General features: G+C 45.0%; 5 protein-coding genes, 1 non-coding gene and 2 pseudogenes across 19 annotated transcripts in view; 4 read left to right on the top strand and 4 right to left on the bottom strand.

Moving 5' to 3' along the window:
• The window catches only part of Trappc3 (trafficking protein particle complex subunit 3), a 12,459-nt gene extending 8,807 nt beyond the window's left edge, over positions 1 to 3,652 (bottom strand). Inside the window, exon 1 of the mRNA XM_046469479.1 lies at positions 3,476 to 3,652. Coding sequence (XP_046325435.1) covers positions 3,476 to 3,517 — 42 coding nt within the window. The 5' untranslated portion in view covers positions 3,518 to 3,652. The remainder of the gene's footprint in view (positions 1 to 3,475) is intronic.
• Positions 3,653 to 10,688: 7,036 nt separating this feature from the next.
• On the top strand, positions 10,689 to 35,367 carry Map7d1 (MAP7 domain containing 1). Of its 12 annotated transcripts, none has more exons than XM_046469062.2 (18): positions 10,690 to 10,999; positions 25,013 to 25,363; positions 25,548 to 25,616; positions 26,122 to 26,285; positions 26,888 to 27,002; positions 28,412 to 28,522; positions 29,670 to 29,792; positions 29,889 to 30,055; positions 30,157 to 30,302; positions 32,272 to 32,594; positions 33,004 to 33,181; positions 33,266 to 33,404; positions 33,483 to 33,587; positions 33,836 to 33,889; positions 34,063 to 34,105; positions 34,206 to 34,296; positions 34,410 to 34,603; positions 34,773 to 35,367. In XM_046469062.2, the coding sequence occupies exons 1-18, from the start codon at positions 10,954 to 10,956 to the stop codon at positions 34,781 to 34,783; spliced, it is 2,430 nt and encodes an 809-aa protein (XP_046325018.1). In that variant the 5' UTR covers positions 10,690 to 10,953; the 3' UTR covers positions 34,784 to 35,367. The 12 variants fall into 12 exon arrangements, with proteins under 12 accessions (XP_046325014.1, XP_046325013.1, XP_046325020.1 ...); XM_046469061.2 differs by lacking the exon at positions 10,690 to 10,999 and adding an exon at positions 19,470 to 19,580 and having other exon boundaries at positions 30,163 to 30,302; positions 34,060 to 34,105; XM_046469059.2 differs by lacking the exon at positions 10,690 to 10,999 and adding an exon at positions 19,471 to 19,580 and having other exon boundaries at positions 34,060 to 34,105.
• Positions 35,368 to 52,367: 17,000 nt separating this feature from the next.
• LOC124110019 (AP-1 complex subunit sigma-3-like) lies at positions 52,368 to 55,113 on the bottom strand (annotated as a pseudogene).
• Positions 55,114 to 63,617: 8,504 nt separating this feature from the next.
• On the top strand, positions 63,618 to 118,712 carry Thrap3 (thyroid hormone receptor associated protein 3). Its single transcript, XM_046468849.2, has 12 exons — positions 63,618 to 63,740; positions 80,679 to 80,781; positions 98,416 to 98,582; positions 103,457 to 104,359; positions 105,858 to 106,562; positions 107,920 to 108,092; positions 108,718 to 108,829; positions 110,112 to 110,196; positions 112,053 to 112,240; positions 114,805 to 115,003; positions 115,433 to 115,576; positions 117,127 to 118,712. The coding sequence occupies exons 3-12, from the start codon at positions 98,446 to 98,448 to the stop codon at positions 117,346 to 117,348; spliced, it is 2,868 nt and encodes a 955-aa protein (XP_046324805.1). The 5' UTR covers positions 63,618 to 63,740; positions 80,679 to 80,781; positions 98,416 to 98,445; the 3' UTR covers positions 117,349 to 118,712.
• Positions 83,686 to 83,792, top strand: LOC124075412 (small nucleolar RNA SNORA26). Its single transcript, XR_006846032.1, has one exon. It is a non-coding gene; the product is annotated as a small nucleolar RNA SNORA26 (small nucleolar RNA).
• LOC124075424 (U6 spliceosomal RNA) lies at positions 95,745 to 95,845 on the bottom strand (annotated as a pseudogene).
• A 1,362-nt stretch (positions 118,713 to 120,074) lies between the features above and the next one.
• Positions 120,075 to 132,706, top strand: Sh3d21 (SH3 domain containing 21). 3 transcript variants are annotated; one of them, XM_046468846.2, is made up of 16 exons: positions 120,075 to 120,193; positions 120,383 to 120,540; positions 120,622 to 120,685; positions 120,908 to 121,026; positions 121,239 to 121,329; positions 121,484 to 121,539; positions 121,629 to 121,674; positions 121,788 to 121,888; positions 121,997 to 122,083; positions 122,296 to 122,338; positions 130,823 to 130,916; positions 131,009 to 131,061; positions 131,191 to 131,285; positions 131,443 to 132,311; positions 132,390 to 132,453; positions 132,523 to 132,706. In XM_046468846.2, exons 1-16 carry the CDS (start codon positions 120,190 to 120,192, stop codon positions 132,592 to 132,594), a joined length of 2,016 nt encoding a protein of 671 aa, XP_046324802.1. In that variant the 5' UTR covers positions 120,075 to 120,189; the 3' UTR covers positions 132,595 to 132,706. The 3 variants fall into 3 exon arrangements, with proteins under 3 accessions (XP_046324802.1, XP_046324803.1, XP_046324804.1); XM_046468847.2 differs by lacking the exon at positions 132,390 to 132,453; XM_046468848.2 differs by lacking the exons at positions 120,075 to 120,193; positions 121,239 to 121,329 and having other exon boundaries at positions 120,476 to 120,540.
• Positions 132,707 to 133,449: 743 nt separating this feature from the next.
• Positions 133,450 to 134,983, bottom strand: Eva1b (eva-1 homolog B). The gene is made up of 3 exons (XM_046468844.2): positions 134,868 to 134,983; positions 134,418 to 134,513; positions 133,450 to 134,119 (listed from the first exon to the last, which is right to left on the bottom strand). Exons 2-3 carry the CDS (start codon positions 134,482 to 134,484, stop codon positions 133,695 to 133,697), a joined length of 492 nt encoding a protein of 163 aa, XP_046324800.1. The 5' UTR covers positions 134,485 to 134,513; positions 134,868 to 134,983; the 3' UTR covers positions 133,450 to 133,694.
• Between the last annotated feature and the right edge of the window lie 5,913 nt (positions 134,984 to 140,896).

Genomic DNA, 140,896 nt, shown 5'->3' with positions numbered 1-140,896 from the left:
AAGTACTGTTAATTTTGCACTCACTCACCTGAGCTCTGGAGAATAGAGACACTGGAGCCAACCACTTATATAAAAGTATGAAGGCTAATAACTTCACTAACAAGGATGCTAGATGACATTGTTACCTTTGTTCTACGTCACTGTTACAGTGCTAGCTTTACACACGTTCTCTCAATTAATCCTTAGAACACTATAACATTAATAAGTACTATTATTAACTTCTTTATTTAAACAAAAACAAAACAAAACAAAAAGATAGTGAAGCTGATGTTCAGAACAACAAAGAAACTTGCCCAAAGTCACAAAGCAAATAAGTGATGAAACCAGGAATCAGTTTCAGGCAGTGCTATATCCCTGTGTTGTGTACACGTCTGTCTCCCTCGTAGAGTACATGATTCTCAAGGTATGGACTAGGACATTATCTCCGCATCTCCCACAGCACCCAGCACAGGGCTTTACAAATAGTTGGGGATCAGGTAAAGTCTGCTGGACAATGAACCGTTTCTGATAATACAGACAAAAAAGTAGAGGTCTAGTTATTTGGGCATGCCAACCATTTAGGTCTCAGAAGACTTAAGTTAAAACAGTAATTAGCATAAGGCTGGGCTGATTGGGAAGAAAGCCACTAAAAGGGCAGAGAAGACAGGAGCATGTCAAAACCAGGTGGCCACAAAGAAAATCATGTGACAAGTCCTGAGTAGGCACCAGTAGGAACTGAATGAGAGGACACACTCAAGCCTTCATTTCATTCATTCATTCAGCAAATAAATATTGATTGCCTACTACAAGGCATCATTCTAGGTGCTGGGAATGGAGCACAGAACAAAACAAATCTCTGCCCTCCTGGAGTTTACATTTCCTGAAGGAGACTGACAATAAATAAGCAAATACATAACTTACAGTGAAAAATCATTTAAAATGAAATAGTGCTTTGCAGAAAACCAGCATAGAGAAAGAGGATAGAGAACCAGCCAGGTGTCCCAGGAAGGCCTCTCTGAGGATATAACATCGGGGTAACTGTGAATGGAATGAGGAGTGGGCTGAATTACTGTGGGGAAAGGTGCACTTGTCTGGGTAGAAAAACAGGAGTAGAAAGGGCCTTGAGGGGAGGAGTATGCTGCTGCCCCTCTCCAACTACCTCACTTCATGAAATGAAGAATACTAAGTTGGGGGAGGTGGAAACTACAAATTTATGCTAAAATGATATTAAAGATATATTCAATAATTATTTCTGGTGAGAAAAAGTGTACAAAAATGAAAGCAAGATATGAAAATTAAGGAATGTCTCTCTGCTCATATCATAGGAAAAGGAGGAAACAAATATTTAGGATTACTTCTTGAATTTTACACTATTTCATTTAATCTTAGGTAGCCTCCCAAGCCCCTGGGATTTTCATAGGTAAGGAAACTGAGAAATCAATCCAGTAAGCCAGAATTCCAACCAATATCCATGCTTTTTCCTCTACTTGATACTATTTCCTAGTAAAATATTCTATTCTTATAATAAACTCTTGGTGTTTCCCCCAAAACAGACATTTTATCTCTTTTTTTAAAAAAATATTTTATTGTTTGGTTATAGTTGGATACAATACCTTTATTTTATTTATTTATTTTTATGTGGTGCTGAGGATTGAACCCAGGGCCTCGTATATGCTAGGCAAGTGCTCTACCGCTGAGCCGCAACCCCAGCCCCTCTCTTTTTTTTAAGTGCTGGGGATTGAACCTGGGGCCTTGCTAGGCTACATATCCAGCTGAGCTACATATCCAGCTCCCAGATTCTATTTTTTTTTTTTTAATTCTTTGGTACCAGGGATTGAACCCAGGGGGTGCTTAACCACTGAGCCACATCCCCAGCCCTTTTTATTTTTTGAGACAAGGTCTCACTACATTGCTTATAGCCTCACTAAGTTGCTGAGGCTAGCTTCAAACCTGCAATCCTAATGTTTCAGCCTCCCAAGCCCCTCCCTGGGATTACAAGAATGTGCCACCATACCCTGGCAAACAGAAATTCTTAACCAGTGATTCATGGAGTACTTTCAGGGGTTAAAAAAATCCCCAGAAAATATAAATAAATGTTTCAGATTTTTGTTGTTTTTGTTTTTATTTTTTCGGGGCTGAGGACCAAACCCAACTTGCTAGGCAAGCACTCTACCAGTGAGCTACATCACCAGCCCCTGTGTATATTTGTACATTAAATATATCTGGGGAGAAGAGACATTGCTATCATCAGCATCTCAAAAGAGAGGGATTGAGATTGAACCCAGAGATGCACTACCATTGACCTACATATCCTGCCCTTATTTATGTATTTATTTATTTATTTTATTTTGAGAGAGGGGCTCAATAAGTTGCTGAGGCTAACTTCAAATTGTGATTCTCCTGTGTCTGCTTCCTGAGATACTGAGATTACAGGTGTGTGTCACCATTCCTGACTCCTGCTGCCCATGTTTGATGGCTGTTGCTGGTATAAGATGAAAGGTGTGGGAAGATTTTAATCATCCCATCCAGAGTAGAGTGTCAACCTACAATCTCTCACCTATCCAGCATGCATCCTCAAGTACTGAATTATTTTTTGGTTTTGGTACTAGGGAGCGAACCCAGGGCCTCCTGCACACACATTCTCTCACTGAGCTACACCCACAGCCCAGATGCTGTTTTAAATTCCCAAAACTGTGGCATAAGCAATTCTGAAAGAAGAATATGCCACAGAAAAGGAACACTTACCAGGAAGGCCCCTTAGCTTGGAGAAAAATGCGATCTACCTTACTCTCCAGACCCAGCTCAACTTTATGAGACCATGTGGTGTCTCGCTATTCCCAGGACCAGAAGGAAGAAGCCACCAAGGCCCTTCCCACAGTCATACAGCCCCTCCACTCACTACTTACCCTGGCCCACTTCTTACTCTACTGGATAGAAAGTTCCTTTTTAACAAGACCAACATCTAAGCACTTCTCGCAATGCCCACAGCAGTGTGAGAGAGAACATGGCCTAGGAGTCCGAAGCATTAGCTTTGGAATTAGATAGGCATGGGCTCAAATCCTAACTCTTCTTGGGTGTAAATGTGGGCAAGTTACATAACCCCCGAGCTGTAAAATGGCATAACATTATCCCCCTAGTAGTGTTACTCTGCGGATCAAGTGAGGTGGTGTACGTCAAGCAGGTGGTCCTGTGCCTAACAAGCGTAGGAGGCCAGTCAGTGGTAGTTACTGCTATTTACTGCCGTCGCTGTTGTTGGTTCAGCGCACAGCGGCATTCAGGCCCCGGGGGAGCGGTCTCCTCGCGCGAGCTACTCCAGCGGTCCTCCAACCTGCCTCAAGCCCGGGACGCCCCTGGACTGACCCACCGGGCGGTCTCCCCGTCCCACAGGTCTCAGAAGGTCTTTCCCCACCGCACCCGCACTCGCGCCAGGCCCCTTCCCAGTGCGCCTCCATTCCCCTGCCCGCCGGAGTCACGCGCGGTAATGGTAGAAAGTTACCATTTTCTTGCTTTCGGTACCACGGTTCGCCTGCCTCGACATTGTGCCGGCCGCCCCGCCCCGCGTCGCCTAGCCGCGCCACAAGCCCGCTCGGCGACCCCAGAAAGCTGGTAGACCCTGTCGCGGCCTCTCGGACTCTGGGACTGACGGATCCGTCTCACCGCGCCTGCGCGGCCTGCCAAAAGGCACCACGGGAGTCGTGGTCCGACCGACGAGGGTAACTCCACCCGACAAACGTCGGACTACAGCACCCGACAGTCCTGCCAGCCGCCACGCCTCTTGCGCACACGAACTACAACTCCCAGAATGCCGCGCTCCCGGTTCGCTGAGTATGGCCCCCAGGGCTGCATTCTGGCCGCTGGGTGGCGTCCGCCGCTTGCGGTAATCGCGTATCATCTGTGCACTGTCCCCTTTCCTCCCCTTTCCCTCCCCCACGCCGGTCTCAGAGATGCTCTGCAAATTCCTCTCCGCGCTAGGTCTTGGAAAGTCCCTCTTTCGAACTAGCTTCTTCCGCTGTTGCTGCATCTCAGCTCCAGAAGCTCCTAGGATGTCCCCGAAAACTAGCTGTGGTTCACAAACAGATCTGACTTCCTCATTATACAGATTTTTAATGACAACCTACTCCATGTCAAGCATTTCACTAGTAGCTTTCTCTTCACTTGCCATCTGTTCCCATACGCAGCCATCACTCTCATCCTATCACCTTTGGCCTCGCGATGGAATATCCAATCTTTTAGATAAAGTTCAAGTCAACTTCTCCCCTTTCCTGCCCTAGAAGAGCTTCACTCTCTGGTTCCCATAAAAGAAAGATCACCAGCTGTGATGGCAGTAAGTCCTGAGTTCTAATCCCAGGTTCGCCATCTGAAGCCAGTTCCTGGATCTCTGTCAGTTATGAAGTTTAACAAGGCGAATATGCAGAACGCTGGGCATACAAAAGATACAACGTAAATACATATTACTTTCCAGTCACCAGTTATAATCACAGCCTGACAACTGTTGGGAAATGTGCTGGATGAACCCTCATCCACCACCAAGGGGAAATCCTACAGCTGCCGACCACAGGTCTTTGGTTTCAGCTCCAGCCATCCCTCCTTAGCCATTAACTCTGACTGGGCTGGGGCTCTTGAATACCCTCTCCTCACTTCAGCCTGATGACCTGACTCTGCGGCATCTGTATTCTAACCCCTAGCTTTCACATGACAACCAGTCTGTTTAGACACCAGCCAGCCAGGCTGGGGGACCCAGAATTTCCCCAGTCCCTTCATCTGAGTGCAAGACCAATCATTTTTATACCCTTCTCCCTGTGGCACAGACATTCCTTCCGTGTCATTCCTCTAGGGGAGAGGGCTAAAGGCCGAAGACTTTGGGAAGCAACCTGAAGGTTGGTTGAGGAGGGTGGAGGAAGCAGGGGCCAGCTACCCCACGGAGGCCAGCATAGCTGGAGAAGAACCTCCTACATTCCCAAGAGAGAGGACAGCTGAGGTGAAAGCTGCAGTTGGCCAGCCTGTCTGTCGGTCTGGGCTCCTCCCTTCTGGCTGCCTTGGCTGCCCACAGAAACCTGAGTCACAGTCACGGCCAGCCACCCGACCCCACCCAGCCTGCTGTCAGGCAGGGCGGTTTTGAAGAGACTGGAGGTGGAGCCTCATCCAGCCTGTCTCCAGACTCTGAGATTCTCCTTCTCTGCCTGTGATTCCTCTTGAGGTTGCTTTCTCTTTGGGACTATCCTCAAAGTGTCATCAGTCCTGAATTAAGGGTGGGGGTGGGGACCATCTATTGATCTATGGAGTCTCCTCCTTGCTCACATTGGAACTTAAAAACTCCTTGGGAGTGTAGCACTAGACCTTGGGTTTAATTCCCAACACAAAAAGAAAAAAAGAAAAATATTCCTTATACAGATGATCTGAGGGCTCTCATTTTCAAATTCCAATCCCTCCCCATCACTTCTAGGGATCAGGACATTTAGCAACATCAGGTAGCTGCTCCCCACCCTCATCTCTTTCTACCTGGAAACAACACTGCAGGGTCAGCTATCCTTCCCTATCAGGGGCTCTAGACAAAGACTCACCTCACAAAGAGTTGAATCTACTTAGTTCTGAATCTGAGTTCCTCCTCACTTCAATCCTTCTCTGTTCTTTTCCCTCCCATAGAGCTAAAAGGAGGGATGCAGCTTGTGTCACCACTGCCCTAGCCCCAGTCCCAAGCAGTGAGCCCTAGAGGCTAAAGCTCTCCAAGAAAGCCAGTTTGGATTAGAGACCCCTTTCTTGCAGCAGCACCTTGGGGGTGGGGTGGGGTGGGAGTGAAAATCTCATGTCTGTTCTTTCCGCTGTCCCCCAGATGGCCCCACCCACTTCCTACTTTGTGGGTGTGGAGGTGGCATCCAGAGCCTCAGCCTGAGATTCATATCTGTGAGTCAAATCTCCCAGTGATTTCCTTCACCTCTCTATCAGGTTCATCCTGGATTTTGTCTTGCCAAACATAAGAGATTCTTGCTGCTGCCCTCCCCCTAGGGGGATCAGGAAGGAGACCTATTTCTGATCCTCACTTAGGGATCTGCCCCCAGCCCCAGCCCAGCCTGGTAATAAGATTAACTCTGCCTGTTTCTGTGGAGGAAGAGGGGACTGCCCTGGGCTGCAGAGGCAACAGAGTTCCCTGCTCCTCACTGAAGAGGACAGGGTGAGTGTTGGTGTTTCAACACCTGATATTGCATGATACCACATTTCCCATTCTCTGGGATGTCTAACATTTGTGGGACCAAGTGGAACCCTCAACTACTGTCACCTAGTCCCAAACTCAGAGATGACAACCATATGACATCCATCTTCAACTCTCAGTTGCTGGGGCCTGAGACCTGCTGGGGATCTGCTGGAGACAAAGGAAAGGCATCTACACCATCTGTCTACTGTGATTACATCAAATCAGGGGCATTCTTGCTCTCCTGGCTTCCCCTAAGCCATCCTCCCAGGCTGCCTGCGGGTACATCAGTTGTGCAGGAAGCCTTCCGGAGCTAGCCTAGAGGACTGGCCCTCAAGTTGCCTAACTCCCAGATGCCCTGCAGATATCCTGCATCAGTGTCTTGTGAGGGGCTGCAGGAATCTCAATCTGGGAGGGAAGGGTTTGTCAACCTTGGCACCTATTATGGTTTGGATGTAAGTTGTTCCCCTGAAAGCTCATGTGTGAGAAAATGCAAGAAGGCTTAGAGGAGAAATGACTGGGTCATGACAGCCTTAACCCAATCAGTGAATTAATCCCCCTGATGGGATTAACTGAGTGAAAATTGAAAGCAGGTAGGGTGTGGATGGAGGAGGTGGGTCCCTGGGGGCGTGCCTTGGGGTATATATTTTGTATCTGGGAGAGTGGAGTCTCTCTGCTTTCTGACCATCATGTGAGCTGCTTCCCTTCACCACTCTCTTCCACCGAGATGTTCTGCCTCACCTCAAGCCCTGAGAAATGGAGCTGGCGGTCGATGGACTGAGACCTCTGAAACTGTGAGCCCCAAAATAAACTTTTTCCTCTCTTAAAATTGTTCTGGTCAGTTGTTCTTTTAGCCACAGTAGCAAAAAAAAAAAAAAAAAAAGCTGATGGGGCTGGGGATGTGGCTCAAGCAGTAATGCGCTCGCCTGGTGTGCGCTGGGGGCTGGGTTCAATCCTCAGCACCACATACAAATAAAATAAAGATGTTGTGTCCACCGAAAACTGAAAAATAAATATTAAAAAAATTCTCTCCCTCTCAAAAAAAAAAAAAAAAAAAGCTGATGAAAACGGCACCATTGGCATTTTGCCCTTGGTAATCTTCATTGTTGGGGATGGGCCTTTGGGGTTGTAGGATGCTAAGCAGCACCCCTGGCTGTCACTCATAGATGACAGTAGCACTCCCAGTGTGACAATCCAAACATCTTTAAGGCTTTAACTGGGTGTGGTGGTGCATGCCTGTAATCCCAATGACTTGGGAGACTGATTGCAAGTTCAAAGCCAGCCTTAGCAATTTAGCAAGACCCTCTCTCAAAAATAAAAAACTTTAAAAGATTTGGGAATGTAAACAAAGTCTTTAAACATTGCCAAATGTCCCCCTGCATGGGGGTGGTTACCCTTGATTGAGAACCACTGACACAGGCTAATAATACCACATACTACCTCTTTTCAGTGAGCTCCCCCAGTTCTTTTTTCTTTTGTATTACTGGGGATTGAATTTAGGGTTGCTTAATCACTGAGCCACATTCCCAGACCTTTTTTATATTTTATTTAGAGACAGGTTCTTGCTGAGTTGCTGAGGCTGGCTTTGAACTCACGATCCTCCTGTCTTAGGGCTGGGATTACAGGCTTGGGCCACCACACCTAGCCCAGAGCTCCCCCAGTTCTAAGGCCTGCTTGCCCTTCTTCTGTTGAAGAATCGCTTGATCTTCATTAGCTCCCAGGATCTGTGTTTCCAAGTTAGTGGCATTTAAGCCCTCCTATATAGGCTATCCCTGGCCTGTGTTTCATCTTCAGTACCATTTCCCCTGCTATTCCTTTTTTTTTTTTTTTTTTTAATTTTTTTAGTTGTTGGTGGACCTTTATTTTATTTTATTTATATGCAGTGATGAGAATTGGACCCAGTGCCTCACATATGCTAGACAAGCACTCTACCACTTAGCTACAGCCCCAGCCGAGCTCCCTGTTATCTTGAGCTTTAGCCAATGTGGGTGTCTCCCCATGCCCACCTATCTATCTGTAGTCCTGCAATAACCTCAAGACCAGGGGTGAAAGGTGGGGAAAGAACCACCCCAGAGGATACTCCCCCTGTTGGGTTCTGTTCCTGAATTTTCTGGAGTCTATCCATGGCCTGGCTCAGAGTGGCTTGTTCAGCCCTGAAAGATGCAGGTCCTGAGGATTTTGACCTCACAAAAGACAGTCATGGATTCCATTATCCAAATAGTCCCCTCACCCTGCAGATGGTACAACTAGCAAAAAGATGGGGGATCTGTTTCCCATTTTTGCCTTCAAAGCCCCCTGCATCATCAAAGTCATCATAATCATATTTATTAATACTTCCTTTTCTTTCTTTTTATTTTGGTATTGGGAATTGAACCTAGGGGCACCTTACCACTAAGCTACATCCCCAGTCATTTTTATTTTTTATTTTGAAACAAGGTCTCGCTAAGTTGCTGAAGGTCTTGCTAAATTGCTGAGGCTGGCCTCAAACTTGTGATACTCCTGCCTCAACCTCCCATCATTGAGATTACAGTCATGTGCTACCTTGCTGGGTTTATTGAGCACTTCCTATATGCCAGGCTCTATGCTAAGCAGTTCATAAATTGTCTTATTTAATTTTAATTTTTATTTTTTGGTACTGAGGATTGAACCCAGGAGCACTTAACCACTGAGCCACATCCTCCAGCCCTATTTTGTATTTTTTTTTTTTTTTTTTTTTTTTTTAAATTTTTTAATATTTATTTATTAGTTCTCGGCGGACACAACATCTTTGTTTGTATGTGGTGCTGAGGATCGAACCCGGGCCGCACGCGTGCCAGGCGAGCGCGCTACCGCTTGAGCCACATCCCCAGCCCCTATTTTGTATTTTATTTAAAGACAGTTCTCACTAAATTGCTTAGGGCTTCACTGAGCTTCGCTAATTTGCTGAGGCTGGCTTGGAACTCTGAATCCTCCTGCCTCTACCTCCTGAGTAGCTGGGATTTCAGGCATGCACCACCGCGCCCAGCTGCTTTATTTAATCTTTATAACCATCCCATGCTACTTCATGGCACTATTATTTTCCTGTTTTTATAGGTGAGCAAGTTGCATTTCAGAAAAGTTAAATCACTAGCTTAAGGTTACCAGCTTCTGTTGCTGGCCTTCTATCATCATTTTTCTCTAATGTCGTTCCATCCCCAAGCCCCCAGTTATTCCCATGTTCCAGGACAGGAAGCTCCCAGGTTGCCTAAGACCCTGGTCCTTTTGTTCCCCACCCTCCCTTTATAGCTGCTCTCTGGAATTGTTTAGAAGAAGGGGACCTGGAGGGCAGAGGTTGTAGCTCAGTAGTAGAGCGCTTGCGGTAGCACAAGTGAGGTACTGGGTTGGATCCTCAGCACCACATAAAAAAATAAATAAAATCAAGGCATTGTGTCTATCTACAATTAAAAAAGATTTTTAAAGAGGTGGGGGGATTTGGCAGGAAAGGGGGCCCACAACTCACTGGGCCTAATCTCTGGACAATGAAGAACCAGAGAAGTGACCTTCTGGAGGTTAGGACAAAGGGCAGGGACAGGGTGGGCAGAGTCCAGCTGCCCCTCCTCCTTCCTCCCTTCAGTCAATCCCTGCAGCGGCACCATCATCGATCCACCTTCTCAGCAAGCTCCCCACACTGTCCCAGTCTGGGCCTAATTTGGCTTGAGGCCCTCACCTCTGGCATGGACAAGGGGATTGGGGAGCTCACTCCAGAGGGCTGGGAAGCAGACCTACCTTGAGGAGGGGTGTCAGGAGGGATTCACCACTTCCTCATCAATAAGCCCAAGGGGAGAAATCCTGGGAACTGGGGTGGGGGTGGGGTATCTTCTGGTTAGGGTGGGGGAGGTTCAGGGCCAGGACCACCCAGTTAGGAGCAGAAACGACCCAGCAGATTAGAGACCTGGATAAAGCAGCCGTCCAGGGCTGTAATTACCCCAGAGGAACCGGGAAGACACCAACCCTAGGATGTAGGAGGAAGGGCGGCAGCAAGGCGCCCAGGTCTCTCCCCATCCCAGCCATCACCAGAAAAGAGAAAGCGTAACCCTTGAGAGCTTTCTTTGCTACCTGCCTTCAAGCCACCCGACGTCTCCCGGATGAATTTAGATTGAGGTGGGTTTGGAAAAGAATTTAGACTCGATGCTGCCCACTCAACCCCAAGCCATAGCCCCCAGAATCCAGGGTAGGATTGCGAGTTCCCAGCCCCACTCCCCACTCCTCGGGTCCCAGTGGCGGGTGAGTCACCGGAGCGCTCCCTACATAGACTTCTCGCGCGGTGGCGCGTACCAACGCGGGACCGCAGGGGGAGGCAGCTCGGCCGGCGTCCTCCCAAAGCTGCGGCGCCCCCTCTGCGTTGGTCACGGAATGGAGGTCCCGAGGTTTTGAGCGCCGCGACCCAGGGCGGGGCGGGGCGGGCAGGGTGGGCCTGTGGTGGCTCTGTCCCCAGACTCTTCAGGGACGTCTCTCCCTGCATTGCATTTGGTACGCTCCAGCAGAAGAGGCCAGGCCCAGCCCGGGCGGTACAATAGGGTTGGGCCGTGGCCGGGACTGGGCCAGCGCCGGGCACAGAGCAGGATCTCGGCCGGAACCCACAGACAGTGGGCGGCCGGCGACCCCGAACCTCGCAGGCCACCAGCCTCGACTTTCCCGGAGCGTCGCCGCCTCCGAGTCGTTGCCCGCCTGGCGGGCCCGGCGTGATGCTCCGCGGGACCACTGTCCTGGCTTCGGGCCGCCGCCGTCGCCGCCGCTGAGACCCCAAGACCCCCAGTGACGCCGCAGCCATGGAGAGCGGCCCGCACGCGGAGCCGGGTCCCGGTGCACCCCCAGGTATGCCGGGAGCCACACAGAGGCGAGGTGGGAGGGAGATCCAGGGCCGCCTGGAGGCCGAGGATGAGGCCGGCTGCTGGGCGGGTACCCCTCCCCCGCCGCGCCCTCTGACCACTTGGAAGTTTAAAAATAAAGGCTGCAGTGGTGGCCGGGGCTCGGGGCCACCGACGCATCTTCTGACAGCTGCCCCCTCCCCCACCCCGGGTGCCAGGACACACTGGGAGGCGGGATCCACGGGGACCAGCTCGGGAGTTTTGGAATGACCCTTCCACCGCAGCCCAGTGCCATCTCGCCTTCCCTGCCCCCATCCCTCTTCTCCATCCACCCCAGGCCCAGAAGATCGTCTTCTAACTGAGCTGGGGCATCTGTCCCTCTCCCCATCCCGTGTGGACACGTGTGTCCCTAGCCTGAATGTGTGTTGGAGGTCCAGATTCTCAGGCCTGGCGCCCTGCATACCGAAGCCTAGGTCCTAGTCCCTCCACTCCCGGGCCCTGGCCAGACCTCTCCCCCACCCCATCCGTCCAGCTGCCGCGCAAAGGGCCTGTTGCTGCTGCGAGCCGGCCTGGAGGGGAGGGCCGAAGAGGGGGAGGTCTCTAGTGGCGGCTGCCAAGTAACCCGCCGGATAAAGGCGAGGGGGGAGGGGGAGGCGGCATTGTTTGGGGCGAGGGCGGGAGCTGGGGAGTGGGCCGCCTCCCCAGCAGCCAGGCCTACTCCGGAGCCCACCCAGCCTGATTTGGGGAGGAGGGGGACATAAGTAAATCTGCTTGTCCTGCCCGCCCTCGTGCCCCGCGACTGTGGGCCTGAGTCTCGCATTGCAGAATGAAGTGAAGGTTCCTGGTCTGGATTCCCCGGACCTGCCACATCATTCTTCAGCCTGAGCTTTTGGATACCTCCCCGCTTATTTACAGAACACACACATACACGCACACTCACACTCACACTCTCCAGGCTCCAGACAACCAAAGCTCCCTTACCCACCGGACACCCCACCAACCACCGTTGCCCAGGACTTCTGCAAATCCCATTCGATCTAGGAGCAGCTGATGAGGGGGTGGGGACTGGTTTCTGGTTGGCCTGGTGGTGGAGGGAGGGCTTTTTCTCTTTCTTCCTGGAAGGGGAGGGAAGAGCATGATTACTGAGGACCCAAGTTTTGTTCCCACTGACTCAGGGGGGAGGTGGCCTTGTCCCCACACCTCCATGGAGTCCTAAGCCTAATCCCAGTCACCTCCCTGCCCCCTGGGGCATGGGACCTGGATGAAACAGTATCTGTGGGTGCGGAGAGAGCCCGGGACAAGGTGGGGCTGCTTGGCTGTGGGTGGGCTCCTCCCCATGCCAGCTTTGATGTGTGGAATGGACCCCGTAGGTGTGGGAGTTAGGAGGCTAAGGAGAGGAGGCTACTGTCAAACTGGTGGGTTTTAGGAGATGTATAGACTGCTGGAAACAAGGGTGTCTACATCTGTTTTGACTCTTCTGATCCTGGGAGGGGATACCCAGGGAGGCCCTGCCTGGTCCATTCATCTGCTTACAGACCCTCTGTACCTAAGAGTCCCCTGGCACTGCAGTATACATGGAGTGGATGGAGTGGTGACCTAAAGGGCTAGAGAGGTGCTAGATTATAACTAGGACACTTGGGTGGGGGTATAGACTGAATGTGAGGGTATGATGGGATTCTGAGCTGAATCAGGGTCATAAGTGAGGGCAGGGAGCTGCCTACAGGGTCCTGGATTGGGAAACTCTTGTTTACGCAAGGGTCCAAACGGAATTATATGAGAACTTGAGTCAGGATGGTGGCTAGTCCCTACACAGAGAGAAGCTGAAGGTGACAGGAGTCCCAGTGAGACAGGGCTTCCTGGGAGTAAATGTCATGCCCATAGCATGTGCCCTGGGAGAGTCTGAGACGTGGGCCTGAAGCTCTGAGTGCACGTGACAGACCCCTTGCCCCCATGTGCACTTGCACAGGGAGCACTAACAGCAGGCAGCACAGGACAGGGGAAAGTATGGCTCCTGCTTTTGGGTTAGAAAACCTGGGTGGAAATCCCAGTTAGATGGTTACTGACTACTGGACTAGAGCAAGTGATTACCCTCTGGAGCCACAGTCTCTGCCCCTGGAAAATGGGGTCGTGTTATCAACCATGTGGGGTGTGAGAGTTAGAGATGATGAACCTGAAGGAACCTGGCACGCAGACACCAGACACACACAATACAGTGTTATTACCATTATTGTGGTTAGGCTCATTGGAACTGGTGCCAGGAGGGAGGGATGAAATATGGGGGAGGTGGGGGTGGGAATTGGGAGGTAGTTGGTTTCAGAGTGTAGACTCTGGAATCAAACAATTTAAATTCCACCTCATAACACTACTGGGTGACTTCTGGTAAGTTGCTTAGCCTGTCTCAAGTTTTCCCATTGATAAAATGAGAACAATGTTAGAAATGATCTCATAAAGACATTAGGATCATTAAGTGAAATGAATACTTCAAATTCTTAGTCTAGGCCCTTGCGTGGAATTAGTTCTCAATAAATGCCAGCACTTTGATTTTTGTTGGTATTATTTCTAATTCATCTAGAGGCCCGAGGAGGAGAAGATGTGATGAATTAGAACTTCAGGAGGCAAAGAGGTCAGAGGGCCAGGGGAGGGGAGTGCTACACAGACATGTGACAATAGGAGTAGGAGAAGAGCCCCAAGAGGTGCAGACATCCTGCACTGTGCTGACGTGCCACTGTGCAGCTTGGTATTGGCTTGGCTGACATAGAGAACAGAGTCCCTACCCCGGGCTCAGCCAAAATGGGGGACGTTCCTAGCCTGGTGTAGAGGGGAAAGCAGGGGATGTTCACCTGGAGGGAAGTCATGTGTAGTGGTGATACAGTGGACAGTGTGCTGTGCTTGTGGAAGGCTTCGTGGAGGAGGAGGTATTTGATGTGGACCTGAAAGGACGAGTAGAAGCTGGGATTGGCACAAGGGGCCAATCATACATACATCAGCTAGCCTGACTGGCACCTCCCACTGTCCCTCCTTGGGCTAGTGAGTCCTGAGGCCTCTGATGAACCCCTAATGTGCAGTCATGCATATGCAAATGAGGAGGAGGGGTGCTAAGTCAGCTTGGCTCTCCTCCCCAAGATGGGCAGCTGCTCTTGGTGGGGCAGAGGTGAGGGAAGGAGCTGGAGGCTAAAAACCACACTATAGTGGTGGCATTTGAAGGCTATTAGGTAGGTCTCAGGTCTGACCAAGCCTGGAGGAAAGCAGCTGGAAACCATGTCCTTGGGTCCCTGCTGGGCCTTGGGGCCAGGGAGAGAGCCAAAGAGCCGGGCTCAGATAATGCAGCTTTGTTGGCTGGTGGTTGCTCTGCCTGGCACCCCAGGGCACAGCCTCCAGTGTTTCCTCCATCACCTCTCAGCTGCAGCTCTGCCCTGAGGGGAGCAGAGAGCCTGGTAAGGGGGTGGGGATCAGTTTTGCTGCCCTCCCTCAGTGCTCCTCACCAATTGTAGGAGAAGATGTGACATAGTCTCCCTGGTAATCCAAGTTATCTCCCCTCTATTGTCTCCCACTCCTATTTGTTAAGGGCCTTCACTGTGCCTGGCATAATGCTCATCACATTATGTGCATTGTCTCATTTTTTTTTTCTCATTATTTCACATGACAATCCCATGAGTAGAACTGATATTATTCCCATTTTATAGACCCAGAGAGGTAAAGGTACTTGCTTCCAGTCACACAGGAACTGACAGAGGCAGAATTTGAACTCAGTCTGTGCACCAAACCTCTATACTGATTTATCATTGCCAAGCTGGCCAGTGACAGGGTCTAGCCCATTTCTCTTCCATAACTGGTCTTCTGAGGGCATCTTGGTCTTGGGGACTGCCTGATCTTTTCTCTGGCGGGCAGAGGTAGAGCTAGCACAGCCTCTGAGTTCCCTGTGAATCCTACTTAGTTGGAGTCTGAGTAAGTTGGACCAGAAGGCAGTCACAGCCCTAGTGGCAGTGACAATCTAGCTCATGGGCCATCCCCAGATCTTGGCCTAGGGCTGGACCCTGCCCTCTGCCTCTGGGCCTGTGCCTGGGTTTCCCTGCTCAGGCTCAGGGAGGGACTTGGTGGAGCCCAGGCTGCGGGATGGGGTCATTTCCTGCCGCCTAAAATAACAGGAAGTGGGTGCTCCTGATTGGAGGCTGGAACAATGGCCGCCAGCTGGGCCAGAGAGCTCCTTCAGATCTGCGGTGTCTGTAGGGCTCCTAGCTTTATTGGGTTTTCTCATCCACAGAAGCCTCTGCCTGGCCCTGGTGCCCTATAGCCCAATTGCTGGGGCAGGCTGTACCCTCCCAGTCACTCCAGGCCAGGAGTGATGCTGCCCCTAAGAGTCTCCCTGTCCCAGTCCCACATTTAGGCTTCCCCAGCTTTGTCCTTCCTACCCATCCCTCATTCTTCTAGCCCAGACATCTCCAGAAGGCAGGGAAACCCAGGAAGCTGCCCCATTGGATAGCAGACTGAGGGGTAGAGACTGTCACCGCAATGGCTTCCAGACCCCTTTGCTACCCACCAAGCTGCATGGCTTAAGCATGTGTTATAATCTTGCTGAATCTGTTTCCTGATGTGTAAAGTGGGGTGTTGATAATATCTGCCTTATTAGGCTGAAGACGGAATGAACTACCGAGCTCAGTGCAGTTTGCTGGGCCTGACACAAGCCCAGCATCGCTGTCGCCAGTCAGACTTTCCCCAGGCCCAGGTGAAAGGGAGGGCAGAAGTGACCAGGATGAGGCTGGATAAATATATGGGGGACATGGAGTATCTGTGCATATATGTGTCTCTAGGTTTCCCTTGTGCTCAGAGGGGGTACCTGGCTCTGTGTATGTCTGTCTGTCTGTCTCAGGATGTGTGTGTGTCCCTGTGTGTTGTGAGAGAAAGCAGGACATATGTCCACTGTGTAACCAGGTATGCTGTTGGTGCCTCTCCCGTCTCTGGTGTGTCCTTGTCCATCTTGCCGTGTGTCTTTGCCCTCTGCCTGCTTCTCTGTCTTCATTTGTCTGGTCTGGTGTTGTCACTTCAGGAGCCAGGAGGGCTCTGTTAGAGGTCTCACTTGTCTCATGCCTCCACCTCCTATGTGTTCTCCTCCTGGTGTGTTGTCTGGACCCCCTCTGCTCCTCGCTGTCCAGGTACCTCCCTCCTTGTCTCCTGGTGGCCAGCCTGGGCAAGAGCCTGCCTTCCCTGCATTCCTGTGCTCTGAGCTCAGTGCCTCTCTGCCCCACCTGCACCCTGCACCCTTTGCTTTTGTGGGGGGAACCTCCCTGGGAGTCGACAAGTCACTTCCTTCTTTAGGGAACAGGCAGTGCCTCGGGGAGGGGTGATGTGACCATATACCAGAAACAACGTGACATAAGGGTTTTGTCATCAGACAAAGCTGGGTTCCAATCCTACCTCTGACTCCGACATGAACAATCCACTTATAATCTGTCTGAGTAACAGTTTTCTCACCTGTAAAACAGGGGCCATTCGTGGTACTTTCCCTTTGGGCTTGTCATAAGACTTGACTGAGACAGGGAAAGTGCCTGTGATGGGACTTTAATAAATTAGTTTGTTTTGTGGGGCACAGTGGCGAATGCTTGTAATCCCAGCCACTAGAAGCTGAGGCAGAAGAAGGAGTTCAAAGTCAGCCTCAGCCACTTAATGAGACTCTCAGCAACTCAGCAAGAGCCTGCCTCAAAATTCAAAACAGGATGGCATGTAGCTCAGTGGTAAAGCCCCCTGAGTTCAATCCCCAGCACCTCCCCCAAATTAGTTTATTTTTCTTCCTGGATTTAGGAGCAGTACCTGTCAGGGTATGCACAAGATGCTGATATGACCTTGACATTTAGGGTTTAGAGAGACATTTAGGCCTGGAGCACCTTGGGACCTGATTGCACTGTCTAGACGGCCTTTCACAGCACCTCCACCCATCCACCTTCCCACCCACCCACCCATCTACCTATCCATCCACCCACCTATCCATCCATCCACCCATCCATCCATTTATTCATCCATCCAAGTATTCATTAGCAGACACAAGCTCCTACTCTGTGCCAGGCAGTTCCTGTATGAGGCTCTGGGGTTGGAAAAGGATCAAGTCGCAATCTCTTCTCTGGATCTCACACTGATGGGGGAAGAGGAAGGGAGATTGAGTTATCAGTGCTGTGACAAGACTGGGTAAGGCAGGGCAGCACATCCCTTTAGTCCCAACGATTTGGGAGGCTGAGGCATGAGGATCATGCCAGCCTCAGCAATTTAGTGAGAACCTGTGTCAAAATGAAAAATAGAAAGGGCTGGGGATGTGGCTCAGTGGTAAAGTGCTCCAGGGTTCAATCCCCAGGACCAAAAGAAAAAAGAAATGCAACTGTTTGGCCCAGCAGGAGTTGATGGGGTAGGGTGAGGGAGGGCAGGAGGAAGGGACTTCAGCTCCAGAGGGTGGTGTGGTGAGCTAGTACCCCAGACATGTCACGGCACTCCCCAGGACTTGGCCCCAATCTTTCTGCAGACCCCAAATGCAGTCTCTTTGGGGAAGATAGGACTTTTTTTTTGGTACCAGGGATTCAATCCAGGGGCACTTAACCACTGAGCCACATATAAATATTTTATTTAGAGAGAGGCATTTTATATATATATATATTATTTATTATAATATATATTTACTTTATATATTTTTTTTTATTTATTTTTTTTTTATTTAGAGACAAGGTCTCGCTGAGTTGCTAAAGCCTCACTAAATTGCTAAGGCTGGCTTTGAACTCCTGCCTCAGCCTCCCGAGTTGCTGTGAGTACGGCCATGTGCTATTGCGCCCCAGCAAGACAGGACCTTTTTTAAAAATAATAATAATGATAATAATAATTTTTAGTTGTAGATGAACTATTTATTTTTATGTGGTGCTGAGGATCAAACCCAGTGCCTCACTCATGCCAGGGGAGCACTCTACCACTGAGCTACAGCCCCAGCCCCAACCCAGGACCTTTTGACCCCACAATTGCAACCAGATCCTGCACCTTTGCCCTGCTAATGCTCTTTGTGCCAAGAAATAAATACAAACTATCTGTCTCTTATCCAGTTCTCAGCAAATACTTCTGGTGGATATCAACGTAGCAGAATAAAACTGACAGTGCTTAAAACCTCAAAATCTGGCATAGACCAAAAATAAGATAAAAATTAAGTAGCCAAAGGACACATTTCTTTTCTTTTTGGTACTGGGGATTGAACCCAGGAGTGTTTTACCACTGAAGTACATCTCCAGTTCTTTTTTTTTTTTTAAATATTTTTTAGTTGTAGATGAATACAATACCTGTATTTTATTTATTTTTATGTGGTGCTGAGGATCGAACCCAGTGCCTCACACTAGGCAAGTGTTCTGCCACTGAGCCACAATTTAGTCTCACTAAATTGCTAAATTGCTGAGGCTGGCCTTGAACTAGCAATCCTTCTGCCTCAGCCTCCGGATTCTCTGGTATTAAAGATGTGCACCAACATGTTCAGTGAAGGGTCACATCTGATGAAGGAAAATGTGAATAATGAGAAAGGACTCAACAATACCTTATAGATAATTAACCAAGGAGTTAACTTGGTTTAATACAATTTGTTTGCGATAACACTGTCCCAATGACATTTCATGAGAGTTGGCATCATTCTGAGGAAACATTTGTATTCAGGGTCAACAGTCTGCCAGGTCACAAGAGGAGTTCCAAATGCCCTGTTTGCCTCCTGAGAAGTTTTTCTTGTTCAGTTCTGGAGGAAACACTCAGTATTATTTTTGTTAACTTCTACCTGAGTACTTTAGTCCAGGAAGCGGCCCAGACTCTGTTGAGATGGGGTTGTTCTGCTTCCCTTCGAGTGTTTGTTCTTTTTGCAGTAAATTGCTGCATGGACCTACTCTTCTTTAAAGTGAAACTTTCCCTTCATATGCGCCTGCCTGCGTTAGGCCAGGGCCGCCTCACGGCAGAGCAGCATTTCCCACTGTTTCTGTGGACCTGGTACAATGGGAGCTGCCGGGCATGCAGCAGTGAGCAAAGCAGAGGTGGCCTAGCCCTTCCTCACAGTCTTGGAGGGGGCTGACAGAGACAGTGCTCCAGATAAAGGCACATGAAGCCGCAGATGTGTACAGTGGAGGCATTTATCCTAGTCAGAGATTTATCCTTTTGTGGCCTCGCCAGGGAAATGATGACTAAACAAAGATCTCAAGGGTTAAGTAGGAGTTAACAAAAAAAAAAAAAAAAGAAGAAGAAGAAGGGGAAAGAGCATGTGCAAAGGCCCTGTGACAAGGAAGGAGCTTGGATGATTATCAGAGTTAAAGAAAAGGTCAGTGTGGCTGGAGTTCAGAGAGCAAGAAAGAAGAGAAGGGTAGAAGAGATTTAAGATGTATGGTGGCGGGGAACAGGGACTTCAGAACTGTGCCAGGCTTGTAGATCCGATTGAAGCATTTTGCCTTTATCTCCAGAACAATGGGAAGGCACTGACTGAGAGGTCTCAAGTGGTGAAGAATAACCTATTCAGATCTGCTTTAGAAAAACTTACTGTGGCCTGATGCTGATACCAGCAACTCAGGAGGCTGAGTCTGGAGGATCTCAAGTTCAAGGTCAGCCTCAGAATTAACAAGATCCTGTCTCAAAATAAAAAAAGGAATGGTGATGTAAAGTGGTAACACAGCCTTGGATTCATTAAGCAGAACAAAAATAAATAAAATAAGAAGGAAAGAAAAGATCACTCTGGTTGCTTAGGAGAGAGCAGCAGTAGATGCGGTAGAACAGGACTTTGCAGTCCTCCAAGTAAGAAGGATGACGATGCTCCCTCCAGGGTGGGGTTTTCAATTTCTTCATTCCCCGATTATTTGTGGAAGAGCTATGTGCTAGGCTCTGTTGGCCTTAGAGTTAGAGCACTTAACAAAATAGGTGAAACTTTGTGCCCTCGATTATAGTCCAGCAGTTGGAGAGTGTTCAAATGGGCTTAGCAGCCAGGCGTGGGGCTGTGCACCCCTAGTCCAGCTGCTCGGGAAGCTGATGTGAGAGGCTTGCTTGAGCCCATGAGTTAGAGACCAGGCTGGGCAACATAGCTAGAACCCATTTCTAAAAAAGAAAGAAAAAAAAAGTAGTAATGGTGGTTGAGATTATAGAGAAAAATGGAGTAAAAAAAAATAGACAGTTGAGAAGGAGATGGAGACTTTCACTGCAGTTCATAGTTTTTTGTTGTTTTTCTTTCTTTTGGTACTGGGGATTGAACCTTGGAGTGCTTACCACTGAGCTACATGATTTTTTTTTTTTTTTTTCGTTTGAGATAGTCTTGTTAAGTTGCCTCGGTCCTCGCTAAGTTGCTGAGGCTGGCCTCAAACATTCTGATCCTCCTACTTCAGCTTCCCCAGTCACAGGGATGACAGGTATGAGCCACCATGCCCAGCTGTAGTTCATAGTTTTACTTATTTATTGGGGGGCGAGTGCTGGGAATTGAACTCAGGGGCACTGAGCCACACCCCCAGCCCTATTTTGTATTTTATTTACAGTTGCTTAGTGCTTTGCTTTTGCTGAGGTTGGCTTTGAACTTGAGATCCTCCTGCCTCAGCTTCCTGAGCCACTGGGATTACAGGTGTGCACCAATGAGCCTGGCTTCCTAGTTTTAAATAAGGAGTCAGAGAAGGCTTTGTGGAAAAAGATATTGGAATGAAGATCTGAAGAAGGTGAGGGAATGAGGTCAGCAGGATATGGGGGCAGTGACTTCCCAGCAGAGAGGACACAGTAAGAGCTGGAGAGACTGAGCAGGTGGAGGAGGGAGGAGGAGATGAGGTCCAAGAGGCCGCAGGCTCCAGATGGAGGGAGGATCCCCTGAGTCTCAGAGGCCATGGTGATGACTATGGGTTTCCCTCCCCACAAGATGGGGAGGTTGGGGGGGAGGTTGGGGAGGATTTTGTCTGGGAGTGACATGATCTGACTTATTTTTAAACAAAATCACTCTGGCTGCCATGTTGTGAAAAGAATGGGAGCAAAGAGTATTGTAAGAAATGATAGTAGCTCAAGTCGAGGTGATAGAAGTGGAGATAGAACTGATTGGATCTGGGATACACTTTGAAGAGAAAGCCAAAAGAATTTGCTGAGAAATTAGACATGGAGTATGATGTAAGAAAAGAGTCTGAAACGACTCAGCGGCCTGAGGAGCTGAAGGATGAAGCTGCCGTTAACTGAGCAGGGGAAAACTGGGGGAGGCGCAGGGTTGGGGGGAAGAGGAGCCTGAGTTTGGATGTGTTAAATTTGGGGCATCCAGGGGTGTCAAGTAGGAGTTGCATGAGCGAAACTGGTCCTGAAGGGAGAGGTCTGGGCTGGAGAAACAAATTTGGTTGTCGTCAGCAGAGGGATGGTATTTAAAGCCCTGAGTCTGGATGAGATCACCAGTGGAGAGCGTGGGGACAGAGAAGAGGTGAGTTCCATGTGCAGCTGAGCCCTGGGGCAGGCAGCTGGAGAGGTTAGGAAGTTAGGGAGGGGTCAGCAGAGAGGGCAGAAGTCCCAGGCAGCAAGGCAGAAGGAAACAGGGATCTCTGGTCTCCAAAGCCAACTGAGGCAGGTGCTTGAAGGAGCAGTGAAGGGTCCACCTGTCCAATGCAGCTGACAGGACAAGGGTGGGAAAGGGCTCGTGGACTTAGTGGTGTGGAGTGAAGGCTGGACAGAGTGGGTTCTTTGGTAGAGCTCAGAAATAGACAGATTCTTCTGGCCTGGTACTGCTTAATGAGTCCCTGCCAGGGACCAGAGGTGACATACCCTCTCACATCTGTACCAACAACTCGGTGAGGAAACTGAGGTTTGCACAGGTTCTGAGTTTGCCCAGGGTCCCACATAGAGCCGGGATCTACTCAGGCATGTCTGAGTCTGCAGCCTAAGACCTTTCCACGCCCAGGGCACGTCCCTTGCTATAGGCTGAGCTCCTCCCAGCCTCCCTGCACAGGACTCATCTGGACCTACTTGGGGATTCACTTCTTGCCTGGGTGGTGGGTGTGAGTTTCCTAGGTGTAGACAACAACGCCTACCAGTTTTCCTTGCAACACCTGCAGCACGCAGAGGTGCTTAGAGAAGGGCAATACACAGGCCTCGCCCTCAGCCTTTAAGCTTGATACTCACACACCCAGACTTTGGCCCCAGACAGTCCTGGGTTCAAATCCTTATTCTGCCACATACCAGTTTTATGACCCTGGGCGAATCAGCTAGTGGGGTGCCTTGGTTGCCTCACTGTATGATGGGGTAAGAGTCTGCCTCTCAAAGTGGCTGTGTGGCAGGGTGCTTACTACTCACTGAGTGGTTGCCACTAGTTTTGTTGCCCTTTGGCGTTAAAGAGTTTGCAACTGGCTGGGAAACAGGTTGGCAGTGACCAGGCTTCTGTCTCCAGCTGGTATAGGGACAGCCGGGTGGCCTGTCATGGGGCCTAAGAGGTCTGGCAGAGTTGGAGGGATCACTGGGAGACAGGGCCTCAGCTGGGGCTCTTACTTGGAGCACAGGAAGCTGGAAGGGAAGGAATGAGCATAAGCCTGAGACAGACTCAGGAAGGTCCCCTGCCTAAGGGTGTGGGTTCTGGTGATGGATGCTGGGTTCAAGTCTAGGCCTCTTCATTTACCAGCTTTGTGACCTCAAATTACTCTACCTAACCTCTCTGTGCTTTACTTTCCTCTTCAGTATGAAAGAGATGTTTCCTGAGGATTAAAACAAGTTTGTGTAAAAAGCACTGCACACACATAGGAAGCTCTTGATGAATATAGTACTGTTAATGGTTAGTGAGTGACACTCATCACAATACGGTGAGGTAGGTAATGTCTGCATTTCATAGGACAGGTGTTGTGGCACAGAGAGGGTCTGTCACTGGCCCAAGGTCACACAGTGGGGAACCAGAATTCATATTCGAATAGTCTAGCTTCAGAGACCAAAACAACCCTTAGATTCCCACCTCCCTGAGAAAGGCATCTTGACTCCAAAGACATCTTTAGTCACCATTGAACTCCCAGGAATGGGAGTTTATCTCACACACAGAGGGTCCGAATTCCCAGAACAGGGCCCTAGTGTAGTGGGCCAGGCCCTCAGTAGAAGCAAAACATGCACCTTCACACAGACACTGTCCTGCTCTCTCGGGTTGGTGGTTGTGTCCCCACAGGACAGCAGCAGATGGCATCAGGGCTCAATATGCACAGGATACTTTTGTTTTTTAGTACAGGGGATGGAACTCAGGGCTTTACCCATGCTAGGCAAGCACTCTGCCACTGAGCTGCACCCTCAGCCCTTCTGTGTTTTTATTTTGAGAAGTTGCAGACGCTGGCCCAGAACTTGTGATCCTTCTGCCCAAGTTGCTGGGATTATAGGCGTGCAGAGGATTTCTTTTTTTTCTTTCTTTTTTTGTACTAGGGACTGAACCCAGGGGCACTTTACCACTAAGTTACATCCCCAGCCCTTTTTGAATTATGGGGGGGGGTACCAGAGATTGGACTCAGGGACACTTGGCCACTGAGCCACATCCTTGGCCCTATTTTTTGTTGTTGTTGTTGTTGTTGTAGATGGACACAATGTCTTTATTTGTTTTTATTTTATATGTGGTGCCAGGGATGGAACCCAGTGCCTCACTCATGCTAGGCAAGCGCTCTGCCCCTGAGCCACAACTCCAGTCCCTCCTCAGCCCTATTTTGTATTTTACTTAGGGATAGGGTCTCACTGCATTGCTTAGCTCCTCGCTTTTGCTGAATATGGCTTTGAACTCGCGATCCTCCTGTTTCAGTTTCCCAAGCCACTGGGATTACAGCGTGCGCCACTGTGCCTGGCCTGTCCTTTTTTGTTTTTAAATTTTGAGGTAGGGTCTTACTGAGTTGATGAGGGTCTCACTAAGATTCTGAGGCTGGCCTTGAACTTGCAATCCTCCTGCCTCAGCATCCCTAGTGGCTGGAATTAAAGATATGCACCACAATACCAGGCCAGAGAATACTCTTTGAGAGTCCTGGAGGCATCACAAGACCCACAGGAAAAGGGAGTGTAGTATTATTACTGACACAGGCATTGTGCTAAGTACTCTACTGCCATCCCCACTAGCTTGGGCTCTTTATACCTGTTTAGATATGAAAACAGATTCAGAGAGGTTGAGTGGCTTGTCCAAGGTTGCCTGTGGAGAGGTAGGACTTTCCTCCCTGTCTGAGGTGGTGAAATCAGAACTGGGCCCTCAGCTGCCTGACTGCAGCTTGTCTTTCCACTGCCCCTTGGCATGCACGTGTACACATATGTACATGCATATTTGCCAAATTGTTTGTCTTCCTTACTGGGCACTTTGGTGTCTTGTATAAGGTTCATGAAATATTCATGTCTTAAAAGAAGAAACTGAGGGCCGCTGGGGAAAAAAAAGAAAGACTGCAAAATAGATGTAGATGGAGCTGGTTGTCCGCTGCACTGGGGACTCCAGCAACACAGGCATCCTACTTGTGCCCATGCTTCTGTTCTTCCTCCTAGTCAATCCCGTGTGTCCTGCACAGATACCCTCTATGAACCAGACCTTGGCCTGGGCACTGAGGTCCAGAGGTAGAGTGGAAGGATGAGGTTGAAGACATGAAAAACAGTCATTACCATTTGGTGCATGAACAAGGGCTTCAAACTTTTTCTCAGTTTTTCCAACACACCCTCCTCCTTTCCGCCCGTGCACATGTTGTTCTCTGCCAGAACCCTCTTCTCCTTGCTTTGCCAACTCCGACTCATCCTAGTGATCTCAGCTTGGCTGCTGCTTCTTCAGGAAGCCCTCCAAATGCAGGTCCACCATCTCTGCAGTGCTGCTCAGGATGTGGTGCTTACCCTCTCCTGGAACCACCTTGCTATTTATTTGCCCTGCCGAAGGGCACGCTCCTCAAAGTCGGAGATTCTGCTGTTTCTCCAGCATTATGTCATTAATGTCTGGTCCACACTGGACCCAACAAATAAATAAGTCCACTGGGCAAGGGAGATAGCTCTGTATTGAACCAATGGTCCAGATATACAATCTGACCCTCACTCCTCTCTTGTGTTGGTCTTTCAGCTATGATAGCCAGAATCCCCCCAGAGCCAAGACCTTCTCCAGAAGGAGACCCTTCACCCCCACCACCGCCACCACCAATGTCAGCCCTGGTCCCAGACACTCCCCCGGACACCCCTCCTGCCATGAAGAATGCCTCTAGCCCTAAACAGCTCCCAGTGGGACCAGAGAGTCCACCAGGGCAGGTGATGCCTAGGCCAGCCCCCCTGCAAGAAGAATTCCCTTCTTCAGAAGCAAAAAGCAGGGGACCCACCCCACCAGCCACAGGCCCACAGGATGCCAGGCCTTCTCGAAGGAGCAGCCAGCCATCCCCAACTGCAGTGCCAGCCTCCGACAGCCCCCCCACCAAGCAAGGTATGTGTGAAGTCCCTGGTCTTGAGTCCAAACCCCTTGGCTCATGTTCTAGCACTGGGCAGTGCTGCCTGAGGGAACCCCCTTTTCCCTAGAGAAGATGAAGGGGGAGAGGGGCAGGGCAGAGGGATCCCCAGGCTGACTGCTCCTTGGGGAGACATTTCGACCAGCTCATGTTCCTTCTAAGATGTAAAGAAGTCGGGAGAGAGACACAAGCTGGCAAAGGAGCGGCGAGAAGAGCGGGCCAAGTACCTGGGTGAGTGTGGAGGCGTCGTGGTCCCCTTCGCGGTCATCATCACCTTCAGCATCCTGTGAATGATGCTGCTGCTGCTGCTGGAACGCTTCATGTGCACTCTGCATGTCTCCTTTAACCCTCTCCGCCCATTTTGAGGCTCAGAGAGATGTAGTCACAGCTAGTATAGTAGCTGAGATTCAAACCCAGAGGCCTCATCGCAACCCAGATCCACGCTCTTAACCACAATACATGGATATCTGTCCAGTCAAGTCAGATGGGGATCTTGCATTGAAGAGCCCCTTTCTCCTTCAGTCCCGAGAAACCCGAGGCCAATACTGGAGAAATAGTCCTCCTGTGAAGCCTGTCTTCAGGAAGCCCTTCAATGTGAGAGGGGGTCTGGGAGTGGAGGCTCCACCTAGGCAGGCAGGAGACAGACTACCTGGGCTAGGGTCTCAGGGAGGTGTCTGGCCCAGACCTGCTGCAGAACCCCTCACACGCCTGGCTCCTCCCCCCCCCCCCCACGCAGCGGCCAAGAAGGCAGTGTGGCTGGAGAAGGAGGAGAAGGCCAAGGCCCTGCGGGAGAAGCAGCTCCAGGAGCGCCGTCGGCGGTTGGAGGAACAGCGACTTAAAGCTGAGCAACGCCGAGCTGCCCTGGAGGAGCGACAGCGGCAGAAGCTGGAGAAAAACAAGGTGCATAGGTGCTGGTTGGTACTGGGCCTGCACAGCTCTGCACGCTGGGGCCTGCATGTCTTTGTACTGGAAGTTGTATGCACATGGGTATTCATGTCTCCACTGGTCCCATCTGTGACCCTGGGCCACCTTTGCTCCCCTACATGCCACTGTGGGGTCCCTGTGACTGTGCCCGTGTGTGTGTGTGTGTGTGTGTGTGTGTGTGTGTTGCATAGGTTGTGTGTATGTGCCTAGCACTGCCACATGGGTAGATGCCTGACCCTGCCAGGTGGCCTCAGGCTAAAGAGGAAACATCCCCAAGGTCAGGACCCTCCCTGCCAGTGGGACATAGCTCTGCCTAGGAGTTCTAGGCAGGGAGAGTCCCACCCCATCCTCAGAGAAACAGCTCAGAACACCCAGGAAATGACTCAGGCACAGTGAAAAACTCTCCAAGAAGTCCAAAGGGATCTATTGCACATATCCTTAATCACAGCAAGGATTCAGTAACCCTGGTTACCTGCAATGAGTCAGGAAAAGCTTGGGTAGGGGGAGGCACTGTCACAGGAGAAATAAGGCTTTCTCTTAGATGTAGTAGATGATTCTGAGCCCAGACTTCTCTCCAGGAGCGCTATGAAGCAGCCATCCAGCGGTCAGTGAAGAAGACGTGGGCTGAAATCCGGCAGCAGCGCTGGTCCTGGGCAGGGGCCCTGCACCACAGCTCCCCAGGACATAAGACCAGTGAGTGGCCTGGAAGGGCTGATGGGTGGGTGGGCGAGGCTGAGGCCTGGCAAAGTGGGGAAGGGGCCAACTTCCATATAAGGAGGTGGTGGCTCCCTGCACCAGGTGTGTCTGGCTTCTCGTGACTTGTGTCTTCTGGAGTGGTCTGTAAACTGAATCGTCCCTTCCACTATCAAATCAGAGATGGATTCCCTCCATTTGGTTTGCTCTTCAAACCTCTGTCATTTTAGGAGTAGTCTTCTTTCCTCCTGTCAATTACTATTAGTTGATGATACATAAAAGAGGATTTTAATGCCCTGCAGACACTGGATATTTAAAGAAAACTGTCACCCCCTCTCTTGGAAGGTAGATTTTTGTCTTTGAGTTCTCTTCATGTAGACTCATCATAGATTTTGGTCTGATTCTTTGCCAGCATGTATGTACCACTGTGTTTGGATGTCTTTATGCAATGGCAAAATTCAGTATTTCTAGCTCTTACCTTCTAGCGTATGTGCTCATGGATCTGTTTTGTGTAGCTTGACGTGTTTGCAATGGTGTATTTGTGGCCTTGTGTACCTCAGTGAGGGCTCCTAAGTCAGACAGACTGGGGCTCCAGCTCTGGCACTTGTGCTGTGACCTTTAACTTCTCGACATCTCACTTTCTTCATCATGAAATGGGGATAACAATACTACTTGCCTCCGAGATTGTAGGTAGATGTTTGGAGAATCAAGTGAGGTAACAGGTGTGTGGTGCCCAGCACAGTGCCTGGCACATGGTAAGCATCCATGAATGCTAGCTGTTATAAATATCAGCCATGATCAGGTTGCTTCAGTGTATTCATGCTTTGTGTGCATCTGGGTCTGACACATTGTCTGCTATTTGTGTTTCTGTCTGTGCATGTCTGCACACACATGTGCATATGCATAGTACCTACCACTCTATATGCCTGTGTCTGCATGTCTTTGTCTTTGTGTGTCTGGATGAATATGTGAATTTGTGCTAGTGATTGTGTGTGGGTTCTTCTGTTCAGGAACGTCTGCATTGTCCCAGTATGTGGGTGTTGTATCCATAGTGCCTTGGCTGGGCAGTGTCAGCAAGTGCCAATGCTGGGTGGTTGTGGGGAGGGGTTGCAGCACCCAGCCTAGGGAATGGCTTCCTTTGGTCTGGCCAGGAAGGCTGTAGTTTTTCTAGAGTCACACCATTTCCTCCCTCTGCTCATTCTCTGTCGGCTCCCCCAACCCAAGTTGTCTCTGATCACGTACCCCTCATCCTCCGCCTCCCAGGGCCAAATCTGCCTCCTCCTCCCCATCCTAGCCTGCCCACTCCTCCCTCTCCCACCCTGCCCTCGGAGCATCCTGCATGGAAGGCCTCAGTGCCCCCCCTGGCTCCTGTCTGGCCCGGCCCTAATGCCGTGTCTTTTCCCCTCCAGGTGGGAGCAGGTGCTCCGTGTCGGCAGTAAACCTGCCCAAACACGTGGACTCTATAATCAACAAGCGGCTCTCAAAGTCCTCTGCCACGCTCTGGAACTCCCCCAGTAGAAGTAAGAGAAGGCCCAGCCTTCCCCCTCTAGAGCCCCTTGTAGCCCTACCAGGCGTCCTCCAGAGCCAGCCAGAACATCAGTCCCTGGAGCCCTCACAGACTCCAGGTCCCCATCCCCATTTGATCCCAACCAGGGTGTTATGCCCTTCTGGGGAGCCGGCATTTGGGTCTGGACCCTGAGGACAGAGTTGTGCCCTGCAGGAGAGGAGAACGGAGACAAAGGACAATGGCCCACAGGGCAGAAATCCTGGCAGGAGCCTCAAGAGCAAGTTGGGGTGGTGGCTGAGAGTGGGAATAGCCTGGCAGCCTTATCCCCAACCACAGCCAGCTGGCCTGGGCCAACCCGAGACAGATGGCCTTACCCCCATGTGTCAGATTGGCCTGGGTGCTGTGTGGGGGTCATTCTGGCTCCACCCTGGAGGTCCATACAACCCTGCCCCACTCTGCCTTCAGAGCCCCAGCCAAGACCTTGGCTAGTTCCAGAGCTGTGGCTAACCAGGGTGGCACAGTCCCTGCATTCCCACCATGCCCTGGTGCTTACATATGAAAGGAGCCATGGTAGGAGTTATTTATAAGTTTCTTTAGCTTTTATTTGGTTGCTTTGTTGCCTAGCAACCAAATCAGCTGCTGCACCAACCCCACCTGACTGACGCTCAAAAATAACCCAGCAGCTGAGGAGACAGAGCAGGGTGGCCTAGGGCAGCCAGGCCCCCTAGCAGCCTCACCCTGGCACAGAACTTCTAGAGACTGGATCAGAGGAACCAAGGATCCTCGCTGTCCCAAATGCACAGGCTCATGCCTGCCCCAGACCAGTACTCTGAGAGCAGAAGAGGCAGGACCCTACAGAGGGACATGGAAGAGGTGGATTGGGTCTTCCACCAATCCTGCAGGGCTGCTTCTTATGCTCACAGTTCCGAGCCACTTCATCTGGGGACAGTGGTAGGCAGAATCCTGAAGCCATGCAGGGTGTTACCCGGGGAAGTGTTTTCTTGTCTGGGTAGGCAGTGGAGGTCCAGATCTCAGGAAGGACAAGTGTGGCCAGGAGATTCATTCTGGATGAGAATCCTTGGGCTCATCTTGAGGACAGTACCTGTCCCCTCCTATACCTCCGCCTGCAGTGACCTGCTTCTCCGGTGTTCTCCCCCCAGATCGCAGCCTGCAGCTGAGTGCATGGGAGAGCAGCATAGTGGATCGTCTGATGACGCCCACCCTCTCTTTCCTGGCTCGGAGTCGCAGTGCGGTCACTTTGCCCCGCAACGGCCGTGACCAGGGTAGGGGCAGCGGCTCTGGGAGACACCCCACGAGGGGCCGGGCAGGGGCCCGCCTCGCGCCTGGGCCGCACCCCGACCGCACTCATACCTCCGCAGCCGTGCCCGTTTGCCCGCGCTCGGCCTCCGCCAGCCCCCTGACACCGCCGTGCAGCGCCCCCCGGAGCGTGCACCGCTGCACCCCGGCTGGGGAGCGCGGAGAGCGGCGCAAGCCCAGCGCCGGGGGCAGCCCCGCTCCGGTTCGCCGTCGGCCAGAGGCCTCTCCGGTGAGTGGCAGCGCAGGTGGGAACAAGCTGCCTGTACCCAGGAGCACGAGTGGCACTGACCTCAGCACCCCTTCTCCGCTCTCTCCTACCCTTCCTGCCAGGTGCAGAAAAAGGAGAAGAAGGACAAGGAGAGGGAAAACGAGAAGGAAAAGAGTGCCCTGGCCCGGGAGCGTAGCCTCAAAAAGCGCCAGTCGCTACCTGCAACTGTGCGGCCACGTCTCTCTGCTGGCACCACCTCTGAGCTCAGGTGGGTGCAAGTGGTGGTCGGGCCCTGCACCACCCCAGGCCATGCATACACGCATTCATTCACAAATACTTGCTGGGCAGGCACTCTAGAATGAAAGTTTCTTGAGGGCTTTTTTTTTTTTTAGTTGTACATAACACAATACCTTTTTAAAAAAATATTTTTTAGTTGTACATGGACTCAGTATCTTTATTTTGTTTATTTGCTTTACTGCTGAGCCACACCCCAGCCCCTTCAGGGCAAGTTTGTATTTTCTCCTTTCCCTTTTTCTCTTTTCTCTCCTTTTCCTTCCTTTCTCTCCCTCTTTATTTCTTTCTTTTCTTTTTTTTTTTTTTTGGTACCTGGGTTTGAGCTCGACCACTGAGCCCCATCCCCAGCCCTATTTGGTATTTTATTTAGAGACAGGGTCTCAGTAAATTGCTTAGTGCCTCACTTTTGCTGAGGCTGGCTTTGAACTCTAATCCTCCTGCCTCAGCCTCCCTAGCCCCTGGGATGGAGTCGTGGGACACGTGCCTGACCTCTTTCATGTTTTGATTACTGAAACACCTCAATACTTAAAACATTGCCTGACACTATGGTAAGCACTTTGATGAGCTAAGTCAGGTTTAGTTTTTGCTCTCATTGAGAGTACAGGCTAGGGGCTGGGGTTGTGGCTCAGTGGTAGAGTGCTTGCCTAGTATGCGTGAGGCACTGGGTGGGTTCGAAACCTGGACCCACATTAAAAAATAAATAAATAAAATAGAACAAAGGTTATTTGATCTACAACTTAAAAAAAAAAAAAAGAGTACAGGCTAGCCAGGCATGGTGGTGCACCCCTGTAATCCCAGAGGCTAGGGAGGCTGAAGCAGGAGGATCAGAGTTCAAAGCAAGCCTCGGCAGTGGTGAGGTACTAAGCAACTCAGTGAGACCCTGTCTCTAAATAAAACTCAAAATAAGGCTGGGGATGTGGCTCAGTGGTGGAGTGCCCTGAGTTCAATCCCCAGTACCAAAAAAAAAAAAAAAAAGAGTACAGGCTAGAGGAGTTGGGGTGGGGCTGGGGCTCAGTGTCAGAATGCTTACCTAGCATGCATGAGGCACTGGGTTCAATTATTAGCACCACATACAAGAAAAAAAGCAAATAAAATAAAGGCATGCTGTCTATCTACAACTACAATTTTTTTTTTTTTTTTTTTTTTAAAGAGTACAGGCTAAGGGGGCTGGGGTTGAGGCTCAGTGGTAGAGTGCTTGCCTATCATGCATGAGGCACTGAGTTCTTTCCTCAGCACCACATAAATGTAAAATAAAGATATTGTGTCCACCTAAAACGTAAAAATAAATATTAAAAAAAAAAGAGTACAGGCTAGGGCTGGGGTTGTGGCTCTGTGGTACAACACTTGCCTAGCACCTATGAGGCACTGGGTTCAATCCTCAGCACCACATAAAAATAAATAAACAAAATAAAGTTATCGTGTCCATCTACAGATTATATATATATATATATATATATATATATATATATGTGTGTGTGTGTGTGTGTGTGTGTGTGTGTGTGTGTGTATACACACAAGAGTACAGGCATAAATCAAAAAAATCTCACAAGTCAAGGCAGTATCACAGGCCTGTAATCCCAGTGGCTTGGGAGGCTGACGCAGGAGGATCTCCAGCCTCAGCAATTTAGTGAGGCCCTAAGCAATTTAGCGAGGCCCTGTTCCTAAATAAAATATAAAAAGGGCTGGATGTAGCTCAGTGGTTTTGTACCCCTGGGTTCACTCTGCAGTAACGAAAGAAAGAAAGAAATCTCACAGATGATATGCAGTTACAAACTGGAGAGTATGCACTAAGAGGAAATGATATAGTATTGTAAGAGCAAATAGGTGGGGAGTGCTGACCTAGCCTCGGGGAGGGACATTTCCATGAGGAAGTGACGCTCAGAGTGGTGTGCATGCTTGAACACTCTCTGCCCTCCAGTTCTAACCCTCATCTTTTCTCTCAGCTCCAAGTCCAAGGCCCGGCCATCCTCTCCCTCCTGGCACAGGCCTGCCTCCCCCTGCCCCAGCCCAGGGCCAGGACACACTCTGCCCCCGAAACCACCGTCCCCCAGAGGCATCACCGCATCACCTAAGGGGCGGGTTCGGAGGAAGGAGGAGGCAAAGGAGAGCCCCAGCACAGCAGGGCCAGAGGACAAGAACCAGAGCAAGAGCAGGGCAAGTGATGAGAAGGAGCCAGCAGCTCCAGCCTCACCAGCACCCTCACCTGTGCCCTCGCCCACCCCTGCCCAGCCCCAGAAGGAGCAACCCACAGCAGAGATCCCTGCAGGTGGGCATGAAGAGAAAGTGGAAAGCCAGGGAAGCCAGCTTTGCCTGCATGGGTGGTGGTCAGGGGGGTGGGCCACCAGAGATGCCTGGGGACTGGTACAAGAAGAGGGGCTGAGCTGGGGTTGTGACTCAAGTGATACAGCGCTGGCCTGGCACAAGTGGGAAACTGGGTTCCATCCTCAGCACCACATAAAAATAAAAACTGAAGATACTGTAGCCACCTAAAAAACTAAAAAAATAAATATTTACTGCCCCCAGCAGGTTCAGCCCTCAGAACACGGGCCACTCAGTGTGGATGGTAGCAGTTCAGTGGGTGGGTTACTTTGAGGTCCAGGAAGCAGGGGTAAGCTGGGGTGGCAGAGGAGCCTGTACAGATGTGTGCTGACTCCCTGGTCTTGGCTTCCCTCCAGGTACTGCTGTCCTGACCTCACCCCCAGCGCCGGCTCCCCCAGTGACCCCTAGCAAACCCATGGCTGGCACCACAGACCGAGAAGAAGCCACTCGACTCCTGGCTGAGAAAAGGCGCCAGGCCCGGGAGCAGCGGGAGCGCGAGGAACAAGAACGGAAGCTGCAGGCAGAAAGGGACAAGTGAGTGTGCCCTCGGGGACTGAGGGGGCCCTGTGTGGCCTGGAGAAGAGGCTCAGACTGAGCCTCATTTTCCCTGTCCTTCAGAAGAATGAGGGAGGAGCAGCTGGCGCGGGAGGCCGAGGCCCGGGCACAGCGAGAGGCCGAGGCCCAGAGGCGGGAGGAGCAGGAGGCCCGAGAGAAGGCGCAGGCGGAGCAGGAGGAGCAAGAGCGGCTGCAGAAGCAGGTGCCCCAGCTGGCGGGAAGGCCTGGGAGGGAGGAGGGCAGGAGCCAGGTGCCCAAAGCTAACTGGAGTCTTTGGCAGAAAGAGGAGGCCGAAGCCCGGTCCCGGGAAGAAGCAGAAAGGCAGCGTCTGGAGCGGGAAAAGCACTTCCAGCGAGAGGAACAGGAGAGGCAAGAGCGCAGAAAGGTGTGTGGGGAGCCCTTGGGGCTCACGTGGGCGTGGTCTATGTACTGGGCGTGGTCTGCATCTGGGTTGGGTGGTGCTAATTGAATGCAACCAGAGAGCCCAGCCCAGAGTTTGTAGAGGGTGGCATGAGGACTTGGGGCCAGTTCTGATTCCTGGCTTGAAAAGGGTTGTTATGAGCTGGGGGTGGTTGGTGGGAGGTTTAGGATAAGGCCGGGGCTTGGGCCTAACTGTTTGGGGCCTCCAAACAGCGTCTGGAGGAGATAATGAAGAGGACTCGGAAGTCAGAAGTTGCTGAAACCAAGGTCAGGATTCCTGGGTTGGGAGCAGGGATTGGGGAGAGGAGGGGAGGAGGATGTGAAAGGCATCCACAGAAGGAGGGAGGCTGTGGGGGAGGCCCAGATGGGAAGACTTGAGGACCACAGTCAGATGGGTCCAGATAGCCCTTGGATCTGACTGCTGTTCCTCCTCAAAGCAGAAACAGGACAGAAAGGAGGCAAAAGCCAACAATTCTGACCCAGGTAAAGCCCCTGTCCCCCTTATCTCCATCCCTTTTGCTATCCCCAACCTCCAGCGTCACTTGCCAGCCACTGGCCAATGACCATTCCTTCCCTGACATAGATTCTGTGAAAGTTGTAGAGGCTCGACCCTCAGGGTTGCAGAAGGAAGCTGTGCAGAAAGAGGAGCCAGCTCCCCAGGAGCCACAGTGGAGGTACTAGCTCCCAGCCCTAGGGACCCTGAGCAGGAAGGCAGCCTTAGGCTGGACCTGGGGGGTGGCCTGGGGACTGGGAGGCAAGGTGCTAACTGGGGCCCCCTCATTCACAGCCTGCCAAGCAAGGAGCTACCTGGGTCCCTGGTAAATGGCCTGCAGCCTCTTCCAGCACACCAAGAGAATGGCTTCTCCCCCAAGGGACCTTCTGGGGACAAGAGTCTGGGTCGAACACCAGAGGCAATCCTGCCCTTTGCAGAAGCAGAAGCCTTCCTCAAGAAAGCTGTGGTGCAGCCTCCACAGGTCACAGGTAGGGACCCCTGGCTCCTGGACCCAGATCCAACCCTCCCAGCATCCCTCTCCAGATCCCCCAGCCCTGCCTTCTCTTCTTAGAACTTTGCAAGAGGCTCTCCCTGCTGCTCCCTGAAGACCCCAAGAGGCAAGCTTTCCCTGACTCTACCCTTCCTCCTTTCCCCTAGAAGTCCTTTAAGGGGTTGCCTTGGATCCAGACATGGCTGTGAGGGCTCCTCTGCGTCATCTACCAGGATGTCTGGAGGAGAAAGAGACAGAACACAGATGGAAGTGGCCTGGGCCCCTGGGGGTGGGTCCTCTCTGTTGTTAATCTGCACCTTATAGACTGATGTCTCTTTGGCTGGAGCCAGACCCTGCCCCTCAGTGCATTCATGTGCTCACACGCGCAGACACCCCCCATACACACACATACACTCACAGCCTCTCTGGCCTCCCCCCTGGGGCAGGGCCATCTGTAGTATTTGCCTTGGTTTGGTGGGGTACAGTGGATGTGAATACTGTAAATAGCTTGTGCTCAGATGCCTCTGTGTGGAGGGGGCAGGTGCAGGAGGCAAACCCTCCTTCCAATGCTCCCTGGGGAGATCTTCCTCTCTCTATTTAACTGTAACTGAGGGAGAATCCAGGCCTGGGAATGGGGGGACACCTTGGGCCACAGGATACTGGTTGCTTCAGGGGAACCCATTCCCCCACCCTCGCCTGGAATCAGTGTTATTGCATCTGATCAAACTTCTCCAGAAATAAAGTGAGAATAATTCTGCCAAACCTGTCTATCTTTGGAGCTGGTGGTGAGGGTGGGAGTAGGTGGATTCCTGAGTTCTAAGAAATGAAGGGGCCTAGGGATACCTCTCCCTACCTGCCGGTACGAATCCTAGACCCCCTGCTCTATGATCTTTCAGTCGGCTCATGAATTCATTCATTTATCCATTCTTTCAACAAATATTTTCACATCTACCCTGCATCAGGCCTAGGCTACACAATGTAGATGCAGTAGTAGGAAAAGATGTAACCTCTGTCCTGTGTGTTACAGTCTAACAGTAAGCACCATAGGCATTGTGGGCCACCTACTCGACATCCATTGCCGTCACCCCTTCCTCATTCCACACAATCCTGATTTGTTGAGGTACCCATCTTCCTAGACCTCACCCTGTGCTTTAGCAAATCCACGCCCCAGAGATCAGTCATGATTGTGGTGAGCCAAAAGTGATGGCCCCAAGTCCCTTGTGAGCTATTGATTAGGCATGAACAATTCCAGCCAACAAATGTGAAGAGAATCCACTTGGGGGCTTCTGGAAAAGGCTCTCTCACTTGAAAGGAACCACAATGTAGCAGCCACCCTCTAAGATGATCTCCCAATGTCTCCTGGTATTCACATCCTTTTGTTGTACCACATTGTATCAGGGTGGGGCCAAAATACCAGTAGAATACTGCACAAGCAATGGTGTGTCACTCTGAGACCAATCTGTGAAAGATACTGAAGCCTGTTGTGGTTGCTGTCTCTCTCTTGGGTCACTCACCCTTGGGAAGGCAGCTGCAGTCCTGAGCAATCTTGTAGAGAGGCCCACATATCAAGAAACCAAAGCCTTCTGCCATCAACCATGTGAATAAGCTTGGAAGCAGATCTTCCAGCCTAGGCCAGCCTTCAGATGACATCAGTCCTGGCCAACAGCTTGACTGTCACCTCATGAGAGACCCTGAGCTAGAACCAACCAGTTCTACTTCCCAGAAACTGTGAGATAATAAATGTTTTAAACTGTTAAGTTTTGTGATAATTTGTCACAGTGCAATAGTTAATATACATTATGAGGAGAAAACCCTGCTTGTATGATATGAAGTCCCACTAGGCTGGTTGAAATTCTGCATCCTCCTGCTAATTAACCTAAGGACAAAGCCAACATCAAGGATGGCAGAGCAGCCAGATGAGAACCTCTGACCTTGAGCATCACTGAATTAGCCAACTCCTTCCCTGACTGTTTAGTCACTGCAAATTGGTTTTTTGTTCCCTGTGCCCCAAAGCTTCTAACTTATACAGGGACAATAAACAAATACTTAAACTTGAGGGGAAGCCAGCCATGTGAAAAGAAGCAAGGAGAGTCACAGGGGAGGAGAGCATGTGGCGTGCGCGCGCACACACACACACACACACACACACACACACCCTGGGGAGAAGCAGGGTTGTAGGGGCAACAGAAACAGTGGGGAGAGTAGCTAGATGGGGCTGGGAAGGTGGTCAGGGGCCAAGTCATAGGAACCAGGGAGATGACAAGTGCAGGAAGGGAACAGATGCTCTGGGCCCTCTCCTTGGTGGAGTTCTTTGCACACCCCTCCCACCCCCAGCTCCTGTTTGCTCTAGGGCAGAGACTCCAAGATTTCCCTGAAGAGCAACACCCTCTGAACACTCTTGGGGAATCATTTACTCATTTATTCAATCAATAAATTGCCTGTGGAGCACCTACTAAGCACCAGAGGGCTCTGACAGTGAGCACAAACCAGGTCCAGAGCTCCTGAGCTTCCCAGTGGGGAAGACGGATATTAACCAAAGAATCACACAAACAAACGTGAAAATAGAAAACGTGCTACATCACATTACTTACATTTTAAGTGCAACGAAGACTATCAACGTGGAACAAAAAGCGAATAGAGCAGGGGTCGAACCCAAGCTCAGGGTAGCATAAGGTATCTCTGAATAAATGGAGTTTGGGCTGAAGCCTAGGAGTGAGCAAATGCTGACTGGACAATGTCAGGAAAGTAGAGAAAGAAGAAGGATAAGCACTTTCTAGGCAAGGAAGGAGGCTGTGTGGGAAAGGGCTGTGTTTGAATATCCACAGAACTGTGAGCAAATCTGAAGGGGTCTGTTTTTGCTTACCGGAGTCCTGAGTGCCTGTAGAATAGGTTACTCAATATTTGTTGAATTAAGAAAGGTCCACTCAGGGGGCTGGGTTGTGGCTCAGTGGCAGAACGCTTACCTAGCATGTGTGAGGCACTGGGTCCGATTCTCAGCACTGCATATAAATAAATAAATGAATAAAATAAAGGTTCATCAACATCTAAAAAAAATATTTAAAAAGAAAAAAGAAAATCCACTAAGGGCTGGGGATGTAGCTCAATGGCAGAGCTCACCCAGCATGTGATCCCCAGCAGTACAAATAAATAAATAAAAAGGTCCCTTGAGGTGGAGCTTGGCATGAGGTGAGCCAGATCCTGCCAGGCCTTGTAAGGCCATAGTCAGAAGCTTGGGTTTTATTCCTGGGGCCCTGGGAAGCCTCTGAGGTTATTGAAGGGGTAGAGTAACATGATCAGATTGGCAATTCCACTAGACCACTGTGCCTTCTGAGTGGGAAACTCATGGGTAGAGACTTGATGAAAATTGGAAGGCAAGAAGTGATTGCTGAGTTCCAGATAAGATTTACTTAGTAATTCAAGAAACATTTGTTCAGTACCGTCTATGCCAGGTATGAAGGTACTAGAGATTTTTTAAATTTATTTATTTATTATTACTTTTTTGTGTGTGTGGTACTGGAAATTGAACTCAGGAGGGCCTTGCACTGCTGGAATTTTATTCTATTATTATCATTTGTGTGTGTGTGTGTGTGTGTGTGTGTGTGGTTCTGAGAATGGAACCCAGGACCTTGTGCATGCTAGGCAAGTGCTTTACCACTGAACTACATCCCCAGCTCTGGAAATTGTTTTTTTTTTTTTTTTTTTGTCGATGGATCATTTATTTATTTATATGTGGTGCTGAGAATCAACCCAGTGCCTCATGCATGCTAGACAAGTGCTCCACCACTGAGCCACCACCCCAGCCCCTGTACATCTTTTTTAAGTGAGCAAAACTTGACATGGCCTTTACCCTCATGGAACTCTAGTAATAAATAATGTTTTTTAAAAGATCCAGATCTGGGCTAGGTATATAGCTCAGTTGGTAGAGTGTTTGCCTAGCTTGCATAAGGCCCTGGGTTCAATCTCCAGCATCACACACACACCAGAAAAGGTACAGATCCAGGAGTGGTGGTAGGTACCTGTAATCCCAGCAACTCAGGACGCTGAGGCAGGAGAATCACAAGTTGGAGGCCAGCCTCAGCAACTTAGTAAGACCGTATATCAAAAACAGAAAAAGACGACTAGGGATGTAACTCTATGGTACACCATTCCTGGGTTCAATCTTCAATACAAAAATGTAAATAGAACAGGACAGGCAGTGAATAGGGTATTTGCCTAGCATCAAAGCAAAACAGAAACAAATGTAGAATTACAACTATGACAATCTGAGAATACTGAAAAAGTATGCGGTGTTAGGAAAGCAAATAATAAGGGATCTGACCTAGTCAGGAGATGAACCAGGCTGTCTCTGAAAAAGGCAATGCTAGAACTTCTATCTGAAGGGCTAGGACTTGGAGAATGGGATTCCGGGAAGTCGTGAGGCACGGCTGGCTTTGGAGGAACGGGGGCAGGCTGCAGGGAAGCTGGTCTCCGGGTCTGATTTCCTGGTTTCCTTGCCTGTGACTAGGACTGTACGGTCTGCTCCGGGCCCTGACTGAGTCTGAGAAGGGAGGTGGAGGCCCGGGCCGCCGGCCGCTCGGGAGAGCCTCCCTTCCCCCAGCACTGCCCTTTCCCCCAACACCGCCAGACAAGGCAGCGCTGGAAGGAGCGAAGAAAACACCCGGGAGCGGCTCCTCCCTCCATCCCTGCCGCCAGTGTTCCTGAACTCCGGCTTTCTAACCACCCCCAACACACACGCACCCTTTCTGTACCAGACTCCCCAGTTCCGGGGGCCTGTGGCCCTCCAGTCCCAGTGGGCCCCTCTCAAAGGAACTTTCGCTGCAACCCCTAAAGTGTGCCCAGCCGCCCCTTGAGCGGGCATCTGGCTCCACCTAGTGGTTAAATGAGCGCAGTGTCAAGATGGAGAGGAGGGAGCTGCGGAGACCGCAGTGGACCAGACACAGGGCTGGCGGCCTGGGCCCTGACCTAGAGGTCAGGAAATGCCTCCTGTCCTTCTGGTTGGGCCAGTGACTTGTCCTAGAGCTGTAGACAGTTCCTCTGACCTCTGTGAGCTTCAGTTTCCTCACCCGGAAATTAGGGCTTGTGATAGGGGTGAGACATTCCTTGAACTGAAACAGGGAAAAAAATAATAAAAGTCTTGTTGTTGTTTTCAAGGCCTCTTCCTACCCTGAGGGGCAGCTCAACAACACCTCCTTTGTATCACCATCTAATTCGCCAAACCACTTCACTTTGGAACAACTCTGTGTGTGTGTGTGTGTGTGTGTGTGTGTGTTTCTGATATGGCCAGAACATTGAGTACTAATTAATCAGTTAGACCAGGTCCTGGCTTTCAGAAGTGGAAGGAGACATATAATTGTAATAGAATGTGGGAGGTCAATGACAGAAGTAGGCACAGGGTGTTCTACCAATATAAAGGAGAAATATTTGATCCAGAGTCAAGGGAGAGAGGATATGTCAGGAGAGGTTTTCTATAGGAGGTAATACCTGAGAAGGTTCTTTGGATTAAGGGTTGAGAACTTGAATAGCTTCCAAGGAGGAGTCTGCATCACTGAGTTCCGGTCCACAGTTGCCAAGTGTAATTGGATCTCCAGTATTGCTGGAAGTGGCCTCCCATGGGTAGGGGAATGGGCAACCCCTACCCCAGGTATGCAAAAAAAGTACATCATCTGTAGAATTTAAGAACCCAAATAAAAACAACTAAAAGTCAGTTTGTGGGGCTGAGACTGTGGCTCAGCAGTAGTGCACTTGCCTGTCATGTGTGAGGTACTGGTATTTATACAGAACCGTGTATAAATAAGTAAAATAAAAATCTATCAACAACTAAAAAAAAAATTTTGAAAAAAAAAAAGGTCAGTTTGCTTGGATTAATTGCTTTATGCTTGCCTCAGTTTAAAAACAATTCTTCCTGAAAGAAATATTTTATGCATTTAGGTTCTAAATAATGACTCTAATGACTCTAGTTACTGTTGAGGTTTTTTTTTTTTTTCCTGTTTATTTATATTGGGGATTAAACCCAGAGGTGCTCTATCCTTAGTCCTTTTTATTTTAAGACAGGGTCTCACTAAATTGCTGAGCCTAGCTTTAAACTGCAATCCTCCTGCCTCAGCCCAGTCAATCACTGGGATTACAGATGTGAACCACCACAGCCGGCTTTATTTTTTTTTCAATTCCTATTCTCGTGATAAAATATACACAAATGGCTGGGAGTGTATTTCAATGGTAAAATGCTTCTCTAGGGCTCTGGGTTGGATCCCCAGCACATATATATTAAAAAGAAAGAAAAGTAAAACCATAAACATAACCTAAACTTTACAATTGTTATCATTTTAAGTTTACTGTTCCTCGGTATTAAGTATGTTCACACTGTTGTGCATCATTACTACTTTCCAGAATTTTTCCATCTTCTCTTACTGAAATTCTGTCCCCATTAAAAAATGACTCTTCCTTTCTTCCTCCTTCTGGCCCCTATTACCTATCATTCTATTTTTTTTGTGTGTCTATAAATTTGACTACTAATTTGGTATATCATATAAGTGCAATCATATAGTATTTGTCCTTTTGTGACTGGCTTATTTCACGTAGTGTATTTTCTCCAGGTTAATCCATGTTGTTGCATGTGTCAAGATTCCCTTCCTGTTTAAGGTATATGTATATAAACCACATTTTGCTGATTCATCCCTCTATTGGTGAACATTTGGACTGTTTCCATTTTGAGTGACAGTGAATAATGCCGCTGTGAACATGGGTGTGCAAATATCTGTTCAAGTCCTTATTTTCAATTCTTTTAGGCATTCATCCAAAAGTGGAATTACCGGATCATATGGTAATTCTATTTTTAATTTATTGAGGAACTGCCATACTGTTTTCCATAGCAGCTCTGCCATTTTACCTTCCCACCAGCAATGCATAAGGGTTCCAATTTATCCATATCCTTGAAACCACTTTTTAAAAATAACTATAGGCATTCTAATGGGCAGTAAGACATATCTTATTGTGTTTTTTTTAATACTTATTTTTTAGTTGTAGGTGGACACAATACCTTTATTTTATTTTTATGTGGTGCTGAGGATTGAACCTAGTGCCTCACACATGCTAGGCTAGTGCTTTTCTTCTGAGCCACAACCCCAGCCCAGTATTATTTTTTATTGTGGTTATGATTTGCATTCAGTGACATTGAGCATATTCTTTTGTGCTTGTGAGTCATTTGTATATCTTCTTTAGAGTCTATTCAAGTCTTTTGACCTTTCTAAAATTGGGTTGTTCTTTTGTTGTTGAGGTGTTGTTGTTTGTTTGTATTTGGCAGTACTGGGTATTGAACCCAGAGCCTTGCACATAGTAGACAAGTGTTCTACCACTAAGCTATATCCCTAGCCCCTTTTATTTTTATTTTGAGATAGGGTCTTGCTAAGTTGCTGAGGCTGTCCTTGAACTTGCTTTCCTCTTGCCTCAGCCTCCCAAATTGCTAGGTTTAGGAGCATGTGCCACCATGCCCAGCTACAGAATTTTTTGTTGTTGAATTTTAATAGTTCTTTAAATAGTCTGGATATTAGTCTTTTGGGGATACATGATTTAAAAATATTTCCTGCCAGGTGTGCTGGTGTAGGATTGTAATCTCAGAAACTTGGGAGGCTGAGGCAAGTGGATCAAAAGTTTGAGGCCAGCCTGGGTAACATATCGAGACCCTGTCCCAAAATAAAAAATGAAAAATAAAAGGGCTAGGGACGTAGCTCAGTGGTAGACCACCCTCAATCCTCAGTGCCACAAAAGATAAAAACAAAAGCAAAAACGTTTTCTAACAGTCTGTAGGTCACCTTTTCTCTTTGTTGATGTCCTTCGATGCATAAAAAGTTTAATTCTGGGGCTGGGGATGTGGCTCAAGCGGTAGCGCGCTCGCCTGGCATGCATGCTGCCCGGGTTCCATCCTCAGCACCACATACAAACAAAGATGTGTGTCCGCCGAAAACTAAAAAATAAATAAGAAAAGAAAAACTATTCATCCCTCCTCACCCTCCTCACCCTCCCTTGTTGTTAGCCTCCACACATCAGAGAGAATATTTAAAAAAATAAAAAATAAAAAATAAATAAAAGTTTAATTCTGATGAAATTCACTGTACCTCATTTTTTTCTTTTTTCTTTTTATTGTCTGGCTTTTTTTTTTTTTTTTGTAATATCCAAGAAATCAATTTTGAAATTTTCCCCATGTTTTCTTCTAAGGGTTTTATAGTTGTAGCTCCTATGTTTTGATTTTTGATGCATTCCAAGTTAATTTTTACATGACAATTTGTTTAAAGAATCACAGCTAGGCTGTGGCTGTGGCTCAGTGGTGGAGTCCTTGCCTGGCATGTGTGGGGCACTGGATTCAAGTCTCAGCACCATATAAAATGGATAAATAAAGGTGTTGTGTCCATCTACAACTAAAACACGTTATTTAAAAAAAAAAAAAAAAGAAAAGAATCACATCTGCCAGGTATGGGGGTGCATACCTGTAATCAGCTCAGGAGGCTGAAGCAGAAGGATCACAGGTTCAAAGCCAGACTCAGCAACTTAGTGAGGTCCTGAGCAATTTAATGAGACCCTATCTCAAAATAAAAAATAATACAAAAAAGGGCTGGAGATGTGGCTCAGTGGATAAATGCCCTTGGGTTCAATCCCCAGTACCAAATAAATAAATAAAGAACCAAAACTAAGCAGTTCAGAGAAAACTTGTCCAATAGCAGGATTCTGCTCCTGAACCACCAACTGGTGACCTTGGCTGCAGATGCTGGTGTTGGCTATCTGATCTTCTCATGGTTCTGGAGTTGCTCTCACCTGTTCCTGGGCTTAACTTCCTTGGTGACACTGTGTGGTGTGGAAAAGCACATGGAACCTGGACTGGGGTTGTAGCTCAGTGGTAGAGAGATTGCCTAGCATGTGCAGTGCCCTGGGTTCAATCTCCAGTACCATTAAACATAATAATAATAATAATTAAAAAAGTGTGGATCTTGGAGCTGGACTGCTGGGGTAGAGCCTGGGCCCAGGCACTGAGTGATACTTGGTTGCAGTATGGAACTTTTTGTTTCTTCATATGTAAAGGCGCAAGAGCAAAGGCATACACCTCACAGGGTCATTGGGAGGCATCAGTAAGTTACTGTATGCAGGAACCTAGGAAAGTGTCCATGCTTTGTAAATGCTCAATAAGGGCTCCACAGCCCTTCCATTGTCATCTCTGTGCCAATGGCTCCCCAATAAGAGTGTCCGGGCCAGATGACTTTCCCGAGGTTGATAGCTGGTAACCAGGGGTCTGCTGGGTGTCTTAGCTCAGATGTGTTGCAGGCACCCCCAACTCAGCAAGTTTGAATCTGAATTCAGATTCCCTTTCAAAAAACATCACTGGAGTATGGCAATATGTAAATCAATGGATGTGTAACTGATGTGATTCTGCAATCTGTATATGGGGTAAAAATGGGAGCTCATAACCCACTTGAATCAAATTGTGAAATATGATATATCAAGAACTATGTAATGTTTTGAACAGCCAACAATAAAAAATTAAAAAAAAAAAAAAAAAAAAAACATCACTGGAAGCCACCAGCCCCCCAAGCCAGACCCTGGGGAAGTCACCCTCCCTTCTGCCTCACCTTGTCTTGGACTCTATCCCCAGTGCCTGAACCCTAATCCAGGCTACCATCATTTCTGCCATCCCATAAGAGTGGCAAGGTATCTTCCAATTCAGTTGCTGTAGCAAAGCCACAGTGTGCCCAGGAGACGTGCTGCTTAAATTCCTTGCAGCCTTTCTCAGAATAAAAGGCTCAGTCTGGAGAGCAGCTTCCTGAGGCCTCCTCACCTCGGGGCTCTCGCACTCTGCCCTTCTCTGTGTTCTCTTCACCCTGGACTGGAGATTCCTCTCCAAGTATCAGGGCCTCTGCCCACGTTGTGCCTGTGCCTGGGACTCTCTCCCTTGCCTGCCCGCCTGCAGTTGACTAGTGACTGACTATTCAGTTAAGTATTCTTCCAGGAGGCCCTTCTGCCCCTAGTGTTCTGAATGTACCCCAACAACAAACACTTGGAAATGATTCTTCGCCTATTAAATGCTCCTCTGCCAGAATGTGAGTCCTAAGAGCAGAAATGCTTCAGTCTTGCTCGGCCCTGTGTCCTTCCTAGCCCAGGGCCTGGCTCGTAGTAAATGCTGTGTGTGTGTCAAATGATGGACAGAGAGCGATGTGAGCAAGACCACGGAAGCCAGAACAGTTGGGAGAGTCAGGGAGACAATAGGCCAGGAGTGTTTCAGCAGTGCATCGTGAGGCAGGCAGGGATGTTGCCATGTGTCCTAGAAGCGAGGCAGGAATCCTGCACCAAGTATCGTGTGTCCTGATAAGCTAGAGAGCTGGTTCCCTCTTCAACCCACACAAAACTTCTCCAGATGGAGAAGTAATAGATGAGAGGTGAGGCAGCCACGATGTGGAGGCAGGTGGTCAAGACCGGAGGCAGGAAAGTGGCTATGAAGCTACAGTAAGAAAATGACTCTGGGTTAAATTTTTGGCACTGCAAAAAATAAAACGTATGTGGGAAAAAACACTGAGAACTAAGGATGGGAACTGGGCAGCCAAGAGACAGGGGGGAAGAGATATTTCATTTGCATGCTTCTTCTTTTTTTTTTTGGTACTAGAAATTGAACTCAGGGCTGCTTTACCACTGAGCTACATCCTTTCCTTTTCATTTTCATTTTTATTTTTTAAAAATATTTTTTAAGGCTGGGGATATAGCTTAGTTGGTAGAATGCTTGCCTCACATGCACAAGGCCCTGGGTTCAATCCCCAGCACCACAAACAAAAAAAAATATATATATTTTTAGTTGTCATTGGGTTTTATTTTTAAGTTTCTTTTTCCTTGTTTTGACTTTTTTTTGTTGTTGTAGTTGGACACAATACTTTTATTTTAATTATTTAAAATAATTTAAAATTATTTTAATAATTAAATGAGGATCAAACCCAGTGCCTCACACGTGCTAGGCAAGCGCTCTGCTGCTGAGCTATAGCACCAGCCCTCTTCACCAGTTTTTAACCTTAAATTCCTCAGGGGACTGGGGGTGTAGTTTAGTAACAGAGCTTGTGTCCTGGCATAGATCCCCGGCAGAAAAAAAAAAAAGTCTCTCCAGATTGTTTTATTTCTTTATTTATTTCTTTATTTATCTATCTATCTATTTATTTATTTATTTATTTTCTTGGTAACAGAGGTTGGACCCAGGGGAGCTTAACCACTGAGTCACATACCCAGCCTGTTTTTATATTTTATTTAGAGACAGGGTCTTTCTGAGTTGCTTAGGGACTTGCTAAATTTCTGAGACTGGCTTTGAACTTGGAAATCCTCCTGTCCCAGTCTCTGGACCTGCTGGAATAATAGGCATTTGCCACCACACTCAACCCTCCAGGTTGTTTTTAAAAATTGCCACCAGTTGCGGCACGATGGCCCATACTTATAATCCCAGCAGCTCAGGAGGATGAGATAGGAGGATCACAAGTTCAAAGCCAGCCTCAACAGAGCAAGATGCTAAGCAATTCAGTGAGACCCTGTCTCTAAAAATAAAATACAAAATAGGGCTGGGGATGTGGCTCAGTGGTTGAGTGCCCCGAGTTCAATCCTGGGTACCCACCCCCCTGCAAAAAAAAATTGCCACCAGTCTTTTTTTTTTAATATTAATTTTTTAGTCGTAGTTGGACACAATACCTTTATTAATTTATTGTTATGTGGTGCTGAGGATCGAACCCAGGGCCTTGGACACTCTAGGCGAGTGTTCTACTGTTAAGCCACAACCCCAGACCAGCCACCAATCTTTTTTGCAGACTGCTCCCTGGCCTTGCATAGTGTTTGCCCACAGACCCCACAGGCCTGGCACACAGCTGCCTGAGCCCCTTGGGGCTGCCAGGTAAGGTAGTTGGGAAAGACAGGGTAGGCAGCTCTGAGGACTGGGCCCTAGTGACAGGCACTGATAATTAATCTGGACACCGAGTGATAAGTTTCAACACTTGAAACCAGGTCCAGGCTCTGGGCACTGTACTCTGGATCCTGACAACCAGGACCAGGACAGAGGCCAGAGGTCCTGGTGTCCAGGCAGTGGGTACTAGGCTCAGCTGCCATCATAAGCCTGGTGTCATCTGCTGCCCACAGTGTGGAAGAAGTAAGCAACTGCCCAGCCCCCAGTTGTTTGGTAACAGCTGTTGGATTGGCACAGAGGAGAAATTTAAGGAGCTGGGGATGGGCAGGGAGGGAGGGGTCTCTGGGGAAGGCAAGGCCACTTGAGCGAGCCAATTTGGTTTCAGGTCCTGGAACAAGAGAAGGAGAATGGCTGGAGCTCCCGCCCTCTCCGAGGCAGACAAGAGGACTAGGTAGCCAAGACAAGGTGGGTCAGGGAAAGTGGAGACCTAGTAGGACCCTGTATTTGCAGCTACCCACTCTGCCTGCCTTCTGGCCCTACCCCCAGGCTGAGGTAGCTGAAGCGATTAGTGTGGGTGAGGAGTATGCAGGTCAAAGGCTTGTCTCAGAACAGGAGGATCCTGCCAGAGCAGATGTCCTCAGGACTCAGAGTGAGAAGCAGAGACCACAAGATAAACAGAGAGGTAAACAGAAAGCACCAAAGAAGCAGAGCAGGGATTGAAGGCCCCTGAGGAGATCTGGGGGTCGCTGGGGAGGAAGAGGTCACTAAGTACAAAGGAAACAACCTTTTGCCATATCTGAGTTTCTCCCCACTGCGATCCTGTCCCAGGGTTTCTCAGCTCCACACTAGTGACATATTGGGCAGGATAATTCCCAGATGTGGAGGAGCTGTGCTGTGCGTTGTATATATATTTAGCAGCATCCTTGGCTTCTACCCACCAGATGCACATGGTGTGCCCTTCCACCCCCTGCTACTGTGACACCAAAATTGTCTCCAGACATTCCCAGATATTCCCTGGGAGAAATTGTCCCTGGTTTAAACCTCCCCTGTCCTCCAGATAAATTCATATTCTTTTTTTTTTTTTTTTTTTTTTGTACCAGGGATTGAATTCAGGGGCACTGGACCTCTGAGCCACATCCCCAGCCCTATTATATATATATATATATATATATATATATATATATTTAGAGACAGGGTCTCACTGAGTTGCTTAGCACTTCACTTTTGCTGAGATTGGTTTTGATCCTCCTGCCTCAGCCTCCCAAGCCCCTGGGATTATAGGTGTGCATCAGTCACTACGTCCTGCAGATTCATATTCTTTCTTTTTCTTTTTTTTTCCTAATTTTTTAAGTTATACATGGACACAATGTCTTTATTTTGTTTATTTATTTTTTTATGTGATGCTGAGGATGGAACCTAGTGCCTCACATGTGCAAGGCAAGTGCTCTGCAACTGAGCCCCAGCCCCAGCCCACATTCATATTCTTGACAAGAGAGAACCCCTGGTGTGTGATCAGTTCTCCCATCAGCCCTCCACCTAGGATGGCTTCCACTGCCCTAACAGGGAAACCAAACCCAAACTTGGAGAGCTGCCAAGACTGAAAAGGGATCTGAGGGGCTGCTGAAGTCAGGGCTTGAGTAGAGAATGAGGTCCCTGCCCTCATGGGCTTCTGTTCCTATAGTACCCAGAAAGCATCACAGATATATTTGGGGATGTATGAGGGGGAGCTTTGAGGGGGAGGAGAGAGAGACAAGCCCTCAAGTATGTGTGGACAACCCTGTAGCATGTGTGTATTTTATTCCATAAATATGTAAGAGTGTTCCATGTAGTTATTTCTTGAATTGGATGATTTGCTTCAAAATCCCTGCCAGGTTGGCTGATGGGAAATTCAATCACAGCCATATTTTGGAAACCTCTGGTAGATGTTTACCAACAACTTGTCTGTCTGGGTTCATTAGGGAGCAATGTGATTTGTAGCATTTGCAGATTTCCCATGGAGTGAATACTCCCACTATGGCCAATTGCAAACAGCATTTCCACCATCCAGATGTGAACAACCTCAAGAACACAGATAATAGTAAAATAACTAGCAGGTGATGCACTTTGAGTGTTATTACTTTTTTTTTTTTTTTTTTGGTATCAGGGATTAAAGCCAGGGGCACTCAATCACTGAGCCACATTCCCAGCCTTTTTTTGTATTTTTTTATTTAGGGCCACACAAAGTTGCTGAGGTTGACTTTGAACTTGAGATCCTCCTGCCTCAGCCTCCCAAATCACTGGGATTACAGACGTTGTGTCACTGTGCATGGCTGAGTGTTATTACTTTTGGATGTACTTTTATTATAATTTTTTTTTTAATATTTATTTTTTAGTTCTCTGCGGACACAACATCTTTGTTTGTATGTGGTGCTGAGGATCGAACCCGAGCCGCATGCATGCCAGGCGAGCGCACTACTGCTTGAGTCACATCCCCAGCCCCCTTTATTATAAATTTGTAAATTTTAAAATAATGTCCTGCTCCTCTGAACCCTGCATATAATTTCAGGGGGTTTACCCAGCCTTGACCACTTAGAGGAGGACTCTGATCCTCAGTCAACTGTGTTCTCCTGGATCTGCTAGGCATGGCCAGTCTTTTGCTCTGACTTCCAAGGTAACCACTCTTAGTGCTCACAGCCCCATCTCTCCCACAAACAGCAATGCTGCAGGCCTATCAGAGGTCCTGGGAGATCTGAAATGGAGCCATGCAAAGTCTCTATTACTCAAGGAAAGGAAAAAACAGCAGCAGACAGCTAGACCTGTGTTGGTTTATCCAGGCTTCAGAGAATTTGTCAGACCTTCTCTGATGGGCTTACTTCTGCCCCTTCTGAGCTGGGAACCCTGAGATCTGGAGTAACCCAGTTCTCCTGGAGCCAGGCCTTAGTAAACAAAAGCCCTGGCTGGGGGATGTCTTTTGGTGCCTGGCAACTCTGCTTTTGGCTGGGAAACTTCTGAAGCCTTTAAACAGCTTCAGTCCCCACCCCCAGGCAGGAAGGAAGAAACATGCCCACAGCAAGGGGGCCAAAATGCAAATTACCACTTTGATCTGTTTCTGGGCTACATAGTCAGACCAGTGTGGCGGCAAAGACCAGCTGAGCATCTGAGCTACTCAAAAGGAGAGCAAGGCTATATAAGGAGAGATTCTGGCTAGACATCATGAAAGACTTCCTGGCCTACCTGGAGGGAAATTAAACATAGGCACTGGTAGAGTAAGTATTCTCCCCATCAAGCTGTGAAAGTGACCACTCAGTCTCTCCTGCCCACCTAACTCCCCCCACCCCACCCCGTGACTCCCTAGGGCCTCAGGATGAAGTCATAGGAGTAGCTGAATACCTGGAGTGGAGATGTTGTGGTCCTCCTTCACTCAGGACAAGCACATAGCTAAGGAATTAGTCAAGGCCGGAATCTGCCGGACTGATTGATGCACACCTTTGGCTGACACCAAAGCCTGTGTTCTTTGTGCTATGTAACCCCGTCTCTGATGCTCACCTGACCCCAATCTATCTCTGCAACCTTTCCCCACCACAGCCTCTACCACTTCCCCATACAGGAGTTGGGGGAAGGAGAGAAAGTAGGAATTTATTGAAGAACTATGAAATACCCACTTGTGTTCGTTGATTTTACATAAGAATATTTTAAAGCTCACAGCCTGAAGACTGAACTTCTCTCTAAGCAAGATAAAGAGTTTCTTAATCTTGGTACTATCGATATTTTGAGCAGGATTATCCTTTGTTGTAAGTGGCTGTGCTGTGTGTGCACTGTAGGATGTTTAGCAGCATCCCTGGTCTCTACCCTCTAGATGTCAGTAGTACATCCATGGGGGGAAGGTTGTGACAACCAGAAATATCTCCAGACATAGCCAAATATCCTCTGGGGAATAAAATTTCTCCCAGTTGAGAAATACTGAATTAAACCCAAATTTTTTTTAAAATCCATTTCAATGAAGCAGGTTATAGGAGTTGTATTAGTCCATTTTTTTGGTGCTGTAACAAATCACCTGAACTAAGATTGTACAAAGAAAAGAGGTTTATTTTAGCTCACAGTTTTGGAGATTGAAAGTCCAGGATTATGCAGCTTCATCAGTTTGGTCTCTGAAGGTGAGGGCTGACATGGCATCATGGTGGGAGTAGGAGAAGAAAAAAACAGGAAACAAAGGGGATTCAGGGCCAGGTTTATTCTTTTTATAACAACTAACTCTCACAGGAGCTAACTGGGGTTCCTCAGGAATTCCTCTGAGAATGGTACTGCTAATGATATAACCGACTTCCACTAGCATCTCCACCTTTTGTGTGTGTGTGCAGAAGATTGAACTCGTCGGGCCTCCTGCATGCTAGGCCATCACTCTAACACTGAGTCACATTCCCAGGTCCCACCTCTAGCCCAATGTCCTTAAGGTTGTACCACCTCAACACCACAACTGAGGCCCAAGCTTCCAGTCCATAACCTTTGGAGGACACACTCAAACTATATCCTAACCTTAGCAAGACTAAAAATAAATGTTCCAGTGTGGAATGAAGCCCCTGTTAGCTCGGGGGAGATAGATCAGTGTGGTCCAGGCTCCTGCTTCCGATGAAAGGTTGGTAGGTGGGAAAGGCAGCTTCTAGAGTTCAAGCCGGGCCTTGAGGCTCTGAAAACTGACATTTATGTTACTTGGGAATAATTAATTTTGCAGGGACCCAGAACTATCAAGTTAGAGTCCAAGAAGTGTCACTGCCACCTTGAAGGGGGATGTCTCACTGCCAGGGGACATCCAGAGTGGGAAATAGTATTAACAGGTAGTTAGTACCACATCCTGCTTTCCTTAGGTAGGGGTGAGGGTAAAGACAGAAGTGAGCAGGCATGGGGCCTGGAAGTATATACTATAGTAGTGTAAGAGTGTGGTCCATAAGGTTAATGTCAATATGATCCCTAATGAATTGAGAGTGTTTTAAAATATCAGTGATGCTGGGCATGATGGTATACATGTGTAATGCCAGTGACTCTGGAGGCTGAGGCAGGAGGATCGCAAGTTCAAGACCAGTCTTAGCAACTTAACGAGACCCTGATTCAAAAAAAAAAAAAAAGTCTGGAATGTAGCTCAGTGATAAGGCACTTCTGGGTTCAATCCCTGGTATCAAAAAAAAAAAAAAAAAAAAGAAAAAGAAAAAGAAGTCATTGATGGCAATGAGGCGTAGTAACTTCATGACTTTTGAATCTAATAACAAAAATTGTGCTTCATATGTCTTTTTAAATTTCACTTTCCTAGTAAACCATTTAAAAAAATATTTTTAGTTGTAGATGGACATACAATACTTTTATTTTATTTAATTTTATGTGGTCTGAGGATAGAATCCAGTGCCTCACATGTGCTAGGCAAGTGCTCTACCACTGTGCTACAATCTCAGCCCCCTAGTAAAACATTTTTTATTGCATTTTATTAAAGATTCTATGATGAATTAGAAATTAAAAACAAACACAAAGCTAGGAGCTGTGGCACACGCCTGTATTCCTAAGGACTTGGGAGGCCAAGCAGGAGGATCGCTAATTTGAGACCAGCCTGGGCAATTTAGTAAGACCCTGTAAAAAGGATTGGTGATGTAATTCAGTGGTAGAATGCTCTTGGGTTCAATTTCCAGTTTTTGAGGGGGGAAAAAAACAAAACAAAACAAAACAAAACAGCCTGTTCTCCTAGCATAATTTGAGAAGCACAAAGAAAAAATCATTTTTTTTAGAGAATTTTTTTTTTTCTTTTTTGGTGGTGCTGAGGATTGAACCCAGGGCCTTGTGCATGCGAGGCAAGCACCCTACCAACTGAGCTATGTCCCCAGCCCCTAGAGAATTTTTTTTTTTTTTTTTAAATATTTTATTTGGAAGCATTATACAAGCTGAATATTTATTGCCATTCCTTGCACTTGGTACCCTTGTGATAATTATACAATACAAAGAAAATGTAATGACTATTTTCACCAAAACCCATAAAAGATGCCCCCCAAATTCCTCAGTGTGCCACAAACTTACCCCAGTGTGCCACAAAGACATAATCATTTTCTGTATGTGACAGGAAGTCTGAGAATATCTATGCATAGCTAGACAGTCTCTAATATGGAATTATCCAGAACATATTTAGTACATTTAATGAGGTTCAAAAAATACCTTCATCCAAAAATAATGGAAAGGAACCAGAAAAACTGTGATATATTTACATGAAAGTACAAAATCTTTTATAAAATTGTCTTGAAAAACAGAGTTTCACCATATTTACCAAAAAAAAAAAAAAAAAGTTAAAGAACTAAAGAAACAGTAGACACGGTGATAAAAAATGATAAAACTTCAGTCTGATGCCATAATTGCAATCATATTATTAATTTGAGGAAATAGTTAAAAGCCCAGTGATTATTCCATATACTCATCTGAATTATTTCCTTTAAATAATGGTTATATTGGGGAATTGGTCAATTAGCCCTCCGTTCTTGTACTCCCATCTTGCCTTTTCCCGAAGCCCTCTACTGAGGTGACCCACAGAGGAGGTCTTTCCATCATGTTCTATGAGGGGGTACCATATGGAATCTGCTGGATTGCCTTAAGAAAAGCACTAGGAGGCACTGACAGCTCCACTATGAGCGATACCAGCCCTCAGGCTCCCATTGAAAATGTACAGGTAAGATTTCAGAGAAAGGCACCAAGACAGAACAGTGCCAGCTATTTCCCCATTATGTGTCGGATCACATTTTTGTGTTTTGTTTTGTTTCGTTGGTACCGAGGACTGAACCCAGGGGCACTTAACCACTGAGCCACATCCCCAGCCCTTTTTTTATGTTTTATTTAGAGATAGGGTCTCGATACATTACTTAGGGCTTCTCTAAATTGCGGAGGCTGGCTTTGAACTCACAATCCTCCTGCCTCAACTTAATGAGACACTGGGATTACAGGCATGTGCCACCAGGCCCAGCTCAGATCATATTTAGTACCTGGTCATGTAGAATTTTCATTCCAGGAAGCATTAAGGTGACATATTTACAGTAATGTCAAGCAGAAAATTTGCGGAAGGGAGAAGGAAAATCATCCACCATTTAGACTGCAATGATAGCTAATAAATGCCCTTAGTAAGCCTAATAAGCAATGACTTAAAATATATTAAATTTACATTAAAAATATTTGAAATAAAACCTCTCAAGCAACTAAGAGTGCTTTTAACATAAGAGATTTTTAAAATAGTAGTAGCAATAATAATTATTGCATTGTTATTAATCCCTAATAAACTATTTTTATAATAAAGAATGTCACAGACACTAGATCTCTGGATCTCTAAAAATCTTAATAAATATATAGAGTTTGTAGAAAACATAACCTTACTGGAATGTCCCTTATATTCAATTAAAAGGTAAAATTAAAACCTCAGCCTAGGTAGCAGCTCCTAAAGCCTCAAGAACACTTGTTAAGTTCTATACTTTCTTTGGTTATCGTCTCTAATTCCAATCCTCAAAAAATAAATGAATTCAGAACATTAAAATAAGATACATTGTATCTGGTCTGAAATTACAGTATTATTAAGTATTTGAAAAATATCCAGCATTAGGTATGAACTCAACTATTAACATAAGTTTGAATTAATATATACTTTTAAAAATTAAATATTTAGGAAAGGCATTAATAATATATACTTTACTTTCAGAATCACAGGTTATCAACAATACAGTTTTCAACCTGTCAGTAGGAGGTCAAATGCAATGCAAATATATTGCAATCATTTTTTTCAAAATTAGCTTTAAAATATCACATGGAATTAAAACATTGCAAACAACTATTCATCCGTTGGGTTATTCAACAGTCGTTTCAAGAAACCAGGCACACAAAAAGTACTCATATATAGTATAATACAGATGTGTAGCAATTATAAATATATCATGTTAAATGACTTCAATTTGTGCTAGTTAACAAAGAATCCCTTTAAGTTATTTTTGGCATGGTGCCAGAGGCTTTGTCAAGACTGACTGTAAGGCATTGCTTGTTTGTAAATTTACAATTCATAGCACTCGGAGTCTTCAAGTAGATGTACAGTTAAAATGTAGGTTTGTTCATGTATTCTTCCATTGTCTCTTGTAACATATCAGAGTCTTCAATAGCTTTGACAGCAGTTTTCTTGGATGTTTCCTGAATTTCTCCACATTCCCAAAGTATCTGTCCAGCAGCTCCACATAATGGTGAACGATCTCTAGTGTCAAAAGCTCATTGTCTTCATTTTCTACTGCACAGCAAAAATACAAACTAGCATACACCTTTTATAAACAAGTTTTAGCTCCTTCCAGTCAATAAAACTGCTTGTCCTGTGACCACGAGAGAGAATAATCTGAACAATTTCCCGAGTGACCTTTTTCCTTTCTTTGTCGGGGAGGGTGGTGTACCATTTCTGCAGCCGCAATTTCCCTTGTCGACTGAAGAGCAATATGAAATGTATCTATAATGGGCCAGTTGAGTCCACAGCGGGCCTGCAGGTGAATTCTCTTCCACAGATTTGGGAAGTGAGTTCACTTGGGGAAGTGGGACTTCTCAGTTCAGACCTCTGCACTCTCAACATGCTGTCCCATGGTGACCCGGCCGCCACCGCCCCTGTCCCGAAAGCACCGAGCGCGAAGGACCCGAGGGCCGGACCCGAGCGCGAAGGACCCGAGGGCCGGACCCGAGCGCAGGAGCCCGCGCGGCTCCCCTAGAGAATTTTTAAAAAATATTTTTATTTATTTATTGGCGAACACAACATCTTTATTTTTTGTACGTGGTGCTGAGGATCGAACCTGGGCCGCACGCATGCCAGGCGAGCGTGCTACCACTTGAGCCACATCTCCAGCCCCCATTTTTTTTTTTTTTTTAAGAAGTACTCTCCTAGCAGAGAGCTGTGGTACATGCATGTTATCCCAGCTACTACTTGGGAGGCTGAGGTAGCAGGATCACACATTTGAGGCAAAAGGGCTGGGGATGTGTTGCAATGGGCAAAAGATGCGACTTATGCAGTCAAGGGAGCGAAATAAAGAATGTTCACACATTTCTGCTGTCTTCAATGCTTTATTCACTCAAATCACTCAATACAATTTCACTCTATAGGTTACTTTTTTACCTTTGTTTTATTTATTTATTCATTTTTATGTGGTACTGAGGATCAAACTCAGGGCTTCGCACGTGCTAGGTGAGTTCTCTACCGCTGAGCCACAACCCCCGCCCCCCACTCTATAGGTTTTTTTTTTTTTTTAGTTGTTGACAGACCTTTATTTGTTTATTTATATGTGGTTCTGAGAGTCGAACCCAGTGCCTCACACATGCCTGGCAAGTGTGTTTCCACTAAGCCACAGCCATAGCCCCCTCTATAGGTTCAAGAAAATGACAATCCTTAATGTTAGGCACTGTGATAGACATAATCAATTCACAGTAAACAATTCTAGATTAATTAATTCTAAGCACTGCAAACACACTTTAATCATGACAGGCTAATGACAGACATTCCCTCTGTGGGCTAAGTTCAAATGTCAGATCAAAAGTCTCAAGCCTTATGCTTTAAGTCCAGCAGATGCACACTCAGGTCTGGAACCAAGGCAGGCTTCTGGTGAGGTAGAGCTGATAGCTGATTGAGGAGAGGGTTGTAGGGAGAAGTTGCAGCTCTCACCAAGGTCAAGATGTGGCTGTAGACTTTGAGAGTGGTGAGCAAGATGCAGAGGATCAGCAAACGATAAAAAGTGTTGGAATGTCAGTCCAGGTCCTCATCAATACTGAGGGCATCAGTATTGGCTGGCTGAACATCTGTTCATTTGCTCTATTATTTATACTAAATTTGGGGGCTTTTGACCCTCCTTTTTTTTTAATGTCGATGGAACTTTAATTAATTAATTAATTTATATTACTTATATAAATTATAAGTAATTATATATGCACACGCGCGCGCGCACACACACACACACACACACACAGGGCTGGGGATGTAGCTCTGTGGTAGAGTGCCACAAAAAACCATTACGGTTATTGAAGGCCCTATCCCATGCTAACTAAGCCAGAATCTATAGAAGTTGAAAACATACATTTTGCATGTGGTACCGGGCATTGAATCCAGAGACTTTCTACTACTTTTCATATTTTATTTTGAGAAAGGGTGGATCTCATTAAACTTCTCAGGCTGACCTAGAATTGTGATTCTCCTGCCTCACCCTCTCAAGTAGCTGAGACTAAAGGTGGGTGGCCCCAGCCCTGAGAGCCTTTTTTTTTTTTTGTGGTGCTGGGGATTGAACCCAGGGCCTTGTTCATGTGAGGTAAACACTCTACCAACTAAATTATATTCCCAGCCCAAAAGCCTCCTGAATACAACAGATTGCTCTATCAACTTCTCTCAGTCATAACTCCAACTTAGAAGTAACAGAAACCAACTCATTTATTGCTCATGGCATGGAAAGGTCCAGAAATTTGCTCACTCAGGCACGGCTGTATCCAAGGGCTCAACAGGTACAACAGAGAACACGTCTTTCTCAATTCATGGCTCTGCTTCCAACTCTGTTGGCTTTACTCTAGGGAAGTCTCTCTCCAAACAGTTGCCAAGAAGACCATTAACAAGCCCAGGCCAATGCTCTTCCAGTTTAGCAATCCCAGAAGAACAGGAGGGCCCCTGTCCGGGTGTTCCAGCCAAGGTCTCAGGCTGACACTCATTGCCTTACTATCTTGGTTTGAGCCACTTGTCAATCACAGTGGCCAAGGGAATGAAATGTGCTGATCAGCCCATCACCTGCTCACCTTGGAGCCAGAGTGGGAGAGGGCTAGCTTCTTAGAGGGTTATCAGAGTGCTCTCAAAAGGAGAAGAGGCATGAAGGATGCTGAGTGACTGAGCAACAGATGTTATTTTATTTGCTCCTGGGTTCATGGTGAGATGAGATGTGTAGAAATCACAAGAATGAAATATGTAGAAATCACAGGCAGAACTGGACGAATGCAGAGTCAGTGTTAAGGTACTCTTGGGGGAAGAAGATCTTAAACTGACCTTTGATTGATGAGGCTTCTTGGGAGGCAGAGCACCAGTAGACACCAGGAGGCAGGAAGCCTAGAGTGTGGTGAAGATGACCACTCATGACCGGAGCATTATGTTGGAAGGACCCAAAACTGGTTAAGGACAAGGATGGCCTTGGGATTATCTTCCATTCTAATACAATGATAGCCTTTATTTTTTAAAATTTTTTATTTTATTTTATTTTTTATTTATTGTTTTAGTTCTCTGCGGACACAACATCTTTGTTTGTATGTGGTGCTGAGGATCGAACCCAGGCCGCACGCATGCCAGGCAAGCGCGCTACTGCTTGAGCCACATCCCCAGCCCCAATGATAGCCTTTAAAGGTGATGGTGAACTGGAGAGAGTCAGAGGTTAGACCATTCAGGGCCTTTAGACTTGAGGATTTGATTGCTCCTGAGAGCCTATGTGAGAAACTGTGCTGTTTACCTTCCAGAGGAAGGCCTGGATGGAGAGAGGCAGGAGGCAGGGAGGACAGGGAAGAGAACTTACCAGACCCAACACTTTGTAGCTCTTACTCTGGCTAAGGTAGCATAAAGTGCTTAGAAAAGTGGCCTCCAACTTGTGATCCTCCTCCCTCAGCCTCCTGAGTTGCTGGAATCACAAGTGTGCACCAAATGCCCAGCCAGAGTAATGCTTTAGAAAAGGAAATCTGAATCACATTTCTCCCCTGCTCTTAAAACATGTGAAGGCCTAAGATAGGATGGATGAACCCAGACTAATTCCATCCTAAGATCAGGAGTCATCTTGTCAAGAGTTATAAAAGATACAGTTCTATTTTCTGTAAAATATTAGGATTTCTATTTGGCCTTGACGTTATTTTGATGTTTTAAACTTGCTTGGAATGCCTGCCTGTGCCTTGAACTCACCCATGCCTGGTTTTCCCTAACCAGATAACAACCCTCTCTGAAACCCTAATGGTGCCTCATAAATTCTGAGGTTGGGATCTAAATTTACTCCCTAAGTGCTGAACCATTTAGACCATTAACCTATTACCTGCCTTTGTATTATGCTTGTCAAAATCCTGTTATCTGTAAGTTCTCAATACACCCACCTTTTGCAACTTTTTGTGCTATAAAACTGCGCTCCCAGAGAGCTGGAGTTCTGTTCTCTAACTGAAAGATTTAGGGAGGGACAGTCCCGGCTAGTCGGAATTACAAGCTTGCTTTAATTTGATTTAAAATTGGAGTTGGGGGCTGGGGATGTGGCTCAAGAGGTAGCACGCTCGCCTGGCACGCGTGTGGCCTGGGTTCGATCCTCAGCACCACATACAAATAAAGATGTTGTGTCCGCCAAAAAAAGTTTTCTCTCTCTCTCTCTCTCTAAAAAAAAATAATAAAATTGGAGTCGGTGGTCTTTTCTTTGCTTCGTGTTTTAACAAGGATGATAGGAGAGCCAGCAGAGTTCTGGGAGCAGAATACATTGGGCTTTGTGACTAACGGTGGTGAGGAGGAAGGAGAAAACCAGGGTTCTTGTGAGATTTGAGCCTGGGTGATCAGAAGGACAGAGGAACTCTTAACAGAAACAAGCAAGAACTAAGAAAGTCCATACACATATATTCGTTGCCAAATCTGGGCTTGGCTCTGCCAGGGTCTAGAGAGAAAAAGAACAAACTAGGAGTTTGCCTTCTAGGAGTAGTTTCTCTGCAAGAGGCACAGGCATTTGATAGATGATCTCAACATATTGTGATGTGTGGTGAGACTTGAAAAAGCAGTGTAGGGGACAGAGGTAGTAACAGTTCTTCTATTCACACAGCTGCTCAAATCACGAAACCTGGGCCGCAACCTGGCTCCTCCCACATCCATCTCCTCCTCTGTCTCATACGTGGTTAATATCAAGATCAGGAGATATCATCTTCTACATATCTTTTTCTTCTGTCTTTTTTTCTTTAACTACTGGCTGTTCCACCACTGAACTCAGCCTTTTTATTTTATTTTATTTATTTATTTTTTGAGATAGGATCTTAGTAAGTTGTCCAGGCTGGCCTCTAACTTGTAATGCTCCTGCCTCAGCCTCCATGTTGCTGGAATTACAAGTATGTACCATGGTGCCCAGCCAGAGTAATGATTTAGAAAAGGAAATCTGAATCACATCCCTCCCTGCTCATAAAGCTTTCAATAGCTTCCCATTGTTCTCAGAATAAAACCCAATATCCTCAAACTAAGCTATCAAACCTGGTAGGATCTGACTCATGGCCTCAGCAGCCTCATTGTCCTCTATTTCCTAATCCTCTCCAGGGTTGATGAGGGTTCAACAGTCTGTAGGAAGTGGCAAGTTCCTTCACATCACAGCACTTTTCCATGTGATGCTCCTTCTGTCTGGAATGTTCTTCCCCAATTCTTGGCCCAGCAAACTACATGGTTTTGGGTAATTTCCTCAGGACCTCCAGATTTTACCAAGAGTTAGTCAGCTATTTCTGTAAAGGGAAAATGGCAAATAATTTAGGCTTTGCAAAGTCTCTGTTGTAACTACTCATCTCTGCTCTCATAGCAGCCTAAGGCATTAGGTAAATAGATGCTGGACTTGAATTTCACGTACTTTTTCTTTATCATAAAATGGATATTCTTTCTTTTCATTTTTATTATCATCATTTTGAATTGTAAAAACAAGCTGAGTTTTAATCCCAACTATCTAGGAGACTGAGGCAAGAGGATCACAATTTTGAAGCCAGCCTCAGCAAATAAAAAACATCCCATCCGAAAATAAAAAGGGCTGGGAGATAAAGTGCTCTTGGGTTCAATCCTCAGTATCACAAAACAACAACAACAACAACAAAAAACAAACAAAACAAATAGGAGGTGTGCCAGAATTGGCCCCTAGGCTGTTTGTAGCTTGCTAACCTTTGCTCTACACTATCAAAGAATATAACTTCCTATTTTGCACTTATCACAGTAGTAAAATAATAGGCATATGATATATTCTTTTTGTTTTTCTTCTGAGAGTTGAGCCTGGAGGTGCTTTACCATTGACCTATAGTTCCCAGCCCTTTTTATTTCTTTTTCTTTTCTTTTTTTTTTTGAGAGAGAGAGAGTCTCACTAAGTTGCCCAGGTTGGCCTTGAATTTAGGATCCTCCTGTGTCAGCCTTCAGAATAACTAGAATTACAGGCATGGACCACCGTGCTGATAGACTCTTTCTTTCTTTCTTTCTTTTTTTTTTTTTGATACAAGGGATTGAACCTAGCAGTGCTTAAACCCAGTCCTTTTTATTTTTTATTTTGAGACAGGGTCTCACTAAGTTGATGGGGGTCTCCTTAAATCACTGAAGATCTTGCTTAAATCACTGAGGCTGGCCTCAAACTTGCAATTCTCCTGCCTTGGCCTTCTTCTTCTTCTTCTTCTTCTTTTTTTTTTGTTAGCAGAAATTGAACCCAGGAATGCTTAAATACTGAGTCACATCTTCAGCCCTTTTTCATATTTTATTTTGAGACAGGGTCTCACTAAGTTGCTTAGGGTCTCACTAAGTTGCTGAGACTGGCTTTGAACTTGTGATCCTCCTGCCTCAGCCTCCTGAGACCCTGGGATTACTGTTGTGCATCACCATGACTGGCTAATAGATCTCTTCATATTGTCTCCCATGTTGAAAGTAAGCTCTGAGAGGGAAAGAGCTACACTTGTTTTGTTTATCCTTTTTCTCCTGAGCATCCAGCACAGGGCTTGACATGTTGTAAGTGTTCAATATATGAGGAGGGATAAAGTATTCTCTCTGTTGAAAGGAGCTCAAAACCTAGTGAATGCAGACACATAAACAATTAACTACACAATTACTAGGTAAAGCTGTGTTGGAAGGAGGGAGAGTTCAGTTTCTGGGGGTTCCTGTGGGAAATTAGAGTATGATGGCCATTTGGAACTACCTACATGAATTCAGTCTAAGATGTAGATAAGGAATAAGATTCTCCAAAGAGAGAAGAGATGTAGAAGTCACCGGAGTATGTCAGATCAATAAAGGAGAAAGGCCACTCAGAGAGAGGTTGAATAAGGAGAGGATGGAGACTAAAACCTTGGGATAAATTTCTTTCCAGAGAAAGGACAGAGGTTTACAGAGAGGTATAGAAGAGATCAAAGATACATTATTTCAGAAGCTAAGAGGAGTGATTTTATATTTTTGTACCCACCTAGTTTACCACTGTACCCAGGTTTATGCATTGGGCATGGCAAATAGCAGACACCCAGAAAATCTGTGAATTGAAAATTAAGTTGTGGGGCTGGGGAGGTGGCTCAAGCGTAGCGCGCTCGCCTGGCGAGCGTGCGGCCCGGGTTCGATCCTCAGCACCACATACAAACAAAGATGTTGTGTCCGCCGAAAACTAAAATATAAATAAATAAATATTAAAAAAAAAAAAAGAAAATTAAGTTGAATCAGAAGGTTTCAAGAAGCGCTACACAGTATGCTGCTTACAGGAAGTGCTCCCAAGAAAGAAGAAAGTAGTGTGGAAGGCATGCTGCTGGGGCTGGCAGGCATGAGGGCTGATGTGGCATGGTGTTTGACTTGAGGTGAACCTGGTGAGCTTGTGTTATTGGGAATTGAATCCAGGGCCTTGTGCATGCTAGGCAAACATACTATGGGAGCTATATCCACAGCCCCTTTTTTATTTTGAGACAGGGTCTAAGTGGCACAGGCCTACTTCAGCCTCATGAGTTTCAGGCCTGGGCCACTGCACCCTGCTCAAGAGCAGATATTTTAAAAATATTTCTTTTTTTTTTTTTTTTAAATATTTATTTATTTAGTTAGTTATTGGCAGACACAACATCTTTGTTTGTATGTGGTGCTGAGGATCGAACCCGGGCCGCACGCATGACAGGCGAGCGCGCTACCACTTGAGCCACATCCCCAGCCCTAAAAATATTTCTTGAGCTGGGTATGGTGGCTTATGCCTGTAATCCTAGCAACTTGGGCTGAAGGTGAGGATCCTGAGTTTGACGCTTCTCTGCGCCACTTAGGGAGACCCTGCCTCAAAAAACTTACAAAAAAAGTATTGATGTATACTTTGTCTTCTTAGTCCTGAGCATGCAGAAATCCATACAAATTCATCTCTGCTCTCAAGGAGCTCACAGTCTGCTTGAAAGGCAAGAACACCAGCCCTGACGATTACAGTATAAGGTGTAAACTTAATTTAGGAGCAGAGATGGGGAGAACTAGTAAACTTGGAAAGCATCACAGAACAGGTGATATTTGAGCTGAGTCTAACATGTGCGAGTTCACTAGGGCAGCAGTTGCAGAGGAAATCAGTCTGGGCAAAACCCAGAGAAATGCAGTAGTTCTCAAGCACATGTGCAAAAAACTTATCGGAGAGGGCTGTTTAAAACTCAGATGCCACGGCTACGCTCCCGAGAGACTGCTGTTTCAACAGGCAAGTGCCACCCATTTTAACAAACTTCCTTCAGAGGATCACACTCAGAAAAACCTCTTTCTGTGTTCCCAAAGCTGGACGGAGAGGCAACGGGAAGACAAGGCTGGGGAGATCGCTGCCCATCTTCGCTCCTGGGCCTCTGAAGGAGGTCACACTATTAGAATTAAAAACAAAAACGCCTTCATTTTGCGTTGCGCTTTCAAGGTACTTGAAAGTAAGATACTCTCATGTACCTTACTTTGTCGGAGCAATAACTCTGTGGAATAGGGATTCTGAATCTCATTTTATAGAGGAGGAAACAGGTTTAGAGAAGGGAGCCGATTTGCTCAAGGTCACAAAGCGAGAGGTGGCAAGGCTGAGCAGGAAAACCAGGCGACCCGACTCCCTGTTCCAAGACTTTTCGACTACGCAGGCCGGCCAGAGAGTGGGTGGGGCTCAGTCCCTCCCTAGAGGCTGGTTCCAAAATGGTGGAGGCAGTGGCGTCAGCAACGCCCCCGCCCCTTCGGTCCACCTCCCTCCCTCTTCCACAGGCCACCAGGCGGGGGGAAGGGACGGAACGGAGCACCCCACGTGACTGCCGACAGCCCGGCGCGTGACGCAAAGCGGCGGGCCCAACGCTCGCTTTTTCTTTCGGGAAATGTAGTTCAGGAGTCCGCCCAGTCAGCGCGGAGGGGCCGGCCAAGGACTACATTTCCCAGGAGGCAGCGGAGCGACGCAGCCGCAGCGGTCGACGGAGAGCGGGGACGCGGGGCGCACTGTCGGGCGGGGGCGAGGTTCGGGCCGGTTGTGCCGTTGCGAGGCTGCAGCTGCGGTCGCTGCGGTGGGCCCAGGTGAGTGAGCGCCTCTGTTGGGAGTTGGGACAGCTCCACCGGCTCCAATCATTTTCTATTTTATCTTTTCTCTGCGGCGGCTGCGTCTGGGTTAGGGGAAAGGCCTGGCGTGGAGCCTCTCCCCCGCGCTAACACCCGGGCCTCTTCTCAGCGGGCCCCGCTTCCTCCGGCTCCTCCCCCTCCCCGCCCTTCAGGGCTTCTCTTCGCTCGGGCCTAGCTCCCCAGGCTCTAGGCCGCCTTCTTTGCCGGGCAGCGTCTACATCTCTGTCTCCTTTTTGCAATCTGCCTGGGGAGGCTTCCACTTTTCCTCCCCTCAGCCCCTTTTGATCTTATGAACCCTATTATTTGGATTCTCCCTTTCCCGGAACTCTTGAATGCCCTTCCCCCCTCACAGTCTCCCCATTGGCCTGGTTCTGTTTTAGGGCGCATGTTTGCTGGCACTCAGTAAATGTTAATATTTCCGTTCGCTTCTGCCTTGTGGCCAAGAGAGGCATAATCCACGTTCATCTCCTTTCAAAAAAAAAAAAATAGCGTTCGCACTTTTTTTTTCTTAGGAGGCTGGAAGTGAGGCCGACTTACATTCCAGTGGTCATTGGCCTGTGTCCTGCATATATGAAGTAGTTTCTCTTAGCATCTAAGCAACTTTTATCAGCTACTATTTGCTCTTCTAAGTCTGTGGGGTGGAGAGTGGCGGCGGAAATGGTGAGCAACTCTGGTGCCCAGAAGTTGGAAGCCATCAGTGGGAGTGCAGTATTGACGGGGAAGTTGTTAATTGGATTGAAAGGAAAACGTCTGAGAGTGGTATGGCCCGGCCGGACCAGCCTAGTGAAACTTAAGGGGGCAGCATTACGGAAGGATCCTTGAGCCAGTCTGGCGGAGTTCATATTTGGGCTCTGCCAATTTTTGATTTTAGATCGAATTTTCTCTTCTAAGTGCCTTGGTTTTCTTGTTTTTAAAGTAACAGTGCTGAAATAGTAGTGAATTTCGCACTTTACAGGGTTATTGTGAAGACCAAGTAAAGACTACTTAGCTACTATCATCAACATTCTCTTCGTCGTGTATAGGATTTCTAGTTTGTGGGCTTAGAGTGAAAAGGGATTTAACACACCATCAGTTTTCTTTCCTTTCAGATGCCCTTCCTTGTTTTTTATTTTATTTTATTTTATTTTTTGATATGCGATGCTGAGAATAGAACCCAGTGCCGCACACTTGCTAGGCAAGCGCTCTGCCACCGAACCACAACCCCAGCCCTCTTCCTTGTTTTTGTTTGTGGACATATTATCGGTAGTATTTTTTTGTTTTGGTACTGGGGATTGAACCCAAGGACTGTTTACCACTGAGCTACATCTCCAACCTTTTTTCTGTTCTCTCTCTCTCTTTTTTTTTTTTCTTCCTTTTTTGAGATGGGGACTCTCTTGCCTCAGCCTTCTCAGTCCCTGAGTTTATAAGTCTCTACCATCATGCCCGGCTTCTTCTGTCCTGTTATCTAGACAGTCTGATGTGTATATTATTTAGTAGAAGCCTGTTAAAGGTACAGAAATGGTTTCTGTCTTGAAAAATGTGGAGCAAATTGGGCTGTTTGTTTTTTGGTAGAAAATGTATTTTGTGAACTATTGTTTGTGCTTTAACTATGTCAAGAACAATTATGGTGCAGTGATGTAGGCTTGATTGCATTTTGTAAAAGCTGAAGTTTCTGTAAGCAACTAATTAATTAAAATCCTATATGTATATATGTATAAACCTATATGTATAGTAGTACTCCATTTAAAAAAGAAATTCTTTTTAGCCCCAGTGAAAGTTTATTTATTTGCGGGGCTGGGCATTGAACCCCAGGACTTTTTGCATGAGCTATGTCTCCAACCCAGTGTAGTTCAATTTGAGCTCTGGTGGTGATGGTAGTAGCTTTCTTTATTGTATTTCTTTAAATACAATAGGTACATACTCCTGTATTTGATTTAGCCAGTGAATTATGCTTTACAGGCTTAGGGGTATAGCTCAGTATAGAGGGCTTGCCTGGCATGCATAAGGCCCTGGGTTTAATCCCCAGCACTGCCAAAAAAATACAAAAATAAAACAAAAGGAAAAAATTTTTGGATTACAAAGAATGATCTGTTTTGTACTAAAAAAAATTGGAAGGAAGAAGAACTTGGAGTATATCCAAGATTAGCACAGAGATGGGGAAGGAAGAAGCTGAATGGGAGAGCTCACAGGCATATGATTTGCTTGCTTTAGATTGGATAGTTCTAATTATCAAGAATCTTAAGAGTTCTAGCTAGCCTTTCTCTTGCATACTGACATCCTGAATTGAAGGAAATGTGATTAATATATTTTTTACTCAAATATTAGACTAATGGATTGCCTAACACACACTCATTCGATAAACATCTAAGATCAATTCACTATTTGACCCTGATTGATTGACTGAAGGAGTGATTCAACAAATTGTACCCAGGGATGGGGATATAGCTCAGTTTGTAGAGTGCTTGCCTTGCATGCACATGGCCCTGGGTTCAATCCCCAGCACCACCAAAAAAAGAAAAGAAAACAAACAAAAAACAAAACCAAATTGTATCCAAGAGCCAACCATATACTAGGCCAGTTTGCTGTTTGTGCTAGGCCCTGTGTGGGCAATGAAGCAGGCAATGAAGTGTGAGGCAGGTGTGGCCTTGTCTTTTGGGAATTTACAGGATAGTGGGTTAAGTAGATAAATTGCACATTGAGAAAAGTGGCCTGGAGGTCATGCTGGAGACTTCAATAGTCACTTAAAAGGGGTAGATTTAACAGTGGTCAGAGGAGTTCTTTTTGGGGAGAATGAGGAACCAGTTAGGATGTCAGGGAAACCGCAAGGAACATGTTCACAGTTTAGTGTGCTCTCTGAATTGAAAGAAGGCAAAGTGTAGGTTACACACGGGAAAGTATTTAAAGATGAGTTGGTGTGGGCTGGGGATATAGCTCAAGTGATAGAGCTGTTGCCTAGAGTGCAGGGAAACTCTTGAGTTCAGTCCCCAGCACCACCAAAAAAAAAAGAGAGAGGTTTGGCGGTTTAGGAAAGCTGTTAAGGTATCCTGATAGATAGGTTGTTATGATAGGGGTGTGTGTGTGTGTGTGTGTGTGTGTGTGTACATAAGGCCATTTACAACAAAATGTTATTTTAATAGTACAAACAGGGAGGAAAAAAGATTGTGACTTCATTTGGTACTAGGGATTGAACCCAGGCTCACTTTTGACATTGAGCTTCATCCCCAGTCGCTTTAATTTTTTATTTTGAGACAGGGTCTCACTAAGTTGTTTAGGGCATTGCTGATTAACACAATACCTTTATTTATTTTTCTGTAGTGTTGGGGTTTGAACCCAGTGCCTCAATGTGCTAGGCAAGCATTTTACCACTGAGTCACAACTCTAGCCCATTGCTGATTGTTGAGGCTGGCCTTGAATTTATAATCTTCCTCAGCCTGTTGAGTTGCTGGGATTAAGGCATGTGCCACTGTGCTCAGTTTAAAATTACTTTTGCAGAGGGGCAAAATAGACTTGGAAGATGTCAAGTGAAGAGGCTACTAGCCTGCTGGAGATGGCAGTTGCCTAATGTAGAGTGTTTGAGTGAAGATGTAGCCACAGGAAGAAGTAGAGGGTTTGGAGTTTAAGTAGGTTTAATGTTCTCTTGAGCAGGATACCCCCCTCCCCAGTCCCCCTGGGGATTTAGCTCAGGGGTGCTTTACTATTGAGCCATGTCCCTGCCCTTTTTATGTTGATACGGGGATCTCACTAAATTGCCCAGGCTGGCCTTAAACTTGTGGTTCTCCTGCCTCAGCCTTCCAGATTGCTGGGATTACAGGTGTGAGCCACTGTACCGAGTTGAGGATACTCAGTCTATGTTCATGGACTCCTCAGGGCCCATGAACTCTAAATTTTTTTTTTTTTTTTTTTGAGACAGGGTCTTGCTAAGTTTTTTGGGCTAGCCTCAAATTTGCAATCCTCCTGCCTCAGCCTCCTGAGTTGCTATTAATTTTTTGAGGCTGTACATTTTCTCTTTCCCTTCTGTATTGGAGTTTCAAAAAGGTTTAAGGACCATTGCTTAAACTTCATAATGCAGATTCATAACCCATAAAAAAGTAATTGTCTAAAATTCCCCAGGGCAATAAGACACACAGGTACCCCTTTGAAAGGATTGACTTTCCTAGTCTTTCAAAGGAAATGACTATTTATTTATTTTTAAGGAGAAATAAGGAGTTGAAATGTTATGTGCTATGTAGCTCATCTTTTAGTTTCTTTTTGTTCAGAAAATAATGATTATGGGGCTGGGGATGTGGCTCAACCGGTAGTGTGCTCACCTGGCATGCGTGGAGCCCGAGTTCGATCCTCAGCACCACATACAAAACAAAGATGTTGTGTCCGCCGATAACTAAAAAATAAATATTAAAAAAAAAATTCTCTCTCTCCCTCCCTCCCTCTCTCACTCTCTCTTTAAAAAAAAAAAAAAGAAAATAATGATTATGCTCGTACTGAGAACTGAAATTTGGGAAGTTCAGTTTCACAAGTCTGTTCCTAATGTTTTCTTCCATTGGGTTTTGTTTATGGTTCTTATTTTAGTGGCCAAAATGGTGCAAGTTAGTGTGAAAGAAGTAAGATTTTCTTCTTCAAAAATCAGGGGTTTCACAAGTATGTTCATGTCTCTTTAGTGTGTTTTCAGATGATAGTGTTTTACTGGAATCATAGGGTGTGTTTTCTGCCTCAGAAGTTACAGTTCTGCCCCTGGGAGAACTGTGTATTTTTCTTTTCATGACAGAGGTTGAAAACAGGCTAGGGACTAAATCCAGTCTCCAGATGTATTTTGTTTGGCTCAGTGCTATAATTTGAATTAGTTGTTAACATTTAAAAACAAGGAGATTTTATATAAAAATTTGGATTCATGCTGCTCTTGAAAAATAAGACTTGGCAAACTGAGGGTAATGGCACATGCCTGTAATCCCAGCAACTCAGGAGGCTGAGGCAGGAGGATCACAAGTTCAAAGCCAGCCTCAGCAATTTAATGAGGTGCTAATTAACATAGTGAGATGTGCTTGAAATAAAAAAATAGAAAGGACTGGGGATATGGCCCAGTGGTTAAGTGCCCCTGGGTTCAATCCTGATTCTCCCTCACCCCCCACCAAAAAAATTTTTTTTGCAGCCATGGATCTTTTCTGTTTTTTTTTTTTTTTTAAATAATTTACTTGTTCTAATCAGTTATACATGATACAGAATAGTCTTCAATTCATTGCACAAATGGAGCAGAATTTTTCACTTCTGGTTGTATCTAAAGTAGGGTCACACTATTTGTGCAATCATGTATGTACCTAGGGTAATGATGACTATTTTATTTCACCGTCTTTCTTACTCGCATGCCTCCTCTCCCCTTGCCCTTTGCCCCACCCAAAGTTCCTCCACTCATCCCCCCCCCCCCATTATGGATTAGCATCCACTTAGAGAAAACATTTGGCTTTTGTTTTTTTTGGGATTGGTTTACTTTGCTTATTCTCTAACTCTATCCATTTACCTGAAAATGCCATAATTTTATTCTCTTTTACTGCTGAGTAATACTCCATTGTGTATATATACTGCAGTTGGATCTGTTTCGGTTTTCAGCAACCATCTTTTGTGGTTTGTGCTTGTGCTCTCTAGTTTGCCACAGACCCACTACAGCCTGACATGTATCCCTCATGTGGGGCAGAGAGTCCATTGATCCTTATTGATTTACATGTTTATTTGTTGTATACATTTTAATTTGTTTCTTTTCTGGATATATATGATACAGGTCTCTAATGCTTGCATTCAAAGTCATTTTGCTGTCTTAACATAATATTACTACTTTTTTTCCCTTTGAATTCCTTATTTCCTTCCTGTAGGTAACTTTGGAAGAGGAAGGTGAAGTGGTAAGGGGGAAAATAACCCCAAAACCTTGAATTGTTTCATTTCCATATTGAAGAAAACCCCAGGACTTTTAGAAAGCATGTAGGCATTGATCTGGTACCTTTTTTAGCTGGCATACGTGCAGTGTCCTCATTTTTGTGCTGCCTGGTTTTGCTTTGCAGTATCTGGAGTGCTAACTGCATAGCTTAGCCTGTCTCAGAAGGTAGAAGGCCAAGCAAAGGCAAATTTCTGTATGTCTAATGATAGGACTTTTGGTCCTTGTCTTGAGATGTAAGAACCAGAGTTATTTTACTTTAAAATATAGTAAACATCTGTGAAGCTCATTGCTTTGCTTTTAGTAATCAATCCTGTGTGGGGAGGTTAATAATTTAATTTTCTCTTTTAGTAAAAAGGGTGGGATAAATAAAGGACTGATGGAGTAATTCATGGAGGTAAGATAGTTTTATAAAGTTACCCAGAACACTAGATGTGGTGGTGCAGGCAGGAGGATCGCAAGTTCAAGGCCCAGTCTTGGCAATTTAGGGAGACTCTACAGCTGTGCTGTAGTAGTAGTAGAGCATGTGCTGGGCTGGAGTGTTGATTAATATCTTTGGCTTCTAGAGTGAGAGTAATGTGACAAAAACTTGGTTTCAGGCATAGTAAAATGGTCCTTGATACAAAATCTGACTTTTTGCAGTCTTAAGTTCTTACTATGCTTTTTATCAAGGACTGGCTCTATCATCTGAATTTTGGCAGGTTTTTTTTTTAAGTACTGGGCATTGAACTCAGGGCCTTGCACATGCTAGGCAAGTATTCTAACACTGAGCTGCTGCCCTAGCCCCTCTGGCATTTTGATGGCTTTGTGTGCACACTGGGAAATGTCTTGAGGGAGGCCTTCTTGGGTTACTCTGTAAACAGTACTCTCCTTGTCATCTGATACTTCTCCCATCTTAATTCTCCATTATTATTTTTTAAAAATAGGTCTTTATTTTATTTATTTATGTGGTGATGAGGATCGAACCCAGTGCCTCACACATGCAAGGCAAGCGCTCTACCGCTGAGCCAAATCTCCAGCCTCTTAATCCTCCATTATTATTACATGACATTATAATATTTTAAATCTGTTACACACTTAATCTCTTTTTAGAGAGTAAGCAGGGATTTGTTTGATTCAGGTGTTTAATCCCTATCTGGGGGCTGGGGATGTGGCTCAAGCGGTAGCGCGCTTGCGCTTGCCTGGCATGCGTGCGGCCCGGGGTTCGATCCTCAGCACCACATACGAATAAAGATGTTGTGTCCACCGAAAACTAAAATAAATATTAAAAATTTTCTCTCTCTCTCTCTTTTCTCCCAATCTGGAATGTTCTGTTATATAGAAAAGGCTCAGTAAATATTTAAAAAAAGATGAGTTAATATGAGAATAAATAGATGCCTAACTGGATGGTGGTCTTCAGAGTCCTAGTTACTCAGATTTGTTAAGTTATCAGTTGAAAAGAATTTGTGCAGTGGTTAAGTGAAGAGATTTCAGAGGGGCAAGAAGTAATCTGCATTTTGATGGAGGTAAGTTTTTTTTGGTGGTGGTTTTTGTTTTGGTAGTACAGGGGATTGAAGCCAGGGTTGTACCAGAGAGTATGTTTTTTTTTTTTTTTTTTTTTGGCGGTGCTGGGGATTGAATCCAGGGCCTTGTGCATGCAAGGCAAGCACTTTCCTAACCAGCTATATCCCCAGCCCAAAGAGCTTTTTGTTTTTCATTTTGAGACAGGGCCTTATATTCTGACCTTGAACTTGAACTTGCTGGCCTTGAACTTGGGATCCTCCTGCCTCATTCCAAATCCCTGGGGGCAGGTGTCACATCACCCTGCAGTGGGGGTAGTGTTAATACAGTATATTTCTCATCAAAACTCATTGAACTGTGTTCTTAAAATATACATAGATGTCTGTTGTACGAATAATAAATTTGTAAAAATTTGTATTGAAAACCCATCTTATTTTGCTATTTTGCAACTGCATGTAGCTAGAAATGTTATGATAATGATAGTTTTTGTTGAATATTTAGTAAATTTAGCCAAATCTAGATTGGACAGGAGGGCTAGGGATGTAGCTCAGTTGATTGAGTGCTTGGCTAGCATGTGTGAAGCCCTGGGTTCACTTGCTACCACAAGCACCCCCCTCCCCCAAAATAATCGTTATGGACTTTGATTGGATAGGAGGCTTTTAAACATTCTCTGAAGTGAGGGTGCTTCTGGAGCTGCTACTCAGGGAAAGAGGCTGAGGTGGTGATGGGACTCTTGAGCCCCCCAGTCTCATTTCAATCAGAACAGTTCTACATTTATATTTTATACTCTGAGGGTCTCTCTGTCTTTTTTTTTTAAATTTTTTGATACATATTTTTTAGTTGTAGTTGGACACAATACCTTAATTTTATTTATTTATTTTTATGTGGTGCTAAGGATCGAACCCAGGGCCTTGCACATGGTAGGCGAGTGCTCTACCGCTGAGCCAACTCCAGCCCCTGAGGTTCTCTTTTATCATTTTTTTTTTGTATGTGTGTGTTTTGGAACTGGGAGTTGAACCCAGTATCATTTTGTTTTTTAAAAAATAAAACTCCCGAGTCCCCTAAGGACCTCCCATCCCAAGCAAGACATATTTTATAAAACCCTTGAATAATATATTTTTTTAAATCCCTGCCCACAGACAGGTGTTTGAAAAATTCAGACATTACAGAAATATATAATGGAGAAAGTAGAAGTTTCCCATAGTGCTGTCTCTTCAGGCCATTAACAGTTTGGATCTATAGAAGAGATATCTACTGTTTTGGGGTGTTGCACATGTACATTTTTACTTTGATGCTTGTCGAAGGTATTTTTGAGTAGTAATGGTAGACAGTAAGAAACCATGGAGGAAATAGGAATAAAACTCTTGGGTTTATTTATGAAGGCCTCATATTTAATACCTTGCTTCACAAGGACCTAAGTTGCTCCCAGCGATGCAGGAGGCTGAGGCAAGAGACTCAAAAGTTTGAGGCCAGTCTGGGCAACATAGTAAGACCCTATTTCAAAAAAAAAAAAAAAAAGGGGTTGGGGAGGGGACTGGGGTTGTGGCTCAGTGGTAGAGCACTTGTCTAGCATGTGTGAGGTGCTGGATTTGATCCTCAGCACCATATATAAATAAATAAAAGTATTTTGTCCATCTATAACTAAAATATATATTTTTTAAAAAAAGGGGGTTGGGAATGTAGCTCAGTGATTAAGCATCCCTAGGTTGCTAATCCTCAGTATCCCCCCTACCCCCCCAAACTCCCATAAGTTGTGGAAGCATTTTGTTAATGATATTCCTCTTATTTTGTTGGAAATTTTTGGAAAATGATATTTTGGGGTTAATGGGATTGCTGTATTTTTGTTCATAACATAGAATTTAGCTTTACCTCTTTGCTTTTTCAGTTTTGTTAGTCACTTAGATATGCTACTGCTAGACATTTTATTTTCAGCAAATATAAATTGGCTTATCATTTAGCCCTCCAGAGGTGATTAAAGTTGCTTTGAATGTAATGTCATTGAGTTGCAATGTAGAACTAGAAGACAATATATTTGATTGTTGGATTATTGTCTTCCTTTTTTTTTTTTTTTAAGAGAGGGTTCTCAGCATTTGCCTAGCATGCGTGAGGCCCTGGGTTTGCTCCCCAGCCCTGGACCTTTTCCCCTCACCTGGCCCCCCCCCAAAAAAAAAAAGGATGGGTTCTTATTATGTTGCCCATGCTGGACTCAAAACTCCTACTAGAGTCAAGTGATCCAACTGCTTCAGCTTCCCTAGTAACTGGGATTACACCATGCTTGGTTTATTGCTTTTTTTCTTTTCTTACGGGGGGGGGGGTGTGTTCTGGGTATTGGACTCAGGGGCACTTGGCCACTAAGCCACATCCCCAGCCCTATTTCATATTTTGTTTAGAGACAGGGTCTCATTGAGTTGCTTAGCACCTCACCTTTGCTGAGGCTGGCTTTGAACTTCGATTCTCCCGTCTCCCGAGCTGCTGGGCACTGGTGCCTGGCTTTTTTTTTTCTTTTGTTTTTTGGCAGTACTGGGACTATCTTCCACTGAGCTATGTCCCCAGCCCTTTTTATTTTGAGATAGGATCTTGCTAAATTGCTGAGAGTCTCACTAAATTGCTGAAACTGGCCTCAAACTTGGAATCCTCCTGTCTCAGCCTCCCAAATTGCTGGGATTACAGGTATGCACCATCACGCTCGACTGTTCTTCACTTTACAAAACACCTCGGTATGGTAGGAACTAGAATTTGGATTGATGCAAGGACTGGATTTTATGTTATTTGACTCTTTTCTTTCTTTTTTTTTGGGGGGGGGGATGAGGCATGAACTACTTACTAAATGCCTATAAAATGCCAGGTGTTTATAAAAAAATTGGTGTAGAGAGTATTTATTAATATACTTTTTTAAAGATTTAATTTCTATCAAGGTTATTTATCTTTTTAAAATATTCTTTTAGTTGTAGTTGGACACGATACCGTATTTTATTTATTCATTTATTTTTTATGTGGTGCTGAAGATGGAACACCCAGTGCCATGCACATGCTAGGTGAGCACTCTACAGCTGAGCCCAAGCCCCAGCCCTAGCCCTATGTGGTTTTTTAGATACAAGGTTTGTATGTTGGCCAGGCTGGTCCTGGGCTCCTGATTTTAAGTGATCCTTCTATCTCAGATTATTCTGTAGAAGTAGACTGTTGCTTAAATCTGGGCTTCAAATGTTGTCTTTAGGCCACTGGATATTTATGTTGGGTGAGCTAAAGCTTAATTGTTCAGTGTCTTTATTTTGGGGCTGTGGTAAGTATATTTATTTTCACCAAATTAGTATTAATACAGCTGTTATGAACTCACTGAATGTGGCTTAAATGAATTTGTAGAAAATTTAGTCAGCAATACTTTTAGAGGATTTAGTCTCATAAACTGTCTTTTTTTTGGGGGGGGGTTACTGGGGATTGAACACAGAGACACTCTATCATTGAGCCACATCCCCACCCCTATTTTGCATTTTATTTAGAGATGGGTCTCACTAAGTTGCTAGCAGTTTGCTTTTGCTGAGGCTAGCTTTGAACTTGATCCTCCTGCCTCAGCCTCCTGAGCCGCTGGGATTATAGGCATGTGCCACTGAGCCTAGCTTCATAAATTGTCTTTTTAAATTCCATCATTCCTGTAAGGTGTGTGTTGTCTTCATACTGTGTAAGTTAATCATTCTGCATCAAATATATGTGTCAGGGATGATGGTTTCTTTTTTTCTTCCAATATTTTATTATGAAGGATTTTGAGCATACAGAAAAGTGGAAAGAATTGTATAGTTAGCACCTATGTGCCCATCACTTAGATTCTACATTTGTTAGCATTTGCTAAATTTGTTTCATCACATCTTCACTGACCATTTATGTATTGAGTTCAGGTATCTGCCTATGTGACCCATGAATGGAAGATCACTCAATTTTGAAGTCAAATAAATTATTGCTCTTTATTAGGAAACTTAAAGTTTTTATGTGTAAGATAAAAATATTGCATAAGATATATGCATAAATATTGCATAACTTTGCAATGTTATTCCATATGGAATTTTGATCTTGTTGTTCTCACCTGATTTTATTCTAGTAACTAATCATACCAAGTTGCCAACACAAAATCAAGGTACTTTCCTCTTGGGGTGTAAAGTATCACAGTATCGCTATAGAAATACAGGTTTTGTTTTCTGGACTATTCATCCTCTTGCCATTAACTAATTCTATTGTGTAGAAAATCACTGTTCAAATTTATATTGTAAGTTTTGGTACAGTTATTTGATGCTTTATCTTCCATCCTAAAGCATTGTACATGTTAAATCCAGCTTTAATATAGAAACATGAATCATTTGGTTAATGTTGAAAATATTTGAAAGTTGCTTTTTCTTTGGCACATTTCTTTTTATAGTTTATAAAGATATAATATTGTAAAAATTATTTCACTGAGTAATCAGCTTCAGATTTGGACCTAGTGTGGAGTTAAGGAAACTTCTAGGGATTTAACATTTAACTGATTTATTTCTCTTTCTTTCTTCCTTCCCTCCTTCCCTCCCTTTCTTTCTTGCTGGGGATCAATCCATGGGTGCTTTGCCACTGAGCTACATCCCCAATCCTTTTTATTTTTTATTTTGAAACAGTGTTCTGGATAAAATTGCTTAGGGCCTTGCCAAGTTGTGAGGTTGGCCTTGAACTTGTGATCTTCCTGCCTTGACCTGGGTCACTGGAATTATAGGTGTGAGCCATTGTGCCTGATTGGGAATTTAACTGATTTATACTTGCTGTTGTTTAAATATGTGTGTATCAACTTTGTGGTTTTTTTTTTTTTTTTTTTTTTTTTTTAAGTTGATTCTGGAAACTGAAAAGTATTTTAAGGGTTTGATTTATTCTTAGAAGCTTCATAGGAGTTGTCATTTGAGCTGATGGTGGAAGGATGGAGGTTGAGCAGCTGCTTGAGTTTTTCATGTGTTGAGGATACAGGTTGGGACAGTGATGATTGAGAGGAGGCTATTCAGGATAGTGTGAGGAGCATGATTAAAGATGTAGAAGCCGAAAAATTCATTCTAAAAATATTGTTTGATTAAGGGTAGAAGCATAGGAGTTGACCAGTAGAGGATGGAGTGGTTAGAGCAGGATTTTATTCAGTAAGCAAGTGGGACCTTTAATCAGAGGAATTATATCGTCTTTGTGACAAGTTATTCTATCATCAAGTTTGGTCTTTTCCCTATTGCTTGTTAAAAATGAAAGCAAATGTGACTCCCCTAGAAGTTGGTTATTGGCTCTGATGCCCTGGGTTAAATGGATTGTTAATCAAACAGCTATCTTGGATGAAAAAAATTTCTAGCACAATTAAGGAAGTATGGAAGATAGACTCTGAATGTATGATCCCCTTTTCTACTCTGCAATTAGTTTTTTTGTTGTTGACTAATATTTCTTAAAAATAGACTATAAGTTAGATTTTATTTATTTATTTTTTGTGGTGCTGGGGATTGAACCCAGGTCCTTGTACATGTGAGGCAAACTATAAATTGAGCTATAGCCTCAGCCCTAGATTTTATTCTTATAATCAGAACATCCTCTGGTGCCTCTATGAAGAGTACAAAAATTACCTAAATTTTAATGAGTGTTTTTTTTTTGTTTTGTTTTTTCCTTCGTACCAGGGATTGAACTCAGGTACTCCACCACTGAGTTGCTAAGTGCCTCACAATTGCTGAGGTGCTGTTGTTGAGACTGGTTTAGGAATCTGATCCTCCTGCCTCAGCAGCTTTGGTTACAGGTGTGGGCCACCATGCCTGGCTCAATGAGGTTTTCTTAAATTTATTTTTTAGTTATAGGTGGACACAATGTATATATTTTACTTTATGTGGTGCTGAGGGTCGACCCTCCACACACAATAGGTGATTGCTCCACCTCTGAGCCACAGCTGCAGTCCTCAATGAGTTTGTTTTAAAATATGTTTTCCAAGACAAGCCAGGCACGGTGGTGGTGCAAGTTTGTAATTCCAGTGGTTTGGGAAGCTGAGGCGAGTTCAGAGCTGGCCTCAGCAATTTATTGAGGCCTTAAGCAACTTAGTGAGACCTAGTCTCTAAATAAAAATATAAAAAGGATTAGAGATGGGCTGGGGTGATGGCTCAGTGGTAGAGCACCTGCCTAGCATGTGTGAGGCACTGGGTTCATTTCTCAGTACCGCATACAAATAAATTAAAGGTCTATTGACAACTAAAAAAATATTTTAAAAAAAAAAAAAAAGGTGGGGAAGGCTAGGGATGTGGCTCAGTGGTTAAGTGCCCTGGGTTTAATCCCCAATGCTTAAAGAAAAAGGAAAGAACCAAGACTTGATTTCACAAGGTATATTTTTAAAACAGTCCTTTAGATAATAACTGGAAGATGATGAGTAAGATGATAGAACATACTGGATGAAGGATGTGTGTGTTGCTCATTTTTTAGTAGGTAAAAGGTGTGGTGGCAAGATTTGGGACACTGAGAGCCAGAGTACTGTAGGCATTCTAGTTTTAGCTCTTCATTTTAGCCTTTTTTACTGGGCACAGTTTCTCATCTGTAAAACTATGGGATTGTATTAGATATGATCATCAGAAGTGCTTTCAGTTCTTAGTTCTTGATGGCTCTATGACCCTAATTCTAGTCATATTTGTCCTAAACTCTGATGTCCTTCCAGGTCAGCATTTTTGCAGCTAGATTGGATTGGATTGTAACTTTTAATCACAAGACACCCAGCTCTTCTCCTGCCCGCCATACTGGGGATTAAACCCAGGGTTTTTTATATTGAGTCACATCCTCAGCAACCCCAATGTTCCCACTTTTTTTTTGAGGCAGGGTCTCACCTAAGTTGCTGAGGCTGACCTCAAACTTTTGGTACTCCTGCCTTGGCCTCCAGAGTAGCTGGTATTATGGTCGTGGATTACCTCACCAGGCAAGGATGTGATTATATTAATCCATGAGAATGTGATTTTAACTGAGCTCGTTCATCTTTTGAATTTACAGTGCCTAGTAGATTGTTTATTCTTTTTCTTTTGGTACTGAGCCATATTCCTAGCCCTTTTTAATTTTTTAAAATTTCGAAATAGGGTCTTGCTAAGCTGCTTAGGGTCTCACTAAGTTGCTGAGGCTGGCCTCAAATTTTGCAATCCTCCTGTGTCAACATCCTGAGTCTCTGGGATTATAGGCATGCACCCCTGTCCCCTAGTCTTTTTTTTTTTTTTTTTAATTTTTAAATACACACACACACATATATATATATATAGAGAGAGAGAGACACAGACAGACATGGGGGGGAGAGTGTGTGTATGTGTGATGTGTGTGTTGTGGATGGACACAATATCTTTATTTATTTTTACATGATGCTGAGGATCAAACCCAGTATGTCACACATATAAGGCAAGTGCTCTACCACTGAGCCACAATCCCAGCCCACTCTCCCCCATCATCATCTTTTTTTTTTTTTTTGGTAATGGGGATTAAACCCAGAGGTGCTTTATCACTGAGTTACATCCCTAGCCGTTTTAATTTTGAGACAGGGTCTGTCTAAGTTGGCTGAGACTGCTTTTGAACTTGCAAACCTCCCGCTATATCCCTAGCCCTTTTATTTACCTTTTTTAAAAAAATATTTATTCTTAAGTTTTAGGTGGACACAACCTATTTTTTTTTTTATTTTATTTTACATTTATGTGGTGCTGAGGATCAAACCCAGTGCCTTTTGCATGCTAGGCAAGCACTCTACCACTGAGCCACAACTCCAGCCCCTTTTATTTACTTTCGTTGCTATGGTTATGCTTTTGAAGCCAGAACAACATTAGCCCTCAAATATTATTTAAACATGTGCCTCATGGTTTAGAGGACTAGCTTTGACTTTAGGGGTCAGAGGAGAGGGCAAGGTTATCCTTGTGTTTCCTTATCTTTGTTTCTCTGGTTGCCAAGGGAGCCTGAAATGAGGTAAGAAAAAAAAAATTGCTGTTGTTTACAATAGAGATACGATTGTGTGGTCTGAAAATATTAGCATTTACCCTTTGTTTGGATTTAGGAATTATGTTCTAGTAGTGTGTGGAATGCTAGGAGTATTTTGAGCTATGCTGTGGTCTAAGGCATTGCTGTCCTTTACCTGAATTATTTTAGGCAATGTCTACTGATTTTTTTTCTGCCCTTGTCCTTTAAAATTTATTCTTCATTTAGCAGCCAGAATGTGCCACAGCAGTTTGTCTTATAAGTACTGTGTGCTGGGCTAGGGTTGTAGCTCAGTGGTAAAGTGCTTGCCTAAGCATATGTGAGGCACTGGGTTTGATCCTCAGCACCACATAGAATAAATAAATAAAGGTATTGTGTCATCTACAAACTTAAAAAAAAAAATCACAAAAACTAGTTTATAGTCCAGTGAGGAAATTGACATTTAACAACAGATCATGAAATGGGTGTAATGAGAGATCTGCCTAGGGTGTCACAGTCAGTACCCAACCTGCCTGGGAGAGCCAGGGACATCTTTTGGGGAAGGAGACCCTCAAAGGAATGTTTGAGCATTTGATGAAAGGGTAGGAGACATTGTAGTTTGAGGATTCTATGGGTGCAAAGAGTTTGGATCCATAGTTTTAGGAGAGATTTTCCTTCCTGACTAAATGGGCAAGGATTCAAGTTATAGAGTCCAGAGAAAGCTGAGGTGGTTACCCAGCGTGTCCCATCTTGACAGAGTGAATGCTGAGTAAATGCAGAAAGGAAGATAAATATCGAGACTGCATCTTCATGAACAGTAACACTTCAGTAACAAGCAGGAGTGAGGACATTATGAGTTTTCTGGTTTTAGAACTTGGTTATCCTATGTGTTGTGGGTAATATTCTATCTAGCTTTAATTTATGACTGTGTTCATAGATCTAGGAATATTATGTTTTAAATTTTTTTAAATATTTATTTTTAATTGTAGGTGGACACAATATCTTTATTTTTATGTAGTGCTGGGATCAAATCCAGTGTCTCACACATGCTAGGCGAGCACTCTACGACTGAGCCAGAACCCCACCCCCATAGATCTAGGAATATTTAGACAACTGGAATAGAAAGGTTTTTTGTGCATGTGCCTTTAGGGATGGAGATAGGGGGTATTTTAACTTGACATGTTTTTGTTAATTTAGTTTTGCATATCTCAGTTCAATTTTTTTCTTGTTTCAAAGTTCACCGGGTTGAATTATGAAGCTTGCAAACTAGTCTTGCATAATGCAAACCCTAGCACCTGATATTGCTAGTAGAAGTGTTAGGTTACAAGAATGACAGTTTTAGCTTTCCATGCTGTAGGAGGTTGAATGGATGAAGATATGCGTTAGACAGTTGACCAGAGGCAGACCATCAGACCAGTACATTTTGCCAGAGAATCCTGGTGTCCATTAGAAATAAAATCGAGGGCTGGAGTTTTTGCTTATGGATTTCAGACACTAGTAATGGAATCTAATCTGCAAGGTATGGAAAAAATGGGTAACCATTTTATCACTTATTTCTCTTATTCCAGGATTGCATCCTGACTTTGTAAATCGGAGAAGCCAGTAGTGCTGCCAGTGTTCTTTGGAGAAAGTGTTTGGATCTAGTGCATGTCAAGTCATTGTTCTAATAAGGTAAATGTGTGGTAACTGAAAAGAACGGATAATATCAAATTTTTTTAAAAAATGGGTAGCTCAAATTGCTATGAGTATAAAAAACACTATTTTTTGAAGATTGAATATGCAAAAAGACTAAAATATCTAATTAGTCATTTTATATTGACAATGTTAGTAAAATGAAAATACTTTGAATATATGGATTAATAAAATTGATAATAGTTTAAAAAAAGAACTAATAACTTCACTGATTTGTAAAACCAGTGTTATATGTTGAAAGTTGATTATCTATGGGATTCCTTAATGGAAGTTCTATGTTCATAAGCATCATTTATTAAATCTACAGATTTAATAAGTGTATATGTGTAGAGATACATATGTTTGTGTATATATGTAAATATTTTGGTGAGCAGTCTTTTTCATGTGCATGTTACTTGAATGTGTTTGTTTAATCAAAATTGTGGTTATAATTTTTTGTTTGGTTTTCTTCTTTGGGGTGTCAGGGATTAAATATGGGGGTCTTAACCACTGAGCCATATTCCCAGGGTGCCCCCCCATGTTATTTTGAGACAGAAACATGCTAAGTTTCTGAGGCCATTGCTGAGTTGCTGAGACTGGCTCTGAACTTGGAATCCTCCTGCCTCAGCCTCCTAAGTATTACAGGCATGTGCCACCACCCCTGGCTGGAATTGTAATTTTTGTCACATGGTTTTAATAAACAACAGATTTTTTCCCTTTGGATTTTTTAGTGGCTCAAGGCATTTCATAATGAATGTTTCATAGAATGTCTTAACTCATCTCTTTTTGGTAGATAATTAGCCTTTTCCTTCTTTTTCCTTATCATGGATGAGTGTGGTGCATAAATCGTTGTATATGTTTGATTTCTTTATGTAATACATTTTCTTTAAAAAGCATCTTCTAAGCTGGGCAAAATGGTACATGGCCTGTACCAGTCCTAGCAAGTTGGGAGATGGAGGCAGGAGGATTGCAAGTTCATTTAGCAGTTAGGCCCTCAGCAATATAGCAAGATGCTATCTCAAAAAAAAAAAAAAAAAAGACTGGGGATGTAGCTCAGTGGTAAAGCACTTGAGTTTGATTCCCAGTACCAAAAATGAATAAATAGCATTTTACAGTTTATCTGTACTTAAAAAAACAAAACAAAACTTTTTTTTTGCAGTGCTGGGAGTCAGACTCGGGGCCTTTTGCATGCTAGGTGAGTGCTCCACCACTGAGCTATATCCCCAGTCCCCAAAATTTTGTTGATATATGTGCAAATAAAATAATACCTAGTCATATCAGACCATCAGCTACTTTTATGTGGTTCCTGGGATTAAACCAAGTGTTTCACACATGCTAGGCAAGCGCTCTACCACTGAGCCACAACCCAGCCCTCTGCTCTTTCTTTTGGTATTACTTCTCTAAGTAATAAGGTTAGTGTGATGGTTTTTGTCAGGCTTCCATGTCCATCTCACATGTGCAAATTTTTTTCATACCAGTTATAATGTGTTTTTGGTTAGAGCAGTATACTTAACCGATAATATTATGTTTATATACAGTTTTTTTCAAAGTCCAGTCATGTTGCATGCCGTGATTACTTTTCCTTTTTTGCACAACTATTTGTTTTCTCTGTTAATAATTAACCTTTTTTGTTGTTGTGCTTTATTTCTGTGTTTTTATCAGTAATTCCTTACCATACTCTGGCCAGCAGTGTAGATCTTCCTGAGGACATGTGTGCACTTTGGCTGCCTGGTGCGTTCTGTTCTTTTGGAGATCCCTTCTGCTTCGCCTAATATGAACATGTGCCGTAGGCAGCAGCACAGTGCAGCTGTCCTGATCTTGACATCATCCTGATGAATCCCCTCCCTCTCCTGGGCTGGGTCCAATCTCAGATTTTTCTCCCCCTTGATTGAGCTATTGGTTTTGGAAGAGTACCTTGACCTTTTTCTGTTAGCTTCCTGAAGAAAGTGCACAACATGAGAGGTAAATGTTTTAGACATTACATATCTGAAAGCTTTCATTTTATCCTTACATTGATTATTAATTTGATCAGGTATAGAATTGAAATTTGGAAATATTTTCCTTGAAAATTTTGAAGATCCTATTCTGTTGTCTTTTGGCCTCCACCATTGGTGAGATAACCTGTATGTAACCTGAAACCTTTAGACCTCTTTGTCCCAGTGTTCTGAAATTTTATAATGATCTTCTTGTTGTGGCTGTTTTCATCTAGTGGGCTATGCACTCAGTAGATTCAAATTAGGTCTTAGGTTTTCCTCCTCTTCTTCTTCTTTTTTTTTTGTATTGGGGATTGAACCCAGAGTTGCTTTACCAATGAGCTACATCCCCAGCCTCTTTCATTTTTAAGACAAGAATCTACTAAGTTGTATAGGGCCCTTGCTAATATGCTGAGGCTGGCCTTGAACTTTACAATCCTCCCGCCTTAGTCTCCTGAGTTGCTGGGATTACAGGCATGTGCCACTGTGCCAGGCTCTTCTTCATTTTCTTTATTCTTCTCCTATGTCTATTATTTGGATGCTGAGTCTTTGGGACTGATCCGATAATTTTATCCTTTTTCCCCTGCTGTTTGCACCTCTGCATTTTTGTTCCATTTTCTGAGGGATTTCCTGGGCCATGTTTTCTAACCTTCTGTTTATTTTTATTTATTTTTTTCTGTTTATTTTTTCACCTGTGCTTTGTTGTTATTATTTTGGTATTGGGGATTGTACCCAGGGGCACTTAACCACTGAGTCATGTCCTCAGCCCTTTTTTATTTTGAGTCAGGGTCTTGCTAAATTGCTGAGGCTGACTTTGAATTTGTGATCTTCCTGGCTATTATTAATTTTCTACAGCTTCTTTATGTTGCCTTAATGAAGCAGTGAGATGAAATAGATGTGGATCGTTTCCTCTTATTAAAATAGGAGTACTGTGCCTTCTTAAGGTTGACACAGTACTTTAAGAGGCTAACACAGAGGGTAAAGGAAACCTCCATAAAACCCAGAGAAGAAGCTGGGCATATGCCTGTAATCCCAGTGGTTTGGGAGGCTGAAACAGGAGAATTGCAAGTTCAAAACCAGCCTCAGCAATGGTGAGGTGCTTAGCATCTCAATACAAAATAGGGTTGGGGAATGTGGCTCAGTGGCCGAATGCCCATGAGTTCAATCCCCAGTACCCAGAAATAACACCCCTACCACCCAGAGAAGAGATTGCAAAACTCTTTGGATCCTGTCTGGAGTTAACAGCTAGAGAAAAAAATGGGGGTACTAATACATACTGTGTTTCTAATAGCAGTTTGTGAATTAAGTGAATTTATAAAGCACTAAGAACAGTGTCTGGCTATTATTCTGTTATTATTGCTGTATTCTGTTGTTGTTATTGTTATTATCTTTTTGTCCTTTTATAGTGAATACAATCTGAGCAAATTATTTATAATGTCTGTAATAAGGATTAGATAGGCCTATCAAATAGTCACTAATATTTTCTCTTTCTACGAATTTGAAAAGCCAACTTTGGTCTGGAGGTGTACCTCAGCTGTGGAGTGTTTACCTGGCATGACGAACCCTGGGTTTGATTCCCAGCACCAGAAAAGAAAATCTAACCTTACAAGGATGTTTTACAGAGTATATTTTCTTTTGTGTACTGTGTATTGAATTGATACTTGACTACCAAGGTACACCTCCAGCTGCCACCACATCCTTTTTAAAAAAACCAATAACTTTGAGATGGTCTTGCTTAGTTGCCCAAGCTAGCCTTGAATTTGTGATCCTTCTATATCAGCCTCCAGAGTCTGTGGCATTATAGGTGTGTACCACCACACTCAGCTACAGGGTGTATTTTCTAGAATTTGTATTTTTCTTCCATTTATTTAATCTTGTTTCAGTACTCAGTGTTGTATTGAAAAAGTACATGACTTTTTTTTTTTTTTCCTCCAGTACTGGGGATTGAAGCCAGCAGTGCTTTACCCCAATGAGCTACATCCCCATTTCTTTTTATTTTGAGACAGGGTCTTGCCAAGTTGCTGGGGCTAGCCTTGAACTTGTGATCCTCCCACCTCTCTGAGGTTATGGGCTTGTGCCACTGCACCTGGCTAATAACATATTCATTAAAACAACAACAACAACAAAAAAAAAAAAACAGTTAAGTGGGGCTGGGAATGTAGCTCAATGATAGAGTGCTTGTCTTGCATGCTGGGGTCAATCCCCACTACTGCCCCAACAAAGAAACTCAGTGTCATGATTTGCTGCTTATTTAGTTTAATAATAAGAGTTGGAAGGAAACTATAGGTCATTAGTTAACATATTATGGTGTCTTTTTTAAGTTAGAAAAGCCTAGATATCCTGTAAGAAATGAGAAGAGGGCTGGGTTATATATAGCTCAGTGGTAGAGTGCTTGCCTAGTAAGTGTGAAGTAGTGGGTTTAATCCTCTGTGCCACATAAAAATAAATAAATAAATAAACAAAGGCATTTAAAAAAATGGGAAGAAAATGTTCTCCTACGCTCATTTAAAATGGGAACTAAAATCTCTATTACCCTCTGTGAGAGAGACAGGAGAGGATCCTCTGGAGGAGTTGCCTACTATTCTGTTCCCTGATGATGAAACATTTATTGCATACATGATCCTGAGCTTAATAGACATTGAGTAAATCCTTGAGGGGATATCACAAGTTACCTATAGTGGTGATATTGTGATGACAAAGTTTAAATGAATAGCCCCTCAGTTTGCTGATGATTTTTCTCTGCTAACAGCTAACAGATATTTGTCTTCCAAAGGCATGGTCTTTTGACCTATATCTTCCTTGATGGTACCTTCTAGTGCACCTCTTCTATGTGATACATGCTAATTTAGCCACTAAAATATAAAAGCCTTGATTGTTCCATGTAGGAGTATATCTGATTACTTATAGACTTGTAAATGCAAGAAAAATAGAATCAGTGGCAAAGCTTGTTTATTCCCAGGGAAGTTCTAAATATCACCACCTGGTCACTTCTGGGGTTGTAGTTAAACATAGCTTAAGATATGAACTTACCTACTGTGTGCCAAGCACTTTTTATATAGGTACTTCTTTAATTCCCATGGTTATTCTATGAGGTGAAGGTCACATTAGGAAGATTGACAGTATTTTATCCAGCTAATAGGTGGCAGAAGCAAGATTTTAATCCAGTTATTTTCTGCTACCAGAGCTGCTACTAACTGTATAACCTGGCTAGTATGATAAAGTGACAATCTGATTTCATCTGGGACTGGGCGTTTTTAGATTGATAATTTACTTTAGCATATTTCTTTACTTACTTAATACCCACCTTTGTCACATCTTGAAATAACATTATGGAAGAATGTGAATGGAATGTGGTTGCTTATTATATGTTGGGATTATGGATTCCTTTTCCATCTAGCAGGGATTTATCAGTTAAGAAAGAACTTCACAAAATTCAGGTTCCTGTGTGGGAATCAGCTTTGAAATAGTGCCCTTCTGCCTGCTGTGTTCTGTGCCTCATGTAAACTATTAATCTCTTGGGTTTTTCTACTTTTCCATGTTATTGAGAAATAACATGGTCATGTTCTTTTGAAAGGTAAATGATGGAAAGAGTGGAGTTTGCCACAGGATAGGACCAGAAACTGAGACTCTGGTTGAAAAGCTGGAAAGAAATTTGACCTCTTTGCTGGCTGTGATGGAAAGAAGCCAGCAGCCCAGTTGTCCTTCACTGGATAGGATGTAGCACCCTGACTCACTCTGGGAACTCATCTTTTTTAAGTCGGATTATTGCTGCCTGAAGTTGTTGTAGGTAGATTGCTTCATGTGCAGTGATGAGACTACTTAGTCAGAGGCCAAGTCCCTGGACATTTAGTGTCTTATGGTTTCAGACAGATTGGTTAGTTTTTATAAAGGGTAGGAAATGATGTGGGAAAAAAAATTGGGGAGGGATATGATTGCTGAGGTTTGAATCCAGGGGCCCTCTGTCCCTGAGCTACATCCCTAGCCCTTTTTATTTTTTGAGTCAGGGTCTTACTAAATTGCCTGGGCTGGCCTTGAACTTGTAATCCTCCTGCCTCCGTCTCCCAAGTAGCTGGGTTTACAATTGGGTGCCAATACACCCAGCCAGAGTGTTGAGAATTTTTGAAGTTGGACCGTTGGTGCACTTGGATCCTTATTCTATCCTTTCTACTTTTGTGTGTGTTTGAATAATAATAAATAAACTTAAAAACATCCAGGGTGGTGGCTTAAGTCTGTAATTGTAATCCCAGTTACTAAGGAGGCTGAGGTGGAAGGATCTTTTGAGCCCAGGAGTTAAAGGCCAGCCTGGACAACATAAAAAAATAAATAGCTAGGGCTGGGGAATATAGGCCAGTGGTAGAACACTTGGCCTAGCATGCACATGGTCCCAGGGTTCAAACCACAATACTGTAACAAAATAAAATACATACAAAACACATCTGCACATCCATGAACTTGTGGCTAGAAAAATTATGCAGAGTCAGAAGTACTCGATCCCTCTCTTGCTCCCATCCTGTCTATCCTCCCACTCTGAAGAGATAACCCCTGTTAACTCTTTGTTGCTAGCACCTATGTAGATATTTCTTAAATTTACATGTGTACCCGCAGTTTACATGTTTAAAGCAGAAATTTCAGTGCTAAATTCCAGAATAATTTTATCTTTAAATTGTTTAAAATAGTAAAATTATCCTCCCCAAGGGATGATCCCCCCCACCACCATTTTAGAAGGTCGCGTAATGCATGTGAGGATATTTTCTGTAAATTGGAAGATCTTAGAATTGAAATAATATTGTTGACCGATTTATCTTGCAAAATAATATTAAGAGTGACTTAATAGCAGAATAAATGTCAGAAAGAGGTCTCTAATTTGATTTCTTTAGGGGTCGTGGATGGGATGTGAACGAAGCCTTGACGAATTATACTCCTAGAGATAACCGCAGCTGTTTTTGATGCTGTTTCCCCTCTTTCCCTCCTCTTTTTACTCAGGAGAGGACTGTCTCTGGAGAAAAGAATAAAATAGTAAACATGTTTAATATTTACCTGAGCTTTACTTTTCTGCTCTTAACTATCCAGAAGTATCTGGAACTCAAATGAGACCTGCTGCTCTTTAGTGAATTTTTTGCTATTTCAAAATTTATTATTTATTTATTTTTGTGGGGACTGGGGTGGGGATTGGGGATTGAACTCAGGGGCACTCGACAACTGAGCTACATCCCCAGCCCTATTTTGTATTTTATTTAGAGAATGTGTCTTGCTGAGTTGCTTAGTGCCTTGATGTTGCTGAGGCTGGCTTTGATCCTTCTGTCTCCACCTTCCAAGCCACTAGGATTATAGTCCACCATGCCTGGCCTTACTTTATTTTTTTAATGTGGTATTTGGTATCAAACTCAGGGGTGTTCTACCACCGAGCTACATAACCAGGCCCCTTTAAATTTTTGAGACAGGGTCTCACTAAGTTGCCGAGCCTGTACTTAAATTTGCCATCTTTCTGCCTTAGCCTCTTAAGTAGCTGGGTGTGGGCTTTTGTGCCCAGCTGGATCTTTTTTTTTTTTTTTTTCCTTGCTGTGCTGGGGTTTGAACTCTGGCCTTGCACATGCTGGCTGGGTGAATGCTCTACAGCTGAGCTAAACCCCAAGCTCAACTGTCCACCCTCTGGTGCTGGAGATTGAACTCAGGTGTGCTTAATCAATGAGCCAAATTCCCAACCCTTTTTGAGTTAGGGTCTTGCTAAATTATTGCTCAGGATGGCCTTCAACTTGGCAGTCCTCTTCCCTCAGCCTCCTGAGTTACTTAATTGGGATTATAGTGATGTGCCACTGTCTATTTCTAGTTTCGAAAATAAATGCAGTGGAATTCCAGTTTTATTCAGTTGTTTTTAATGTATCTAACTTATTTACAATATTATTATTTGTCAGCTGCTAACTGAAACAGGTGATTCCAGCCTCTACAGGTAAAGTAGCCCACTGCTTCCAAATAAACATTCTGGAAATTGATCATGTAGTGCCCTTACCATTTGTAGAGAAATAGCATGTTTCCATTTTGCTTTCTGTTTTCAGCACTCGACAGTTCTTTGCTGAATAACTTTACAAGTGGAAACCAGTCTTACTGTATAGTTAATTATTTTGTTTTTGTTTTGGGGGTCCCAGGGATTGAACTTAGGGGCACTCAACCACTGAGGCACATCCTCAGCCCTGTTTTGCAGAGACAAGGTCTCATTAAGTTGCTTAGTGCCTTTCTTTTGCTGAGTGAGGTTGGCTTTGAACTCAATCCCCCATCTCAGCCTACCAAGCCGCTGGGATTACAGGTGTGTGCCACTGTGCCTGGCTTGTTCTGATTAATCTTGAGAACAGATTATGCTGCATTGAAAAGCCTTGTTTAGGCAAGCTCTCTTGCACAGAATCCCCCCCCCCACCCCAAGAGGCTGTTGTTGAGCTGCCTCTCCTAGATATGCATTTCTAGCCAATTTGTTGGCTTTGGTCACTATGTTCATGTTTCTTATGATTGATTTCTCTTACTACATGAAGCTCTTTGTTCTGCACCTGGCTTTAGCTTTCCTACTTCGAGCTCTCTAAAGTCATCTGCAACATAAATATTGTCTTTTACAAGGTCTGGAGTTCTGACATTTTTCAGTAGAGTTTATACTTTCCCTTTTTTTTCCTTATTCTGTGAATTAGAGATTGAATGGAGGAGGAGAGCTAATGGCCATTTCAGTTAAGCATCTTAGCTTTGCTGGTTTAAGAACCACATTCTTTGAGAAATCATCACACATCATATTCCCAAGAGACTAATGGTTGGAGTATAATATAGGAGAGTAAGATACTGATGAGTCAACAGGGATAATATCAGAAAGGTATGTTTAAATTCTGGTTTTAACCAGCTGTGGAACTTGGGCAGGTTACACAACTCTGTAAATCCTAATCTCTTCTGTAAAATAGGTACAGAATGTAGTGTTTGATGAGGTTTGCATGTGAGATAATGCTGAAGGTTTGTAGCTCTTTGGTATTTCTTAGTAAATATTAATAGTTGTTATTGATAAACCAAAGTGCCAGGGAATCAATTTCCATTGTTTATTTGTCCAGGGCATTGTTTCCTTTTTGTAGTTGTAGATGGACAGCATGCCTTTATTTTATTTGTTTATTTTTACGAGGTGCTAAGGATCAAAGTGCTAAGCGCTGAGCTATAGCCCCAGCCCCCCAGGGCATTCTTTACTGGTAAGCAGGTCCATCAGAGACCAGATTATATATTAGAAGAGTATTCAATTAATATATTCTGGATAAAGAGTAAGAGAAGCTGATTTTTTTATTTTCCTTGTTTTTTGTTTTGAGACAGGGTCTTTGTTACTCATGCTGTTCTCGAACTCCTGGGCTCAGGGGATCCTACTGCTTCAGCCTCCAGAGTAGCTGGGACTATAGATTAGCACCATTTGAGTTTTGAGCTTGATGTAATTCCATCAAGGCAGGTTGGCTGCATTGTTCTACTTGAAGAAATGATGAACACTGGCATTTCAGGGCAGTTCCAGCTTACTGCCTTTCCCCCAGTGTCAGCATAAATATTCTGTGAACTCAGTGGAGTTGCATGCTAGATGCTACTTCCAGCTCTCTACCCCAGCCTGTCTCTGTCAGAAGCAGAGCAAAAATCAGGTGTTAGATCATATGTTAACTTTTAGGTTTTAATTCTGTGTCCAGATTGATAGCTTTCTTTAGATGATTGAATAGGTAAATCAGAGCTTTGGTGTTCTTGGTATTTTAAGGAGATTTTTTTTTCCCCTTTAATCTTTTCTTTGGTAGTACTGAGGATCAAACCCAGGGTCTCTCACATGCTAGGCAAGCTCTCTACCACTAAGAAACATCCAGAGATGCAAATTCTTATGCTTGTTTTCCCCTTTCATAATTTATTACTGACAACTTTGACATTTACTTATTTATTTAATGTCTTTATTTTTATGTGGTGATGAGGACTGAATCTAGGGCCTCACGCATGCAAGGCAAGTGCTCTACCACTGAGCTACAACCCTAACCAAATTTTGGCATTTATAAACTTAGGTTTATAAACTTACACATTCCAGTATTTCAGCATATTTTATGTTGGTACATCTTAAATTAGGACTTATTTCTTTGATTCTGCAGATTTAACCCAGGGATGCTTTACCAATGAGCTACATTCCCAGCTCTTTTTGAGACAGGAACTTATGTTTTCATCTTATGCTGAGAGTTTTGAATCTTTTTTTTTTTTTTTTTTTAAATATTTATTTTTTAGTTTTCGGCGGACACAACATCTTTGTATGTGTTGCTGAGTATCGAACCCGGGCCGCATGCATGCCAGGCGAGCGCGCTACCACTTGAGCCACATCCCCAGCCTGAGTTTTTAATCTTTTTGTAAAGTTATTTCTTGGGGAGGATTTCCATAGGTTATTTTTCTTTTAAAAAATTTTTTTGTAGTTGTTATTGTTTTGACCATTAGTTTCCTTTTAGATAAAGTATGGTATTTGTTGATCCTGCCCTGTCTCTAATCTTAGATTATGTTTGGATCCTGGAACCCAAATTAAACAGATTAAATATTCCTGTGTAGTGCTTTATTGAATTAACATCTAGCATTTCTGTCATGAGACCTTTGGGTAAGAATTGGTAAATGACAGTTGTGCACAATGGTATGTGGCTGTAGTCCCAGCTACTTAGGAGTGAGGCAGGAAGAATGCTTGAACATGCTAATACATTTTAATAACCCAAGAAAATAAGATAAAGCCATCTCTTGGTTTAATTGCTGCAGGCCACCAGTCATAAGATTATCTAATACTTAATTAGTTAGAATGTGGACAATGAAATGAGAGTTAACACCATAAGAAATGTTCTGGTCATGCTCTTAAAGGTATACTAGATCTCGAAGAAATTTAGTATCCTCAGGAAGTTTGGCTTTAATGGGAATGAAAAAAGGAAAATACTCAGCAAAGCACTGTACAGATGTCACATTACAGCAGTAGAGCTGTTCAAGACACTTATGTGTACATACTCAAAAACTCTTCATGCCATAGGCATCAATCCTCTGTCCAACTCAATTTCCATATCCTTCCATGGAGTCATAGAGAGCTTTAAAGGATTTTTTTTGTCAGGCAGGGGAGGGGGTGCTGGGCTTTGAACCCAGAGGCACTTTACCACTGAGCTTCATCACTGGCCTTTTTTATTTTTTATTTTGAGACAGGGTCTCACTAAGTTGCTTAGGGCTTCTCTAAATTGCTGAGGCTGGCCTCAAACTTGTGATCTTTCTGCCTTAGCCTCCTGGGCTGCTGGGATTATAGTTATGCATCACAGACTTGATTTTTTAAAATATTTTTAGTTGTAGATGGACACAATTCCTTTATTTTACTTATTTTTATATGATTCTGAGGATCAAACCCAGTGCCTATTATGTGCTAGGTAAGTACCACTGAGCTACAACCCCAGCCCCCAGACTTGATTTTTAATTGATTTTATGTTTTAGGGAAGGGTTTTTTTTTTCTTTCTTTCTTGTTTTGTTTTGTTATTGTTTATTTTGAGGATATAGTATGTTTGTTTTATTTGTAAACAAAAAATTTTAATTAGATTTACTATTACAGTAAATTATATTTACATAAAAATAATAGAGACTGGAAATGCAGCTCAGAGGTAGAGCAGTTGCCTAGCATGTGAGACCCTGAGTTTGATCCCCACTGCTGTTAAAAAAAGAAAAATCACTTGAAACTTTTCTGAGGTCTTTTCGAATGTGAACCTAGTATTTTATTGGACTGAAAGATAGCTAGCTGTGTAGTTATATGTAGCTTGGCCTTTTTGGGTGGCAAAGGTTGGAACTCCCAAAGTAGCCTAATGAAAGGATCTTTTTGGCACTGCTTTTTCTGGGAACCCAACCCCCTACTAAATGTAAGTTCTCGGTAGGCTGCCCTCAGGGCTATAAACATGGAGACTGAAGTAAATACTCTCAAAAAGTTTTTTTCTGTTAATTCAGCAGATACCCACCTTGAGCAAGCATAGTGCTGCCACAATCTCTAGGGGACTTGAAAGTAACAATCCAGAGTGAGAAAGGAAAAGCAGTAATTCCTTATCTTTGAAAGTTTTTTGTTTCAGACACCCTTGTTTTGGTCTTTGCTGCTAGTATTATCCCTTGGGAGTTGAAAAAGAAGGTGTGACTTTAATGGCATAAAACCATGTAATTATATATCTTGACCCAATCAATAAATGGGCAGAGGGACTGAACAGACCCTTCTCAAAAGAAGTCTGAATAGTCAACAAATATAAAAAACATTAAACATCTCTTAACAATCAGAGAAATGAAAATTAAAACTACACTGAGATTTCATTTCACTCCTGTCACAATGGCAATGCTCAAGAATATAAGTTAACAGTATGTGCTGGTGAGGATGTGGGGAAAAGGGAATGCTCATATATTGTTGATGGGACGGCAAATTAATGCATTCCTTCTGAAAAGTAGTATGGAAATCCCTCAAAAGACTAGGAATGAGCTGGGTGCCGTGGCACACACCTGTAATCTCGGCGGTTTGGGAGGCAGGAGGATCACTAGTTCAAAGCCAGCCTCAGCAATTTAGCAAGGCCCTAAGCAACTCAGTGAAATCCTGTCTCTAAATAAAATACAAAAAAGGGCTGGGGATGTGGCTCAGTGCCCCTGAGTTCAATCGCCTTACAAAAAAAAAAAAAAAGATGGAGAAGACATCTTGCAGCTGAAGGAGGGTTTATGCAAAAGTACTTTAGAGCTTAGTGATTCTTGAGCTTACCCTAAAGCAGCATGTGGTGTAGCTTTCCAGAAAGAAATCTTAGGAGTGTCTAAATAGTTCTTTATTAGTCAGTCCTCATTTGGAGAATGATATTAAATCTAGGTGTCCTAGCAGAGGAGGACAACTGGAATTGATTTAGGGGGCAAACCATATCAGTGGATATGAAGCTGTGTCAGCTGAGGATTGTTGGAAAGTTGAGGATGTTTTGATCACATCCGCACCAGGCCCTTACTAGGAGTTTTTGAACTATAGGTTCTATATATATGCATCCTTAATGTGCCAAGCAGAGACCAACAGTAAGTATGATTGGTATTTACTTATTGGTGAATCATTTTATAACCCTGCCGTAGGAACATGGCTACCTTAAGTAATATTGTGATAATAATTATTTTTAACCCAAAGAGTTGTGTTTGAGGGGATATATTTTTACCTGAGGCACATTTTGATTCTATAAGCTGATTCATAGTTCATTGTGTCATAGTTCTTGGGGTCTGGACTTCTTAAAATATGTTAAGTGGAATAGCATCTTCATGAAGAGCAGACATAAAAAAGAAAACTTTTTGAGTAATTTTTAGTTTGACCAGAAACCAAATGCTAGGTTCTTAAAAGAGGTAAAAGGTGCTAACTGGACTTCCAAGGTGGCATTTATCTAAACCACTTCTTCACATTTTTTAGAGCATGGACATGGAAAAAATGTTAGAAATAGAAAAAGGTATGTGTACTCACAATGAAGTTTAAGGGTCTTTTAAAAAAGAAATGGAAGTTTTAGTTGTTGTTTGTTTTGGTACTGGGGATTGAACCCATGGGTACTTTACCACTTGAACTACAGCTCCAGCCCTGAGTTGCTGAGGCTAGCCTCAGACTTGGAATTCTCCAACCTCAGCCTCCTAAATTACTGGGATTACAGGTATGTGCCATCATCCTTGACTAGAGGGTCTCCCTCCCTCCTCCCCCTATCTTTTGGACACTTCCTTCTTTTCATCTTAGTCTTTTTTTTTCCCCCCTGACTTAGTCTTTTCAGATGACAGGTTAAGAGCCGTCTCTTGATATTATTATTAAAGTGCCATGATTTTTTAATTTTTCTTTTATTTATTTCATTTCATTTTTTGGTACCAGGGATTGAACCCAGTAGTGCTTAACCACTGAGCCACCAACCCTTTTTTATTTTGAGACAGGTCCTCACTAGGTTGCTGAGGCTGGCCTTGAACTTGAAATCCTCCTGCCACAGCCTGTTGAGTTGCAGACATAGTCAACATGCCTGGCTTAACACTGCATTATTTACCATCCTACATGTTCTTGGTCTTTGTCCTTTTGTTTGCTGAGCCTATCTGAAGTCTACATTATAAGCTCCATGAAGGCAAGGGCTTATGTCTTGTTTTAATTTTGTCGCTGTCTAGGGTCTTCTTGAATGACTTAGTTGATTCTTTTTTTAAATTTTATTTTATTTATTTATTTTTAAATATTTATTTATTTATTTTTAGTTTTCAGCGGACACAACATCTTTGTATGTGGTGCTGAGGATTGAACCCGGGCCGCACACATGCCAGGCGAGCACACTACCGCTTGAGCCACATCCCCAGCCCCGACTTAGTTGATTCTTGAGTTCTTTCTAGCTGCACTTCTGTGTCATCCAAAGTTATTTCATTTAATTGATAGGGTTTAATGATATTTTTAAACGAGTTTCTTTCAAAACAGCAGCTCAGGAGTAGGAGTGGTGATGGTGTTGATAGTATCAGCTATGAGCATGTTTGTCACTTAGGTTTAATATGTCTATAACTGTTGAGTTTGGCTGTGTTTGTATTTAAATGACAGCCTTTTCTTCATCTTAAAAGTAGTTTCTTAATTTTCTGAAATTAAGAAAATGTGTTAAAATACACATTTCATTTTCCACTAACTCCACCCCCCCACTTTTAAAGTGGTGTTGTCCACCTGTTGTTAGTTTTATTATTTCTTACCATTCTAAAATTAAAAACTGGACAAAGGTGTTAACTAGGCAGACAACCCAGAACTTATGACAGAATAAACTTCTATTCAGCAATGATGAACTTAAAAATTCCCAAAACATGCTGAAGGCCAATTAGAAAACAAAATGTAATTTTAATATTCTCATTGTAAGTGGTCACTTATACTTTCACCTTCCATCCCTGAATAATTTATTCCTATGTTTTTGCTTTGTTTTGTGACCCTACTGCCCCAAATTGACTCCAAATGGAAGTAACATTTTTTTTTCCCTTAAAAATATGGAACACTTTACAAATTTGTGTGCCATCCTTGCACAGGGACCATCTTCTCTGTATCGTTCCAATTTTAGTATATGTGCTGCCGAAACGAGCCCTGGAAATAACTTTGACCTTGCTAGAGCACACAGCAGTCTGACCTTGGCAGGATTTAAGTCATAAGTTCTTGGTTCCCTCATCCAGCCGTCTTTTGTCACCCTTTATTTCTGGCTGTTTCTCAGCTCTCCTCTAAATTATGATTCTTAAGACTATGTTATTTCTTTTTCTTTTTCTTTTTTTTTTGGTGTGTGGTGCTGGGGACTGAACCTATTGCCTTGTGCATGCAAGGCAAGTGCTACCAACTGAGCTGTATCCCCAGCCCCCATGGTTACTTTGCCTATAAGCTGAAGCTGGCCTTTTCACCTTTTCAGATGTTCTTAAAATTGAAACCTAAAACATAAATATATTGCTTAGAAACAGATACCACCTTTCAGTGTTTATCTCTTACTTGCTGCCTTTACCAGATCGTAAACTCAGGGCAGAGACTTCATTCATCACTCAATAAATTTGTGAGAATATCTGCATGCCAGATGTTTCTTTAGAGAGGTAGAATAATGCAATGGTTGAGAACACTGGCTTAAAATTGGGGTCTGCCTCAGAGTCAGAATGCTTGCCTAGCACATATGTGCAAGGTCCTGTGTTCAGTCATGAGCACTGGACTAAAGAAAAAAAATAAGCCTGGCTTGGAGCCAGTTTGCAACTCTGCTGCTTAAAGCTGTGTGCTTTCAGGCAAGTCAGTTACCTTCTCCATGCCTCGGTATCTGTAAAATGGGATGTAATGTTGACCGTCTTGAGGATAAAATGAACAAATAAAAACATCATTTAAACATTTGCTATTCTGGACATTGGATTTACGGCGGTAATAAGAAAAGATAAGGTTTCTACTGTTAGAGAGCTCATGTCCTACTTGGTGTACAGACAGAATAACAAAAAGTAAACAAGATAGTTTCAAATGATGACTTTAGTGCTCTGAAGTAAAAACAAGATACTAGACTACCCTAGGGATTGATTGGGTGGTCATGGAAGCACTTAGATAACTTTGAGCAGAAATGTGAATAACAAAAAACTGGTAGGGGAAGGGGAAATATTTGTTGGTTATTATTATTCCTTCACAAACCTGGGGCAGCATCTTAAGGGTTATGTTTTACTAAGCAGTGAGTGGCTAGGTGTGATCTTATATAGACCCTGGAGTTTTGGTCGGGTTTAACTATCAGTTAGCTTAATGATTTTTTGCAGATTCTTTATTGCTGGTATTTGATAGACACATGATTGACGTAAATGTTTTTTGCTCCTGGAAAGATGTCCAAGGTGCTGGTAGAAGGTGTTGGTATAAGGACCAAACCCACTGTTCACCTCTCAGGGCCTTTTAGATGCTTGTTCTTTCCTGAAGGAGAAGAAAATTACCCTGAGAGAAAGTTTACTTTGATGGTAGTGAAGGAGCTATAAGAAAGTAATGGTCCTTCACTTTATAAATTATTGTAGTTTATTTATGGATTAGTAGTATGAATCTTACAGGGTGGAAGATTGTGCTATTGTAGTATTAGAATATTTGAGGGCTGGGGTTGTGGCTCAGTGGTAGAACGCTTGCCTAGCTTGCGAGGCCCTGGGTTCGATCCTCTGCACCACATAAAATAACTACAACTAAAAAAAAAATAAATATTAGAAAAAGAGTATTGTGTCCAACTACAACTAAGAAATAAATATTTTAAAAAAGAATATTTGCGAATACTCTTAATCTGTGAACGTGTTCTTTGAAAATAAGTATTAAAGATGTGGTTGGGTTGGGACTGTGACTCAGTGGTAGAGCGCTTGCCTAGCATGTGTGAGGCACTGGGTTCGAACCTCAGCACCACATAAATAAATAAAGGTATTGTGTACATCTACAACTGAAAAAAAAATTGGGGGGGTGGTGGTGGTGGCTGGGGATTGAACCAGGATGGTGTGCCATGCAGGGCAAGCACTCTACCAACTGAGTTGTATCCCAGCCCCTAAAAAATGCATTAAAAAAAAAAAAGATATGGTACATAACTTTGTGAGCTATATGCAATTTAAGGAGGAAGAGATATGGTCAGATGTACTACATACTCTTTAGTAAAGATGTAATTGCATAGGTTTTCTTCTCTTGGTACTGGGTAGCCTGTCTCAGGTCATCTCATTACTTTTACTAATAGCTGACTTAGTCCTCAACATGTATCATCTGTATAGTGAAAAGAACGCACTAAATCATATATAGTGAGAAAAGATCGCACTAAATCACTGATAGCTTTCCTTCATCCTTGTCAGTTTTTCTTAGTGCTACCCAGTTAGGGTGATATGTGGAGTTTTCATTTGCTTCTGTGATTTAGTATATTTAGAGTTTGTCCTACTTAGAAATCCCCTTTACTTCCATCAGGGCTGGGATCAAACACAGGTCCTTGCACATGTTAGACAAGAGCTCTTCCACTGAGCTCCAGTTCCAGCCCCTGTCCTGTCCTCTAGAAATTCCTTTTGATGAAAGAGCAAAGAATGAGTCTTCTAAATTGACCATTTCATTGTTTTTTTGTTTTTTTTTTAATGTTTTTAAATGTCCAGCGAGGTTAAAGTTTGCAGAGAATCTCATATATTTTGATTTTTTTTTTTTAAATATTAGGTGGAGTTGAAAAGTTGACCGTCTTCAGAGATGTCAAAAACAAACAAATCCAAGTCTGGATCTCGTTCTTCTCGATCAAGATCTGCATCGAGATCTCGATCTCGTTCATTTTCGAAGTCTCGATCCCGAAGCCGATCTGTGTCTCGTTCAAGGAAGCGCAGACTGAGGTAAGGGGGTGTGGTGTGGTTTTGTACGTTGAGATGATCATTGTGTCAGTCACTGTGGGTTTTGAAGCACTTTTGTTAGAATTTCTGTAACAAGTGGGGGGTTGGGTGGAGCGTGAGGGGGTGGAGAGGATGGAGAGAGGGTCTGTAAGATACTCCAGGCCTCCTCAAACTCTGCAAATTCAAATCGGCTCTTATTGCCAGGCTGTTTGCTTAATTCCTGCTCTTTGCCAGCACACGTTATTTCCCCTCTACTTAGGAAGAAGAGATTTTATTTTTATCTGAGCAGCTTGCTTTAAATCTCTACACCTGATTACTTTTCACTAAAGTATTTTTGAAAGCCTTAGACCACAATTTATTTGCATCATCAGCGAAGAAAGGATAGCTAAGAGAATAATATAAACAACATAGCAAGTAGGAGAAGCTTTAACTACTAAAATAATTAAGTTCTTAGAAATTTACCATTTCTATGTACCTAATGTGCCAATTACTAATGAGCTGTGTCTATTCAATAAAACACATTTTAAAACTATCTGAAAATTAGTTTTTGAATTATCAATATTTTTGATTCAATCAGCTTTCAATAGACTTTCCTATTTCAATTGTGTTTTGAAGTAGGATGCCAAACTTCATCATCTTTCCTCTTTCATTGATGTCTTGTGAGTCAGGTTTCTCATTCATTAAAAGTGTTTTTTTTAACAATGTGGGTAGATAAAAAGCCTTTTAGTGTATACAGTTTGTATATGGGAGTCGGGAAATATTGATGTATTTAAATAGTAATGGGATCTTTACACAACTTCATTCTTTTGTCAAAATTGCACTAGCAAGGAGATAATTTTGTCAGTTTTGCTGCTTGGAACCTCTGCTGTTTATTTCAGAGGAGTATCTAGAATTCTTTTCTTAGAAAAAAAATATATAATGAAGTTTAAAACAAATCTCAGGAAAAGTCAGTAACTTAGCTTTACTCTTGGTGGTTTCTGTAGTTCTACAGTAGTATTCTAAAGAATCTGTTAAATACATGGTTGGTGGGGTGTTTTTTCCTTCTGACTCAAACAAGTTAAGTCTTAAATGAGATCTGAGAAACCAGACCAAACATAAATTTCAGGCCAGAGACTGAACAAAAGTAGGTGTGCATAAATACTGAAAGGGAAATCCACTAAATATATATTTATCTGCCTCAGGAAGTTGCTGTCAAGGAACTGAGCAGACTCCTCGTAACTCTTGCGTTGCACCCAGTCTTTTGATTTAGGCAGCTAAAATTTCACTTTCAGCTCATTTGGTTTTCTGAAAGACAATATTTTAAATTTTAATCTAGTAAATGGAAGTTAAATAATTGGTTCCAAACCAAGAGGTGTACAGCCAAAACTGAGACAAAATTGAATTGATAAACCAAATTTAAAAGTGCCAACAAATGGAATCTTGGGAAGATATTTTCTCCTGGTTCTATGGATCGTTTGGTGTGGTCATTGACTCAGCAAATGAAGGAAAAATATCTTCAGCAGTCTGTGCTGAGTTAGGTCTAGAGCCACTTTATGTGCTTTCCTATACCTAGAATATGGTTATTCTGGAAGAATTTCTCCACAGAAAGCATGCTCTTGTACTTGATTCTAGTCTGACTTCTCTGTTTTTTAGAAACGGATGAGTTTGCCACTTTGCTCAATTTTTATTTCTGGCTTATCTGTTTCATGGGTTTTTCTTTTGTTTTCCCTCCCCTACAAGGAAAGTTATCTATCCAGAGAGTTTGAGAAACAGTGCTTTTAAATTAACTAACTGCTGAGTTCTACAGAATTGGAGAAAATTGATTATTTCCTTGTATTTCACAGACTGTATCCTTTTCAGTGACTACTCTTATATAACTTCATTTGCAATCTGCAGAGACGCATGTTCCTGCATCTGTGCAATGACCGCGGGTTTTGGATGCAGTATGCCACAGGGCCTCATTAGTAATTTCTAACAGAAGCAGCAGTAGCCTGAGGATGGGACATGAAATAGACCCTTCTTAGTGCTGGTGGTGGATCACCTCCCTCAAGCATAGTCATTTAATCCATCACACTCAGTTTCATAGCCTGCATCTGCCTCTCCCTTCTTTTTCTTGTATTGTTACTGTTTCTGAATGAAAATGTGGAAGGTAAGTTTTTTGTTTTTTGGTTTTATACTTAAGTAGCAACCATTAACAGCAAAGTAAGATGCCTCTTTGCCACTTGCTGTTCTTCTTCATGGGGTAGATTAAAAAAAAAAAAGAGAGCATAGTAGGTAATAAATACCAAGAACCCAGTCCTTCTTTATTGTCTTTAGAATAAATTGAATGTAAATTTATTCTTAAAAGTACTGTTTTGTTTATGGATTTAACTTTTGTTAAATCCCAATGTGGGGGAGAAAACAACACCTGGCACATTGCTAAACAGTTGTAGTGGTTCCCCTTATCCATATGGGATGTGTTGCACAATCCAGTGGATGCCTGATGCTGAGGACAGTACTATACCCTATACATAATACTGGGTTTTTTCTTTCTTTTTTGAGGGGGTGAGGGGGAGAGAATTGTACTGGGGATTGAACTCAGGGGCACTTAACCACTGAGCCACATCCTCAGCCATATTTTGTATTTTATTTAGAGACAGGGTCTCTGAGTTGCTTAGTGCCTCACTTTTGCTGAGGCTCTTTGAGCTGGTGATCCTCCTGGAGCCTCCCAAACTGCTGGAATTACAGTGTACACCAGCACACCTGGCTATACTGTTTGTTGGTTTGTTTCTCTTGTACACACATACCTATGATACAGTTTAACTTAAAAAATTAAGCACAGTAGGAGATTAATAATAGATAATAATAAAATAGAACAGTTATAATAATATTCTGTGATAAAAAGATGAAAATTTTTAAAATGGTTTCTTTCTGGAATTTACACCCCCCCCTACCCCCCTGCCCGCACTTTTTGACACTAGGAATTAAATCCAGGGGGCACTCAACCACTGAGCCACATCCCCAGCTCCCGTTTTATTTTTTGTTTTGAGACAGGTTCTTACTAAGTTGCTGAAGATGCTTTGAATTTGTGGTTCTCCTGTCTCCACTTCCTGAGCTGCTGGGATTACAGGCATGCACCACCATGTCCGGCACCATTTAATATTTTTTTTGACTGAGGTAACTAAAACCTCAGAAAGCAAGGCCATGGTATAAAGGAGAGCTACTGTATTTTAAAAGGCAAATAGGACTGGGGATATAGCTCAGTTGGTAGAGTGCTTATCTTGCATGCATAAGGTCCTGGGTTCAGTCCCCAGCACCACAAATAAAAAAAGGCAAACTCATGGCTGTGGATGTAGTTCAATGTTACAGTCCTCATCTGCCATGCTTATGGGTTCAGTCCTTAGTGACATGCTATGAGAAGACCTGCTGATTAAGTAAATAGTTCTTTATATTTAAATAAAACTTTTTTTTATTTTTGCTAAGAGATTTTGGTAAATATTTAGCTAACTGCTTAGGAGTAGTGGTTAATATTAATATCAATATCATAATTTATAGAACAGTTGGTATCTAAGAATCCAGTGTATTTTTACACCAACAGACCGTTTTTTTGGCTTTTTGATAGAGGGAAAAGGCTCTCCTGGTCATTGAAGTGCTTAGCATTCATGAACCTTGTGTTTACAAAGTTAGATTATTGCTGAATCACAGTGGTTCTGGAGTGTACCTTTGCTATGCTAGAGTTCTGTATTGTTAAATGAAAACATACACTAGCCTTCAAACTGAGTTGAAAGATGTGCACACTGGGAGGAGGGCTATTTTAGTAGTTTCTTGGGTTTAACTTCATGTATACCTGCATGCCTTATGGTGAGATAGTGCCCCCTTGTGGCACCTCTGTAAGATCGTGTAGCTCAACCACTGCAGTTTGACCTAAATAGACAATTTCTAGTCCTTTATACAAAATCAGTATTCGCTTTGTGAATCTGACTTCAGTAAATTAAGCTTTGAACTGATATGTTCTCCATGTGTTCTTTGGTGTTGACCTGTTGTAACTGTACCTTTTACAGTTCTAGTGAGATTATACAATTCTTAGTGAGATCTAAATAATTTGCCCTACAGAGAGATGGAGGGTGAAGAGGATAGGAGTAGAGTACTGTAACCTTAAGGAGCCAGAGGGCCTGAGTAGTTTACCTGTCTAGGTCCCAGAGCCCATGGTTCTTCCTCCTCTCCTATGACCCAGGGACCTGTTAAATTCCCTGTGCCTATGAAAAAATAAGGCAAAGGCACTCTAATAAACTCTAAAGTTATATGCTAAAATGGTCTTTAGTTTACTACATTAAGAAATTTTTGATATTCCTTTCATGGTAGAAATGCATTTCCATTTAAAATATTAATGAGGGGCTGGGGATGTGGCTCAAGCGGTAGCGCGCTAGCGTGGCATGCGTGCGGCCCGGGTTCGATCCTCAGCACCACATACAAACAGAGATGTTGTGTCCGCCGATAACTAAAAAATAAATATTAAAATTCTCTCTTCTCTCTTCTCTCTCTCTCTCAAAAAAATATTATTAAAAAAATATTAATGAAATAATCTCAGTATCTGGTAATTTGTTAAAATGACTCTTGTCCATTTTTAATGGGCCATAGGAATGAAATATTTAAGTTTGCACTCTTGCTTTGACAAAACTGAAAAATGACACAGATTTCAGAGTGTTATCTTTATTAGCAGTTTCTTTTTTTTAATAAAAATTCTGTCAAAAATTCAAACATCGGGCTGGGGTTGTGGTTCAATGGCAGAGTGCTTGCCTAGCATGTGTGAGGCGCTGGGTTTGATTCTCGGCACCGCATATAAATAGATAGATAAAATAAAGGCCTGTTGACAATTAAAAAAAAAATTCAAACATTTTCCCCTTTCCCTTCCTCTGCAGTTCTAGGTCTCGTTCCAGATCATACTCTCCAGCCCATAACAGAGAAAGAAATCACCCCAGAGTGTACCAGAATCGGGATTTCCGAGGTCACAACAGAGGCTATAGGAGACCCTATTATTTCCGTGGGCGCAACAGAGGCTTCTATCCATGGGGCCAGTATAACCGTGGAGGCTATGGAAACTACCGCTCCAACTGGCAGAACTACCGGCAAGCATACAGTCCTCGTCGGGGCCGTTCCCGATCCCGGTCCCCAAAGAGAAGGTCCCCGTCACCGAGGTCCAGGAGCCATTCTAGGAACTCTGATAAGTCTTCTTCTGACAGGTCAAGGCGCTCTTCATCCTCTCGTTCTTCCTCCAACCATAGCCGTGTTGAGTCCTCTAAGCGCAAGTCTGCAAAGGAGAAAAAGTCCTCTTCCAAGGACAGCCGGCCATCTCAGGCCACTGGGGATAACCAGGGAGATGAGGCCAAGGAGCAGTCGTTCTCTGGAAGCACCTCTCAAGATGCAAAAGCATCCGAGAGCTCAAAGCCGTGGCCAGATGCCACCACCTATAGCACTGGTTCTGCATCACGGGCCTCAGTTTCTGACCTGAGTCCCAGGGAGCGAAGCCCAGCTCTCAAAAGCCCTCTGCAGTCTGTGGTGGTGAGACGGCGGTCACCCCGTCCCAGTCCTGTGCCAAAACCTAGTCCTCCGCTTTCCAACACATCTCAGATGGGCTCAACTCTGCCAAGTGGTGCTGGGTATCAGTCTGGGACACACCAAGGTCAGTTCGACCATGGTTCTGGGTCTTTGAGTCCATCCAAAAAGAGCCCTGTGGGTAAGAGTCCTCCGGCCACTGGCTCCACATACGGCTCGTCTCAGAAGGAGGAGAGCGCTGCTTCAGGAGGAGCAGCCTATACCAAGAGGCAAGTATCTCATTTCTCCTGTCTGGTTGTGCTTTATCTCACCAGCTGGCAGCTAGTTGTAATGTGATGTAAGTTAGAGCTTTGATTAACAGTAATAAGGTAATCCCCATTTCTTCAGCTTTTCATTAGCAGACATTAAAAGCATCACCCAAGGAAACCTTTAGCTTAACTCCAGCTTTCCTACCTTCCTGAATTTGTATTGCAGCATAAAGTTTCTTTAGACTACTCTGCAATGGTGTTTTCACATTTAAAATTTGCCTTGGATTCTACCAATGTAAGCCAGAGATCAGTAGAGATTTGTGGGTCAGCTACCAAAAAAATATGGTCTTTGCCAACATGAATGGCCATTGGAGCTGTTAGACCTCTAGGACCCACCATCTGCTGTGTTCGATCTGCATCAGCCCATCACGGTGAAGAGCCACACACCCTCTGCCTGAGGAGACTGGGCAGAAGGGGAGAGCCCAAGGCTTAGTCCAGGAAGCCCTTGTTTTAAAACTACAAGGTGGGTGTATGTCCCAATAGAAGCCAACCAGGCTGCGTGTTAGGAGAGGACGTGACAGTGCTTTCATCTTTCTACCCTGGGGCACACGGTGAGTTGGACCATGAATCTTTGTTTGTGTGGTTGGATGGATTGGGATGGCAGAGAGGTTACAGGGAAGCTGCATTGGGACCAGGTTGTGTTTAGGAGGACTTAATCAGCAAGAAGTTCCCTTTCTCTTTTTAGCATTTTCTTTGAGTCCCCTGCAGTCCCCTCAGTTTTTTGTCATAATAACGTAACTGTTACTTGATTATACTTTCTCCATTAATAGTACAGATGAGATGTTCAGTGTTCAGAGTCTGTACTTTATGCCTTCAGTAATTCTGCTTTAAAGTACAAGTTTTATTCCTTGCCAGGACTGAATCTCATTAGAAGATTTGAGCTTGGGCTCTGCTTTTCTGTAAGAAGGAGAATAATGATTTTTGCCACTGCCAACCCTCTTCCCCATTAACAAGTATTTTGTTTTTATTTGTTCACAGTATATTTCATATTTAGATCTTCTAGGTGACTTGAAGCAAATTTGAAGTCTCTCTTTGAGACTTGTATTTCCAAATGTGAGTTGTATAAAAGCAAAACAGTCCAAGGTTGAGCTATATGTTAACTTTGCTGAAAGCAGATTTTAAATGACTGAGTGAAAGTTGGGTAAGACACTAGTTTTTTTCCCCTAGACTACATTACAGGTAAGTGAATTTTTGTTTTTCAGTATCCTAAAAATAACTTTTGCCATTCTCTTTTTGGTTGTGAGACACAACTCCATTGACTCTTAAAATGCCAAGTTTATGGATCTGTAAAGGGCTGTTTTTCAGAAATCATTAGAAATTATAAAGATAACTGGTAATGCTGGAATCTACAAGCTATGTTTACTCAGAAAATCAAAACTCAAAGAACATGGATATGTGCTGCTGTAGAGAAGGGTGCTCAAGAGCCTTTTGTGTGTCTCCCTTGTGTCTTTATAACTAGGTATCTGGAAGAGCAGAAGACAGAGAATGGGAAAGATAAGGAGCAGAAACAAACAAATAGTGATAAAGAGAAAGTGAAAGAGAAAGGGAGCTTCTCTGATGTGGATACAAAGATGAAATCTGATCCATTTGCTCCCAAGACTGATACTGAGAAGCCCTTTCGCAGCAGCCAGTCGCCCAAAAGGTATAAGCTCCGTGATGACTTTGAGAAGAAGATAGCTGACTTCCACAAGGAGGAGATGGATGACCAAGATAAGGACAAAACTAAGGGAAGGAAGGAATCTGAGTTTGATGATGAACCCAAATTTATGTCTAAAGTCATAGCAGGTGCAAGCAAAAACCAAGAGGAAGAGAAGTCTGGCAAGTGGGAAGGCCTGGTATATGCACCTGGAGGGAAGGAAAAGCAGAGGAAAGCAGAGGAATTGGAGGAGGAACCCTTCACAGAGAGATCCAAAAAGGAGGAGCGAGGAGGGGCCAAGAGAAATGAAAGTGGGCACAGGGGGTTTGTGCCTGAGAAGAATTTCAGAGTGACTGCTTATAAGGCAGTCCAGGAGAAAAGCTCATCGCCTCCCCCAAGGAAGACCTCCGAGGGCCGTGACAAGCTGGGAGCCAAAGGAGACTTTTCCTCAGGGAAGTCTTCCTTTTCCATAACTCGGGAGGCCCAGGTCAATGTTCGGATGGACTCTTTTGATGAGGACCTTGCGCGGTGAGATGTACTCATTGTTTATCCTCTGGGTTCTAGTGTCCTAAATGGTATCTCCTAAGCCCCCCGCCCTCCTTCCTGAGTACAGACTCTTGTATGTCCCCATGTAGTTCAAATGACAGTGCTGACAGCCTCATGACTGCCTGTCACTGGTGTGTGTGTCACTGAATGATTATGTGGTTAGGGGCAGCATTACTGAGGTGGAAAGATAATCTTCGGTCTCTAGTGACACACACACACACACACACACACACACACTCTCTCTCTCTCTCTCTCTCTCTCTCTCTCTCTCTCTATATATATATATATATATATATATATAGTTATAGATGACACAATACCTTTATTTTATTCATTTATTTTTATGTGGTGCTGAGGATCCAACCCAGTGCTTCACACATGCTAGGCAAGCGCTCTACCACCTAACATCAATCCTAGCCCCTAGTGACTGGCATTCTTGGTCGCTAGGTTCCCTATGCTTTTTTCTTTTGCTCTCTGTGTATCACCCCTAGGCAAGCTGTTCCCTCCATTCTGTTTTTGATGTCTGTTGCCTATGAAGCACCCAGGATTTACTTTTCCACTTCAGTTGAGTCACCAAAGTCTATAAGCCCCCTACCATCAAATAGCATATAGACATTTCAGAGTTGAAGAGGCAGGGGCTGAACTTCAGGACACTGGTGAGGCCCAAGCTGGCTGTTGTAACCTGATCTAATCTCCCCAACAAGGTAGAAACTTGCTTGTGTAGCATTCCAGCCACTTCCCTCTACTATAGGTTTTCTTACACACCTCACTGACTGGCCTTGGCTCACTAAACTAGTTCATCTTTTAACAATCTTCTAGTTTGTTGTGTGTCAAAACCAACGGTTACACGCCCCCTCCAAAACAGGATCATTGAACTTTAATATATCATACCACTTGAAGATTCCCAATGCCGAGAGGAAAGAGGAAATACCTTGGATACCCTTTTCAATAGTTATAGTGTGTTGAAGTTACTTTGAATTTGGGTAGATAAAGAGAATTTTGTGGAGCCAGGTACAGTTGCACACACCTGTAATCCTGGGTGTTTGGGAGACTGAGGCAGGAGGATCATAAACTTTAAGACAAAGCCAGTCTCAGTGGTGAGGCACTAATCAACTCAGACCCTGTCTCTAAATAAAATACCAAATAGGGCTGAGGATGTGGGTTTAGATGCCCCTGAGTTCAATCCCTGGTACCCCCCCAAAAAAAACAAACAAAAAAAAAAACTTAGTAAAGTGCTCCTGGGTTCAAACTCTAGTACCCCCCCAAAGGCATATTTTTATGTTTTAAATGTTTTGACTTTATGTCTTGTTACTTGAATCTCCCTGTATTTGTTTTTCAGACCCAGTGGCTTATTGGCTCAGGAACGCAAGCTTTGTCGAGATCTAGTCCATAGCAACAAAAAGGAACAGGAATTTCGTTCCATTTTCCAGCACATACAGTCAGCTCAGTCTCAGCGTAGCCCCTCAGAATTATTTGCCCAGCACATAGTGACCATTGTTCACCATGTTAAAGGTGAGTTGAGACCCCATTTTCATGTTGACTTCTTCTGTAGTATGAAGGATGAAAGTTTGCAAATAAAGGAACCTTTGGACTCTTTATCTCACTTAGAGGTTTGGGCTGGCTTAAAGAAAATTATACCAGGAAGTAGTTTTTGTTTTATTATAGAGACGAATATTTTGAAATACTAGCAATCTGTGATCATGATAATAGATAAAATCCTTAACGTGAAGTTTAAATGTTTTGAAACTTTAGAATGATAGGGAAAAATGTCTTTTCCGGTGGTCTTTTGCAGATCTTGTGCAAATTTCTTCCCCCCAATTATTCTGTCGTCCCTTCGGCAAATAGAGGTGGGCTGGTCAGGTAGTGACCAAGAGAAGTGATATTGAAACTGGGTTGGGCTAGTTATAGGCTTCATCTGAAATATTGGTCCTGTGCTTACAGGGACATCAGATCCTGGTTTTCTTTGTTGGTTTTTTCCCAGTATATGTGTGTGCTCAGCATTGGATTGTGTCTGGACCAGCCATTTTTCCTTCCTCTTTTCAGTGTGTTATACACTACTTGGGTGCAGGTTTGTGCAAGATTTGAACATTGTATCTATCCGTGGTAGCATAACACTCATTTCTTTGAATCTCAACAGAGCATCACTTTGGGTCTTCTGGAATGACATTGCATGAACGCTTTACTAAATACCTAAAGAGAGGAACTGAACAGGAAGCTGCTAAAAACAAGAAAAGCCCAGAGATACACAGGTAAAGACCTCAGTCTTAGCCTAGAGGTTAAAATAAAGAACTTCTCTTTAGATGATAAATTTGTCTTGTTAAATTCTGCTCCTAATGCACCTTTAATGTAAAATTTAGGGTAGCATACTCCAGTCTGTAGGATAGCCATGGGCATTTATATTTGAGAATGATAGAGGCATGCTCTAAGGGTTATAGTCTTTTGCTTTGGGCCCATGGAAAACAGCTCTTTTTTTTTTTTAATACTTATTTTTTAGTTATAGTTGGACACAATACCTTTATTTTGTTTACTTATTTCTATGTGGTGCTGAGGATTGAACCCAGGTCCTTGCATGTGCTAGGCAAGCGCTCCACTGCTGAGCCACAACCCCAGCCCCGGAAAACAGCTCTTTTGATAAAAGTGAACTCCTGTGTTTTGGGGAGCTGGCAGGTGGTAACCCAAGATTACTATGATGATTGTGGTGTCAGTACTAGTTTTTTGTTTGTTTTTGTTTAAGCAAATACATGTATTTACCTATTGATTCTTTTGGAAAAATAAGCTCAGCTGGTTGAAAGAAGTCCCATTTGGTTGTGGGAATCTGTTCAGCAAATAGAGACTTTGTTTGGAAACAAAGTCAGTCTTATCTGTAATTCTTCTGGTAGACAATTCAGTAGTTAGGAGGACCACATTTGTACAATAGTCTTATATTTTGGATCATGAAAACTACTTTTTAAGGTTAGCACAGGTGGTTTGTAGATGAGATTATAGGGAAGGCTACAGATGAGTCTGCCTTCTATACTGTCACACTACTGGGAGAGAAGAAGAAAGTTGATTTCTTTTTTTTTTTTTTTTTTTTTTTTAAAGAGAGAGTGAGAGAGGAGAGAGAGAGAGAGAGAATTTTAATATTTATTTTTTAGTTATCGGCGGATACAACATCTTTGTTTTGTATGTGGTGCTGAGGATCGAACCCGGGCCGCACGCATGCCAGGCGAGCGCGCTACCACTTGAGCCACATCCCCAGCCCGAAAGTTGATTTCTTAAAGAGTTTTACTTGAAACTTTATGGGTCTGTGCTTATACCTCCCTATGGAAGAATATAAAGAACACAGTGGGGCTTGGATGTGGCTCAGTTGTAAAGTGCACCGTGCTCTGAGTTCAGTCCCCAGAACCCTCACCAGCACATGCACAAATACATATGTAAGTTATGAAACAATAATACAGAGGAATGTCTGTGAATCCATTGTCCAATTTAGGAACTAGATTATCAGTACTATATTTGCACTATAGTGTACTGTTTTTGTGTTTTCAATTTTAGGAGGATAGACATTTCCCCCAGTACATTCAGAAAACATGGTTTGGCTCATGACGAAATGAAAAGTCCCCGGGAACCTGGCTACAAGGTGAACTGTTGCTTTGATCAGTAATTCCAACAAAATGAGTGCGTTGGGCATGAACTTGACAGAAATGTGTTTGTTTAAATTACTCTCTACTTAAGTTTGTGTTTTTCTTTTAAGGATGGGCATAATTCTAAAAATGAACTACAAAGGGTTAATTTTTATTAAATGTATCAACAACCTTTGTGAAGTGGTTAGAATATGGTAAATGACCCCAGAGTCTGTTGAGGTGAGCTTGAGAAAAAAAAGAGAGGCGTTTTGGAACAAGTGCCCATGATGAGAGAAGAAACTTTTTGTGATATTTTTCTGCTTGTAAGTATTATCAAATCAACTGTCTACATGCACTATTTCCAACCATGATTTCAGAAAGACATGCATGTCAGAGGAGAGTAAAATATTCATATCTTAACTTAGTAGATTGTTTTCAACAACTGGTCCAGTTTTTTTCCCTAACATTGTACCATATCTATCATCTGTCAGTTACTGTTAATTTAAAGCAAAACATTACGTTGATAGCCCAGCTACATTTGCAATGATGTGCTTGTAACACTGTTACTAAGGTTAAAATTTGTATGTACTCTTTTACTGTGAAATACCTAGATCAAGTTTTTTTTTTTTTAATCTTGATATTTACTGACCTTCATTCACATCTGTAGTTGAAATTTAAAATGAGAGATGATTGATTAAAATTTCAGATGCTGCCGGAACTTATTTTAAAAAAATACTGATTGAGTTTCCAGTCAAAGTTGTCTTACTGGTTGAATGTGTTGAGAGGCACTCTTGTAGTGTTTTGTTCCCCCCCCTCTTTCTCCCACCCCCTTCTCTCTTTCTCCAAGTACCAGTCAGCTTGGCACTAACTGAGACATCAGAGGAAACCTCGTCCTCCATGCTTCAAAAAGACAGCTCCTTAAAGATGCTGTCTCTCCTTTGGCTTGTCTTTGGAGGCTACAGAGACCCCATTTCCTCTCAGAATCAAAGTGACAAAACAGTAACCTACATCCCTAACACTCCTGCTGTTAATTAAAGTTAAATATTATTTCATCAAAAAAGTTTAGTTTATTTTGCAAATGTTAATATAGAGGAACTGCTCATTTCTTCTCCTTTGGGAGGATTTACTTCCATGAGACAAATCTTAGTGTATGATGTCCCTACAACCATCTTACATCTTTGTCCTTGCTGATTTCCCAAGAATTGTTGAAAGCCATTACTGTGATGCTCTGGATCTTTGTGCTATTATTGCTGCTGCTGCTGCTGGACTCACACACGAGATATATATATATATATATATACATACACACACACACAGCCTACCCTGATGGTTAAACTTTCTGAGACTTTAGCAAAAAATTTTTTGTTTTGACCTGCTGTCACCATTTTATGAATTCTCCATTATAGTTTTTGCTGTTACCTCTAGAGAAATTTCTCAATATAACTCAGCATTTTGGAAGGATGCTGACAACTCCCATTGTCTTTGTTCTTAGTACCCAGAGGTAGTTTCACATAGAAGATAAACCATGGTGGCTACTACTGGGTGTGTGTGGTGGGGGGGGGGTTGTAAGCATTTCTACTGTTAGTGGTGACTAAGCCTGAGCCAGCCTAATAACCTTCCAGAGCTGATTTTGCTTTCTCAACTTGCAGACTAGGCAAAGTCTTTACTGGGCCATAGAGGAAACAGTGAGATCCATAAATAACATTTTAAAAAGGCTACCACCCTTATTGTTTTAAAAGATTGGATTGGGTGAGGCGCCTTACATTTCTGGTGCTTCCTGTGCACACCTCCATTGGAATAGAAACCACATTTGAGGGTGGTTGAATTGGCAGTCCTGAATCCCAAAAACCTTCATTCTGACTTCTCTTGGCAGGCTGAGGGAAAATACAAAGATGATCCTGTTGATCTCCGCCTTGATATTGAGCGTCGTAAAAAACATAAGGAGAGAGATCTTAAACGAGGTAAATCAAGAGAATCAGTGGATTCCCGGGACTCAAGCCACTCCAGGGAAAGGTCAACTGAGAAAACAGAGAAAACTCATAAAGGATCAAAGAAGCAAAAGTACGTGAAGCCCATTATCCCTAATCAGACCCTTGAACAGATTCCCTTCTCTGCCCACTTTGGGCTGTTTATACCCAACCTCTTTGAGCTAAAGGAGTTTGGGGTTAGAAATTAGTACAGCTTAAGCAGTTCTTTCATCCATATCTTGAAACCAGAACTTCTACATGAAAGTGGTGTGATCCTTCTCCAATGAAGGCTTTGTGAGAGGAATTAACCTGTTAATCTGCCTATAGGGATGGTGTGGAGAATCATTGGGGAATTCTTTTGGCAGTTGTTTTAAACATGTTCTTTCTCACTGCACACTTTAATGAAGTGGGTGTGTTTTAGAAATGGCTCAGAGTAATTGTCAAGTAATAAAATTAGTTAAAGAATTAGTGAAACTAGATAGGACAGGATTGTTGATCTTAAGTGCCTTTTAAACTAGTCTATGGATAGTTCCCAGAAAGGTGTTCCAAATATGTCTTAAACAAAGTTGGCATTGTTGAACTTTGTAAGGTACATTCATACCAAGGTCCTGACGTTTCTATTGACATTTTTTCTTTCTTTCTTCTTCTTCTTTTTTTTTTTTTTTTTTTCCTTTTTCTTTTTCTTTGGTAATGCTAGGGATAAAACCCAGGGCCTTGTGCAAGCATACTACTACTGAGCTACACCCCAGCCCTCTATTTACATTTTTGAGAGTTCTAAGCTTTCTAGACCATGTCTCATTAAAAGAAGCAGAGTTGCTGGGCACAGTGGCATACACCTATGATCTCAGAGTCTTGGGAAGCTGAGGCAGGAGGATTTGTAGTTCAAGCTCAGCTTCAGCAACTTAGTGAGACCCAGTCTCAAGACATAAAATACAAATGGGGAATGGAGATGTAGCTCAGTGGTAGAGCATCCCTGGGTTCAATTCCTAGTACCACAAAAATAAAAGGAGGTGTGGCAGCCCTTCACCTTCCCACAAAAAGTAACTTTCCTGCTGTTTATGAACTTGAACTAGCAAGCATTTTTAAAAACCCATTTCCTGCTAACAGCTCTTTGAGATAAGTTGAATAGTTGGTGTAGTGCCCATTTGGCTCTTTGAAAGACACAACCTAAGCTAAGATCAGATTTGTCTAGGATCAAACAAATATCAGTTGACATCACAACTCAGATCTTTGGTTCCACTTTGTCTTGTGTTCCCCAGTTATTTATGTTAGGAGCCCTACCAGCTTTCAGGGCTCCCTGTAGATAAAGGAGCAGGGACAGGAAGTGGTACACAGCAGTCCTTAGCACTGCCCACAAGTGTTAGGGTTGGGGTCTAGTGAACTAATTCTGATTTCTCTCCCTGGGACACATTATTCTTTTTCACGTGTAGTGTACCCTTGAACAAGGCTTTGGAACCATAGTATTCTGTGGTTTGGAGCAAGGGGGAAATGATAAGCTAAGTCACTGTTCTCATACCATATCACCCTGCAGCTTAACAAAAAAAAATTTCTTATATAACTGAAGAATGCCTTGTCCAGGTTTCTAATAAGAGCCTTCTAGGACTCAAAAGTTGGGGCCTTTGTTCTCAGAGTTTGGCCTTTTTGCCACCTTAGAGGCATTTGCTACCCTCTCTACTACCAGCTGGCAGGGCTGGCACCAACCTCTAGTATATAGACAGTGACTCATCCTATTAAGCTAATTTGCCCTGGTCTGTAATTTCCCCCAGATGAAGGGAAGGGAAAGGAAATAACTCTGGGAAGAATTCCTCCAGATCCTAGGCTTAATATAAGCACACCTGTTTGAGCTCAGTGGGAGGTAGTTATATGGAATTGGACATATAATTAATGAGAGCTAGATTTGAATCCAGGCTCTGCTCAGCTCTGTCACTTGTCTCCTGTATGAAAATGAGGGGAGTGATACTGAATGATATTGCCTCTATTGAATTCTTGCTATGTTAATGTAGTGTTTAGATACCTTGTTTATTTCATCTTTAGAGCCACCACTTGAGACAAGTACTAGTGTTCTATGAGAACTAGAAGTGACAAAAAGCATCAACAGGTAGTAGTATAGGAAGCCTCTTGCACAGTACCAGATATACATGGCTCTGTAATGCTGACTTCCATTTCTATTTTTTAGTGGTACTAGGAATTGAACCAAGGGGTGCTTTACCACTGAGCTACATCACCAGCCCTCTCCCCTCCTCCTTTTTTTTTTTTCCTTTCTCAATTTTTAACTGAGTTGCTAAGACTAACCTCAAACTTGGGATCCTCCTGCCTCAACTTCTCAACCCCTAAGTCATAAGAATTGCAGGCATGCACCACCACACCCAGCAGCTTCCTTCTCTGAGATTCACGTGTATCTTAGATTGCCTACCCAGAGGCTGTGGCTGTTTTGTTCCTTCTGTATGTTACATGTTGATCACAGACTTAGACATAGGTGTGTTACTGAATATGACTGACAGAATCCTGCAGGCTTCCTGGATAGGTAGGTCAGCTGGTTCTTTACAGCCATTCATCTTTAGGTCCTTTGTCACAGATCCACCTTGATTGCCTTTTGCTTCTCATCCATGAGGCTTTTAAGACCAGAGTCTGTCAATTTCCTAATTCTTCTCTTGATAGGAAGCACCGGAGAGCACGAGACCGGTCCAGGTCTTCCTCCTCCTCCTCCCAGTCATCTCACTCCTACAAAGCGGAAGAGTACCCTGAGGAGACAGAGGAACGAGAGGAGAGTGCCACAGGCTTTGACAAATCAAGACTGGGGACCAAGGACTTTGTGGGTCCAAGTGAAAGAGGCGGTGGCAGAGCTCGAGGAACCTTTGTAAGACCTTCCCCTTATCTGAGCCTCTGACTCCCACTAGTTCTGAATAATAAGTTTCTTCAGAACACCAGTTTTGTGTCTCTGATAGAAGCAATCCAGTTTATAGACCCCAGATTCTTTAGTTTTCATACCTGATTCCTCATGCTTTCCATTTAGTTTTGCTGTTCATAATCAGTCAGAAAGCCCCATAGCTTCCCATTTCAGAACTTCCCCACTTACTTTGGATCCTTCTGTTTCTGGGAGCCTTGGGCCGTGTGTATCCTCTGGGCTACAGACTTGGAATGTGCAGAGGGAATGGCCAGAAACCAGTTGAACCACACTCATGACTGGAGGATAGCTGTCTGTTCTGTGCCAATAGTATTTGAATACAGTACAGGAATTTATTCCTGACTTGAACCTTTGTTCTTTCCCCTCTATTTATTGCCACAGCAATTTCGAGCCAGAGGGAGAGGCTGGGGTAGAGGCAGCTACTCTGGTAACAATAACAACAACAGTAACAATGATTTTCAAAAGAGAAACCGGGAAGAGGAATGGGATCCAGAGTACACACCCAAAAGCAAGAAGTATTACTTGGTAGGTATCTGGGGCTAACCATGAAAGGCCAGAGGGCTTTGACACACAGAGTAGCTGATTCGTAGGCCCTTGTTGGTCTGTAACCTTGCGATTAAATGTGTCCACCGGCATAGAACACAGTAGTGCTAAACTACTGGCTGTTCTCTAGAGAGGTCAGTCAGTCCTGGTTCCATAGGGTTTATTATAGATGTTTATGGATTCCAGGATAAGCAAGCATTGTTGCTCTTACTTTTTTTAGTCTGTGAATTTTTCTTTACTGCTCAGTCACCCCTAGCTTCTGTCACTCTGCAGTGCAAGATTGACAGAAAAGTCAGTTCATGATCTCTTTGAGGAAAAGAATCTGTCTCCACAATGAAATACCACCGGGGCTTCTCTCATCTAAGTTATATTTCCCTGTTCTTCTGGGCTTCTCTCATGTTGGGCCCTTGCTAGGCAGTGTTATCTGACAGTGAGTGAGCTCTCTTGACCTTCCTCTGTCTCACCAGGCCCACATCCAAGTAGGTATGACTTAGTGTTGTAACCAAGGGAAATTTGCAGTTGGATCTCCATCACCCATCAGAATGCTGGCATGACCCTGCCCTGTCAGTTACACAGCTTGGAAATCAGTTTTTGTGTGGATGGCTGTGCATGGCCATTCACATTTCTAGGACTGCTAGGATCCTCAAAGTGGAGCCTAGTCTAAAAGACTTTTGAATCTATTTCTAGGGAAATGTTGGATTGCCTAGGATAAGTGCTAAATTGTGTTGTAGGGGGAAAGAGTAAAAGTCATATGAAATCCCTCTTCCCTGTATAACACGTGCAAGAGCATTTTCAGCCACTGAAGTGGGGTGCATGCGCATCTGTGGACAGAATAGGTTGGTGCTTTAGCTGAGCTGACCTTCAAAGACATAGACCCTATGAATAGACTGTTGGAAGTGATAGAGCAAATAAAGTAACAACTTCTGGTTTCAGAATTTTTTTTTTTTTAATTCAAGCATGCCTTTATTTTATTTATTTTTATGTGGTGCTAAACCCAGTGCCTCACATGTGCTAGGCAAGTGCTCTGCCACTGAGCTACAGCCTCAGCCCTCAGAATGTTTTATTTGTCAATCAATCAAGCCCAGGGCCTTGCTCATGCTAAGTGCTTCCTTTCTTAGCTAATAACTAGTTCTGACAACATTTCACATTTTGGTATGATTGACTTCAGACTCAATCTTTTAGAGATGGTGTACTACATAACTCTACATAATAGTTGCAGTTCTAAGCCTGTTGTCTCATTGCATAGTGGAGGTGTGATAGTGATAGGGTAGATGGATGTGAGGATTAAGTAGATAACGCATGTCAGCATCTTCAGTGCTTGGTGAAGGTTTTTGTCATGGTGGTCGTCATTATAGTGTTCAAACTGCCTCAGAGAGAATGCCTAAGGCACCCCACTGGCATTCTCTTGGATCTGAAGAAGTGACATTTTTGGAGGAGTGGGTCAGGGAGAAAAGGATGAAAAGACTGGGTTTGTATTGGGTGGATGCAGAGGCAAGAGCTCTGGTGCTGATGGCAGTTCTCTTTTCTTTCAGCATGATGACCGTGAAGGTGAAGGCAGTGACAAGTGGGTGAGCCGGGGCCGGGGCCGAGGAGCCTTCCCCCGGGGTCGGGGCCGGTTCATGTTCCGGAAATCCAGTACCAGCCCCAAATGGGCCCATGACAAGTTCAGTGGGGAGGAAGGGGAAATTGAAGATGATGAGAGTGGGACAGAGAACCGAGAAGAAAAGGACAATTTACAGCCCACAACTGAGTAGGGGCCACTTCTGACAGGAGCCCTTGCCCAGGGGAGAGAGGCGCTGGGAAGAGGGCTGGTGAGGAGCTAGATAGAGGAGCTGTGAAGATTCTGAAAATCCCACCCCACCTCACCAGCCATGAAGAATCCTCCTACAGCAGAAAGTATCCCTGGCGCAGCGTCCCACTGGACAGAGGAGGCCTCCAGAGCCCTGGGGTCAGGCCCAGCTCTGGAGCAGAACACAACACATTGGGCTCTAGCTGTGTTTCATTTGTTGTTGGTGTGTAGGGTGGGGCTGGGGTCGGGAGGGAGAGCAATGCTTGGATTTTGGTTTGTGTTCCCTATTAGAAACCCAACAGTTTTGTTCTTAATTCGATTTCATTTGGAGCTGAGAGGACTAATTTGATGATTTGCAGTCTCTTCTCCCTCATCCTGATTTTGAAAGTCTTTTCTTTTTCTTTTTCTTTTTTTTTTTTCTTTTTTAGGCATATGTAGTAATATTAGCAGAAAGATTTACTTTGGGCAACTTTTGATTCTTAAAAAGAGAAAACAAAGCATGTGAATAAACATTGAAGTGTTCACCTCAGTTTGGGACCAAACTGCTTGGATCTTTGTAAAAACCTGTTTTGTATGTCAAGGAGGAGTTTAAGGCCTTTCTGACCACCTTGTGTTCCCCTTTTCTGCGCAGCCATGTATCACATGGAGTTGCTTCTAAACCACTCCCCATGCACCCTTGCTCCTGTATTTTCTGATTTCTTCTGGGCTGGGCTTCCCATTTTCCACCAGCAGCTCCAGTATTCCAAACTTTCTAGTCCTGCTAGTCCTCAGCAACGGGTGGAAACTGGAGGGCAGTTTCTGGTCTGTTTTCTAAGAAACTTCTGAATTCTATTATCTTTACAAATATAAGATGAGAAAATAATTTTTTCAATATTTTTTATTAATCTTTTTATAAAATGAAAAGAAACTCCTATGATCGATTAAGGAAGGTGGTTATGGCTGGGTGGTTTGTGGGGTTGTGTGTTTTTTGGGTTTTTTTTTTTTTTTTTTTTTTTAACCTTAAGCTTTAAGTTGAAACATTCTCAGATATTTGGGGGGAAACATCCTCTTAAAATGGGTCCTTGTTCTTGCCTTCTGGGGAGGCGGTCCTGAGCAGGTGAATCATATGGCATTTGTGCATATGTTATATGCGGACTGCACCCTCCTCTTCCCCCCAACCTTTGCCTCTTGGGTTGTTGTGCTACTTTCCCCTTACTTTGCTACATTTCTATGGTTAAGTTGGTTTTACTTGAATGATTCATGTTTAGGGGAAAAAGAAAAAACACCCTTAAAGTTTGTTTCAACTCCTCCTGCAAATAAAAACAATAAATGAAGTGGCAGATGTGCATAGACTGTGTTCATTGTTTCCTCTGTGTGTGTGTTCCCGGGGGTGGTAGATAACCTCCCACAATAATTTCAGCAAACCTGAAAGAAAAAAGAAGCCTCTGGGGGCTGGACCCAGATTGTGACTCAGCCCCTTCCCTTCGGGGACTCTGACATTTCTCCACCCAGTAGTAACTCCATATTCCCACCCCAGTGGTTTTGTTTCATCCTGTGCCTTGGACACCTGAAGAACCAGATTTCTTTTTTTTCCCCATTATAGTGTTGAAAGGAAATCAGATGTTGAATATCCAAAGCCCTTTCCTACTGCAGCTCCAACCAGTGGCTTACCTTAACCTGCCCGGGGAATTGTTCCTCCCTGCAGGGAGTTATAGGACCTGTTATCGCCTTCCTGGGTTATCACCTTCCTGCCAGGATCTCCGCTGTCTGGCCCATCCCCCACCCGTTTGCCTCTCATCTTTTGGCCCACGGGTCACGTTCGTGGGATGAGCAGAGGAAGGGGCAATGCAGGGGCGGGCAGGAGAACAAAGAAAATCTAAAATGTATAACAGGAGCAGGACACTCACTTATTTGGATACCAACTCTGGGTCCCCTTCTTCCTCCTGAAGGAGTCAGTTTCTCTCCTTTAAAGCTTGATTTCTACTTTCCCCGCGGCGTTTCTCGGGTGTTCGATTTTTGTATCTGGGGAAACGGATGTGTCACGAGCAAGGACTTATGTTTCCTCGGTGGGGCAGAATTCAAGGGCTGGGTTAACAACTCGGCCTTCTCACGGTGCAGGAAGATGACCCGAAAGCCTAACTCACAAGGGGCTGGTTTATAGGTGGGCCCAAACCTTTACACTCGGCTCTGGGCTTGATCATATGCTTAATAAAAGATGTTCTTGTCCTCCTCAAGGAAGTATCTGGGCTCAAATAGAGCCCGAAGCATGGGATCTTCTGCTCTCCTTCCATGGGGGGGGGGGGGGGGAAGAGTGCACCTTGCAGAAAGGCCGATGTTTGAAATAGGCGAGCAATAAATAGGCCTTCCGGACTGGAGGAGCCTCTCCTCCATCCAGGGTCCGATTAGAGCGACCGCTCTAAGCCCGGTGGAGCCTTCCGCTGGCGGGCTCCACCCTGGGCATGTGCCTCTCCCCACCTTTTGCCCTGCAGCTAAAAGCTTGGGAGCCAGTAGAGGTTGGCCCTGAGAAGGCTGTGTAAATTCTGGGTGGGAGCTTCCCGGTCAAAGCTAGGAGAAGGACTAGAATTCGCGTGGCCGGGGAAGAGAGGGAGGAGCTGTGACCCATCAGCAGTCTAGAGACCCTGGAGTCTTTACAGGGTAGGGGCAGAACCAGCTGAGCCAGGCCGCCCCCTCCCACGCCCACTCTGCATCTGGAGCCCGACCTACGGCTCGCGTCTCCGCCTCCAAGGCTCCAGTCTCGCAGCCCGTCCCACTCTGCCAGTACTCGGCCGCCTTCGGGACGGGCTAGGCTCTGGGAGCCCTGGAAGCCATGGGTATGTGCGCAGTGTTTGGGTGGGCTTCTGTACAACCTAAGGGGGGCGTTGCACGCCTACATCACCCCCATTCTCCCGCTTGACCTCTACACCGAGCCTTGGACTCGCTTGGGGGTGCGCCCGCCTGGGCCAGTTTATCTTCCATGAGGCTTTTCTGAGCCGCGCCCCGATCCGGTCCTGCATCCGCAGAGGTCCTGGTCCTGGCTGAATACCACGCGCAGAAGGAGGATGAGCTGAGTTTGGCCCCCGGGGACATCGTCCGGCAGGTGCGCGAGGGGCCAGGAAGGGGCTGGTTGCTGGGAGAGCTGAGGGGCCATTGTGGCCTCTTCCCCAAGCGCCTGGTGCAGGTAAGGCCGGGTCGGGAGCGGGCTGGGGCGGGGTTGTCGGTGTTTGCTGCCCGGGAGCTTAAAGCCAGCCCTCATCCTCAGGAGATTCCAGTGGCTATGCGGGACGCCGGGGAGACCCGGAGGCCGCGCTGCGCACGCAGCCGAGGTAAGCTCCGGGCGGGTGGGCGCGAGCTGCGGGCGCAGCGTGGAGGCGGGCGTGGCTCTGGGAGGGGCCGTAGGGCCGATTTGTGGCCTGTGATTGGTTCCAAGGACAATGCCCCACCTGAGGGCGGGGCAAGAAGATACTAAACGTTGTGCGTGTGATCCGCCCCCCAGCTCAGCTTACTGGGGCACCCTGCTCAGGCTAACCTCTTCGTGTCCGAACCAGGTCACCCCGCCAAATCTCGGGGCCCTCAAAGATGGTGCAAAGTGAACTTCAACTACAGCCCGGAGCAGGCAGACGAGCTGAAGCTGCAAGCTGGGGAGATTGTCGAAATGATAAAGGAGGTGAAAGAATGAGATAAGAGGGTTTGGGAGAAAGGATGGGGCAAGGGTGAGGAAATTTGGGTGAAGTGAGGGTGAGGGCGATGGGAATGATGAGAGGCGCAGAGATGGAAAAGTAAGGGAGCAGGGGCAGGAGCAGGTCCTCCGGCTGAATGGAGGGTATAAGATTTCTAGAGACACTTGGCAGAACCCCTGCATCCTCCCCCCCTCCCCAGATTGAGGACGGCTGGTGGCTGGGGAAGAAGAACGGGCAGCTGGGAGCCTTCCCATCCAACTTTGTGGAGTTGCTGGACAGTGGGCCCCCAAGTGAGATCTCGACCCTGTGATCAGACTGCAATCTCCAATGACCTTCTTGGTGGCATGAGCCTGTGATCCACACATCTTGAGCCTGTAACCCCTTTGGTCCCTTCCCCTGACCTAACTGAATTCTCACCCTCCTAACTTTATTGTCCCCCACCAGGCTTTGGCAGCCCAGACATGTCTTCCATCAGCCCTGGATCCCAGCAGCCTCCTAAGGTAAATTTGCTCAGAATGTGCACAGAGGTGGTGGGTTCTTCTTGGAAGGGCAGGAGGCTCATCATCTTCTGCCCCTCTGACCCCACTAGCTGAACAGCCTGGCCTGTAACAGCTCTCCAGAATGCCTGCAGACAGGTGAGCTCCCAGCCAGAGCCCCCCTCTCCAAGCCACTCTGACTTGGGGGACAGGGAACCTCCTAGACTGATGGAGGAGGGAGGGTTGGCTACAGCGAACTGACCGTCCCTCAGTCTTTCATCCTGAGATCTGCAGGGTCCTGTTTGACTACCATCCTGAGGCCCCAGATGAATTGGCACTGCGAAAGGGGGACATGGTGAAAGTACTGAAGAAGGTGTGAGAGGAACTGGGAGGGGAGGTCTCAGGGAAGGGGACCTTGAGACCCAGGAAAGGAGCCTGGGGGGGTGGTGCTCATCTTCCCACCATGCTGTTTCTTTCTCAGAACACAGAGGATAAGGGCTGGTGGGAAGGAGAGTGTGAAGGCAGGAGAGGCGTTTTCCCAGACAACTTCGTCCTCCCACCACCCCCAGTGAGTACAGAGCTGGACACCCGGGTGGCAGGAGGCAAACTATTTTGACAAAGTTGGGGGTCATGGCACTCAGTGGACACAGAGGGGCATGAAGCTTCCTGAAAAACAGCTAAAGGGTGTGACACTTCCTGAGCCCAACTGGATGGTTACCCCAAATGAGAGTGGAATAGACTGGTGGGGCTCCTCTTTGATTCTGATGCTGCTCTGTCTAGATCAAGAAGCTGATCCCAAGGACAGTGATCTCTCAGGAATCAGGTAGGTGCCTGAGGAGTCTGGGACTGGGGCATGTGCTCTGGGACAGCTATCAATCCAAATCCAGAGGCCCAGAAAATCAATTTGCAGTCTCCTAGTGATCCAGTGTACCCCAGAGAAACTTTCTCCCCTGTAGGTCAAAGGCCTGGTAGGAATGTATGTGAGTCAATGTGTGGGTCAGTTTATTTATGTTAGTGTGTCAGTGTTTCTCTTTGAATCTTTTTTTTTCTTTTTTTAAAGATAGACAGAGAGAGAGAGAGAGAATTTTTTTTAATATTCATTTTAGCTTTCAGCGGACACATCTTTGTTGGTATGTGGTGCTGAGGATCGAACCCGGGCCGCACACATGCCAGGCGAGCGCGCTACCGCTTGAGCCACATCCCCAGCCCCTCTCTTTGAATCTTGAGAATGTGGTAATCACAGTCTCTAAGAATGGACCCTATATGTGTTTTGAGTCCATGAGACTCTGTTCATGAGTCTTTTAGGTGTGTCAGTGAATAGCTCTGTGTGGATCTGTACGTATGTAGTAGTGTGTCTTTTTGTCTTTGAAGTATAATATTTGATACATGCTAAAAATAACACATGACATGTGTGTTATAAAACTTAATAATGAGCACCCCACACACTAGCCCAGGCACTAAAATATCGCCAATAAGTTAGTGTGTTTCTTCTCCTTCCTATTCTACCATTTTTCCCCACCCCAGAGGTAACCACTATCTTGAATTTTATGTTTGTGATTCTCTTGAGTTTTTAAGGTTTCATAATAAGTAATATGTCCAAAAGTAATATCTTTTTGAGCTTTATAAAAATGGTAGCATGGAGCTGGGGGTGCTGCTTAGTGGCAGAGTGCTTGCCTAGCATATGTAAGGCACTGGGTTCGAGCCTAAGCACTGCATTTTAAAAAATAAATAAAATAAAGGTATGCTGTCCACCTGCAACTACAAAAAAGTATTTAAAAAATGGTACCATATGTTGATAGTTCCCTGGGACTTGGCGTGTTTTTTGTTTTGTTTTGTTTGTTACTAGGGACTGAACCCAGGAGTGCTCTATCACTAAGCTACATCTCCAGCCTCCTTTTTTTTTCCTAGCTGTTGATGGGCCTCCATTTTTATTCACTTAATTATATGTAGTGCTGAGAATCATCCAAGTGCCTCACAAATGCTAGACAAGTGCTCTGACACTGAGCACAACCCCAGCTTTTTTTCTTTTTTTAAAATTTTTAGATAGGGTCTCACTCAGTTGTTTAAGGCCTCCCTAAATTGGTAAGGCTGGCCTTGAACTTGTGATCCTCCTTCTTTAGCCTCCCTAGTTTCTGGGATTATAGGCATGTGCCATTGTGCCCAGTGACTTGGTGTTTTCAATTAACATTGTTTCTAAGATTCATCCATGTTGTGTGTAGATGGACATTTTCTTTCTTTTTTAAAAAAATTTTTAGTTGTAGATGAGCACAATACCTTTATTTTTTTATTTTGGTGCTGGGGATTTAACTCATGCCTCACGCATGCTACCATTGAGCCACAACACTGAGCCACAACTCCAGTCTAGATATACATTTTCTATAATGTATAATATTCTTTGCAGGGAATTTACCACAGTTTATGTATCTGGTTTCCTGATGTTGGATGTTTTAGTTGTTTCTAGTTTTTTTTTTTTTTTTTTGTGTGTGTGTGTTTGTATGTGTGTATGGTGCTAGGGATTGAGCCCAGAGCCTTGTGCATGCGAGGCAGGCATTCTACCAACTGAGCTATATCTACCCAGCCCCTATTTCTAGTTTTTTAAAAAACTATTACAAATGGTGCTGCCATGAACATTCTTTTGCCCATCTTATGGTTTACAGATAAGATAGTTTCTCTGAGGCTGGGTATGGTGGTGCATGCCTTTAATTCCAGTGGCTTGGGAGGCTATGACAGGAGGATCTCAAGTTCAAAGCCAGCCTCAGCAATTTAGCAAGGCCCTGAGCAAATTGGTGAGGCCCTATCTCTAAATAAAATATAAAAAAAGAGCTGGGGATGTGGCTCAGTTAAATGCCCCTGGGTTCAATCCCTGGTACCCCCCACACACACACAAAAAAAGTTTCTCTCAAGTATACTCTTAGGAATAAGATTGTTAGGGTTAGAGTTGTGGCTTGGCGGTAGAGTGCTTGCCTAGCATGTGTGAGGCCTTGGGTTGGATCCTCAGCACCACATAAAAATAAATAAACAAAATAAAGGTATTGTGTACAAATCAAAAATAAATATTAAAAAAAAGAGAGATTGTTAGATTTTATGGTAAGTAAAGGTTCAGCTTTTGAGGTGACTGGGATTGAACCCAGAGCCTCAAGCAAGTGCTCTGCCACTAAGCCACATCCCCAGCCCCTATGAATTTAAACTTTTATGAGATAAAGCCAAATTAATTTTCAAAATAATTGTATTCTTTAACACTCCACCATCAATCAGTATGAAAGATCCTGTGGATCTTCATCCTCTTCCACATTTTGGTGTTATAATATTTTATTATTTTTGTGAATCTGGTAAGTCAAAGTAGCATCTCATTATGAACTGGATTTGCATTTCCTTGTTACACATTTAATAATGTGTAAGGGTTCTTTACATATTCTAAATATCAATTCTTTATGGTATATATATTGCCAGTGTTTTTATCTCAGCTTGTGAATTGTCTTCATTTTCTACAAAATGTTTACGAACCTAATTCTTCATTGTTATTATTATGACGAGCAGTACTACTATTATCAACAGCAGCAGCATTTGTGATGCTAGGGATTGAAACCAGGGCTTTGTGCATATAGACAAGTGCTCTTCCACAGAACTATATCCCCAGCACCCTCCTTCCCATAAGTTCTTTTTTTTTTTTTGATGGACACAATATCTTTATTTATTTTTATGTGGTGCTGAGGATCGAACCCAGGGCCTTGCACATGCTAGGTGAGCACTCTACCGCTGAGCCACAACGCCGGCTCGACGCCCCCATAAGTTCTTAATGTTAATGTAGTCACACATATTAATCTTGCCAGGTAAGGGCACATGCCTGTAACTCCAGCAACTTGGGAGGCTGAGGCAGGAGATTTGCAAGTTTGAGGTCAGCCTTGACCATTTAGTGAGACCTCAACAACTTAGCAAGACCCTGCCTCAAAATAAAAATAAAAAAGGGCTGATGTAGCTCAGTGGTAAACTGCTCCCTGAGATAAATCTCCAGATTCCCAGTATAAAACAGAAAATCCTTCCCTGGGCTGGAGATACAGCTCAGTAGTATAGGGGTTGCCCAGCATGGGTGAGACCTTGGTTTCAAACCCCAGTCCCAGACAAAAAGAAAAAGTAAATCCATCCCTGTTCTAAGATGAAAAATTCATCTGCCTTTTCTTAAACTTTTTAAGTGTTGCTCTTTATATTTAAGTGATTTTATCCATGTAGCATTGATTTAAGTGATCCAATTTTACTTTTTCCTATATGGCCAATCAGTTGTTCTAGCATTTATTATTTTTTGCATGTGAATAGCTTGCCGTTTTTATAAGGTTTATTCCTATATACTCCTATGTACACTTGAGATTTTATTGTTATCTTTTAAAAAGCTAGATATTCTTCTCTTTATTGCAGGAATATAGAAAGGCATTGATGTTTGGTTTGATTTGGTACTGGGAATTGAGCCCAAGGGCACTTTACCCCGGAGCTACATTCCCAGCCCTTTTTATTTTTTTGAAACAGGGTCTCTCTAAGTTTCTGAGGGTCTTGCAAAGTTGCTGAGGCTGTCCTCAAACTTGCAGTCCTCCTGCCTCAGCCTCCTGAGTAGCTATACCTGGCTGGCTTGATTTTTGTATATTGACTTCATAACCAGCCATGATGCTGAACTCTGATTTCCAATAATTTATCTATAGATTCCCTTCAACCCCCAGGGCTAGGGATGGAACTGGGGTGCTTTAGCTACTGTATATCTCCAGCCATATTTTATTTTGAGATAGGGTCTCTCCAAATTGCCAAGGCTGGCCTTGAATTTGGTCCTTCTGCCTTAGGTCCCCTGAGCTGCTGGGATTACAGGCATATGCCACCACACCCAGCCATACATACAATTTTTTTTATTAAGAATGGATTTGAGGGGCTGGGGATGTGGCTCAAGCGGTAGCGCGCTCGCCTGGCATGCGTGCGGCCCGGGTTCGATCCTCAGCACCACATACAAACAAAGATGTTGTGTCCGCCGAGAACTAAAAAATAAATATTAAAAAATTCTCTCTCTCTCTCTCTCTCTCTCTCTCTCTCTCTCTCTCTCTCTCCTTAAAAAGAAAAAAAACAATATTTAAAAAAAAAAAAGAATGGATTTGAGGGGCTTGGGTTGGGGCTCAGCGGTAGAGCACTTGCCTAGCACATGCGGAGTGCTGGGTTCGATCCTCAGCACTGCATAAAAATAAAAATAAAACAAAGGTATTGTGTCCAACTGCAACTAAAAAAATTTATAATTAAAAAAAATGAATGTTGGAAAAGAAAAAGGGTGTTGAGATCTGAGGATGCAGCTCAGTGGTAGAGAATTTGCCCAGCATGTGTGACACCCTGGATTATAACCCTAGCACTGGGGAGAAGAAATGGATGTTGAATTTTCCCAAATTATTTACTGATTTTTGAAAAATTATTATGTGTGATTTCTCCTATAATCTTTCAATGGTCAATGGTGGTGAGTAACATTTGTAAAATTTTTATATTTTTTTATTTTATTTATTTCTTTGGTAGTGGAATTAAACCCAGGGGCACTTAACAACTGAGCTGTATCATCCCCTTGTAAAGTTACTGAGGTTGGCTTTGAACTTGCAATTCTCCTGCCTTGGCCTCCCAAACCACTGGGATTACAGGTGTGTGCTACCAGTAGTGCCTGGCTATAGAATCCCCTTGCATTCTTAGAATAAATCCAATTTAGTAATGGTTTCTTTTTCTCTCTCTTTTTTTTAATTTGTTTTAACAAGTCATGGTTTCTTATCTTTTCGTATACTGTTGAAATACTTTCTCAATTTTTCTTAAGATCATAGTATTTAGGCCAGTCATAGATGGTGGTACAGACCTATAATCCCAGTGACTTGGGAGGCTGAGACAGGAGGATTGCAAGTTTAAGATCAGCCTCAGTAACTTAGGCCCTAAGCAATTTAGCAAGACCCTGTCTCAAAGAATAAAATAAAATAAAACAAAAAATGCTGATAATTTGGCTCAGTGGTTAAGCTCCCCTGGATTCAATCTCCAGTATAAAAAAGAAAAAAATATTTTTGTATTTACTTTCACTGTCCTCATCTGATTATCAACAATTATATTAGACCCATGAATGAGCTAAGTAAGGAGTACACATTTTGTTTTTATGGTGCTGAGGATCAAACCCAGGGTCTCACAGATTAGGCAGGCACTCTACCACCAAGCTGCACCCTGATTTTGCTTTAGTTTTCTGGTAGATCGTATAAGAGAGGAATCTTTCCTTAAAAGGTGATAAAACTTGCCTGTAAATTCATATGGACTTGGTTTTGTTTTGTTTTTTTTTAACATTATGGGAAGATTTTAAATTATTTCTTAAATTTCTTTAAAAGTTTTAGAATAGGCAGGCAAAAAATTCTTGAATTAGTTTGGTGATCAGCTTTTTAAATTTTTTTTTTTTTTAGCTGTAGATGGGCACAATACCTTTATTTTATTTGTTTATTTTTATGTGGTGCCAGGGATTGAACCCAGGGGCTCCTGCATGCTAGGACCCTCAGTTTTTTTTTTGTTTTTTTTTTTTGTTTTTTTGTGATATTGGGAATTGAACCAAGAGATGCTTTACTACTAAGATACAGCCCCAGTCCTTTTGGTTTCTTATTTTGGGACAAGGTCTCGCTAATTAGCTAAGGCTTATCTTCAACTTGGGATCCTCCTGTCTCAGCCTCCTGCATAGTTGGAATTATGGGCATGTGCCACTATGTCCAGCTCTTAAAGTCAGTTTTAAAAAGTTGTATTTGTAAAATTATCCATTTAATCTGAGTTTTCCAATTATTTGTGTGAAGTTGCTTATAGTATTCTTTTCTAAAATCTTTTAATCTCAGTGACAAAGTGACAATCTGCAGTTACAGCCTGTTTTGCAAGTTTGTGTAAGTGCTGCACACTAACCAGCTGGGTCAGTAGAGCACCCTCCTTTTTTCATTTCTAATAATGTAGTTCTTTTTTCTTTTTCTTTCCTTTTTTTTTTTTTTTTTTTGAGGGGGGGGCAGGGTGCTGGAGATTGAACTCAGGGGCACTTGACCACTGAGCCACATCCCCAGCCCTGTTTTGTATTTTATTTAGAGACAGGGTCACCTAGTTGCTTATTGCCTCACAGTTACTCAGGCTGGCTTTGAACTCTTGATCCTCCTGCCTCAGGCTCCCGAGCCACCGGGATTACAGGCATGTGCCATCACGCCTGGCTTCTATTATACCTTTTTAAAAATAATGTGAAGCCCTGGGGCTTTAGTACAGTGGCAGAGTCCTTGCCTAGCATGTGTGAGGCACTGGATTAGATCTTTAGTGCCACAAAAAATAAATTAAAAAAGCATCCTGTCCATCTATAACTACAAAAAAGAAGTTAAAAAATAATAATAATTATGAAGCTGCTGGGTGTGGTGGCAGGCACATGCCTGTAATCCCGGTGACTCTGCAGGCTAAGGCAGGAGGATTACAAGTTTGAGGTCAGTCTCAGCAATTTAGTGAGACCATGTCTCAAAATAAAAAGTAAAATGGCTGTGGATGGAGCTCAGTGGTAAAGTGCCCTTGGGTTCAATCCCTAAAACCAAAAATAAATAGTTGTGAAGCTGGGTGTAGTGGCACGTGCTTATAATCCCAGTGACATGGGAGGCAGAGGTAGGAGGATCACACGTCCAAGACTAGTCTCCATGTCTTAGGGAGAGCTTGTCTGAAAATTAAAAAGGGCTGGGTATAGTGGCACAGGCCTATAATCTCAGCTGTGAGGGAGGCTGAGGCTGGAGGACTGCGATTGAAACCCTGCCTCAGCAACTGAGTGAGGCCCTAAGCAATTTAATGAGACCCTGTTTCAAATAAAAACTGAAAAGGGTTGGGGATGTGGCTCAGTTGTTAAGCACCCTGGGTTCAATCCCTGGTACCAATAAATAAATAAATAACATGATAATATTAAAAATTAAAAGGGCTTATACAACCAGAGATATGAAAAATTGTGCTCTATAGGTATAATATGGATTGTCATGCATTCTGCTGTCATATATAACAAATTAGAATAAAAAAATTAAAATTTGGAAAAAAAATTGAAAAGGGCTACTGCTGTGGTTCAGTGACAGAATGCCCTTGGATTGGATCCTTAATGTGTTTAAAAAAAAAAAAATTGTGAGGCAGGCTCAGTGGTGCATGCCTATAGTCTAATATACCTCCTTAGGAGGCTAAAGTGGGAAGATTACCTGAGCCCACCAGGAATTTGAGGCCTGCCTGGGCAACATAGTGAGCACTATCTCAAAAAAAAGAACAGGAAAATGTATGTTCCTTTGCTTGTTGTTGGTCAATAACAATAACTCTCGAATGTGAAATATTTTACTTCTACTTCTTAATGTCTGTTTCCCCAGTAGACCCCAGGCCCATTCTAGCTACGGTGGGCTGGGGATGGAGGCTGAGTCATAGGCCAGGTGCCCTTGGGGGTGATCAACCTCCAAGTAATAAGGAGTGATCAGACTCAGGATATTTTGTTTTTCTGTGGGGCTGGGGACTGAACCCAAGGCTCTGTACCGGTGAAGCAAGTGCTCCACCACTGAGGTCCACCCCAGCCCTCGGGATGTATTTTGATGGTGGTGCAGACAGGATCTGCTGAGGGTTTGGATGTGCAGCATAAAGAAGGAAAAGGAGTCAAGGATGACTCTTCATTTCCTCGTGAGCAAGTGGGTAAATGGGTAAAACAGTGGACACTGAGAAAGAAACAGATTTAGAGGTGGGAGGCAAGAGCTTGGTTTTGGATGTCAAGTGTGTGATGCCAGTGGCTCTTCAAATCGGATTTTTAAAAATTTATTTTGGGGCTGGGGATGTGGCTCAAGCAGTAGCGCGCTCGCCTGGCATGCGTGTGGCCCGGGTTCGATCCTCAACACCACATACAAACAAAGATGTTGTGTCCGCCGAAAACTAAAAATAAATAAATAAATATTTTTAAAAATTCTCTTTCAAAAATCAGATCTTACTTAACTCCTTTTAAAAATATATTTAAATTTATAGTTATATATTTTTTATTTTATTTTTTGCAGTTCTGGGGATTGAACCCTTGGCCTCCCTTATGTCAGGCAAGCACTCTACCAAGAAACTACCCCTGCCCCCAAGTGGGAATATTGAGAGGGCAGTTGAACATGTGTCTGGAGCTCAGGGAGGAAGAAGGGGTTAGAGCGGTCACCTTCTTGAGAGTCAGATGGGACTCATCTGCCCACAGTCTCTGCACACAGCACAGACAGGGCCAGACTAGCATATGGATGGCAAGTCAATGAACACATGCTTCGCTGCTCTCTCCTCCCAGCTCTTAATAAGGAACCAAGAAAGTTGATGCCCAAAACATCCCTCTCTAATGTCAAGAAGCTAGTGACAGCTCCCTCCAGGCCCAGCAAAGCCAAGTAAGGAACACGTGGGGTTGGGGGAAGGAAAAAGGTACAGAGGGACTGTCCCTCCCACCTGCATCCCAGGGCCTGATGGGGATATGTTCCAGGACATCTTGGACACCCACTGGCGATAGTCAGAAGCGCCCCTCCCGAGACTCAGGTAAGGGCTTCCTTCTCCAATGGAGGGGACACCTGGTGGACAGCGATAGGGTGGCTGTACTGAGGTACAGAAATGGGGAGAGATCAGGGCTCAGAGTAGCCTTGGGTCTCTGAGATTTTGCTCTGATAGGTTCCAAGGACAGCTTCCTCAGTGGGGGTCCTGGGCAACCTGGCAGAAAGCACTCCAAAACCCAGGCTTCCCGGCAGCATCCCAAATCCAATCAGGTAAGGGGCTGGAGACATGGGAGACTCTGGAGATACTGGGCAGAGCTGGGCCCCAGAGGTGTGGTGTGCAAGAGTGAAGGATCCTGGACAAAGGGGAACCAGACTCAACCCTTCACAGCATCCAGCCTTTGGCTGAGATCTCACCCCATCGCCACAGGAGGAAGAGCCCCGCCCGGCAAAGCCCCTCTCTGTGAATAGGACCTCTGCTCTAGAGAAGACTGCCACCCCAGAGAAGATCCAGCCTCCACATAAGCCCACCAGCCCAGAGAAGATCCTAGCTCCTGACAAAGTCCCCATTCCAGAGAAGACCCTGACTCTGGAGAATAAGGCCTCCAACCCAGAGAAGATCCTGGCTTCCAAAAAGGTCCCCACTCCAAAGAAGACCCGGACTCTGGACAAGGTTTCCACTCCAGAAAAGGTCTTTTCTGTGGATGAGGCCTGTGCCCTAGAAAAGAGCTTGACCCTAGAGCAGGTGTGTTCTCAAGAAGTCTCCCCTGGAGATAATACTAAATTCCCGCATTTCTCTCCCCCGGAGAGTTTGCAGAGGGCGAAATCCCTTGTGGCCACAGAGGCTCAATCCCAAGAGGAGGCTATCATGCCAGAGAAGTACCCTCTGCAGCCTGACTCCTCAGAGAGTTGCCTTTGTATGATGAAACATGGGGATAGCTCCCCACTCCAGAATGCCTACAAGTCTATGCCTGCCATTACGAAGCCCCAGACCCTGGAGAAGGCCAAAACCTTCCTGAAGGAGGCACCTGCGAAAGAAGAGCCTACCCCAAAAGAGGAGGAGATGCCTCTGACAGAAGAGGTGGCTCCCAAAGAGCAGGTGCTCTTCAAAGGGATAGACCCTGACCCCCAAGCCCCACACACTGTAGAGCCAACTCCAGACCAAGAGACTCCCAACCCCCATTTCCTAGTGAGGCAAAACTCTTCCGAAAGCAAGAATGATGAAGTGGATGTAAAGACTCTAAAGGATGAGATGGGGTCTCTAAGGGAGCTGCTGGGGCTGCTGGAGCTGCAGCTGGAGTAAGTGGACAGGGGCTGGGCGGTGTGGGGAGGAAGGGAAGGGTCTGAGGACTCCTCACCTGATCCTCCTGTACACAGAGGGAAGATTACCGACATCTGGGAGGAGCTCAAGAGCGAGAGGGAGAAGCGCCGGTTGCTAGAGGTGGGTGGGGTGCAGACCCCAGCGGGAGGGTGGTGACCGCTGCGCGCCCTGACTCCCTCTCCCCTCTAGGTTCAGCTGATGCAGAGCAGACCGAAGTCGCCGAAGCAGGGCTTCAAACACGCGCAGACGCAGACGCACTGAGGTTGGGCCTGAGAGGCGCCACGGCCGGACCTGGGGGGACATCCGGCTAGGGCCAACTCGCCCTTGTATACAGTTTTTAAAAACTCAAGAAAGTAAACAGCCCCAGACACGCCACGCTGATCCTGCCTGATTTGTGTGGGGGCGGGGCCTCTGTCGTGGGCGGGGTCTTTCTGCTCTCTCCGCCCTCCGCATTCCTGGCGGTCTCTCCCGGGCACATCTGGCCAACATGTGGCTCCCATTACGGTTTCCAAGGCCTGAGCACGGCTATTTTTATCCACCGGATGGTGGGGGGCGGGGAAGGAGGCATCTCCTACCTATGGCAACCCCTAGCCCGAGACCTGGGGGCAGAGGGGGCCGGGCGGGTTGGGTTCTGCCTGAGGGCTGGGATTCCGGAATCCAGCTGTGCACGGAGGTTAGGCTGAGAAGCTCTTCTCTCCGGGGCCGGGACATCCTCCCCCAACCCCCCACCCCCACCCCCCTCCCAGAGAGTCACCTATCCACTCGAATGCACCCTTGGTTTAGACATTAACTCCGTCCCCTCAAGCACACACAGTTATATTGGGGCTGAAAGCACCTTAAAGCGTCAAGGTCAGGGTCCCCAGACCTCGCCTGTGATTGCAGTGATGCCTGAGCCCAGGGCAAGGTGCTCAGGTGTTCCCGGTAAGGAATGCATATTATGTGTGCCACTGGCGGAATGTGGAGCAAGGGTGTGTGACTCTCTTTGCTATCTGTGAAGTGGGAACAAGCATGTCGGTCTGGCGGGGTGTACCGAGGTGATACAGTCTGGTAAAGGAGTGGAGTTGGCTCTCAGTCCTGGGGACCACTAGTAGCAAGGGAACAGAGGGAGAGACCGAGTCACTGAGAATGCTGCTTTCATTGGTCACTTCACCTCTTCATCGTTTCTTAAGGAGACAAGGTGGGGACTTTGCATCTTCCTCCCACCCGGCCCAGGGAAGGGTGCCTCCCAGAAGGTAGCGCCCATATCCAATAGCACCAGGGGAATTTGAGGGGGGTGAGGCAGTCCAAAGGTCCTAGGGCAGCTCTAGGCTCAGTTGCCTGACCAGTACTCAGCGCCATGCACCATGCACCTGAGTAAGGCGTCAGTAATAGTGCATGCGGCCCAGTGTGCCCGTAGAGCTGGGCCCCAGGGTGCCGGTGCCCAGAAGGTCTGGCTGCCCTGTGCGCCAGATTTCGCGCAGGATCCGCTCGCGCTCCTCCAGCCGCTGCGCGCGCTCCAGTTCCTCAGCAGACGTGAAAACATTGACGCTGAGGGGACCGTCGGGCTCCGTAGCCATCTCCGGGCCAGGTAGCGTGTCGTCGGGGCCCAGTCGCGTCACCGTGTCGTCATCATCCTCATCGTCGTCCTCAGGCTCTACTGTGCTGCTGCGGAGGTCCCGGCGAGAAGCCGGACCCCCGGGCCGCGCGCGGGGCGCGCAGGAGATGCTGATGACCAGTAGACAGAGGGTCAGCAGCAGGCCAAAGCAGACGCCCAGCACGAAGTAGAGGCCAAAGCTCTCGGGGTTAGCTGGCGGACAGAGGGCAGAGGTCATGGAAGGACCTTGACTTATAGGAGTCATTTCAACTTGGGAAGACCCTGGGTTTGGGGCAAGGACGGTAACCCCGAGGTAACCCCGATTTGAAGGACGACGGGGAACAGTCATCAGGAAATCAGGGTGGGAGGGGAGGGAGTAGGTGACAGGCTGGGAGAGGGTTATAATGGCAGGGGCGTGGAGGTGGGGCGCGACCCGAAGGTGGGGAGCGATCGGGTGGTATAGGGGCGCGGAAGCGTCCTTGTCCCCAAGGCCCTTGCACCTGGCCCTCACCGCGGATGTGTGCGTAGGCCGCCAGGCTGTTGCTGAGTAGCTCCATGTCTCTTCGGGGGGCGTCCATGCTGCTCCGGGGGCAGCTTCCCTGTCAGTCTGCGAGGTCAGCGAAGTGAGTCCTCCCCTTCAACCCAGCCCAGAGCTGGCTCTGACCGCTTGCCCCTTAGGCAGCTCCTCTCCACGGAGGAGCGGCCCTTTCCACCCCGAGGAAGCGGCTCCCTAACTTGGTCGCAGACCTGGGTCCTGTTAGGGGGAATCCTTCCTCCCGGCGCGGACGCCCCTCCATCCTGGGGAGCAGTCGGGGGAGCCGCAAGAGGCTCCGCCCACCTGTGGGGTCCCCGGGAGGCCCGGTTTCGTCGTCCGGGGCGGGATGCGGGTTGGTGACGACTCCGGGGAGGGGAGGCCGCCCTCCCGAATCTCGCCCGGGGGCCGGAGGCCCGACTCACTCACCGTCAGCGCCCGTTTCCTGGCTGCCCGGCCCTGGCGGGTCCGGCGTGGCTCCCGGCGGCCGCATACACCCGGGGCCGCCGGTCCCGCCCGGTCCGGTCCCAGCCGCCCCGCCCGGCTCGGCTCCCAGCGACGGCAGCGCGGGCCGGACACGGCCGATGGACCAGCGGCGGAAAGTTTCCTCGGAGGAAAGAGGAGGGGCGGGGCGGGGCGGCCCGGGAGGCGGAGGAAGGGCGCCGCAGAGGAAGGGGAGAGGAGCGCGCGGCCGCCGAGGGGTGGCGGTCGGCTCCCCCACAGGAAGCCGCCGGGGAGGCCGCGGGCAGGGGCCGCCCCCAGGCCACCACTAACAACAAGAATAACACTGTTATTAATAACGTGCTTTTCTGCCTCGGTGCCAAGCAGCGGGATCAACCCTTTACACGTCCTCCATTTATTCTTAACAACCTATAACGCGAGTATCATTATCTCCACTTCGCAGATAAAGTAAGCAGAGTCATGGAGAGGCCCAAGAACCTCACCGGATGGTCAGGTTTTGAACCCACAGCTCTTTGACCCTAGCACTAAGGCTCTAAACCATTTCCCTCTTCCCTACTTCTTTCAGGGGTCTCAGGCAGACCAAGCTCCCTCCCGCATCCAGGGAATACTGCCCCTCCTCCCCGACCCTTCCCAGACTTGGGCAGAGGTGGCCAGCATCTCTAGGCCCTCAACCATCTTGGAAGGAAGGAGGCTCTCAGCCCCTCCTCCCGAGGCCCAGGCATGAGTGTGTCCAGCTGGCCGAGCTCTGATCTGGTCGCGCAGGGTTAATGATTGTTGGATTGTTAAGCCAGGCTGGGGCCAGGCTTGCAGACCCAAACCCTGCATGGGGCCTCTGCTTGTGCAAAAAAGCTCCTGGGCTCCTCTTCACAGACCCCTGTGGCAGAATGCATGCCCCCATCCCCCAAACCTGCCTGGACACACACACATGCATCTCCATTTGGGTTCGGGGTGTTGTGCATGCAATGTGTGATTAGTGTTGCAGCTGGGGTCTTCTTTCTTTCTGCCCAGTACCCTCCTCCCTGCTCCATAGCTTCCCTCCCCCTGGTGTTGGAGCTGGGGTGAGGGGGAGGCCTTCTTGGCGGGAGCCTTAGAAAGGAGGAGGGAAGGAAGGGGGAGAGGAAATTGCAGACATAGCTGAAGGCGCTGCCTGAGGCCTGTGGGCCATCGACCCCCTCCCTGTCCAGGCCGCAGACCCCCACTCCACCACTCTTGAGACTGGGTTCAAGTAGAGGGCAGATCTAGATGGGGAAGTGACTAGGACTGACGCCCACCTGGGTGTCTTTGTGACTGTTTACTCTGCTTCAAGAGGTGACCTGGAGGTATTTCTGCCCACATCTGTGTGGTTGCCTATTTCCATTTAATTGTGCTTGAATCTGTTTGCGGGGGTGGGCATGCCTGTGTATAAATTGACACAGCCCCTAGTCAACAACTGCTGAGAGTGTGTGCCTAGCCCTTCCTCAAAATGGGGATTTGGCAGTAAACAAGACACCAGTCCTTGTCCTCGTGGAGCTGACACTAAATTGGGAAGAACGCATAGTCTTGGGTACTGTGAAGTGTGCACAGGAGGGTGGGCGAGGGTGATGGGGTGAAGGACACCGGGGGTGCTGGCACAGACTACATTTGAAGTGAGACCTGAATCCTGCAAGGGGACAGCCAAGCCAGAATCTGGAGGAGAGTATCCCTGGCAGGGAAAAGGGACCTGGCTTACAGGATCAAAAAAACAGTGTGGGCACCTGTGGGCATGGGAGAGTGACTGACAGAGGGCGACCATGCAGGGGCTTGATTTTGATGATAAGTGTAGTGGGGAGCTCTGGAGAGCTTTAAACAGGTGTCATGGTCCCATGGTATTTTGGAAAGATCCCTGTGGTGGCTGGGGTAGGAAGGGCCACAGGGGTGCAAGAATGGAGGCAGCAGTGAGCAGGTTGGCAGCCATCCAGGCGAGTGATTGCCAGGGCCCCCGACTGGGATGGCTGGCGGAGGAGAGAAAGGAGACTGGTGGTGTTTAGAAGGGAGTTCCTGTGTGGACTTGGACATGAGGGAGGGAAGAATTTAGTGTTGATCTTGGGCCCAAGCACCTGAGGGAAGTTGTGTGGGAAGCAGGTTTTGAGGAAAGTGAGAATTTCATGTTAGATGTTAGATTTGAGGTGCCCATTATATACCTGGGTGGAGGGGTCACAGAGGCAGGTGGAACCCCAAGACCCAGGTACCATTTCCAGTCAGGAAACAAGATAGATTTAACACCCAATTAGTGGTGGATTATCTAGGGCAGAGGAGTAGAGAGAGAAGAAATTGTCTACAGCATGAACCCCCCACACCCAACTCTGGGTAGGGGTGGAGGTTACCTGGAGGAGTCTGCAAAAGTCCAGCGAAGTGGAAGAAAAAACAGGCCAGAGCAAGGACATGAGCAGCTGTGTTACATGGGACTGAGCGGTAAAAAAAAATGCGGCCAGAATCTGAACCTTGGCTTGGGCAACACAGTGACATTGTCAGTGATTCTGGTAGGTTTCCAAGGTTTATGTCCTACCTCTTCAAGGCATGCAAGTGCCGGGCTGATGGCACAGATAGTATAGTTGCTCTATTGTTGGGAATGTGTTGACATGTTTAGAACCTGCTATCTACTTGAGTATTGGTGTGTGCCGTGGCTTTGCTGTATAACCACGTGCATTGAGAGATATGCACCTCGGTTTATGTGGCACCTGCCTGTGCCTCTGTGAGTGTGAACATGCACGCTTGTCTGGATGTGTGCAGGTGCAAAGCCTAGGATATGTTTCTGTAAAGCTGTTTCCATTCATCTCTGTGCTGTACAGATCTCTGTGCACCTCTACCCGTAGGCAAAGGCGTGTCTGTGTCTGGGTTGGCATGGGATGTGTGTGTTTGCCATGGGTCAGGTGTGACTCAGCCCTGGGGAAGCAGGTGGCTATGCTGGAATAAGGTGAGTATTGACAGTTGCTGGTCCCTATACAGAGGGACACACAGTGTCCAGAGTGTAACCTTCCACAGGGGGATGCATAGAGCCAAGCCAGGCCTGGTGGGAGAAGTGGCAGTGTTGCCCTAGAGGGTTCTGAGAAGACAGGGCGGCTCCTGGAGGCCCTGGGGAAGGTGCCTGAAACCTTCAACCAGTGTCATCTGCACAGTCCATCTGCCCTGTGGCTGCCTGCCTGTCCCTGCCTGCTTCTCCTCGCTTGCCATCCTGCCTATAGATCTGCTCAGCCACTGCTTCAGTCTTGTGGTTGGGATCCCTCTGCATGTCTGTCACGGGCCTGTCTCGCTCGTTTCCTGCCTGCATATCCATGTGCTAATCTCCTTCCTACCACCTCCCATGTCTCCCCAGAATTTAGCTACTGCCCGTCAGGTTACCCTCCTGCTGGCTATTTCTCTCCTATCTGCCTGGGAGAGTGGGATTTGTCACTTTATAAAGCACAGAACGCTCCTAAGAGGAAACCGGAAAGACAGGTCTCCATGGGAGGTCAAAGGGATTGAGATCCAGACTGTGGGGAGGGGCCTCGTGGTGCAGCTTGTTCAGGGACCAAAGCAAAGCATTGCTCCCTCCCCTTGTGGCCCAGCGGGGGCTGGCTCTGGCTGCTCTGCTGCTGACACTGGTCCTCCCCCAACCACAATGGTGGGTTTTGGATGAAGGCAAGAAGGGGCCTCACACAGGGTTTCCTGGGGCCTGCCCAGTGCTCTGCGTGTTTCCACTCCCCCATCGCCCAGGACAGCTGCTGAGACCAGGGTACAAGGAGAAGGAATAGAAATGGATACTAAGTCCCCTCCTGGTGCCTGATGCTCCCTGTGTGGTTCACAGCACAAATCCCATTTGACAGGAGGAAAGCGAAGCTCCTGCGATGAAGACCATGGCTAGTATACCGACCTTAACATCTAATTTAAAAAAACGTATGATGGGGCTGGGGTTGTAGCTCAGTGGTAGAGAGCTTGCCTCACGTGTGAGGCACTGGGTTCAATTCTCAGCACTGCTTATAAATAAATGAATAAAATAAAGGTCCATCAACAATTAAAAAATATATTTTTAAAATGTATGATGGATTTTTTTTTGTCCTGTGATAGAAAATAAAAAGGAATGATGTGGATTTTTGGAATGACCCCTTGCTGGAGGGGGACACCTGTATGCAGGCAGATGCTGGAATGCTGCAGTTGTGTCGTGTGAAATGAACCTGGCTAAGGTTCTGAACAATGTAAAGTACAAATTTCCTCCACTCTACCCAGCAGTTAGATTCCCAGAAAATTCAACATTTATTATGTTGTGCCCTTTGTCTATGTGTGAGATGGAGTTGGATCCTGGCTCTGGTCATTATAAACAGGTTTCCCCTTATGTTGTGCAGGCTGCAGAGTCTGGTGTCCTCATGGGGTTGTCCGAGATCCCTGGCCCCCACCCTCTAAATGCTAGCACTGACCCCAAGTCATTGTGGTGACTACTGCACCCCCCACACCCAACTCCAGTAGATGACAGAAAAGGTTCTTGCTGTCCTCCAAGCAGCTCAGCAATTGAGTTTGGGAGAGAGAATCACTAATTGAGTGGCAGGTCAGGTTTTGATGTGCACAGTGAACAACAAATAAGGGTTCCAGAAGACCAGGTAGGTGTGGCGAGGGAAGGATCTCAGGTGACATTCTGAGCAGCGAACTGCCAAAAGGGTGGGAGCTGTGCAGGTGGATATCTGGGGGAAGAGACTTCTGGAAAGGGTGCCAGTGCCAAGGCCGGGGTGGAAGCTGTGCTGGCTCGGGATGGGAGCCCTGTGTGGTGGGGACAGAGTAGGTGAAGGGGAGGGGTGAGGAGTCAGGAGGTGGCAGGCAGGAGCCTCAGTGTGGACCTTCAGGAGCCATGAGGGCCTTTGGATTCCTGCATGGGGTGGAAGCCACTGGAGGGGTGTGAGGAGTATAGGAGGCACACTCTGGCCGCCGGCTGGTGCCTGTGCCAAAGCCCGGAGAGGGTTAATGCTGGAGTAGGGGCTGGGGTGGCCGGGAAGAGAGACAGATACAGGCTGACTTGGCTCTGGAGCTGGAACAGCTCAGCCACCAGGGCTCCGTTTCCTCACTTCCTTTCCCACTTTAGACAGCTCGGCCGGCAGTAAGTCTGGCTTCTCTGAAACTGCTCTCCCTGAGGACCCTGGAGGCCGGGGGTGGCCAAAAGGGATGGAAACTTCTTAGTTCTTACTTTGTTTTGACCTCTCAGGAGCAGAGGAGGCCGATCACATCCACTTTGGGGTAACTACCTTGCTTCCAGGGAGCCCAGTAATAACTTGGGGAAGACAAACAATCCCCTTTCTGATCAATAAATCCACAGTTGTGTGTGCCACTGTGTCAGGCCTAGTTCTCCGTGCCGAGGCCACAGGGGTGAGCAAGACAAAACCCTGCCTGCAAGGGACTTGTGGCCTTGTGTCACTGAACATAAGCCTGGCACTGTGTAGGTGCCCGGGAGCCGTCTGCACACTGAGACTGGAGGGGTGGAAGGGCAGGAGTGGCACTGCGAGTGGATTCAGGTCCAGGTGCAGTGGGGTGGGCTGGGAGCCACGGCACCTCCCGACAGGGTGGGTATCCAGGACAAGCAGGGTATGGACCAAAGGCAACAGGTGGAACCAAAGACACCTGGGCTGCTGGGGTGGAGAGGGGCTGTCGGCAGACATGGGGCGAGGGGACTGGTGGCAGAGGGGCTGTCCTGGAGCAAGGGCAGGTACCAGGGCCTTCATACTTCTTGGGGAAGCATCTCTTGCTTTAGACACGTGCCCAGAAAGGATCTGCCCCTTTTGTGCTGGGCCTGGGTGAGGGTCTGGCGGAGGGAGGGGCTGGCTTACCTCTAGCTTCACTGCTCAGGAAATACAATCTACAGTCTAAATTTAGGCATGAGAAGGAAGGAAGCAAGGAAGGAACCCCCTGAGCTTCCTACAGAGGGGAGGGCAGGGAGGGTGGTGCAGGAAAAGGCCTGGTCTGGCCCTTCTAATCCCAGCTGCCCTGGACAGGCATGGACATGTGGGCAGTCTTTTTGG

Source organism: Marmota monax, unplaced genomic scaffold (genome assembly GCF_021218885.2).
Source record: "Marmota monax isolate L192 unplaced genomic scaffold, Marmota_monax_Labrador192_F-V1.1 WCK01_AAM20220418_F8-fsc00008, whole genome shotgun sequence".
NCBI classification, from domain to species: domain Eukaryota; kingdom Metazoa; phylum Chordata; class Mammalia; order Rodentia; family Sciuridae; genus Marmota; species Marmota monax.
Note: the sequence above shows the minus strand (reverse complement) of the source record. Positions and strands in the feature narration are given on the sequence as shown.

Excerpts from the sequence above, each read along its gene's own strand:
- Sh3d21 (XM_046468846.2), top strand. Across the intron at positions 121,027-121,238 it reads TTGTCGAAATGATAAAGGAG|ATTGAGGACGGCTGGTGGCT; the intron begins GTGAAAGAATGA and ends CCCCCTCCCCAG. Across the intron at positions 121,330-121,483 it reads GCTGGACAGTGGGCCCCCAA|GCTTTGGCAGCCCAGACATG; the intron begins GTGAGATCTCGA and ends GTCCCCCACCAG.
- Thrap3 (XM_046468849.2), top strand. The coding sequence starts at position 98,446 with ATGTCAAAAACAAACAAATCCAAGTCTGGATCTCGTTCTTCTCGATCA. Across the intron at positions 98,583-103,456 it reads TCAAGGAAGCGCAGACTGAG|TTCTAGGTCTCGTTCCAGAT; the intron begins GTAAGGGGGTGT and ends CTTCCTCTGCAG. Across the intron at positions 115,577-117,126 it reads AAAGCAAGAAGTATTACTTG|CATGATGACCGTGAAGGTGA; the intron begins GTAGGTATCTGG and ends CTTTTCTTTCAG.
- Eva1b (XM_046468844.2), bottom strand. The coding sequence starts at position 134,484 with ATGGACGCCCCCCGAAGAGACATGGAGCTACTCAGCAACAGCCTGGCG. Across the intron at positions 134,120-134,417 it reads GGCCTACGCACACATCCGCG|CTAACCCCGAGAGCTTTGGC; the intron begins GTGAGGGCCAGG and ends TCTGTCCGCCAG.
- Map7d1 (XM_046469055.2), top strand. The coding sequence starts at position 19,529 with ATGCTGATACCAGCAACTCAGGAGGCTGAGTCTGGAGGATCTCAAGTT. Across the intron at positions 19,581-25,012 it reads TGGAGGATCTCAAGTTCAAG|CTATGATAGCCAGAATCCCC; the intron begins GTCAGCCTCAGA and ends TTGGTCTTTCAG. Across the intron at positions 27,003-28,411 it reads CTCCCCAGGACATAAGACCA|GTGGGAGCAGGTGCTCCGTG; the intron begins GTGAGTGGCCTG and ends TTTCCCCTCCAG.